The sequence below is a fragment of the Vicugna pacos genome, unplaced genomic scaffold (assembly GCF_048564905.1).
Source record: "Vicugna pacos unplaced genomic scaffold, VicPac4 scaffold_19, whole genome shotgun sequence".
NCBI classification, from domain to species: Eukaryota; Metazoa; Chordata; class Mammalia; order Artiodactyla; family Camelidae; genus Vicugna; species Vicugna pacos.
In genome coordinates, this window is record NW_027328740.1 from 3,978,674 (window position 1) to 4,122,852 (window position 144,179).

Consider the following 144,179-nt stretch of genomic DNA (forward strand, 5'->3'; position numbering starts at 1 on the left):
AATTCTGTGTTCTGCATTCCATGTTCTAAATTCTGTCTTCTATATTCTCTATTCTATATTCTATATTCTGTGTTCTACATTCTATACTCTAAAATTTATATTATGTATTCTGTATTCTGTATTCTAAATTCTGTGTTCTGAATTCCATTTTCTAAATTCTGGGTTCTGTATTCTGTTTTCCATAATGTATATTCTGTATTCTACATTCTATATTCTGTATTCTATATTCTGCATTCCGTATTCTATATCCTATATTCTGTGTTCTGCGTTTATATTCTAAATTCGATATTCAGTATTCTGTATTCAATATTCTAAATTCTGAGTTCTGCATTCCATGTTCTAAATTCTGGGTTCTATATTCTCTATTCTCTATTCTATATTGTGTGATGTACATTCTATATTCTAAATTCCATATTCAGTTTACTGTATTCTATATTCTAAATTCTGTGTTCTGCATTCCATGTTCTAAATTCTACATTCAGTATTCTGTATTCTATATTCTAAATTCTGTGTTCTGCATTCCATTTTCTATATTCTGGGTTCTATATATTGTTTTCCATATTCTAAATTCTGTGTTTCATATTCTATATTCTGTATTCAATATTCTGCATTCCGTATTCTACATTCCATATTCTGTGTTCTACATTCTATATTCTAAATTTTATATTCAGTATTCTGTATTCTATATTTTAAAATGTGTGCTCTGCATTCAATTTTCTAAATTCTGGGTTCTGTAGTCTGTTTTCTTATTTCTATATTCTGTGTTCAACATTCTATATTCTGTATTCTATTTTCTTCATTCCGTATTCTATATTCTATATTCTGTGTTCTAAATTCTATATTCTTAATTCTATATTCTGTATTCTTTACACTGTATTCTAAATTCTGTGTTCTTCATTCTATATTCCAAATTCTATATTCATTACTCTGTATTCTATATTCTAAAATCTGTGTTCTGAATTCCATGTTCTATATTCTGTCTTCTATATTCTCTATTCTATATTCTGTGTTCTACATTCTATATTCTAAAATTTATATTATGTATTCTCTATTCTCTATTCTAAATTCTGTGTTCTGAATTCCATTTTCTAAATTCTGGTTTATGTATTCTGTTTTCCATAATGTATATTCTGTATTCTACATTCCATATTCTGTATTCTAAATACTGAATTCCGTATTCTATATTCCATATTCTGTGTTCTGCGTTTATATTCTAAATTCGATATTCATTATTCTGTATTCTATATTCTAAATTCTGTGTTCTGAATTCCATGTTCTATATTCTGTCTTCTCTATTCTCTATTCTATATTCTATATTCTGTGTTCTACATTCTATATTCTAAAATTTATATTATGTATTCTGTATTCTATATTCTAAATTCTGTATTCTGAATTCCATTTTCTAAATTCTGGGTTCTGTATTCTGTTTTCCATAATGTATATTCTGTATTATACATTCAATATTCTGTATTCTATATTCTGCATTCCGTATTCTATATTCTATATTCTGTGTTCTGCGTTTATATTCCAAATTCGATATTCAGTATTCTGTATTCTATATTCTAAATTCTGTGTTCTGCATTCCATGTTCTAAATTCTGGGTTCTATATTCTCTATTCTATATTCTATATTGTGTGTTGTACATTCTATATTCTAAATTCTATATTCAGTTTACTGTATTCTATCTTCTAAATTCTGTGTTCTGCATTCCATGTTCTAAATTCTATATTCAGTATTCTGTATTCTACATTCTAAATTCTGTGTTCTGCATTCGATTTTCTATATTCTGGGTTCTATATTCTGTTTTCCATATTCTAAATTCTGTGTTCCATATTCTATATTCTGTATTCAATATACTGCATTCCGTATTCTACATTCCATATTCTGTGTTCTACATTGTATATTCTAAATTTTATATTCAGTATTCTGTATTCTATATTTTAAATTGTGTGCTCTGCATTCCATTTTCTAAATTCTGGGTTCTGTATTCTGTTTTCTTATTTCTATATTCTTTGCTCAACATTCTATATTCTGTATTCTATATTCTTCATTACATATTCAATATTCTATATTCTGTCTTCTAAATTCTATATTCTAAATTCTATATTCTGTATTCTTTACACTGTATTCTAAATTCTGTGTTCTTCATTCTATATTCTAAATTCAATATTCATTATTCTGTATTCTATATTCTAAATTCTGTGTTCTGAATTCCATGTTCTAAATTCTGTCTTCTATATTCTCTATTCTATATTCTATATTCTGTGTTCTACATTCTATATTCTAAAATTTATATTATGTATTCTGTATTCTATATTCTAAATTCTGTGTTCTGCATTCCATGATCTAAATTCTGGGTTCTATATTCTCTATTCTATATTCTATATTGTGTGTTGTACATTCTATATTCTAAATTCTATATTCAGTTTACTGTATTCTATATTCTAATTTCTGTGTTCTGCATTCCATGTTCTAATTTCTATATTCATTATTCTGTATTCTATATTCTAAATTCTGTGTTCTGCATTCCATTTTCTATATTCTGAGTTCTATATTCTGTTTTCCATATTCTAAATTCTGTGTTCCATATTCTATATTCTGTATTCAATATTCTGCATTCCGTATTCTACATTCCATATTCTGTGTTCTACATTCTATATTCTAAAGTTTATATTCAGTATTCTGTATTCTATATTTTAAATTGTGTTCTCTGCATTCCATTTTCTAAATTTTGGGTTCTGTATTCTCTGTTCTTATTTCTATATTCTGTGTTCAACATTCTATACTCTGTATTCTATATTCTTCATTCCGTATTCTATATTCTATATCCTGTGTTCTACATTCTATATTCTTAATTCTATATTCGGTATTCTTTACACTGTATTCTAAATTCTGTGTTCTTCATTCTATATTCTAAATTTTATATTCATTACTCTGTATTCTCTATTCAAAATTCTGTGTTCTGAATTCCATGTTCTACATTCTGTCTTCTATATTCTCTATTCTATATTCTATATTCTGTGTTCTACATTCTATATTCTAAAATTTATATTATGTATTCTGTATTCTATATTCTAAATTCTGTTTTCTGAATTCCATTTTCTAAATTCTGGGTTCTGTATTCTGTTTTCCATAATGTATATTCTGTATTCTACATTCTATATTCTGTATTCTATATTCCGCATTCCGTATTCTATATTCTATATTCTGTGTTCTGCGTTTATATTCCAAATTCGATATTTAGTATTCTGTATTCTATATTCTAAATTCTGTGTTCTGCATTCCATGTTCTAAATTCTGGGTTCTATATTCTCTATTATATATTCTATATTGTGTGTTGTATATTCTATATTCTAAATTCTATATTCAGTTTACTGTATTCTATATTCTAGATTCTGTGTTCTGCATTCCATTTTCTATATTCTGGGATCTATATACTGTTTTTCAAATTCTAAATTCTGTGTTTCATATTCTATATTCTGTATTCAATATTCTGCATTCCGTATTCTACATTCCATATTCTGTGTTCTACATTCTATATTCTAAATTTTATATTCAGTATTCTGTATTCTATATTTTAAATTGTGTGCTCTGCATTCCATTTTCTAAATTCTGGGTTCTGTATTCTGTTTTCTTATTTCTATATTCTGTGTTCAACATTCTATATTCGGTATACTATATTCTTCATTCCGTATTCTATATTCTATATTCTGTGTTCTACATTCTATATTCTTAATTCTATATTCTGTATTCTTTACACTGTATTCTAAATTCTGTGTTCTTCATTCTATATTCTAAATTCTGTATTCATTATTTTGTATTCTATATTCTAAATTCTGTGTTCTGAATTCCATGTTCTATATTCTGTCTTCAATATTCCCTTTTCTATATTCTATATTCTGTGTTCTACATTCTATATTCTAAAATTTATATTATGTATTCTGTATTCTATATTCTGTGTTCTGAATTCCATTTTCTAAATTCTGGGTTCGGTATTCTGTTTACCATAATGTATATTCTTTATTCTACATTCTATATTCTGTATTCTATATTCTGCATTCCATATTCTATATTCTATATTCTCTGTTCTGCGTTTATATTCTAAATTAGATATTCAGTATACTGTATTCTATATTCTAAATTCTGTGTTCTGCAATCCATGTTCAAAATTCTGGGTTCTATATTCTCTATTCTATAATCTATATTGTGTGTTGTACATTCTATATTCTAAATTCTATATTCAGTTTACTGTATTCTATATTCTAAATTCTGTGTTCTGCATTCCATGTTCTAAATTCTATATTCAGTATTCTGTATTCTACATTCTAAATTCTGTGTTCTGCATTCCATTTTCTATATTCTGGGTTCTATATTCTGTTTTCCATATTCTAAATTCTGTGTTCCATATTCTATATTCTGTATTCAATATACTGCATTCCGTATTCTACATTCCATATTCTGTGTTCTACATTGTATATTCTAAATTTTATATTCAGTATTCTGTATTCTATATTTTAAATTGTGTGCTCTGCATTCCATTTTCTAAATTCTGGGTTCTGTTTTCTGTTTTCTTATTTCTATATTCTTTGCTCAACATTCTATATTCTGTATTCTATATTCTTCATTCCATATTCCATATTCTATATTCTGTCTTCTAAATTCTATATTCTAAATTCTATATTCTGTATTCTTTACACTGTATTCTAAATTCTGTGTTCTTCATTCTATATTATAAATTCTATATTCATTATTCTGTATTCTATATTCTAAATTTTGTGTTCTGAATTCCATGTTCTATATTCTGTCTTCTATATTCTCTATTCTATATTCTATATTCTGTGTTCTACATTCTATATTCTAAAATTTATATTATGTATTCTGTATTCTGTATTCTAAATTCTGTGTTGTGAATTCCATTTTCTAAATACTGGGTTCTGTATTCTGTTTTCCATAATGTATATTCTGTATTCTACATACTATATTCTGTATTCTATATTCTGCATTCCGTATCCTATATTCTATATTCTGTGTTCTGCGTTTATATTCTAAATTCGATATTCAGTATTCTGTATTCTATATTCTAAATTCTGTGTTCTGCATTCCATGTTCTAAATACTGGGTTCTATATTCTCTATTCTATATTCTATCTTGTGTGTTGTACATTCTATATTCTAAATTCTATATTCAGTTTACTGTATTCTATATTCTAATTTCTGTGTTCTGTATTCCATGTTCTAATTTCTATATTCATTATTCTGTATTCTATATTCTTAATTCTGTGTTCTGCATTCCATTTTCTATATTCTGGGTTCTATATTCTATTTTCCATATTCTAAATTCTGTGTTCCATATTGTATATTCTGTATTCAATATTCTGCATTCCGTATTCTACATTCCATATTCTGTGTTCTACATTCTATATTCTAAATTTTATATTCAGTATCCTGTATTCTATATTTTAAACTGTGTTCGCTGCATTCCATTTTCTAAATTCTGGGTTCTGTATACTGTTTTCTTATTTCTATATTCTGTGTTCCACATTCTATATTCTGTATTCTATATTCTTCATTCTGTATTCTATATTCTATATTCTGTGTTCTACATTCTATATTCTTAATTCTATATTCTGTATTCTTTACACTGTATTCTAAATTCTGTGTTCTTCATTCTATATTCATTATTCTGTATTCTATATTCTAAATTCTGTGTTCTGAATTCCATGTTCTATATTCTGTCTTCTCTATTCTCTATTCTATATTCTATATTCTGTGTTCTACATTCTATATTCTAAAATTTATATTATGTATTCTGTATTCTATATTCTAAATTCTGTATTCTGAATTCCATTTTCTAAATTCTGGGTTCTGTATTCTGTTTTCCATAATGTATATTCTGTATTATACATTCAATATTCTGTATTCTATATTCTGCATTCTGTATTCTATATTCTATATTCTGTGTTCTGCGTTTATATTCCAAATTCGATATTCAGTATTCTGTATTCTATATTCTAAATTCTGTGTTCTGCATTCCATGTTCTAAATTCTGGGTTCTATATTCTCTATTCTATATTCTATATTGTGTGTTGTACATTCTATATTCTAAATTCTATATTCAGTTTACTGTATTCTATATTCTAATTTCTGTGTTCTGCATTCCATGTTCTAATTTCTATATTCATTATTCTGTATTCTATATTCTAAATTCTGTGTTCTGCATTCCATTTTCTATATTCTGAGTTCTATATTCTGTTTTCCATATTCTAAATTCTGTGTTCCATATTCTATATTCTGTATTCAATATTCTGCATTCCGTATTCTACATTCCATATTCTGTGTTCTACATTCTATATTCTAAACTTTATATTCAGTATTCTGTATTCTATATTTTAAATTGTGTGCTCTGCATTCCATTTTCTAAATTCTGGGTTCTGTATTCTCTTTTCTTATTTCTATATTCTGTGTTCAACATTCTATATTCTGTATTCTATATTCTTCATTCCGTATTCTATATTCTATATTCTGTGTTCTACATTCTATATTCTTAATTCTATAATCCGTATTCTTTACACTGTATTCTAAATTCTGTGTTCTTCCTTCTATATTCTAAATTTTATATTCATTACTCTGTATTCTCTATTCTAAATTCTGTGTTCTGAATTCCATGTTCTACATTCTGTCTTCTATATTCTCTATTCTATATTCTATATTCTGTGTTCTACATTCTATATTCTAAAATTTATATTATGTATTCTGTATTCTATATTCTAAATTCTGTGTTCTGAATCCCATTTTCTAAATTCTGGGTTCTGTATTCTTTTTTCCATAATGTATATTCTTTATTCAACATTCTATATTCTGTATTCTATATTCTGCATTCCATATTCTATATTCTATATTCTCTGTTCTGCGTTTATATTCTAAATTAGATATTCAGTATACTGTATTCTATATTCTAAATTCTGTGTTCTGCAATCCATGTTCTAAATTCTGGGTTCTATATTCTCTATTCTATAATCTATATTGTGTGTTGTACATTCTATATTCTAAATAATATATTCAGTTTACTGTATTCTATATTCTAAATTCTGTGTTCTGCATTCCATGTTCTAAATTCTATATTCAGTATTCTGTATTCTACATACTAAATTCTGTGTTCTTCATTCCACTTTCTATATTCTGGGTTCTATATTCTGTTTTCCATATTCTAAATTCTGTGCTCCATATTGTATATTCTGTATTCAATATTCTGCATTCCGTATTCTACATTCCATATTCTGTGTTCTACATTCTATATTGTAAATTTTATATTCAGTATTCTGTATTCTATATTTTAAAATGTGTGCTCTGCATTCCATTTTCTAAATTCTGGGTTCTGTATTCTGTTTTCTTATTTCTATATTCTGTGTTCAATATTCTATATTCTCTATTCTATATTCTACATTCCGCAATCTATATTCTATATTCTGTATATACATTCTATATTCTAAATTCTATATTCAGTATTCTGTATTCTATATACTAAATTCTGTGTTCTGCATTCCATGTTCTAAATTTTGGGTTCCATATACTCTATGAAATATTCCATATACAGTGTTCTAAATTCTATATTCTATATCCTATTTTATGCATTCCGTACTCTATATTCTATATTCTGTGTTCTACATTCTATGTTCTTAAATTTATATTATGTATTCTGTATTCTATATTCTAAATTCTGTGTTCTTAATTCCATTTTCTAAATTCTGGGTTCTGTATTCTGTTTTCCAAAATGTATATTCGGTATTCTACATTCTATATTCTGTATTCTATATTCTGCAGTCCGTATTCTATATTCTATATTCTGTGTTCTGCGTTTATATTCTAAATTCGTTATTCATTATTCTGTATTCTATATTCTAAATTCTGTGATCTGCATTCCATGTTCTAAATTCTGGGTTCTATATTCTCTATTCCATATTCTATATTGTGTGTTGTACATTATATATTCTAAATACTATATTCAGTTTACTGTATTCTATATTCTAATTTCTGTGTTCTGCATTCCATGTTCTACTTTCTATATTCATTATTCTGTATTCTATATTCTAAATTCTGTGTTCTGCATTCCATTTTCTATATTCTGGGCTCTATATTCTGTTTTCCATATTCTAAATTCTGTGTTCCATATTCTATATTCTGTATTCAATATTATGCCTTCTGTATGCTACATTCCATATTCTGTGTTCTACATTCTATATTCTAAATTTTATATTCAGTATTCTGTATTCTATAGTTTAAATTGTGTGCTCTGCATTCCATTTTCTAAATTCTGGGTTCTGTATTCTGTTTTCTTATTTCTATATTCTGTGTTAAATATTCTATATTCTGTATTCTATATTCTTCATTCTGTATTCTATATTCTATATTCTGTGTTCTACATTCTATATTCTTAATTCTATATTCTGTATTCTTTACACTGTATTCTAAATTCTGTGTTCTTCATTCTATATTCTAAATTCTATATTCATTACTCTGTATTCTATATTCTAAATTCTGTGTTCTGAATTCCATGTTCTATATTCTGTCTTCTATATTCTCTATTCTATATTCTATATTCTGTGTTCTACATTCTATATTCTAAAATTTATATTATGTATTCTGTATTCTATATTCTAAATTCTGTGTTCTGAATTCCATTTTCTAAATTCTGGGTTCTGTATTCTGTTTTCCATAATGTATATTCTGTATTCTACATTCTATATTCTGTATTCTATATTCTGGATTCCGTATTCTATATTCTATATTCTGTGTTCTACATTCTATATTCTAAATTCTATATTCGGTATTCTTTACACTGTATTCTAAATTCTGTGTTCTTCATTCTATATTCTAAATTCTATATTCATTACTCTGTATTCTATATTCTAAATTCTGTGTTCTGAATTCCATATTCTATATTCTGTCTTCTATATTCTCTTTTCTATATTCTATATTCTTTGTTCTACATTCCATACTCTAAAATTTATATTATGTATTCTGTATTCTATATTCTGTGTTCTGAATTCCATTTTCTAAATTCTAGGTTCGGTATTCTGTTTACCATAATGTATATTCTGTATTCTACATTCTATATTCTGTATTCAATATTCTGCATTCCGTATTCTACATTCCATATTCTGTGTTCTACATTCTATATTCTAAATTTTATATTCAGTATTCTGTATTCTATATTTTAAACTATGTTCGCTGCATTCCATTTTCTAAATTCTGTGTTCTGTATTCTGTTTCCTTATTTCTATATTCTGTGTTCCACATTCTATATTCTGTATTCTATATTCTTCATTCTGTATTCTATATTCTATATTCTGTGTTCTACATTCTATATTCTTAATTCTATATTCTGTATTCTTTACACTGTATTCTAAATTCTGTGTTCTTCATTCTATATTCTAAATTCAATATTCATTATTCTGTATTCTATATTCTAAATTCTGTGTTCTGTATTCTATGTTCTAAATTCTGTCTTCTATATTCTCTATTCTATATTCTATATTCTGTGTTCTACATTCTATATTCTAAAATTTATATTATGTATTCTGTATTCTATATTCTAAATTCTGTGTATTGAATTCCATTTTCTAAATTCTGGGTTCTGTATTCGGTTTTCCATAATGTATATTCTGTATTCTACATTCTATATACTGTATTCTATATTCTGCATTCCGTATTCTATATTCTATATTCTGTGTTCTGCGTTTATATTCCAAATTCGATATTCAGTATTCTGTACTCTATATTCTAAATTCTGTGTTCTGCATTCCATCTTCTAAATTCTGGGTTCTATATTCTCTATTCTATATTCTATATTGTGTGTTGTACATTCTATATTCTAAATTCTATATTCAGTTTAATGTATTCTATATTCTAGATTCTGTGTTCTGCATTCCATTTTCTATATTCTGGGATCTATATACTGTTTTTCACATTCTAAATTCTGTGTTTCATATTCTATATTCTGTATTCAATATTCTGCATTTCGTATTCTACATTCCATATTCTGTGTTCTACATTCTATATTCTAAATTTTATATTCAGTACTCTGTATTCTATATTTTAAATTGTGTGCTCTGCATTCCATTTTCTAAATTCTGGGTTCTGTATTCTGTTTTCTTATTTCTATATTCTGTGTTCAACATTCTATGTTCTGTATTCTATATTCTTCATTCCGTATTCTATATTCTATATTCTGTGTTCTAAATTCTATATTCTAAATTCTATATTCTGTATTCCTTACACTGTATTCTAAATTCTGTGTTGTTCATTCTATATTCTAAATTCTATATTCATTATTCTGTATTCTATATTCTAAATTCTGTGTTCTGAGTTCCATGTTCTATATTCTGTCTTCTATATTCTCTATTCTATATTCTATATTCTGTGTTCTACATTCTATAATCTAAAATTTGTATTATGTGTTCTGTATTCTATATTCTAAATTCTGTGTTCTGAATTCCATTTTCTAAATTCTGGGTTCTGTATTCTGTTTTCCATAATGTATATTCTGTATTCTACATTCTATATTCTGTATTCTATATTCTGCATTCCGTATTCTATATTCTATATTCTGTGTTCTGCGTTTATATTCTAAATTCGATATTCAGTATTCTGTATTCTATATTCTAAATTCTGTGTTCTGCATTCCATGTTCTAAATTCTGGGTTCTATATTCACTATTCTCTATTCTATATTGTGTGTTGTACATTCTATATTCAAAATTCTATATTCAGTTTACTGTATTCTATATTCTAAATTCTGTGTTCAGCATTCCATGTTCTAATTCGATATTCAGTATTCTGTATTCTATATTCTAAATTCTGTGTTCTGCATTCCATTTTCTATATTCTTGGTTCTATATTCTGTTTTCCATATTCTAAATTCTGTGCTCCATATTCTATATTCTGTATTCAATATTCTGCATTCCGTATTCTACAATCCATATTCTGTGTTCTACATTCTATATTCTAAATTTTTTATTCAGTATTCTGTATTCTATATTTTAAATTGTGTGCTCTGCATTCCATTTTCTAAATTCTGGGTTCTGTATTCTGTTTTCTTGTTTCTATATTCTGTGTTCAACATTCTATGTTCTGTATTCTATATTCTTCATTCCGTATTCTATATTCTATATTCTGCGTTCTACTTTCTATATTCTAAATTCTATATTCTGTATTCTTTACACTGTATTCTAAATTCTGTGTTCTTCATTCTATATTCTAAATTCTATACTCATTATTCTGTATTCAATATTCTAAATTCTGTGTTCTGAATTCCATTTTCTAAATTCTGGGTTCTGTATTCTGTTTTCCATAATGTATATTCTGTATTCTACATTCTATATTCTGTATTCTATATTCTGCATTCCGTATTCTATATTCTATATTCTGCGTTCTGCGTTTATATTCTAAATTCGATATTCAGTATTCTGTATTCTATATTCTAAATTTTGAGTTCTGCATTCCATGTTCTAAATTCTGGGTTCTATATTCTCTATTCTATATTCTATATTGTGTGTTGTACATTCTATATTCTAAATTCTATATTCAGTTTACTGTATTCTATATTCTAATTTCTGTGTTCTGCAATTCGTGTTCTAATTTCTATATTCATTATTCTGTATTCTATATTCTAAATTCTGTGTTCTGCATTCCATTTTCTATATTCTGGGTTCTATATTCTGTTTTCCATATTCTAAATTCTGTGTTCCATATTCTATATTCTGTATTCAATATTCTGCATTCCGTATTCTACATTCCATATTCTGTGTTCTACATTCTATATTCTAAATTTTATATTCAGTATTCTGTATTCTATATTTTAAATTGTGTGCTCTGCATTCCATTTTCTAAATTCTGGGTTCTGTATTCTGTTTTCTTATTTCTATATTCTGTGTTCAACATTCTATATTTTGTATTCTTTAATCTTCATGCCATATTCTATATTCTATATTCTGTGTTCTAAATTCTATATTCTTAATTCTATATTCTGTATTCTTTACACTGTATTCTAAATTCAGTGTTCTTCATTCTATATATAAATTCTATATTCATTATTCTGTATTCTATATTCTAAATTCTGTGTTCTGAATTCCATGTTCTATAATGTGTCTTCTATATTCTCTATTCTATATTCTATATTCTGTGTTCTACATTCTATATTCTAAAATTTATATTATGTATTCTGTATTCTATATTCTAAATTCTGTGTTCTGAATTCCATTTACTAAATTCTGGGTTCTGTATTCTGTTTTCCATAATGTATATTCTGTATTCTATATTCTATATTCTGTATTCTATATTCTGCATTCCGTATTCTATATTCTATATTCTGTGTTCTGCGTTTATATTCTAAATTCGATATTCAGTATTCTGTATTCTATATTGTAAATTCTGTTCTGCATTCCATGTTCTAAATTCTGGGTGCTATATTCTCTATTCTATATTCTATATTGTGTGTTGTACATTCTATATTCTAAATTCTATATTCAGTTTACTGTATTCTATATTCTAAATTCTGTGCTCTGCATTCCATGTTCTAAATTCTATATTCAGTATTCTGTATTCTATATTCTAAATTCTGTGTTCTGCATTCTATTTTCTATATTCTGGGTTCTATATCTGTTTTCCATATTCTAAAATCTGTTCTGCATATTCTATATTCTGTATTCAATATTCTGCATTCCGTATTCTACATTCCATATTCTGTGTTCTACATTCTATATTCTAAATTTTATATTCAGTATTCTGTATTCTATATTTTTAATTCTGTGCTCTGCATTCCATTTTCTAAATTCTGGGTTCTGTATCCTGTTTTCTTATTTCTATATTCTGTGTTCAATATTCTATATTCTCTATTCTATATTCTACATTCCGTGTTCTACATTCTCTATTCTGTATACTACATTCTATATTCTAAATTCTATATTCAGTATTCTGTATTCTATATTCTAAATTCTGTGTTCTGCATTCCATGTTCTAAATTTTGGGTTCCATATACTCTATGAAATATTCCATATTAAGTGTTCTAAATTCTATATTCTGTATCCTATATTATGCATTCCGTACTCTATATTCTATATTCTGTGTTCTACATTCTATATTCTAAAATTTATATTATGTATTCTGTATTCTATAATCTAAATTCTGTGTTCTGAATTCCATGTTCTAAATTCTGGGTTCTATATTCTTTATTCTATATTCTATATTGTGTGTTTTACATTCTATATTCTAAATTCTATATTCAGTTTACTGTATTCTATATTCTAATTTCTGTGTTCTGCATTCCATGTTCTAAATTCAATATTCAGTATTCTGTAATCTATATTCTAAATTCTGTGTTCTGCATTCCATTTTCTATATTCTGGATTCTATATTCTGTTTTCCATATTCTAAATTCTGTGTTCCATATTCTATATTCTGTATTCAATATTCTGCATTCCGTATTCTACATTCCATATTCTGTGTTCTACATTCTATATTCTAAATTTTATATTCAGTATTCTGTATTCTATATTTTAAATTGTGTGCTCTGCATTCCATTTTCTAAATTCTGGGTTCTGTATACTGTTTTCCTATTTCTATATTCTGTGTTCAACATTCTATATTCTGTATTCTATAATCTTCATTCCATATTCTATATTCTATATTCTGTGTTCTAACTTCTATATTCTTAATTCTATATTCTGTATTCTTTACACTGTATTCTAAATTCAGTGTTTTTCATTCTATATTCTAAATTCTATATTCATTATTCTGTATTCTATATTCTAAATTCTGTGTTCTGAATTCCATGTTCTACATTCTGTCTTCTATATTCTCTATTCTGTATTCTATATTCTGTGTTCTACATTCAATATTCTAAAATTTATATTATGAATTCTGTATTCTACATTCTAAATTCTGTGTTCTGAATTCCATTTTCTAAATTCTGGGTTCTGTATTCTGTTTTCCATAATGTATATTCTGTATTCTACATTCTATATTCTGTATTCTATATTCTGCATTCCGTATTCTATATTCTATATTCTGTGTTCTGCGTTTATATTCTAAATTTGATATTCAGTATTCTGTATTTTATATTCTAAATTCTGTGTTCTGCATTCCATGTTCTAAATTCTGGGTTCTATATTCTCTATTCTCTATTCTATATTGTGTGTTGTATATTCTATATTCTAAATTCTATATTCAGTTTACTGTATTCTATATTCTAAATTCTGTGTTCTGCATTCCATGTTCTAAATTCTATATTCAGTATTCTGTATTGTATATTCTTAATTCTGTGTTCTGCATTCCATTTTCTATATTCTGGGTTCTATATTCTGTTTTCCATATTCTAAATTCTGTGCTCCATATTCTATATTCTGTATTCAATATTCTGCATTCCGTATTCTACATTCCATATTCTGTGTTCTACATTCTATATTCTAAATTTTATATTCAGTATTCTGTATTCTATATTTTAAATTGTGTGCTCTGTATTCCATTTTCTAAATTCTGGGTTCTGTATTCTGTTTTCTTATTTCTATATTCTGTGTTCAACATTCTATGTTCTGTATTCTATATTCTTCATTCCGTATTCTATATTCTATATTCTGTGTTCTACATTCTATATTCTAAATTCTATATTCTGTATTCTTTACACTGTATTCTAAATTCTGTGTTCTTCATCCTATATTCTAAATTCTATATTCATTATTCTGTATTCTATATTCTAAATTCTGTGTTCTGAATTCCATGTTCTATATTCTGTCTTCTATATTCACTATTCTATATTCTATATTCTGTGTTCTACATTCTATATTCTAAAATTTATATTATGTGTTCTGTATTCAATATTCTAAATTCTGTGTTCTGAATTCCATTTTCTAAATTCTGGGTTCTGTATTCTGTTTTGCATAATGTATATTCTGTATTCTACATTCTATATTCTGTATTCTATATTCTGCATTCCGTATTCTATATTCTATATTCTGTGTTCTGCGTTTATATTCTAAATTCGATATTCAGTATTCTGTATTCTATATTCTAAATTCTGTGTTCTGCATTCCATGTTATAAATTCTGGGTTCTATATTCTCTATTCTATATTCTATATTGTGTGTTGTACATTCTATATTCTAAAATTTATATTATGTATTCTGTATTCTTTATTCTGTGTTCTGAATTCCATTTTCTAAATTCTGGGTTCGGTATTCTGTTTACCATAATGTTTATTCTGTATTCTACATTCTATATTCTGTATTCTATGTTCTGCATTCCGTATTTTATATTCTATATTCTGTGTTCTGCGTTTATATTCTAAATTCGATATTCAGTATTCTGTATTCTATATTCTAAATTCTGTGTTCTGCATTCCATATTCTAAATTCTGGGTTCTATATTCTCTATTCTATATTCTATATTGTGTGTTGTACATTCTATATTCTAAATTCTATATTCAGTTTACTCTTTTCTATATTCTAAATTCTGTGTTCTGCATTCCATGTTCTAAATTCTATATTCAGAATTCTGTATTCTATACTCTAAATTCTGTGTTCTGCATTCCATGTTCTATATTCTGTCTTCTATATTCTGTATTCTACATTCCATATTCCGTGTTCTACATTCTATATTCTAAATTTTATATTCAGTATTCTGTATTCTATATTTTAAATTCTGTGCTCTGCATTCCATTTTCTAAATTCTGGCTTCTGTATTCTGTTTTCTTATTTCTATATTCTGTGTTCAATATTCTATATTCTCTATTCTATATTCTACATTTCGTATTCTATATACTATATTCTGTATATACATTCTATATTCTAAATTCTATATTCAGTATTCTGTATTCTATATTCTAAATTCTGTGTTCTGCATTCCATGTTCTATATTTTGGGTTCCATATACTCTATGAAATATTCCATATTCAGTGTTCTAAATTCTATATTCTGTATCCTATGTTATGCATTCCGTACTGTATATTCTATATTCTGTGTTCTACATTTTATGTTCTAAAATTTATATTATGTATTCTGTATTCTATATTCTAATTTCTGTGTTCTTAATTCCATTTTCTAAATTCTGGGTTCTGTATTCTGTTTTCCATAATGTATATTCTGTATTCTACATTCTATATTCTGTATTCTATATTCTGCATTCCATGTTCTATATTCTATATTCTGTGTTCTGCGTTTATATTCTAAATTCGATATTCAGTATTCTGAGTTCTATATTCTTAATTCTGTGTTCTGCATTCCATGTTCTAAATTCTGGGTTCTATATTCTCTATCCTCTATTCTATATTGTGTGTTGTACATTCTATATTCTAAATACTATATTCAGTTTAGTGTATTCTATATTCTAGATTCTGTGTTCTGCATTCCATGTTCTAATTTCTATATTCAGTATTCTGTATTCTATATTCTAAATTCTGTGTTCTGCATTCCATTTTCTATATTCTGGTTTCTATATACTGTTTTCCATATTCTAAATTCTATGTTCCATATTCTATATTCTGTATTCAATATTCTGCATTCCGTATTCTACATTCCATATTCTGTGTTCTACATTCTATATTCTAAATTTTATATTCAGTATTCTGTATTCTATATTTTAAATTGTGTGCTCTGCATTCCATTTTCTAAATTCTGGGTTCTGTATTCTGTTTTCTTATTTCTATATTCTGTGTTCAACATTCTATATTCTGTATTCTATATTCTTCATTCCGTAATCTATATTCTATATTCTGTGTTCTACATTCTATATTCTTAATTCTATATTCTGTATACTTTACACTGTATTCTTAATTCTGTGTTCTTCATTCTATATTCTAAATTCTGTATTCATTATTCTGTATTCTATATTCTAAATTCTGTGTTCTGAATTCCTTGTTCTATATTCTGTCTTCTATATTCTCTATTCTCTATTCTATATTCTGTGTTCTACATTCTATATTCTAAAATTTATATTATGTATTCTGTATTCTATATTCTAAATTCTGTGTTCTGAATTCAATTTTCTAAATTCTGGGTTCTGTATTCTGTTTTCCATAATGTATATTCTGTATTCTACATTCCATATTCTGTATTTTATATACTGCATTCCGTATTCTATATTCCATATTCTGTGTTCTGCGTTTATATTCTAAATTCGATATTCAGTATTCTGTTTTCTATATTCTAAATTCTGTGTTCTGCATAACATTTTCTATATTCTGGGTTTTATATTCTGTTTTCCATATTCTAAATTCTGTGTTCCATATTCAATATTCTGTATTCAATATTCTACATTCCATATTCTACATTCCATATTCTGTGTTCTACATTCTATATTCTAAATTTTATATTCAGTATTCTGTATCCTATATTTTAAATTGTGTGCTCTGCATTCCATTTTCTAAATTCTGGGTTCTGTATTCTGTTTTCTTATTTCTATATTCTGTGTTCTACATTCTATATTCTGTATTCTATATTCTTCATTCTGTATTCTATATTCTATATACTGTGTTCAAAATTCTATATTCTAAATTCTATAGTCTGTATTCTTTAAACTGTATTCTAAATTCTGTGTTCTTCATTCAATATTCTAAATTCTATATTCATTATTCTGTATTCTATATTCTAAATTCTGTGTTCTGAATTCCATGTTCTATAATGTGTCTTCTATATTCTCTATTCTATATTCTGTGTTCTACATTCTATATTCTAAAATTAATATTATGTATTCTCTATTCTATATTCTAAATTCTGTGTTCTGAATTCCATTTTCTAAATTCTGGGTTCTGTATTCTGTTTTCCATAATGTATATTCTGTATTCTACATTCTATATTCTGTATTCTATATTCTGCATTCCGTATTCTATATTCTATATTCTGTGTTCTGCGTTTATTCTAAATTCGATATTCAGTATTCTGTATTCTATATTCTAAATTCTGTGTTCTGCATTCCATGTTCTAAATTCTGTCTTCTATATTCTCTATTCTATATTCTATATTCTGTGTTCTACATTCTATATTCTAAAATTTATGTTATGTAATCTGTATTCTATATTCTGTGTTCTGAATTCCATTTTCTAAATTCTGGGTTCGGTATTCTGTTTACCATAATGTATATTCTGTATTCTACATTCTATATTCTGTATTCTATATTCTGCATTCCGTATTTTATATTCTATATTCTGTGTTCTGCATTCCATGTTCTAAATTCTATATTCAGAATTCTGTATTCTATACTCTAAATTCTGTGTTCTGCATTCCATGTTCTATATTCTGTCTTCTATATTCTGTATTCTACATTCCATATTCCGTGTTCTACATTCTATATTCTAAATTTTATATTCAGTATTCTGTATTCTATATTTTAAATTCTGTGCTCTGCATTCCATTTTCTAAATTCTGGCTTCTGTATTCTGTTTTCTTATTTCTATATTCTGTGTTCAATATTCTATATTCTCTATTCTATATTCTACATTTCGTATTCTATATACTATATTCTGTATATACATTCTATATTCTAAATTCTATATTCAGTATTCTGTATTCTATATTCTAAATTCTGTGTTCTGCATTCCATGTTCTATATTTTGGGTTCCATATACTCTATGAAATATTCCATATTCAGTGTTCTAAATTCTATATTCTGTATCCTATGTTATGCATTCCGTACTGTATATTCTATATTCTGTGTTCTACATTTTATGTTCTAAAATTTATATTATGTATTCTGTATTCTATATTCTAATTTCTGTGTTCTTAATTCCATTTTCTAAATTCTGGGTTCTGTATTCTGTTTTCCATAATGTATATTCTGTATTCTACATTCTATATTCTGTATTCTATATTCTGCATTCCATGTTCTATATTCTATATTCTGTGTTCTGCGTTTATATTCTAAATTCGATATTCAGTATTCTGTGTTCTATATTCTTAATTCTGTGTTCTGCATTCCATGGTCTAAATTCTGGGTTCTATATTCTCTATTCTCTATTCTATATTGTGTGTTGTACATTCTATATTCTAAATACTATATTTAGTTTAGTGTATTCTATATTCTAGATTCTGTGTTCTGCATTCCATGTTCTAATTTCTATATTCAGTATTCTGTATTCTATATTCTAAATTCTGTGTTCTGCATTCCATTTTCTATATTCTGGTTTCTATATACTGTTTTAAATATTCTAAATTCTGTGTTCCATATTCTATATTCTGTATTCAATATTCTGCATTCCGTATTCTACATTCCATATTCTGTGTTCTACATTCTATATTCTAAATTTTATATTCAGTATTCTGTATTCTATATTTTAAATTGTGTGCTCTGCATTCCATTTTCTAAATTCTGGGTTCTGTATTCTGTTTTCTTATTTCTATATTCTGTGTTCAACATTCTATATTCTGTATTCTATATTCTTCATTCCGTAATCTATATTCTATATTCTGTGTTCTACATTCTATATTCTTAATTCTATATTCTGTATTCTTTACACTGTATTCTTAATTCTGTGTTCTTCATTCTATATTCTAAATTCTGTATTCATTATTCTGTATTCTATATTCTAAATTCTGTGTTCTGAATTCCTTGTTCTATATTCTGTCTTCTATATTCTCTATTCTATATTCTATATTCTGTGTTCTACATTCTATATTCTAAAATTTATATTATGTATTCTCTATTCTATATTCTAAATTCTGTGTTCTGAATTCAATTTTCTAAATTCTGGGTTCTGTATTCTATTTTCCATAATGTATATTCTGTATTCTACTTTCCATATTCTGTATTTTATATACTGCATTCCGTATTCTATATTCCATATTCTGTGTTCTGCGTTTATATTCTAAATTCGATATTCAGTATTCTGTTTTCTATATTCTAAATTCTGTGTTCTGCATAACATTTTCTATATTCTGGGTTCTATATTCTGTTTTCCATATTCTAAATTCTGTGTTCCATATTCAATATTCTGTATTCAATATTCTGCATTCCATATTCTACATTCCATATTCTGTGTTCTACATTCTATATTCTAAATTTTATATTCAGTATTCTGTATCCTATATTTTAAATTGTGTGCTCTGCATTCCATTTTCTAAATTCTGGGTTCTGTATTCTGTTTTCTTATTTCTATATTCTGTGTTCTACATTCTATATTCTGTATTCTATATTCTTCATTCTGTATTCTATATTCTATATACTGTGTTCAAAATTCTATATTCTAAATTCTATAGTCTGTATTCTTTAAACTGTATTCTAAATTCTGTGTTCTTCATTCTATATTCTAAATTCTATATTCATTATTCTGTATTCTATATTCTAAATTCTGTGTTCTGAATTCCATGTTCTATAATGTGTCTACTGTATTCTCTATTCTAAATTCTGTGTTCTACATTCTATATTCTAAAATTAATATTATGTATTCTCTATTCTATATTCTAAATTCTGTGTTCTGAATTCCATTTTCTAAATTCTGGGTTCTGTATTCTGTTTTCCATAATGTATATTCTGTATTCTACATTCTATATTCTGTATTCTATATTCTGCATTCCGTATTCTATATTCTATATTCTGTGTTCTGCGTTTATTCTAAATTCGATATTCAGTATTCTGTATTCTATATTCTAAATTCTGTGTTCTGCATTCCATGTTCTAAATTCTGTCTTCTATATTCTCTATTCTCTATTCTATATTCTGTGTTCTACATTCTATATTCTAAAATTTATATTATGTATTCTGTATTCTATATTCTGTGTTCTGAATTCCATTTTCTAAATTCTGGGTTCGGTATTCTGTTTACCATAATGTATATTCTGTATTCTACATTCTATATTCTGTATTCTATATTCTGCATTCCGTATTTTATATTCTATATTCTGTGTTCTGCGTTTATATTCTAAATTCGATATTCAGTATTCAGTATTCTATATTCTAAATTCTGTGTTCTGCATTCCATGTTCTAAATTCTGGGTTCTATATTCTCTATTCTATATTCTATATTGTGTGTTGTACATTCTATATTCTAAATTCTATATTCAGTTTACTGTATTCTATCTTCTAAATTCTGTGTTCTGCATTCCATGTTCTAAATTCTATATTCAGTATTCTGTATTCTATACTCTAAATTCTGTGTTCTGTATTCCATTTTCTATATTCTGGGTTCTAAAATCTGTTTTCCATATTCTAAATTCTGTGTTCCATATTCTATATTCTGTATTCAATATTCTGCATTCCGTATTCTACATTCCATATTCTGTGTTCTACATTCTATATTCTAAATTTTATATTCAGTATTCTGTATTCTATATTTTAAAATGTGTGCTCTGCATTCCATTTTCTAAATTCTGGATTCTGTATTCTGTTTTCTTATTTCTATATTCTGTGTTCAACATCCTATATTCTGTATTCTATATTCTTCATTCCGTATTCTATATTCTATATTCTGTGTTCTACATTCTATATTCTTAATTCTATATTCTGTATTCTTTACACTGTGTTCTATATTCTAAATTCTGTGTTCTTCATTCTATATTCCAAATTCTATATTCATTACTCTGTATTCTATATTCTAAATTCTGTGTTCTGAATTCCATGTTCTATATTCTGTCTTCTAAATTCTCTATTCTATATTCTGTGTTCTACATTCTATATTCTAAAATTTATATTATGTATTCTCTATTCTATATTCTAAATTCTGTGTTCTGAATTCCATTTTCTAAATTCTGGGTTCTGTATTCTGTTTTCCATAATGTATAATCTGTATTCTACATTCCATATTCTGTATTCTATATAGTGCATTCCGTATTCTATATTCCATATTCTGTGTTCTGCGTTTGTATTCTAAATTCGATATTCAGCATTCTGTATTCTATATTCTAAATTCTGTGTTCTGCATTCCATTTTCTATATTCTGGGTTCTATATTCTGTTTTCCATATTCTAAATTCTGTGTTCCATATTCTATATTCTGTATTCAATATTCTGCATTCCGTAATCTACATTCCATATTCTGTGTTCAACATTCTATACTCTAAATTTTATATTCAGTATTCTGTATTCTATATTTTATATTGTGTGCTCTGCATTCCATTTTCTAAATTCTGTGTTCTGTATTCTGTTTTCTTATTTCTATATTCTGTGTTCAACATTCTATATTCTGTATTCTATAATCTTCATTCCGTATTCTATATTCTATATTCTGTGTTCTAAATTCTATATTCTAAATTCTATATTCTGTATTCTTTACACTGTATTCTAAATTCTGTGTTCTTCATTCTATATTCTAAATTCTATATTCATTATTCTGTATTCTATATTCTAAATTCTGTGTTCTGAATTCCATGTTCTATATTCTGTCTTCTATATTCTCTATTCTATATTCTATATTCTGTGTTCTACATTCTATATTCTAAAATTTATATTATGTATTCTCTATTCTATATTCTAAATTCTGTGTTCTGAATTCCATTTTCTAAATTCTGGGTTCTGTATTCTGTTTTCCATAATGTATATTCTGTATTCTACATTCTATATTCTGTATTCTATATTCTGCATTCCGTATTCTATATTCTATATTCTGTGTTCTGCGTTTATATTCTAAATTCGATATTCAGTATTCTGTATTCTATATTCTAAATTCTGTGTTCTGCATTCCATGTTCTAAATTCTGGGTTCTATATTCACTATTCTATATTCTATATTGTGTGTTGTACATTCTATATTCTAAATTCTATATTCAGTTTACTCTATTCTATATTCTAAATTCTGTGTTCTGCATTCCATGTTCTAAATTCTATATTCAGTATTCTGTATTCTATATTCTAAATTCTGTGTTTTGCATTCCATTTTCTATATTCTGGGTTCTATATTCTGTTTTCCATATTCTAAATTCTGTGTTCCATATTCTAAATTCTGTATTCAATATTCTGCATTCCGTATTCTACGTTCCATATTCTGTGTTCTACATTCTATATTCTAAATTTTATATTCAGTATTCTGTATACTATATTTTAAATTGTGTGCTCTGCATTCCATTTTCTAAATTCTGGGTTCTGTATTCTGTTTTCTTATTTCTATATTCTGTGTTCAACATTCTATTTTCTGTATTCTATATTCTTCATTCCGTATTCTATATTCTATATTCTGTGTTCTAAATTCTATATTCTAAATTCTATATTCTGTATTCTTTACACTGTATTCTAAATTCTGTGTTCTTCATTCTATATTCTAAATTCTATATTCATTATTCTGTATTCTATATTCTAAATTATGTGTTCTGAATTCCATGTTCTATATTCTGTCTTCTATATTCTCTATTCTATATTCTATATTCTGTGTTCTACATTCTATATTCTAAAATTTATATTATGTATTCTGTATTCTGTATTCTAAATTCTGTGTTCTGAATTCCATTTTCTAAATTCTGGGTTCTGTATTCTGTTTTCCATAATGTATATTCTGTATTCTACATTCTATATTCTGTATTCTATATTCTGCATTCCGTATTCTATATTCTATATTCTGTGTTCTGCATTTATATTCTAATTTCGATATTCAGTATTCTGTATTCTATATTCTAAATTCTGTGTTCTGCATTCCATGTTCTAAATTCTGGGTTCTATATTCTCTATTCTATATTCTATATTGTGTGTTGTACATTCTATATTCTAAATTCTATATTCAGTTTACTGTATTCTATATTCAATATTCTGTGTTCTGCATTCCATGTTCTAATTTCTATATTCAGTATTCTGTATTCTATATTCTAAATTCTGTGTTCTGCATTCCATTTTCTATATTCTGGTTTCTATATACTGTTTTAAATATTCTAAATTCTGTGTTCCATATTCTATATTCTGTATTCAATATTCTGCATTCCGTATTCTACATTCCATATTCTGTGTTCTACATTCTATATTCTAAATTTTATATTCAGTATTCTGTATTCTATATTTTAAATTGTGTGCTCTGCATTCCATTTTCTAAATTCTGGGTTCTGTATTCTGTTTTCTTATTTCTATATTCTGTGTTCAACATTCTATATTCTGTATTCTATATTCTTCATTCCGTAATCTATATTCTATATTCTGTGTTCTACATTCTATATTCTTAATTCTATATTCTGTATTCTTTACACTGTATTCTTAATTCTGTGTTCTTCATTCTATATTCTAAATTCTGTATTCATTATTCTGTATTCTATATTCTAAATTCTGTGTTCTGAATTCCTTGTTCTATATTCTGTCTTCTATATTCTCTATTCTATATTCTATATTCTGTGTTCTACATTCTATATTCTAAAATTTATATTATGTATTCTCTATTCTATATTCTAAATTCTGTGTTCTGAATTCAATTTTCTAAATTCTGTGTTCTGTATTCTATTTTCCATAATGTATATTCTGTATTCTACTTTCCATATTCTGTATTTTATATACTGCATTCCGTATTCTATATTCCATATTCTGTGTTCTGCGTTTATATTCTAAATTCGATATTCAGTATTCTGTTTTCTATATTCTAAATTCTGTGTTCTGCATAACATTTTCTATATTCTGGGTTCTATATTCTGTTTTCCATATTCTAAATTCTGTGTTCCATATTCAATATTCTGTATTCAATATTCTGCATTCCATATTCTACATTCCATATTCTGTGTTCTACATTCTATATTCTAAATTTTATATTCAGTATTCTGTATCCTATATTTTAAATTGTGTGCTCTGCATTCCATTTTCTAAATTCTGGGTTCTGTATTCTGTTTTCTTATTTCTATATTCTGTGTTCTACATTCTATATTCTGTATTCTATATTCTTCATTCTGTATTCTATATTCTATATACTGTGTTCAAAATTCTATATTCTAAATTCTATAGTCTGTATTCTTTAAACTGTATTCTAAATTCTGTGTTCTTCATTCTATATTCTAAATTCTATATTCATTATTCTGTATTCTATATTCTAAATTCTGTGTTCTGAATTCCATGTTCTATAATGTGTCTACTGTATTCTCTATTCTATATTCTGTGTTCTACATTCTATATTCTAAAATTAATATTATGTATTCTCTATTCTATATTCTAAATTCTGTGTTCTGAATTCCATTTTCTAAATTCTGGGTTCTGTATTCTGTTTTCCATAATGTATATTCTGTATTCTACATTCTATATTCTGTATTCTATATTCTGCATTCCGTATTCTATATTCTATATTCTGTGTTCTGCGTTTATTCTAAATTCGATATTCAGTATTCTGTATTCTATATTCTAAATTCTGTGTTCTGCATTCCATGTTCTAAATTCTGTCTTCTATATTCTCTATTCTCTATTCTATATTCTGTGTTCTACATTCTATATTCTAAAATTTATTTTATGTATTCTGTATTCTATATTCTGTGTTCTGAATTCCATTTTCTAAATTCTGGGTTCGGTATTCTGTTTACCATAATGTATATTCTGTATTCTACATTCTATATTCTGTATTCTATATTCTGCATTCCGTATTTTATATTCTATATTCTGTGTTCTGCGTTTATATTCTAAATTCGATATTCAGTATTCTGTATTCTATATTCTAAATTCTGTGTTCTGCATTCCATGTTCTAAATTCTGGGTTCTATATTCTCTATTCTATATTCTATATTGTGTGTTGTACATTCTATATTCTAAATTCTATATTCAGTTTACTGTATTCTATCTTCTAAATTCTGTGTTCTGCATTCCATGTTCTAAATTCTATATTCAGTATTCTGTATTCTATACTCTAAATTCTGTGTTCTGTATTCCATTTTCTATATTCTGGGTTCTAAAATCTGTTTTCCATATTCTAAATTCTGTGTTCCATATTCTATATTCTGTATTCAATATTCTGCATTCCGTATTCTACATTCCATATTCTGTGTTCTACATTCTATATTCTAAATTTTATATTCAGTATTCTGTATTCTATATTTTAAAATGTGTGCTCTGCATTCCATTTTCTAAATTCTGGATTCTGTATTCTGTTTTCTTATTTCTATATTCTGTGTTCAACATCCTATATTCTGTATTCTATATTCTTCATTCCGTATTCTATATTCTATATTCTGTGTTCTACATTCTATATTCTTAATTCTATATTCTGTATTCTTTACACTGTGTTCTATATTCTAAATTCTGTGTTCTTCATTCTATATTCCAAATTCTATATTCATTATTCTGTATTCTATATTCTAAATTCTGTGTTCTGAATTCCATGTTCTATATTCTGTCTTCTATATTCTCTATTCTATATTCTATATTCTGTGTTCTACATTCTATATTCTAAAATTTATATTATGTATTCTCTATTCTATATTCTAAATTCTGTGTTCTGAATTCCATTTTCTAAATTCTGGGTTCTGTATTCTGTTTTCCATAATGTATATTCTGTATTCTACATTCTATATTCTGTATTCTATATTCTGCATTCCGTATTCTATATTCTATATTCTGTGTTCTGCGTTTATATTCTAAATTCGATATTCAGTATTCTGTATTCTATATTCTAAATTCTGTGTTCTGCATTCCATGTTCTAAATTCTGGGTTCTATATTCACTATTCTATATTCTATATTGTGTGTTGTACATTCTATATTCTAAATTCTATATTCAGTTTACTCTATTCTATATTCTAAATTCTGTGTTCTGCATTCCATGTTCTAAATTCTATATTCAGTATTCTGTATTCTATATTCTAAATTCTGTGTTTTGCATTCCATTTTCTATATTCTGGGTTCTATATTCTGTTTTCCATATTCTAAATTCTGTGTTCCATATTCTAAATTCTGTATTCAATATTCTGCATTCCGTATTCTACGTTCCATATTCTGTGTTCTACATTCTATATTCTAAATTTTATATTCAGTATTCTGTATACTATATTTTAAATTGTGTGCTCTGCATTCCATTTTCTAAATTCTGGGTTCTGTATTCTGTTTTCTTATTTCTATATTCTGTGTTCAACATTCTATTTTCTGTATTCTATATTCTTCATTCCGTATTCTATATTCTATATTCTGTGTTCTAAATTCTATATTCTAAATTCTATATTCTGTATTCTTTACACTGTATTCTAAATTCTGTGTTCTTCATTCTATATTCTAAATTCTATATTCATTATTCTGTATTCTATATTCTAAATTATGTGTTCTGAATTCCATGTTCTATATTCTGTCTTCTATATTCTCTATTCTATATTCTATATTCTGTGTTCTACATTCTATATTCTAAAATTTATATTATGTATTCTGTATTCTGTATTCTAAATTCTGTGTTCTGAATTCCATTTTCTAAATTCTGGGTTCTGTATTCTGTTTTCCATAATGTATATTCTGTATTCTACATTCTATATTCTGTATTCTATATTCTGCATTCCGTATTCTATATTCTATATTCTGTGTTCTGCATTTATATTCTAATTTCGATATTCAGTATTCTGTATTCTATATTCTAAATTCTGTGTTCTGCATTCCATGTTCTAAATTCTGGGTTCTATATTCTCTATTCTATATTCTATATTGTGTGTTGTACATTCTATATTCTAAATTCTATATTCAGTTTACTGTATTCTATATTCAAGATTCTGTTTTCTGCATTCCATGTTCTAAATTCTACATTCAGTATTCTGTATTCTATATTCTAAATTCTGTGTTCTGCATTCCATTTTATATATTTTGGGTTCTATATATTGGTTTCCATATTCTAAATTCTGTGTTTCATATTCTATATTCTGTATTCAATATTCTGCATTCCGTATTCTACATTCCATATTCTGTGTTCTACATTCTATATTCTAAATTTTATATTCAGTATTCTGTATTCTATATTTTAAAATGTGTGCTCTGCATTCCATTTTCTAAATTCTGGATTCTGTATTCTGTTTTCTTATTTCTTTATTCTGTGTTCAACATTCTATATTCTGTATTCTATATTCTTCATTCCGTATTCTATATTCTATATTCTGTGTTCTACATTCTATATTCTTAATTCTATATTCTGTATTCTTTACACTGTGTTCTATATTCTAAATTCTGTGTTCTTCATTCTATATTCCAAATTCTATATTCATTACTCTGTATTCTATATTCTAAATTCTGTGTTCTGAATTCCATGTTCTATATTCTGTCTTCTATATTCTCTATTATATATTCTGTGTTCTACATTCTATATTCTAAAATTTATATTATGTATTCTCTATTCTATATTCTAAATTCTGTGTTCTGAATTCCATTTTCTAAATTCTGGGTTCTGTATTCTGTTTTCCATAATGTATATTCTGTATTCTACATTCCATATTCTTTATTCGATATAGTGCATTCCGTATTCTATATTCCATATTCTGTGTTCTGCGTTTATATTCTAAATTCGATATTCAGTATTCTGTATTCTATATTCTAAATTCTGTGCTCTGCATTCCATTTTCTAAATTCTGGGTTCTGTATTCTGTTTTCTTATTTCTATATTCTGTGTTCTACATTCTATATTCTGTATTCTATATTCTTCATTCTGTATTCTATATTCTATATACTGTGTTCAAAATTCTATATTCTAAATTCTATAGTCTGTATTCTTTAAACTGTATTCTAAATTCTGTGTTCTTCATTCTATATTCTAAATTCTATATTCATTATTCTTTATTCTATATTCTAAATTCTGTGTTCTGAATTCCATGTTCTATAATGTGTCTACTGTATTCTCTATTCTATATTCTGTGTTCTACATTCTATATTCTAAAATTAATATTATGTATTCTCTATTCTATATTCTAAATTCTGTGTTCTGAATTCCATTTTCTAAATTCTGGGTTCTGTATTCTGTTTTCCATAATGTATATTCTGTATTCTACATTCTATATTCTGTATTCTATATTCTGCATTCCGTATTCTATATTCTATATTCTGTGTTCTGCGTTTATTCTAAATTCGATATTCAGTATTCTGTATTCTATATTCTAAATTCTGTGTTCTGCATTCCATGTTCTAAATTCTGTCTTCTATATTCTCTATTCTCTATTCTATATTCTGTGTTCTACATTCTATATTCTAAAATTTATTTTATGTATTCTGTATTCTATATTCTGTGTTCTGAATTCCATTTTCTAAATTCTGGGTTCGGTATTCTGTTTACCATAATGTATATTCTGTATTCTACATTCTATATTCTGTATTCTATATTCTGCATTCCGTATTTTATATTCTATATTCTGTGTTCTGCGTTTATATTCTAAATTCGATATTCAGTATTCTGTATTCTATATTCTAAATTCTGTGTTCTGCATTCCATGTTCTAAATTCTGGGTTCTATATTCTCTATTCTATATTCTATATTGTGTGTTGTACATTCTATATTCTAAATTCTATATTCAGTTTACTGTATTCTATCTTCTAAATTCTGTGTTCTGCATTCCATGTTCTAAATTCTATATTCAGTATTCTGTATTCTATACTCTAAATTCTGTGTTCTGTATTCCATTTTCTATATTCTGGGTTCTAAAATCTGTTTTCCATATTCTAAATTCTGTGTTCCATATTCTATATTCTGTATTCAATATTCTGCATTCCGTATTCTACATTCCATATTCTGTGTTCTACATTCTATATTCTAAATTTTATATTCAGTATTCTGTATTCTATATTTTAAAATGTGTGCTCTGCATTCCATTTTCTAAATTCTGGATTCTGTATTCTGTTTTCTTATTTCTATATTCTGTGTTCAACATCCTATATTCTGTATTCTATATTCTTCATTCCGTATTCTATATTCTATATTCTGTGTTCTACATTCTATATTCTTAATTCTATATTCTGTATTATTTACACTGTGTTCTATATTCTAAATTCTGTGTTCTTCATTCTATATTCCAAATTCTATATTCATTACTCTGTATTCTATATTCTAAATTCTGTGTTCTGAATTCCATGTTCTATATTCTGTCTTCTAAATTCTCTATTCTATATTCTGTGTTCTACATTCTATATTCTAAAATTTATATTATGTATTCTCTATTCTATATTCTAAATTCTGTGTTCTGAATTCCATTTTCTAAATTCTGGGTTCTGTATTCTGTTTTCCATAATGTATAATCTGTATTCTACATTCCATATTCTGTATTCTATATAGTGCATTCCGTATTCTATATTCCATATTCTGTGTTCTGCGTTTGTATTCTAAATTCGATATTCAGCATTCTGTATTCTATATTCTAAATTCTGTGTTCTGCATTCCATTTTCTATATTCTGGGTTCTATATTCTGTTTTCCATATTCTAAATTCTGTGTTCCATATTCTATATTCTGTATTCAATATTCTGCATTCCGTAATCTACATTCCATATTCTGTGTTCAACATTCTATACTCTAAAATTTATATTCAGTATTCTGTATTCTATATTTTATATTGTGTGCTCTGCATTCCATTTTCTAAATTCTGGGTTCTGTATTCTGTTTTCTTATTTCTATATTCTGTGTTCAACATTCTATATTCTGTATTCTATAATCTTCATTCCGTATTCTATATTCTATATTCTGTGTTCTAAATTCTATATTCTAAATTCTATATTCTGTATTCTTTACACTGTATTCTAAATTCTGTGTTCTTCATTCTATATTCTAAATTCTATATTCATTATTCTGTATTCTATATTCTAAATTCTGTGTTCTGAATTCCATGTTCTATATTCTGTCTTCTATATTCTCTATTCTATATTCTATATTCTGTGTTCTACATTCTATATTCTAAAATTTATATTATGTATTCTCTATTCTATATTCTAAATTCTGTGTTCTGAATTCCATTTTCTAAATTCTGGGTTCTGTATTCTGTTTTCCATAATGTATATTCTGTATTCTACATTCTATATTCTGTATTCTATATTCTGCATTCCGTATTCTATATTCTATATTCTGTGTTCTGCGTTTATATTCTAAATTCGATATTCAGTATTCTGTATTCTATATTCTAAATTCTGTGTTCTGCATTCCATGTTCTAAATTCTGGGTTCTATATTCACTATTCTATATTCTATATTGTGTGTTGTACATTCTATATTCTAAATTCTATATTCAGTTTACTCTATTCTATATTCTAAATTCTGTGTTCTGCATTCCATGTTCTAAATTCTATATTCAGTATTCTGTATTCTATATTCTAAATTCTGTGTTTTGCATTCCATTTTCTATATTCTGGGTTCTATATTCTGTTTTCCATATTCTAAATTCTGTGTTCCATATTCTAAATTCTGTATTCAATATTCTGCATTCCGTATTCTACGTTCCATATTCTGTGTTCTACATTCTATATTCTAAATTTTATATTCAGTATTCTGTATACTATATTTTAAATTGTGTGCTCTGCATTCCATTTTCTAAATTCTGGGTTCTGTATTCTGTTTTCTTATTTCTATATTCTGTGTTCAACATTCTATTTTCTGTATTCTATATTCTTCATTCCGTATTCTATATTCTATATTCTGTGTTCTAAATTCTATATTCTAAATTCTATATTCTGTATTCTTTACACTGTATTCTAAATTCTGTGTTCTTCATTCTATATTCTAAATTCTATATTCATTATTCTGTATTCTATATTCTAAATTATGTGTTCTGAATTCCATGTTCTATATTCTGTCTTCTATATTCTCTATTCTATATTCTATATTCTGTGTTCTACATTCTATATTCTAAAATTTATATTATGTATTCTGTATTCTGTATTCTAAATTCTGTGTTCTGAATTCCATTTTCTAAATTCTGGGTTCTGTATTCTGTTTTCCATAATGTATATTCTGTATTCTACATTCTATATTCTGTATTCTATATTCTGCATTCCGTATTCTATATTCTATATTCTGTGTTCTGCATTTATATTCTAATTTCGATATTCAGTATTCTGTATTCTATATTCTAAATTCTGTGTTCTGCATTCCATGTTCTAAATTCTGGGTTCTATATTCTCTATTCTATATTCTATATTGTGTGTTGTACATTCTATATTCTAAATTCTATATTCAGTTTACTGTATTCTATATTCAAGATTCTGTTTTCTGCATTCCATGTTCTAAATTCTACATTCAGTATTCTGTATTCTATATTCTAAATTCTGTGTTCTGCATTCCATTTTATATATTTTGGGTTCTATATATTGGTTTCCATATTCTAAATTCTGTGTTTCATATTCTATATTCTGTATTCAATATTCTGCATTCCGTATTCTACATTCCATATTCTGTGTTCTACATTCTATATTCTAAATTTTATATTCAGTATTCTGTATTCTATATTTTAAAATGTGTGCTCTGCATTCCATTTTCTAAATTCTGGATTCTGTATTCTGTTTTCTTATTTCTTTATTCTGTGTTCAACATTCTATATTCTGTATTCTATATTCTTCATTCCGTATTCTATATTCTATATTCTGTGTTCTACATTCTATATTCTTAATTCTATATTCTGTATTCTTTACACTGTGTTCTATATTCTAAATTCTGTGTTCTTCATTCTATATTCCAAATTCTATATTCATTACTCTGTATTCTATATTCTAAATTCTGTGTTCTGAATTCCATGTTCTATATTCTGTCTTCTATATTCTCTATTATATATTCTGTGTTCTACATTCTATATTCTAAAATTTATATTATGTATTCTCTATTCTATATTCTAAATTCTGTGTTCTGAATTCCATTTTCTAAATTCTGGGTTCTGTATTCTGTTTTCCATAATGTATATTCTGTATTCTACATTCCATATTCTTTATTCGATATAGTGCATTCCGTATTCTATATTCCATATTCTGTGTTCTGCGTTTATATTCTAAATTCGATATTCAGTATTCTGTATTCTATATTCTAAATTCTGTGCTCTGCATTCCATTTTCTATATTCTGGATTCTATATTCTGTTTTCCATATTCTAAATTCTGCGTTCCATATTCTATATTCTGTATTCAATATTCTGCATTCCGTATTCTACATTCCATATTCTGTGTTCTACATTCTATATTCTAAATTTTATATTCAGTATTCTGTATTCTATATTTTAAATTGTGTGCTCTGCATTCCATTTTCTAAATTCTGGGTTCTGTATTCTGTTTTCTTATTTCTATATTCTGTGTTCTACATTCTATATTCTGTATTCTATATTCTTCATTCTGTATTCTATATTCTATATACTGTGTTCAAAATTCTATATTCTAAATTCTATAGTCTGTATTCTTTAAACTGTATTCTAAATTCTGTGTTCTTCATTCTATATTCTAAATTCTATATTCATTATTCTGTATTCTATATTCTAAATTCTGTGTTCTGAATTCCATGTTCTATAATGTGTCTACTGTATTCTCTATTCTATATTCTGTGTTCTACATTCTATATTCTAAAATTAATATTATGTATTCTCTATTCTATATTCTAAATTCTGTGTTCTGAATTCCATTTTCTAAATTCTGGGTTCTGTATTCTGTTTTCCATAATGTATATTCTGTATTCTACATTCTATATTCTGTATTCTATATTCTGCATTCCGTATTCTATATTCTATATTCTGTGTTCTGCGTTTATTCTAAATTCGATATTCAGTATTCTGTATTCTATATTCTAAATTCTGTGTTCTGCATTCCATGTTCTAAATTCTGTCTTCTATATTCTCTATTCTCTATTCTATATTCTGTGTTCTACATTCTATATTCTAAAATTTATTTTATGTATTCTGTATTCTATATTCTGTGTTCTGAATTCCATTTTCTAAATTCTGGGTTCGGTATTCTGTTTACCATAATGTATATTCTGTATTCTACATTCTATATTCTGTATTCTATATTCTGCATTCCGTATTTTCTATTCTATATTCTGTGTTCTGCGTTTATATTCTAAATTCGATATTCAGTATTCTGTATTCTATATCCTAAATTCTGTGTTCTGCATTCCATGTTCTAAATTCTGGGTTCTATATTCTCTATTCTATATTCTATATTGTGTGTTGTACATTCTATATTCTAAATTCTATATTCAGTTTACTGTATTCTATCTTCTAAATTCTGTGTTCTGCATTCCATGTTCTAAATTCTATATTCAGTATTCTGTATTCTATACTCTAAATTCTGTGTTCTGTATTCCATTTTCTATATTCTGGGTTCTAAAATCTGTTTTCCATATTCTAAATTCTGTGTTCCATATTCTATATTCTGTATTCAATATTCTGCATTCCGTATTCTACATTCCATATTCTGTGTTCTACATTCTATATTCTAAATTTTATATTCAGTATTCTGTATTCTATATTTTAAAATGTGTGCTCTGCATTCCATTTTCTAAATTCTGGATTCTGTATTCTGTTTTCTTATTTCTATATTCTGTGTTCAACATCCTATATTCTGTATTCTATATTCTTCATTCCGTATTCTATATTCTATATTCTGTGTTCTACATTCTATATTCTTAATTCTATATTCTGTATTCTTTACACTGTGTTCTATATTCTAAATTCTGTGTTCTTCATTCTATATTCCAAATTCTATATTCATTACTCTGTATTCTATATTCTAAATTCTGTGTTCTGAATTCCATGTTCTATATTCTGTCTTCTAAATTCTCTATTCTATATTCTGTGTTCTACATTCTATATTCTAAAATTTATATTATGTATTCTCTATTCTATATTCTAAATTCTGTGTTCTGAATTCCATTTTCTAAATTCTGGGTTCTGTATTCTGTTTTCTTACTTCTATATTGTGTGTTCAACATTCTATATTCTGTATACTATATTCTTCATTCCGTATTCTATATTCTATATACTGTGTTTTACATTCTATATTCTAAATTCTATATTCTGTATTCTTTACACTGTATTCTAAATTCTGTGTTCTTCATTCTATATTCTAAATTCTATATTCAATATTCTGTATTCTATATTCTAAATTCTGTGTTCTGAATTCCATGTTCTATATTCTGTCTTCTATATTCTCTATTCTATATTCTATATTCTGTGTTCTACATTCTATATTCTAAAATTTATATTATGTATTCTCTATTCCATATTCTAAATTCTGTGTTCTGAATTCCATTTTCTAAATTCTGGGTTCTTTATTCTGTTTTCCATATTGTATATTCTGTATTCTACATTCTATATACTGTATTCTATATTCTGCATTCCATATACTATATTCTATATTCTGTGTTCTGCGTTTATATTCTAAATTCGATATTCAGTATTCTGTATTCTATATTCTAAATTCTGTGTTCTGCATTCCATGTTCTAAATTCTGGGTTCTATATTCTCTATTCTATATTCTATATTGTGTGTTGTACATTCTATATTCTAAATTCTATATTCAGTTTACTGTATTCTATATTCTAGATTCTGTGTTCTGCATTCCATGTTCTAATTTCTATATTCAGTATTCTGTATTCTATATTCTAAATTCTGTGTTCTGCATTCCATTTTCTATATTCTGGGTTCTATATTCTGTTTTCCATATTCTAAATCCTGTGTTCCATATTCTATATTCTGTATTCAATATTCTGCATTCCGTATTCGACATTCCATATTCTGTGTTCGACATTCTATATTCTAAATTATATATTCAGTATTCTGTATTCTATATTTTAAATTGTGTGCTCTGCATTCCATTTTCTAAATTCTGGGTTCTGTATCCTGTTTCCTTATTTCTATATTCTGTGTTCAACATTCTATATTCTGTATTCTATATTCTTCATTCCGTATTCTATATTCTATATTCTGTGTTCTAAATTCTATATTGTAAATTCTATATTCTGTATTCTTTACACTGTATTCTAAATTCTGTGTTCTTCATTCTATATTCTAAATTCTATATTCATTATTCTGTATTCTATATTCTAAATTATGTGTTCTGAATTCCATGTTCTATATTCTGTCTTCTATATTCTCTATTCTATATTCTATATTCTGTGTTCTACATTCTATATTCTAAAATTTATATTATGTATTCTGTATTCTGTATTCTAAATTCTGTGTTCTGAATTCCATTTTCTAAATTCTGGTTTCTGTATTCTGTTTTCCATAATGTATATTCTGTATTCTACATTCTATATTCTGTATTCTATATTCTGCATTCCGTATTCTATATTCTATATTCTGTGTTCTGCGTTTATATTCTAAATTCGATATTCAGTATTCTGTATTCTATATTCTAAATTCTGTGTTCTGCATTCCATGTTCTAAATTCTGGGTTCTATATTCTCTATTCTATATTCAATATTGTGTGTTGTACATTCTATATTCTAAATCCTATATTCAGTTTACTGTATTCTATATTCAAGATTCTGTGTTCTGCATTCCATGTTCTAAATTCTACATTCAGTATTCTGTATTCTATATTCTAAATTCTGTGTTCTGCATTCCATTTTATATATTTTGGGTTCTATATATTGGTTTCCATATTCTAAATTCTGTGTTTCATATTCTATATTCTGTATTCAATATTCTGCATTCCGTATTCTACATTCCATATTCTGTGTTCTACATTCTATATTCTAAATTTTATATTCAGTATTCTGTATTCTATATTTTAAAATGTGTGCTCTGCATTCCATTTTCTAAATTCTGGATTCTGTATTCTGTTTTCTTATTTCTATATTCTGTGTTCAACATTCTATATTCTGTATTCTATATTCTTCATTCCGTATTCTATATTCTATATTCTGTGTTCTAAATTCTATATTCTTAATTCTATATTCTGTATTCTTTACACTGTGTTCTATATTCTAAATTCTGTGTTCTTCATTCTATATTCCAAATTCTATATTCATTACTCTGTATTCTATATTCTAAATTCTGTGTTCTGAATTCCATGTTCTATATTCTGTCTTCTATATTCTCTATTCTATATTCTGTGTTCTACATTCTATATTCTAAAATTTATATTATGTATTCTCTATTCTATATTCTAAATTCTGTGTTCTGAATTCCATTTTCTAAATTCTGGGTTCTGTATTCTGTTTTCCATAATGTATATTCTGTATTCTACTTTCCATATTCTGTATTCTATATAGTGCATTCCGTATTCTATATTCCATATTCTGTGTTCTGCGTTTATATTCTAAATTCGATATTCAGTATTCTGTATTCTATATTCTAAATTCTGTGTTCTGCATTCCATTTTCTATATTCTGGGTTCTATATTCTGTTTTCCATATTCTAAATTCTGTGTTCCATATTCTATATTCTGTATACAATATTCTGCATTCCGTATTCTACATTCCATATTCTGTGTTCTACATTCTATATTGTAATTTTATATTCAGTATTCTGTATTCTATATTTTAAATTGTGTGCTCTGCATTCCATTTTCTAAATTCTGGGTTCTGTATTCTGTTTTCTTATTTCTATATTCTGTGTTCAACATTCTATGTTCTGTATTCTATATTCTTCATTCCGTATTCTATATTCTATATTATGTGTTCTAAATTCTATATTCTAAATTCTATATTCTGTATTCTTTACACTGTATTCTAAATTCTGTGTTCTTCATTCTATATTCTAAATTCTATATTCATTATTCTGTATTCTATATTCTAAATTCTGTGTTCTGAATTCCATGTTCTATATTCTGTCTTCTCTATTCTCTATTCTATATTCTATATTCTGTGTTCTACATTCTATATTCTATAATTTATATTATGTATTCTGTATTCTATATTCTATATTCTGTGTTCTGAATTCCATTTTCTAAATTCTGGGTTCTGTATTCTGTTTTCCATAATGTATATTCTGTATTCTACATTCTATATTCTGTATTCTATATTCTGCATTCCGTATTCTATATTCTATATTCTGCGTTCTGGGTTTATATTCTAATTCCGATATTCAGTATTCTGTATTCTATATTCTAAATTCTGTGTTCTGCATTCCATGTTCTAAATTCTGGGTTCTATATTCTCTATTCTATATTCTATATTGTGTGTTGTACATTCTATATTCTAAATTCTATATTCAGTTTACTGTATTCTATATTCTAAATTCTGTGTTCTGCATTCCATGTTCTAAATTCTATATTCAGTATTCTGTATTCTACATACTAAATTCTGTGTTCTTCATTCCACTTTCTATATTCTGGGTTCTATATTCTGTTTTCCATATTCTAAATTCTGTGCTCCATATTGTATATTCTGTATTCAATATTCTGCATTCCGTATTCTACATTCCATATTCTGTGTTCTACATTCTATATTGTAAATTTTATATTCAGTATTCTGTATTCTATATTTTAAAATGTGTGCTCTGCATTCCATTTTCTAAATTCTGGGTTCTGTATTCTGTTTTCTTATTTCTATATTCTGTGTTCAATATTCTATATTCTCTATTCTATATTCTACATTCCGCAATCTATATTCTATATTCTGTATATACATTCTATATTCTAAATTCTATATTCAGTATTCTGTATTCTATATACTAAATTCTGTGTTCTGCATTCCATGTTCTAAATTTTGGGTTCCATATACTCTATGAAATATTCCATATACAGTGTTCTAAATTCTATATTCTATATCCTATTTTATGCATTCCGTACTCTATATTCTATATTCTGTGTTCTACATTCTATGTTCTAAAATTTATATTATGTATTCTGTATTCTATATTCTAAATTCTGTGTTCTTAATTCCATTTTCTAAATTCTGGGTTCTGTATTCTGTTTTCCAAAATGTATATTCTGTATTCTACATTCTATATTCTGTATTCTATATTCTGCAGTCCGTATTCTATATTCTATATTCTGTGTTCTGCGTTTATATTCTAAATTCGTTATTCATTATTCTGTATTCTATATTCTAAATTCTGTGTTCTGCATTCCATGTTCTAAATTCTGGGTTCTATATTCTCTATTCCATATTCTATATTGTGTGTTGTACATTATATATTCTAAATACTATATTCAGTTTACTGTATTCTATATTCTAGATTCTGTGTTCTGCATTCCATGTTCTACTTTCTATATTCATTATTCTGTATTGTATATTCTAAATTCTGTGTTCTGCATTCCATTTTCTATATTCTGGGCTCTATATTCTGTTTTCCATATTCTAAATTCTGTGTTCCATATTCTATATTCTGTATACAATATTATGCCTTCTGTATGCTACATTCCATATTCTGTGTTCTACATTCTATATTCTAAATTTTATATTCAGTATTCTGTATTCTATAGTTTAAATTGTGTGCCCTGCATTCCATTTTCTAAATTCTGGGTTCTGTATTCTGTTTTCTTATTTCTATATTCTGTGTTAAATATTCTATATTCTGTATTCTATATTCTTCATTCTGTATTCTATATTCTATATTCTGTGTTCTACATTCTATATTCTTAATTCTATATTCTGTATTCTTTACACTGTATTCTAAATTCTGTGTTCTTCATTCTATATTCTAAATTCTATATTCATTACTCTGTATTCTATATTCTAAATTCTGTGTTCTGAATTCCATGTTCTATATTCTGTCTTCTATATTCTCTATTCTATATTCTATATTCTGTGTTCTACATTCTATATTCTAAAATTTATATTATGTATTCTGTATTCTATATTCTAAATTCTGTGTTCTGAATTCCATTTTCTAAATTCTGGGTTCTGTATTCTGTTTTCCATAATGTATATTCTGTATTCTACATTCTATATTCTGTATTCTATATTCTGCATTCCGTATTCTATATTCTATATTCTGTGTTCTACATTCTATATTCTAAATTCTATATTCGGTATTCTTTACACTGTATTCTAAATTCTGTGTTCTTCATTCTATATTCTAAATTCTATATTCATTACTCTGTATTCTATATTCTAAATTCTGTGTTCTGAATTCCATATTCTATATTCTGTCTTCTATATTCTCTTTTCTATATTCTATATTCTTTGTTCTACATTCCATACTCTAAAATTTATATTATGTATTCTGTATTCTATATTCTGTGTTCTGAATTCCATTTTCTAAATTCTAGGTTCGGTATTCTGTTTACCATAATGTATATTCTGTATTCTACATTCTATATTCTGTATTCAATATTCTGCATTCCGTATTCTACATTCCATATTCTGTGTTCTACATTCTATATTCTAAATTTTATATTCAGTATTCTGTATTCTATATTTTAAACTATGTTCGCTGCATTCCATTTTCTAAATTCTGGGTTCTGTATTCTGTTTCCTTATTTCTATATTCTGTGTTCCACATTCTATATTCTGTATTCTATATTCTTCATTCTGTATTCTATATTCTATATTCTGTGTTCTACATTCTATATTCTTAATTCTATATTCTGTATTCTTTACACTGTATTCTAAATTCTGTGTTCTTCATTCTATATTCTAAATTCAATATTCATTATTCTGTATTCTATATTCTAAATTCTGTGTTCTGTATTCTATGTTCTAAATTCTGTCTTCTATATTCTCTATTCTATATTCTATATTCTGTGTTCTACATTCTATATTCTAAAATTTATATTATGTATTCTGTATTCTATATTCTAAATTCTGTGTATTGAATTCCATTTTCTAAATTCTGGGTTCTGTATTCGGTTTTCCATAATGTATATTCTGTATTCTACATTCTATATTCTGTATTCTATATTCTGCATTCCGTATTCTATATTCTATATTCTGTGTTCTGCGTTTATATTCCAAATTCGATATTCAGTATTCTGTACTCTATATTCTAAATTCTGAGTTCTGCATTCCATGTTCTAAATTCTGGGTTCTATATTCTCTATTCTATATTCTATATTGTGTGTTGTACATTCTATATTCTAAATTCTATATTCAGTTTAATGTATTCTATATTCTAGATTCTGTGTTCTGCATTCCATTTTCTATATTCTGGGATCTATATACTGTTTTTCACATTCTAAATTCTGTGTTTCATATTCTATATTCTGTATTCAATATTCTGCATTTCGTATTCTACATTCCATATTCTGTGTTCTACATTCTATATTCTAAATTTTATATTCAGTACTCTGTATTCTATATTTTAAATTGTGTGCTCTGCATTCCATTTTCTAAATTCTGGGTTCTGTATTCTGTTTTCTTATTTCTATATTCTGTGTTCAACATTCTATGTTCTGTATTCTATATTCTTCATTCCGTATTCTATATTCTATATTCTGTGTTCTAAATTCTATATTCTAAATTCTATATTCTGTATTCCTTACACTGTATTCTAAATTCTGTGTTGTTCATTCTATATTCTAAATTCTATATTCATTATTCTGTATTCTATATTCTAAATTCTGAGTTCTGAATTCCATGTTCTATATTCTGTCTTCTATATTCTCTATTCTATATTCTATATTCTGTGTTCTACATTCTATAATCTAAAATTTGTATTATGTGTTCTGTATTCTATATTCTAAATTCTGTGTTCTGAATTCCATTTTCTAAATTCTGGGTTCTGTATTCTGTTTTCCATAATGTATATTCTGTATTCTACATTCTATATTCTGTATTCTATATTCTGCATTCCGTATTCTATATTCTATATTCTGTGTTCTGCGTTTATATTCTAAATTCGATATTCAGTATTCTGTATTCTATATTCTAAATTCTGTGTTCTGCATTCCATGTTCTAAATTCTGGGTTCTATATTCACTATTCTCTATTCTATATTGTGTGTTGTACATTCTATATTCAAAATTCTATATTCATTTACTGTATTCTATATTCTTAATTCTGTGTTCAGCATTCCATGTTCTAATTCGATATTCAGTATTCTGTATTCTATATTCTAAATTCTGTGTTCTGCATTCCATTTTCTATATTCTTGGTTCTATATTCTGTTTTCCATATTCTAAATTCTGTGCTCCATATTCTATATTCTGTATTCAATATTCTGCATTCCGTATTCTACATTCCATATTCTGTGTTCTACATTCTATATTCTAAATTTTTTATTCAGTATTCTGTATTCTATATTTTAAATAGTGTGCTCTGCATTCCATTTTCTAAATTCTGGGTTCTGTATTCTGTTTTCTTATTTCTATATTCTGTGTTCAACATTCTATGTTCTGTATTCTATATTCTTCATTCCGTATTCTATATTCTATATTCTGCGTTCTACTTTCTATATTCTAAATTCTATATTCTGTATTCTTTACACTGTATTCTAAATTCTGTGTTCTTCATTCTATATTCTAAATTCTATACTCATTATTCTGTATTCAATATTCTAAATTCTGTGTTCTGAATTCCATTTTCTAAATTCTGGGTTCTGTATTCTGTTTTCCATAATGTATATTCTGTATTCTACATTCTATATTCTGTATTCTATATTCTGCATTCCGTATTCTATATTCTATATTCTGCGTTCTGCGTTTATATTCTAAATTCGATATTCAGTATTCTGTATTCTATATTCTAAATTTTGAGTTCTGCATTCCATGTTCTAAATTCTGGGTTCTATATTCTCTATTCTATATTCTATATTGTGTGTTGTACATTCTATATTCTAAATTCTATATTCAGTTTACTGTATTCTATATTCTAATTTCTGTGTTCTGCAATTCGTGTTCTAATTTCTATATTCATTATTCTGTATTCTATATTCTAAATTCTGTGTTCTGCATTCCATTTTCTATATTCTGGGTTCTATATTCTGTTTTCCATATTCTAAATTCTGTGTTCCATATTCTATATTCTGTATTCAATATTCTGCATTCCGTATTCTACATTCCATATTCTGTGTTCTACATTCTATATTCTAAATTTTATATTCAGTATTCTGTATTCTATATTTTAAATTGTGTGCTCTGCATTCCATTTTCTAAATTCTGGGTTCTGTATTCTGTTTTCTTATTTCTATATTCTGTGTTCAACATTCTATATTTTGTATTCTTTAATCTTCATGCCATATTCTATATTCTATATTCTGTGTTCTAAATTCTATATTCTTAATTCTATATTCTGTATTCTTTACACTGTATTCTAAATTCAGTGTTCTTCATTCTATATATAAATTCTATATTCATTATTCTGTATTCTATATTCTAAATTCTGTGTTCTGAATTCCATGTTCTACATTCTGTCTTCTATATTCTCTATTCTATATTCTATATTCTGTGTTCTACATTCTATATTCTAAAATTTATATTATGTATTCTGTATTCTATATTCTAAATTCTGTGTTCTGAATTCCATTTACTAAATTCTGGGTTCTGTATTCTGTTTTCCATAATGTATATTCTGTATTCTATATTCTATATTCTGTATTCTATATTCTGCATTCCGTATTCTATATTCTATATTCTGTGTTCTGCGTTTATATTCTAAATTCGATATTCAGTATTCTGTATTCTATATTGTAAATTCTGTTCTGCATTCCATGTTCTAAATTCTGGGTGCTATATTCTCTATTCTATATTCTATATTGTGTGTTGTACATTCTATATTCTAAATTCTATATTCAGTTTACTGTATTCTATATTCTAAATTCTGTGCTCTGCATTCCATGTTCTAAATTCTATATTCAGTATTCTGTATTCTATATTCTAAATTCTGTGTTCTGCATTCCATTTTCTATATTCTGGGTTCTATATCTGTTTTCCATATTCTAAAATCTGTTCTGCATATTCTATATTCTGTATTCAATATTCTGCATTCCGTATTCTACATTCCATATTCTGTGTTCTACATACTATATTCTAAATTTTATATTCAGTATTCTGTATTCTATATTTTTAATTCTGTGCTCTGCATTCCATTTTCTAAATTCTGGGTTCTGTATCCTGTTTTCTTATTTCTATATTCTGTGTTCAATATTCTATATTCTCTATTCTATATTCTACATTCCGTGTTCTACATTCTCTATTCTGTATACTACATTCTATATTCTAAATTCTATATTCAGTATTCTGTATTCTATATTCTAAATTCTGTGTTCTGCATTCCATGTTCTAAATTTTGGGTTCCATATACTCTATGAAATATTCCATATTAAGTGTTCTAAATTCTATATTCTGTATCCTATATTATGCATTCCGTACTCTATATTCTATATTCTGTGTTCTACATTCTATATTCTAAAATTTATATTATGTATTCTGTATTCTATAATCTAAATTCTGTGTTCTGAATTCCATGTTCTAAATTCTGGGTTCTATATTCTCTATTCTATATTCTATATTGTGTGTTTTACATTCTATATTCTAAATTCTATATTCAGTTTACTGTATTCTATATTCTAATTTCTGTGTTCTGCATTCCATGTTCTAAATTCAATATTCAGTATTCTGTAATCTATATTCTAAATTCTGTGTTCTGCATTCCATTTTCTATATTCTGGGTTCTATATTCTGTTTTCCATATTCTAAATTCTGTGTTCCATATTCTATATTCTGTATTCAATATTCTGCATTCCGTATTCTACATTCCATATTCTGTGTTCTACATTCTATATTCTAAATTTTATATTCAGTATTCTGTATTCTATATTTTAAATTGTGTGCTCTGCATTCCATTTTCTAAATTCTGGGTTCTGTATACTGTTTTCCTATTTCTATATTCTGTGTTCAACATTCTATATTCTGTATTCTATAATCTTCATTCCATATTCTATATTCTATATTCTGTGTTCTAACTTCTATATTCTTAATTCTATATTCTGTATTCTTTACACTGTATTCTAAATTCAGTGTTTTTCATTCTATATTCTAAATTCTATATTCATTATTCTCTATTCTATATTCTAAATTCTGTGTTCTGAATTCCATGTTCTACATTCTGTCTTCTATATTCTCTATTCTATATTCTATATTCTGTGTTCTACATTCAATATTCTAAAATTTATATTATGAATTCTGTATTCTACATTCTAAATTCTGTGTTCTGAATTCCATTTTCTAAATTCTGGGTTCTGTATTCTGTTTTCCATAATGTATATTCTGTATTCTACATTCTATATTCTGTATTCTATATTGTGCATTCCGTATTCTATATTCTATATTCTGTGTTCTGCGTTTATATTCTAAATTTGATATTCAGTATTCTGTATTTTATATTCTAAATTCTGTGTTCTGCATTCCATGTTCTAAATTCTGGGTTCTATATTCTCTATTCTCTATTCTATATTGTGTGTTGTATATTCTATATTCTAAATTCTATATTCAGTTTACTGTATTCTATATTCTAAATTCTGTGTTCTGCATTCCATGTTCTAAATTCTATATTCAGTATTCTGTATTGTATATTCTTAATTCTGTGTTCTGCATTCCATTTTCTATATTCTGGGTTCTATATTCTGTTTTCCATATTCTAAATTCTGTGCTCCATATTCTATATTCTGTATTCAATATTCTGCATTCCGTATTCTACATTCCATATTCTGTGTTCTACATTCTATATTCTAAATTTTATATTCAGTATTCTGTATTCTATATTTTAAATTGTGTGCTCTGTATTCCATTTTCTAAATTCTGGGTTCTGTATTCTGTTTTCTTATTTCTATATTCTGTGTTCAACATTCTATGTTCTGTATTCTATATTCTTCATTCCGTATTCTATATTCTATATTCTGTGTTCTACATTCTATATTCTAAATTCTATATTCTGTATTCTTTACACTGTATTCTAAATTCTGTGTTCTTCATCCTATATTCTAAATTCTATATTCATTATTCTGTATTCTATATTCTAAATTCTGTGTTCTGAATTCCATGTTCTATATTCTGTCTTCTATATTCACTATTCTATATTCTATATTCTGTGTTCTACATTCTATATTCTAAAATTTATATTATGTGTTCTGTATTCAATATTCTAAATTCTGTGTTCTGAATTCCATTTTCTAAATTCTGGGTTCTGTATTCTGTTTTGCATAATGTATATTCTGTATTCTACATTCTATATTCTGTATTCTATATTCTGCATTCCGTATTCTATATTCTATATTCTGTGTTCTGCGTTTATATTCTAAATTCGATATTCAGTATTCTGTATTCTATATTCTAAATTCTGTGTTCTGCATTCCATGTTATAAATTCTGGGTTCTATATTCTCTATTCTATATTCTATATTGTGTGTTGTACATTCTATATTCTAAAATTTATATTATGTATTCTGTATTCTTTATTCTGTGTTCTGAATTCCATTTTCTAAATTCTGGGTTCGGTATTCTGTTTACCATAATGTTTATTCTGTATTCTACATTCTATATTCTGTATTCTATGTTCTGCATTCCGTATTTTATATTCTATATTCTGTGTTCTGCGTTTATATTCTAAATTCGATATTCAGTATTCTGTATTCTATATTCTAAATTCTGTGTTCTGCATTCCATATTCTAAATTCTGGGTTCTATATTCTCTATTCTATATTCTATATTGTGTGTTGTACATTCTATATTCTAAATTCTATATTCAGTTTACTCTTTTCTATATTCTAAATTCTGTGTTCTGCATTCCATGTTCTAAATTCTATATTCAGAATTCTGTATTCTATACTCTAAATTCTGTGTTCTGCATTCCATGTTCTATATTCTGTCTTCTATATTCTGTATTCTACATTCCATATTCCGTGTTCTACATTCTATATTCTAAATTTTATATTCAGTATTCTGTATTCTATATTTTAAATTCTGTGCTCTGCATTCCATTTTCTAAATTCTGGCTTCTGTATTCTGTTTTCTTATTTCTATATTCTGTGTTCAATATTCTATATTCTCTATTCTATATTCTACATTTCGTATTCTATATACTATATTCTGTATATACATTCTATATTCTAAATTCTATATTCAGTATTCTGTATTCTATATTCTAAATTCTGTGTTCTGCATTCCATGTTCTATATTTTGGGTTCCATATACTCTATGAAATATTCCATATTCAGTGTTCTAAATTCTATATTCTGTATCCTATGTTATGCATTCCGTACTGTATATTCTATATTCTTTGTTCTACATTTTATGTTCTAAAATTTATATTATGTATTCTGTATTCTATATTCTAATTTCTGTGTTCTTAATTCCATTTTCTAAATTCTGGGTTCTGTATTCTGTTTTCCATAATGTATATTCTGTATTCTACATTCTATATTCTGTATTCTATATTCTGCATTCCATGTTCTATATTCTATATTCTGTGTTCTGCGTTTATATTCTAAATTCGATATTCAGTATTCTGAGTTCTATATTCTTAATTCTGTGTTCTGCATTCCATGTTCTAAATTCTGGGTTCTATATTCTCTATCCTCTATTCTATATTGTGTGTTGTACATTCTATATTCTAAATACTATATTCAGTTTAGTGTATTCTATATTCTAGATTCTGTGTTCTGCATTCCATGTTCTAATTTCTATATTCAGTATTCTGTATTCTATATTCTAAATTCTGTGTTCTGCATTCCATTTTCTATATTCTGGTTTCTATATACTGTTTTCCATATTCTAAATTCTGTGTTCCATATTCTATATTCTGTATTCAATATTCTGCATTCCGTATTCTACATTCCATATTCTGTGTTCTACATTCTATATTCTAAATTTTATATTCAGTATTCTGTATTCTATATTTTAAATTGTGTGCTCTGCATTCCATTTTCTAAATTCTGGGTTCTGTATTCTGTTTTCTTATTTCTATATTCTGTGTTCAACATTCTATATTCTGTATTCTATATTCTTCATTCCGTAATCTATATTCTATATTCTGTGTTCTACATTCTATATTCTTAATTCTATATTCTGTATACTTTACACTGTATTCTTAATTCTGTGTTCTTCATTCTATATTCTAAATTCTGTATTCATTATTCTGTATTCTATATTCTAAATTCTGTGTTCTGAATTCCTTGTTCTATATTCTGTCTTCTATATTCTCTATTCTCTATTCTATATTCTGTGTTCTACATTCTATATTCTAAAATTTATATTATGTATTCTGTATTCTATATTCTAAATTCTGTGTTCTGAATTCAATTTTCTAAATTCTGGGTTCTGTATTCTGTTTTCCATAATGTATATTCTGTATTCTACATTCCATATTCTGTATTTTATATACTGCATTCCGTATTCTATATTCCATATTCTGTGTTCTGCGTTTATATTCTAAATTCGATATTCAGTATTCTGTTTTCTATATTCTAAATTCTGTGTTCTGCATAACATTTTCTATATTCTGGGTTCTATATTCTGTTTTCCATATTCTAAATTCTGTGTTCCATATTCAATATTCTGTATTCAATATTCTACATTCCATATTCTACATTCCATATTCTGTGTTCTACATTCTATATTCTAAATTTTATATTCAGTATTCTGTATCCTATATTTTAAATTGTGTGCTCTGCATTCCATTTTCTAAATTCTGGGTTCTGTATTCTGTTTTCTTATTTCTATATTCTGTGTTCTACATTCTATATTCTGTATTCTATATTCTTCATTCTGTATTCTATATTCTATATACTGTGTTCAAAATTCTATATTCTAAATTCTATAGTCTGTATTCTTTAAACTGTATTCTAAATTCTGTGTTCTTCATTCAATATTCTAAATTCTATATTCATTATTCTGTATTCTATATTCTAAATTCTGTGTTCTGAATTCCATGTTCTATAATGTGTCTTCTATATTCTCTATTCTATATTCTGTGTTCTACATTCTATATTCTAAAATTAATATTATGTATTCTCTATTCTATATTCTAAATTCTGTGTTCTGAATTCCATTTTCTAAATTCTGGGTTCTGTATTCTGTTTTCCATAATGTATATTCTGTATTCTACATTCTATATTCTGTATTCTATATTCTGCATTCCGTATTCTATATTCTATATTCTGTGTTCTGCGTTTATTCTAAATTCGATATTCAGTATTCTGTATTCTATATTCTAAATTCTGTGTTCTGCATTCCATGTTCTAAATTCTGTCTTCTATATTCTCTATTCTATATTCTATATTCTGTGTTCTACATTCTATATTCTAAAATTTATGTTATGTAATCTGTATTCTATATTCTGTGTTCTGAATTCCATTTTCTAAATTCTGGGTTCGGTATTCTGTTTACCATAATGTATATTCTGTATTCTACATTCTATATTCTGTATTCTATATTCTGCATTCCGTATTTTATATTCTATATTCTGTGTTCTGCATTCCATGTTCTAAATTCTATATTCAGAATTCTGTATTCTATACTCTAAATTCTGTGTTCTGCATTCCATGTTCTATATTCTGTCTTCTATATTCTGTATTCTACATTCCATATTCCGTGTTCTACATTCTATATTCTAAATTTTATATTCAGTATTCTGTATTCTATATTTTAAATTCTGTGCTCTGCATTCCATTTTCTAAATTCTGGCTTCTGTATTCTGTTTTCTTATTTCTATATTCTGTGTTCAATATTCTATATTCTCTATTCTATATTCTACATTTCGTATTCTATATACTATATTCTGTATATACATTCTATATTCTAAATTCTATATTCAGTATTCTGTATTCTATATTCTAAATTCTGTGTTCTGCATTCCATGTTCTATATTTTGGGTTCCAAATACTCTATGAAATATTCCATATTCAGTGTTCTAAATTCTATATTCTGTATCCTATGTTATGCATTCCGTACTGTATATTCTATATTCTGTGTTCTACATTTTATGTTCTAAAATTTATATTATGTATTCTGTATTCTATATTCTAATTTCTGTGTTCTTAATTCCATTTTCTAAATTCTGGGTTCTGTATTCTGTTTTCCATAATGTATATTCTGTATTCTACATTCTATATTCTGTATTCTATATTCTGCATTCCATGTTCTATATTCTATATTCTGTGTTCTGCGTTTATATTCTAAATTCGATATTCAGTATTCTGTGTTCTATATTCTTAATTCTGTGTTCTGCATTCCATGTTCTAAATTCTGGGTTCTATATTCTCTATTCTCTATTCTATATTGTGTGTTGTACATTCTATATTCTAAATACTATATTCAGTTTAGTGTATTCTATATTCTAGATTCTGTGTTCTGCATTCCATGTTCTAATTTCTATATTCAGTATTCTGTATTCTATATTCTAAATTCTGTGTTCTGCATTCCATTTTCTATATTCTGGTTTCTATATACTGTTTTAAATATTCTAAATTCTGTGTTCCATATTCTATATTCTGTATTCAATATTCTGCATTCCGTATTCTACATTCCATATTCTGTGTTCTACATTCTATATTCTAAATTTTATATTCAGTATTCTGTATTCTATATTTTAAATTGTGTGCTCTGCATTCCATTTTCTAAATTCTGGGTTCTGTATTCTGTTTTCTTATTTCTATATTCTGTGTTCAACATTCTATATTCTGTATTCTATATTCTTCATTCCGTAATCTATATTCTATATTCTGTGTTCTACATTCTATATTCTTAATTCTATATTCTGTATTCTTTACACTGTATTCTTAATTCTGTGTTCTTCATTCTATATTCTAAATTCTGTATTCATTATTCTGTATTCTATATTCTAAATTCTGTGTTCTGAATTCCTTGTTCTATATTCTGTCTTCTATATTCTCTATTCTATATTCTATATTCTGTGTTCTACATTCTATATTCTAAAATTTATATTATGTATTCTCTATTCTATATTCTAAATTCTGTGTTCTGAATTCAATTTTCTAAATTCTGGGTTCTGTATTCTATTTTCCATAATGTATATTCTGTATTCTACTTTCCATATTCTGTATTTTATATACTGCATTCCGTATTCTATATTCCATATTCTGTGTTCTGCGTTTATATTCTAAATTCGATATTCAGTATTCTGTTTTCTATATTCTAAATTCTGTGTTCTGCATAACATTTTCTATATTCTGGGTTCTATATTCTGTTTTCCATATTCTAAATTCTGTGTTCCATATTCAATATTCTGTATTCAATATTCTGCATTCCATATTCTACATTCCATATTCTGTGTTCTACATTCTATATTCTAAATTTTATATTCAGTATTCTGTATCCTATATTTTAAATTGTGTGCTCTGCATTCCATTTTCTAAATTCTGGGTTCTGTATTCTGTTTTCTTATTTCTATATTCTGTGTTCTACATTCTATATTCTGTATTCTATATTCTTCATTCTGTATTCTATATTCTATATACTGTGTTCAAAATTCTATATTCTAAATTCTATAGTCTGTATTCTTTAAACTGTATTCTAAATTCTGTGTTCTTCATTCTATATTCTAAATTCTATATTCATTATTCTGTATTCTATATTCTAAATTCTGTGTTCTGAATTCCATGTTCTATAATGTGTCTACTGTATTCTCTATTCTATATTCTGTGTTCTACATTCTATATTCTAAAATTAATATTATGTATTCTCTATTCTATATTCTAAATTCTGTGTTCTGAATTCCATTTTCTAAATTCTGGGCTCTGTATTCTGTTTTCCATAATGTATATTCTGTATTCTACATTCTATATTCTGTATTCTATATTCTGCATTCCGTATTCTATATTCTATATTCTGTGTTCTGCGTTTATTCTAAATTCGATATTCAGTATTCTGTATTCTATATTCTAAATTCTGTGTTCTGCATTCCATGTTCTAAATTCTGTCTTCTATATTCTCTATTCTCTATTCTATATTCTGTGTTCTACATTCTATATTCTAAAATTTATATTATGTATTCTGTATTCTATATTCTGTGTTCTGAATTCCATTTTCTAAATTCTGGGTTCGGTATTCTGTTTACCATAATGTATATTCTGTATTCTACATTCTATATTCTGTATTCTATATTCTGCATTCCGTATTTTATATTCTATATTCTGTGTTCTGCGTTTATATTCTAAATTCGATATTCAGTATTCTGTATTCTATATTCTAAATTCTGTGTTCTGCATTCCATGTTCTAAATTCTGGGTTCTATATTCTCTATTCTATATTCTATATTGTGTGTTGTACATTCTATATTCTAAATTCTATATTCAGTTTACTGTATTCTATCTTCTAAATTCTGTGTTCTGCATTCCATGTTCTAAATTCTATATTCAGTATTCTGTATTCTATACTCTAAATTCTGTGTTCTGCATTCCATTTTCTATATTCTGGGTTCTAAAATCTGTTTTCCATATTCTAAATTCTGTGTTCCATATTCTATATTCTGTATTCAATATTCTGCATTCCGTATTCTACATTCCATATTCTGTGTTCTACATTCTATATTCTAAATTTTATATTCAGTATTCTGTATTCTATATTTTAAAATGTGTGCTCTGCATTCCATTTTCTAAATTCTGGATTCTGTATTCTGTTTTCTTATTTCTATATTCTGTGTTCAACATCCTATATTCTGTATTCTATATTCTTCATTCCGTATTCTATATTCTATATTCTGTGTTCTACATTCTATATTCTTAATTCTATATTCTGTATTCTTTACACTGTGTTCTATATTCTAAATTCTGTGTTCTTCATTCTATATTCCAAATTCTATATTCATTACTCTGTATTCTATATTCTAAATTCTGTGTTCTGAATTCCATGTTCTATATTCTGTCTTCTAAATTCTCTATTCTATATTCTGTGTTCTACATTCTATATTCTAAAATTTATATTATGTATTCTCTATTCTATATTCTAAATTCTGTGTTCTGAATTCCATTTTCTAAATTCTGGGTTCTGTATTCTGTTTTCCATAATGTATAATCTGTATTCTACATTCCATATTCTGTATTCTATATAGTGCATTCCGTATTCTATATTCCATATTCTGTGTTCTGCGTTTGTATTCTAAATTCGATATTCAGCATTCTGTATTCTATATTCTAAATTCTGTGTTCTGCATTCCATTTTCTATATTCTGGGTTCTATATTCTGTTTTCCATATTCTAAATTCTGTGTTCCATATTCTATATTCTGTATTCAATATTCTGCATTCCGTAATCTACATTCCATATTCTGTGTTCAACATTCTATACTCTAAATTTTATATTCAGTATTCTGTATTCTATATTTTATATTGTGTGCTCTGCATTCCATTTTCTAAATTCTGGGTTCTGTATTCTGTTTTCTTATTTCTATATTCTGTGTTCAACATTCTATATTCTGTATTCTATAATCTTCATTCCGTATTCTATATTCTATATTCTGTGTTCTAAATTCTATATTCTAAATTCTATATTCTGTATTCTTTACACTGTATTCTAAATTCTGTGTTCTTCATTCTATATTCTAAATTCTATATTCATTATTCTGTATTCTATATTCTAAATTCTGTGTTCTGAATTCCATGTTCTATATTCTGTCTTCTATATTCTCTATTCTATATTCTATATTCTGTGTTCTACATTCTATATTCTAAAATTTATATTATGTATTCTCTATTCTATATTCTAAATTCTGTGTTCTGAATTCCATTTTCTAAATTCTGGGTTCTGTATTCTGTTTTCCATAATGTATATTCTGTATTCTACATTCTATATTCTGTATTCTATATTCTGCATTCCGTATTCTATATTCTATATTCTGTGTTCTGCGTTTATATTCTAAATTCGATATTCAGTATTCTGTATTCTATATTCTAAATTCTGTGTTCTGCATTCCATGTTCTAAATTCTGGGTTCTATATTCACTATTCTATATTCTATATTGTGTGTTGTACATTCTATATTCTAAATTCTATATTCAGTTTACTCTATTCTATATTCTAAATTCTGTGTTCTGCATTCCATGTTCTAAATTCTATATTCAGTATTCTGTATTCTATATTCTAAATTCTGTGTTTTGCATTCCATTTTCTATATTCTGGGTTCTATATTCTGTTTTCCATATTCTAAATTCTGTGTTCCATATTCTAAATTCTGTATTCAATATTCTGCATTCCGTATTCTACGTTCCATATTCTGTGTTCTACATTCTATATTCTAAATTTTATATTCAGTATTCTGTATACTATATTTTAAATTGTGTGCTCTGCATTCCATTTTCTAAATTCTGGGTTCTGTATTCTGTTTTCTTATTTCTATATTCTGTGTTCAACATTCTATTTTCTGTATTCTATATTCTTCATTCCGTATTCTATATTCTATATTCTGTGTTCTAAATTCTATATTCTAAATTCTATATTCTGTATTCTTTACACTGTATTCTAAATTCTGTGTTCTTCATTCTATATTCTAAATTCTATATTCATTATTCTGTATTCTATATTCTAAATTATGTGTTCTGAATTCCATGTTCTATATTCTGTCTTCTATATTCTCTATTCTATATTCTATATTCTGTGTTCTACATTCTATATTCTAAAATTTATATTATGTATTCTGTATTCTGTATTCTAAATTCTGTGTTCTGAATTCCATTTTCTAAATTCTGGGTTCTGTATTCTGTTTTCCATAATGTATATTCTGTATTCTACATTCTATATTCTGTATTCTATATTCTGCATTCCGTATTCTATATTCTATATTCTGTGTTCTGCATTTATATTCTAATTTCGATATTCAGTATTCTGTATTCTATATTCTAAATTCTGTGTTCTGCATTCCATGTTCTAAATTCTGGGTTCTATATTCTCTATTCTATATTCTATATTGTGTGTTGTACATTCTATATTCTAAATTCTATATTCAGTTTACTGTATTCTATATTCAAGATTCTGTTTTCTGCATTCCATGTTCTAAATTCTACATTCAGTATTCTGTATTCTATATTCTAAATTCTGTGTTCTGCATTCCATTTTATATATTTTGGGTTCTATATATTGGTTTCCATATTCTAAATTCTGTGTTTCATATTCTATATTCTGTATTCAATATTCTGCATTCCGTATTCTACATTCCATATTCTGTGTTCTACATTCTATATTCTAAATTTTATATTCAGTATTCTGTATTCTATATTTTAAAATGTGTGCTCTGCATTCCATTTTCTAAATTCTGGATTCTGTATTCTGTTTTCTTATTTCTTTATTCTGTGTTCAACATTCTATATTCTGTATTCTATATTCTTCATTCCGTATTCTATATTCTATATTCTGTGTTCTACATTCTAAATTCTTAATTCTATATTCTGTATTCTTTACACTGTGTTCTATATTCTAAATTCTGTGTTCTTCATTCTATATTCCAAATTCTATATTCATTACTCTGTATTCTATATTCTAAATTCTGTGTTCTGAATTCCATGTTCTATATTCTGTCTTCTATATTCTCTATTATATATTCTGTGTTCTACATTCTATATTCTAAAATTTATATTATGTATTCTCTATTCTATATTCTAAATTCTGTGTTCTGAATTCCATTTTCTAAATTCTGGGTTCTGTATTCTGTTTTCCATAATGTATATTCTGTATTCTACATTCCATATTCTTTATTCGATATAGTGCATTCCGTATTCTATATTCCATATTCTGTGTTCTGCGTTTATATTCTAAATTCGATATTCAGTATTCTGTATTCTATATTCTAAATTCTGTGCTCTGCATTCCATTTTCTATATTCTGGGTTCTATATTCTGTTTTCCATATTCTAAATTCTGTGTTCCATATTCTATATTCTGTATTCAATATTCTGCATTCCGTATTCTACATTCCATATTCTGTGTTCTACATTCTATATTCTAAATTTTATATTCAGTATTCTGTATTCTATATTTTAAATTGTGTGCTCTGCATTCCATTTTCTAAATTCTGGGTTCTGTATTCTGTTTTCTTTTTTCTATATTCTGTGTTCAACATTCTATATTCTGTATTCTATAATCTTCATTCCGTATTCTATATTCTATATTCTGTGTTCTAAATTCTATATTCTAAATTCTATAGTCTGTATTCTTTACACTGTATTCTAAATTATGTGTTCTTCATTCTATATTCTAAATTCTATATTCATTATTCTGTATTCTATATTCTAAATTCTGTGTTCTGAATTCCATGTTCTATATTCTGTCTTCTATATTCTCTATTCTCTATTCTATATTCTGTGTTCTACATTCTATTTTCTAAAATTTATATTATGTATTCTCTATTCTATATTCTAAATTCTGTGTTCTGAATTCCATTTTCTAAATTCTGGGTTCTGTATTCTGTTTTCCATAATGTATATTCTGTATTCTACATTCTATATTCTGTATTCTATATTCTGCAGTCCGTATTTTATATTCTATATTCTGAGTTCTGCGTTTATATTCTAAATTCGATATTCAGTATTCTGTATTCTATATTCTAAATTCTGTCTTCTATATTCTCTATTCTATATTCTATATTCTGTGTTCTACATTCTACATTCTAAAATTTAAATTATGTATTCTGTATTCTATATTCTGTGTTCTGAATTCCATTTTCTAAATTCTGGGTTCGGTATTCTGTTTACCATAATGTATATTCTGTATTCTACATTCTATATTCTGTATTCTATATTCTGCATTCCGTATTTTATATTCTATATTCTGTGTTCTGCGTTTATATTCTAAATTCGATATTCAGTATTCTGTATTCTATATTCTAAATTCTGTGTTCTGCATTCCATGTTCTAAATTCTGGGTTCTATATTCTCTATTCTATATTCTATATTGTGTGTTGTACATTCTATATTCTAAATTCTATATTCAGTTTACTGTATTCTATATTCTAAATTCTGTGTTCTGCATTCCATGTTCTAAATTCTATATTAAGTATTCTGTATTCTATACTCTAAATTCTGTGTTCTGCATTCCATTTTCTATATTCTGGGTTCTATATTCTGTTTTCCATATTCTAAATTCTGTGTTCCATATTCTAAATTCTGTATTCAATATTCTGCATTCCGTATTCTACGTTCCATATTCTGTGTTCTACATTCTATATTCTAAATTTTATATTCAGTATTCTGTATACTATATTTTAAATTGTGTGCTCTGCATTCCATTTTCTAAATTCTGGGTTCTGTATTCTGTTTTCTTATTTCTATATTCTGTGTTCAACATTCTATTTTCTGTATTCTATATTCTTCATTCCGTATTCTATATTCTATATTCTGTGTTCTAAATTCTATATTCTAAATTCTATATTCTGTATTCTTTACACTGTATTCTAAATTCTGTGTTCTTCATTCTATATTCTAAATTCTATATTCATTATTCTGTATTCTATATTCTAAATTATGTGTTCTGAATTCCATGTTCTATATTCTGTCTTCTATATTCTCTATTCTATATTCTATATTCTGTGTTCTACATTCTATATTCTAAAATTTATATTATGTATTCTGTATTCTGTATTCTAAATTCTGTGTTCTGAATTCCATTTTCTAAATTCTGGGTTCTGTATTCTGTTTTCCATAATGTATATTCTGTATTCTACATTCTATATTCTGTATTCTATATTCTGCATTCCGTATTCTATATTCTATATTCTGTGTTCTGCATTTATATTCTAATTTCGATATTCAGTATTCTGTATTCTATATTCTAAATTCTGTGTTCTGCATTCCATGTTCTAAATTCTGGGTTCTATATTCTCTATTCTATATTCTATATTGTGTGTTGTACATTCTATATTCTAAATTCTATATTCAGTTTACTGTATTCTATATTCAAGATTCTGTTTTCTGCATTCCATGTTCTAAATTCTACATTCAGTATTCTGTATTCTATATTCTAAATTCTGTGTTCTGCATTCCATTTTATATATTTTGGGTTCTATATATTGGTTTCCATATTCTAAATTCTGTGTTTCATATTCTATATTCTGTATTCAATATTCTGCATTCCGTATTCTACATTCCATATTCTGTGTTCTACATTCTATATTCTAAATTTTATATTCAGTATTCTGTATTCTATATTTTAAAATGTGTGCTCTGCATTCCATTTTCTAAATTCTGGATTCTGTATTCTGTTTTCTTATTTCTTTATTCTGTGTTCAACATTCTATATTCTGTATTCTATATTCTTCATTCCGTATTCTATATTCTATATTCTGTGTTCTACATTCTAAATTCTTAATTCTATATTCTGTATTCTTTACACTGTGTTCTATATTCTAAATTCTGTGTTCTTCATTCTATATTCCAAATTCTATATTCATTACTCTGTATTCTATATTCTAAATTCTGTGTTCTGAATTCCATGTTCTATATTCTGTCTTCTATATTCTCTATTATATATTCTGTGTTCTACATTCTATATTCTAAAATTTATATTATGTATTCTCTATTCTATATTCTAAATTCTGTGTTCTGAATTCCATTTTCTAAATTCTGGGTTCTGTATTCTGTTTTCCATAATGTATATTCTGTATTCTACATTCCATATTCTTTATTCGATATAGTGCATTCCGTATTCTATATTCCATATTCTGGGTTCTGCGTTTATATTCTAAATTCGATATTCAGTATTCTGTATTCTATATTCTAAATTCTGTGCTCTGCATTCCATTTTCTATATTCTGGGTTCTATATTCTGTTTTCCATATTCTAAATTCTGTGTTCCATATTCTATATTCTGTATTCAATATTCTGCATTCCGTATTCTACATTCCATATTCTGTGTTCTACATTCTATATTCTAAATTTTATATTCAGTATTCTGTATTCTATATTTTAAATTGTGTGCTCTGCATTCCATTTTCTAAATTCTGGGTTCTGTATTCTGTTTTCTTTTTTCTATATTCTGTGTTCAACATTCTATATTCTGTATTCTATAATCTTCATTCCGTATTCTATATTCTATATTCTGTGTTCTAAATTCTATATTCTAAATTCTATAGTCTGTATTCTTTACACTGTATTCTAAATTATGTGTTCTTCATTCTATATTCTAAATTCTATATTCATTATTCTGTATTCTATATTCTAAATTCTGTGTTCTGAATTCCATGTTCTATATTCTGTCTTCTAGATTCTCTATTCTCTATTCTATATTCTGTGTTCTACATTCTATTTTCTAAAATTTATATTATGTATTCTCTATTCTATATTCTAAATTCTGTGTTCTGAATTCCATTTTCTAAATTCTGGGTTCTGTATTCTGTTTTCCATAATGTATATTCTGTATTCTACATTCTATATTCTGTATTCTATATTCTGCAGTCCGTATTTTATATTCTATATTCTGAGTTCTGCGTTTATATTCTAAATTCGATATTCAGTATTCTGTATTCTATATTCTAAATTCTGTCTTCTATATTCTCTATTCTATATTCTATATTCTGTGTTCTACATTCTACATTCTAAAATTTAAATTATGTATTCTGTATTCTATATTCTGTGTTCTGAATTCCATTTTCTAAATTCTGGGTTCGGTATTCTGTTTACCATAATGTATATTCTGTATTCTACATTCTATATTCTGTATTCTATATTCTGCATTCCGTATTTTATATTCTATATTCTGTGTTCTGCGTTTATATTCTAAATTCGATATTCAGTATTCTGTATTCTATATTCTAAATTCTGTGTTCTGCATTCCATGTTCTAAATTCTGGGTTCTATATTCTCTATTCTATATTCTATATTGTGTGTTGTACATTCTATATTCTAAATTCTATATTCAGTTTACTGTATTCTATATTCTAAATTCTGTGTTCTGCATTCCATGTTCTAAATTCTATATTAAGTATTCTGTATTCTATACTCTAAATTCTGTGTTCTGCATTCCATTTTCTATATTCTGGGTTCTAAATTCTGTTTTCCATATTCTAAATTCTGTGTTCCATATTCTATATTCTGTATTCAATATTCTGCATTCCGTATTCTACATTCCATATTCTGGGTTCTACATTCTATATTCTAAATTTTATATTCAGTATTCTGTATTCTATATTTTAAATTATGTGCTCTGCATTCCATTTTCTAAATTCTGGGTTCTGTATTCTGTTTTCTTACTTCTATATTGTTTGTTCAACATTCTATATTCTGTATACTATATTCTTCATTCCGTATTCTATATTCTATATACTGTGTTTTACATTCTATATTCTAAATTCTATATTCTGTATTCTTTACACTGTATTCTAAATTCTGTGTTCTTCATTCTATATTCTAAATTCTATATTCAATATTCTGTATTCTATATTCTAAATTCTGTGTTCTGAATTCCATGTTCTATATTCTGTCTTCTATATTCTCTATTCTATATTCTATATTCTGTGTTCTACATTCTATATTCTAAAATTTATATTATGTATTCTCTATTCCATATTCTAAATTCTGTGTTCTGAATTCCATTTTCTAAATTCTGGGTTCTTTATTCTGTTTTCCATATTGTATATTCTGTATTCTACATTCTATATACTGTATTCTATATTCTGCATTCCATATACTATATTCTATATTCTGTGTTCTGCGTTTATATTCTAAATTCGATATTCAGTATTCTGTATTCTATATTCTAAATTCTGTGTTCTGCATTCCATGTTCTAAATTCTGGGTTCTATATTCTCTATTCTATATTCTATATTGTGTGTTGTACATTCTATATTCTAAATTCTATATTCAGTTTACTGTATTCTATATTCTAGATTCTGTGTTCTGCATTCCATGTTCTAATTTCTATATTCAGTATTCTGTATTCTATATTCTAAATTCTGTGTTCTGCATTCCATTTTCTATATTCTGGGTTCTATATTCTGTTTTCCATATTCTAAATCCTGTGTTCCATATTCTATATTCTGTATTCAATATTCTGCATTCCGTATTCTACATTCCATATTCTGTGTTCGACATTCTATATTCTAAATTATATATTCAGTATTCTGTATTCTATATTTTAAATTGTGTGCTCTGCATTCCATTTTCTAAATTCTGGGTTCTGTATCCTGTTTCCTTATTTCTATATTCTGTGTTCAACATTCTATATTCTGTATTCTATATTTTTCATTCCGTATTCTATATTCTATATTCTGTGTTCTAAATTATATATTGTAAATTCTATATTCTGTATTCTTTACACTGTATTCTAAATTCTGTGTTCTTCATTCTATATTCTAAATTCTATATTCATTATTCTGTATTCTATATTCTAAATTATGTGTTCTGAATTCCATGTTCTATATTCTGTCTTCTATATTCTCTATTCTATATTCTATATTCTGTGTTCTACATTCTATATTCTAAAATTTATATTATGTATTCTGTATTCTGTATTCTAAATTCTGTGTTCTGAATTCCATTTTCTAAATTCTGGTTTCTGTATTCTGTTTTCCATAATGTATATTCTGTATTCTACATTCTATATCTGTATTCTATATTCTGCATTCCGTATTCTATATTCTATATTCTGTGTTCTGCGTTTATATTCTAAATTCGATATTCAGTATTCTGTATTCTATATTCTAAATTCTGTGTTCTGCATTCCATGTTCTAAATTCTGGGTTCTATATTCTCTATTCTATATTCAATATTGTGTGTTGTACATTCTATATTCTAAATCCTATATTCAGTTTACTGTATTCTATATTCAAGATTCTGTGTTCTGCATTCCATGTTCTAAATTCTACATTCAGTATTCTGTATTCTATATTCTAAATTCTGTGTTCTGCATTCCATTTTATATATTTTGGGTTCTATATATTGGTTTCCTTATTCTAAATTCTGTGTTTCATATTCTATATTCTGTATTCAATATTCTGCATTCCGTATTCTACATTCCATATTCTGTGTTCTACATTCTATATTCTAAATTTTATATTCAGTATTCTGTATTCTATATTTTAAAATGTGTGCTCTGCATTCCATTTTTAAATTCTGGATTCTGTATTCTGTTTTCTTATTTCTATATTCTGTGTTCAACATTCTATATTCTGTATTCTATATTCTTCATTCCGTATTCTATATTCTATATTCTGTGTTCTATATTCTATATTCTTAATTCTATATTCTGTATTCTTTACACTGTGTTCTATATTCTAAATTCTGTGTTCTTCATTCTATATTCCAAATTCTATATTCATTACTCTGTATTCTATATTCTAAATTCTGTGTTCTGAATTCCATGTTCTATATTCTGTCTTCTATATTCTCTATTCTATATTCTGTGTTCTACATTCTATATTCTAAAATTTATATTATGTATTCTCTATTCTATATTCTAAATTCTGTGTTCTGAATTCCATTTTCTAAATTCTGGGTTCTGTATTCTGTTTTCCATAATGTATATTCTGTATTCTACTTTCCATATTCTGTATTCTATATAGTGCATTCCGTATTCTATATTCCATATTCTGTGTTCTGCGTTTATATTCTAAATTCGATATTCAGTATTCTGTATTCTATATTCTAAATTCTGTGTTCTGCATTCCATTTTCTATATTCTGGGTTCTATATTCTGTTTTCCATATTCTAAATTCTGTGTTCCATATTCTATATTCTGTATACAATATTCTGCATTCCGTATTCTACATTCCATATTCTGTGTTCTACATTCTATATTGTTATTTTATATTCAGTATTCTGTATTCTATATTTTAAATTGTGTGCTCTGCATTCCATTTTCTAAATTCTGGGTTCTGTATTCTGTTTTCTTATTTCTATATTCTGTGTTCAACATTCTATGTTCTGTATTCTATATTCTTAATTCCGTATTCTATATTCTATACTATGTGTTCTAAATTCTATATTCTAAATTCTATATTCTGTATTCTTTACACTGTATTCTAAATTCTGTGTTCTTCATTCTATATTCTAAATTCTATATTCATTATTCTGTATTCTATATTCTAAATTCTGTGTTCTGAATTCCATGTTCTATATTCTGTCTTCTCTATTCTCTATTCTATATTCTATATTCTGTGTTCTACATTCTATATTCTATAATTTATATTCTGTATTCTGTATTCTATATTCTATATTCTGTGTTCTGAATTCCATTTTCTAAATTCTGGGTTCTGTATTCTGTTTTCCATAATGTATATTCTGTATTCTACATTCTATATTCTGTATTCTATATTCTGCATTCCGTATTCTATATTCTATATTCTGCGTTCTGGGTTTATATTCTAATTCCGATATTCAGTATTCTGTATTCTATATTCTAAATTCTGTGTTCTGCATTCCATGTTCTAAATTCTGGGTTCTATATTCTCTATTCTATATTCTATATTGTGTGTTGTACATTCTATATTCTAAATTCTATATTCAGTTTACTGTATTCTATATTCTAAATTCTGTGTTCTGCATTCCATGTTCTAAATTCTATATTCAGTATTCTGTATTCTATATTCTAAATTCTGTGTTCTGCATTCCATGTTCTAAATTCTGGGTTCTATATTCTCTATTCTATATTCTATATTGTGTGTTGTACATTCTATATTCTAAATTCTATATTCAGTTTACTGTATTCTATATTCTAAATTCTGTGTTCTGCATTCCATGTTCTAAATTCTATATTCTGTATTCTGTATTCTATATTCTAAATTCTGTGTTTTGCATTCCATTTTCTGTATTCTGGGTTCTATATTCTGTTTTCCATATTATAAATTCTGTGTTCCATATTCTATATTCTGTATTCAATATTCTGCATTCCGTATTCTACATTCCATATTCTGTGTTCTACATTCTATATTCTAAATTTTATATTCAGTATTCTGTATTCTATATTTTAAATTATGTGCTCTGCATTCCATTTTCTAAATTCTGGGTTCTGTATTCTGTTTTCTTACTTCTATATTGTGTGTTCAAAATTCTATATTTTGTATTCTATATTCTTCATTCCGTATTCTATATTCTATATACTGAGTTTTACATTCTATATTCAAAATTCTATATTCTGTATTCTTTACACTGTATTCTAAATTCTGTGTTCTTCATTCTATATTCTAAATTCTATATTCATTATTCTGTATTCCATATTCTAAATGCTGTGTTCTGAATTCCATGTTCTATATTCTGTCTTCTATTTTCTCAAATCTATATTCTATATTCTGTGTTCTACCTTCTATATTCTAAAATTTATATTATGTATTCTGTATTCAATATTCTAAATTCTGTGTTCTGAATTCCATTTTCTAAATTCTGGGTTCTGTATTCTGTTTTCCATAATGTATATTCTGTATTCTACATTCTATATTCTGTATTCTATATTCTGCATTCCATATACTATATTTTATATTCTGTGTTCTGCGTTTATATTCTAAATTCGATATTCAGTATTCTGTATTCTATATTCTAAATTCTGTGTTCTGCATTCCATGTTCTAAATTCTGGGTTCTATATTCTCTATTCTATATTCTATATTGTGTGTTGTACATTCTATATTCTAAACTCTATATTCAGTTTACTGTATTCTATATTCTAAATTCTGTGTTCTGCATTCCATGTTCTAAATTCTATATTCAGTATTCTGTATTCTATATTCTAAATTCTGTGTTCTGCATTCCATTTTCTATATTCTGGGTTCTATATTCTGTTTTCCATATTCTAAATTCTGTGTTCCATATTCTATATTCTGTATTCAATAGTCTGCATTCCGTATTCTACATTCCATATTTTGTGTTCTACATTCTATATTCTAAATTATACATTCAGTATTCTGTATTCTATATTTTAAATTATGTGCTCTGCATTCCATTTTCTAAATTCTGGGTTCTGTATCCTGTTTTCTTATTTCTATATTCTGTGTTCAACATTCTATATTCTGTATTCTATATTCTTCATTCCGTAATCTATATTCTATATTCTGTGTTCTACATTCTATATTCTTTATTCTATATTCTGTATACTTTACACTGTATTCTAAATTCTGTGTTCTTCATTCTATATTCTAAATTCTGTATTCATTATTCTGTATTCTATATTCTAAATTCTGTGTTCTGAATTCCATGTTCTATATTCTGTCTTCTATATTCTCTATTCTCTATTCTATATTCTGTGTTCTACATTCTATATTCTAAAATTTATATTATGTATTCTCTATTCTATATTCTAAATTCTGTGTTCTGAATTCAATTTTCTAAATTCTGGGTTCTGTATTCTGTTTTCCATTATGTATATTCTGTATTCTACATTCCATATTCTGTATTTTATATACTGCATTCGGTATTCTATATTCCATATTCTGTGTTCTGCGTTTATATTCTAAATTCGATATTCAGTATTCTGTATTCTATATTCTAAATTCTGTGTTCTGCATTCCATGTTCTAAATTCTGTCTTCTATATTCTCTATTCTCTATTCTATATTCTGTGTTCTACATTCTATATTCTAAAATTTATATTATGTATTCTGTATTCTATATTCTGTGTTCTGAATTCCATTTTCTAAATTCTGGGTTCGGTATTCTGTTTACCATAATGTATATTCTGTTTTCTACATTCTATATTCTGTATTCTATATTCTGCATTCCGTATTTTATATTCTATATTCTGTGTTCTGCGTTTATATTCTAAATTCGATATTCAGTATTCTGTATTCTATATTCTAAATTCTGTGTTCTGCATTCCATGTTCTAAATTCTGGGTTCTATATTCTCTATCCTATATACTATATTGTGTGTTGTAAATTCTATATTCTAAATTCTATATTCAGTTTACTGTATTCTATATTCTAAATTCTGTGTTCTGCATTCCATGTTCTAAATTCTATATTCAGTATTCTGTATTCTATACTCTAAATTCTGTGTTCTGCATTCCATTTTCTATATTCTGGGTTCTAAATTCTTTTTTCCATATTCTAAATTCTGTGTTCCATATTCTATATTCTGTATTCAATATTCTGCATTCCGTATTCTACATTCCATATTCTGGGTTCTACATTCTATATTCTAAATTTTATATTCAGTATTCGGTATTCTATATTGTAAATTATGTGCTCTGCATTCCATTTTCTAAATTCTGGGTTCTGTATTCTGTTTTCTTACTTCTATATTGTGTGTTCAACATTCTATATTCTGTATACCATATTCTACATTCCGTATTCTATATTCTATATACTGTGTTTTACATTCTATATTCTTAATTCTATATTCTGTATTCTTTACACTGTATTCTAAATTCTGTGTTCTTCATTCTATATTCTAAATTCTATATTCAATATTCTGTATTCCATATTCTAAATGCTGTGTTCTGAATTCCATGTTCTATATTCTGTCTTCTATTTTCTCAATTCTATATTCTATATTCTGTGTTCTACATTCTATATTCTAAAATTTATATTATGTATTCTGTATTCAATATTTTAAATTCTGTGTTCTGAATTCCATTTTCTAAATTCTGGGTTCTGTATTCTGTTTTCCATAATGTATATTCTGTATTCTACATTCTATATTCTGTATTCTATTTTCTGCATTCCATATACTATATTCTATATTCGGTGTTCTGCGTTTATATTCTAAATTCGATATTCAGTATTCTGTATTCTATATTCTAAATTCTGTGTTCTGCATTCCATGTTCTAAATTCTGGGTTCTATATTCTCTATTCTATATTCTATATTGTGTGTTGTACATTCTATATTCTAAACTCTATATTCAGTTTACTGTATTCTATATTCTAAATTCTGTGTTCTGCATTCCATGTTCTAAATTCTATATTCAGTATTCTGTATTCTATATTCTAAATTCTGTGTTCTGCATTCCATTTTCTATATTCTGGGTTCTATATTCTGTTTTCCATATTCTAAATTCTGTGTTCCATATTCTATATTCTGTATTCAATAGTCTGCATTCCGTATTCTACATTCCATATTTTGTGTTTTACATTCTATATTCTAAATTATACATTCAGTATTCTGTATTCTATATTTTAAATTGTGTGCTCTGCATTCCATTTTCAAAATTCTGGGTTCTGTATCCTATTTTCTTATTTCTATATTCTGTGTTCAACATTCTATATTCTGTATTCTATATTCTTCATTCCGTATTCTATATTCTATATTCTGTGTTCTAAATTCTATATTGTAAATTCTATATTCTGTATTCTTTACACGTTATTCTTAATTCTGTGTTCTTCATTCTATATTCTAAATTCTATATTCATTATTCTCTATTCTATATTCTAAATTCTGTGTTCTGAATTCAATTTTCTAAATTCTGGGTTCTGTATTCTGTTTTCCATAATGTATATTCTGTATTCTACATTCCATATTCTGTATTTTATATACTGCATTCCGTATTCTATATTCCATATTCTGTGTTCTGCGTTTATATTCTAAATTCGATATTCAGTATTCTGTATTCTATATTCTAAATTCTGGGTTCTGCATTCCATGTTCTAAATTCTGTCTTCTATATTCTCTATTCTATATTCGATATTCTGTGTTCTACATTCTATATTCTAAAATTTATATTATGTATTCTGTATTCTCTATTCTGTGTTCTGAATTCCATTTTCTAAATTCTGGGTTCTGTATTCTGTTTACCATAATGTATATTCTGTATTCTACATTCTATATTCTGTATTCTATATTCTGCATTCCGTATTTTATATTCTATATTCTGTGTTCTGCGTTTATATTCTAAATTCGATATTCAGTATTCTGTATTTTATATTCTAAATTCTGTGTTCTGCATTCCATGTTCTAAATTCTGGGTTCTATATTCTCTATTCTATATTCTATATTGTGTGTTGTACATTCTATATTCTAAATTCTATATTAAGTTTACTGTATTCTATATTCTAAATTCTGTGTTCTGCATTCCATGTTCTAAATTCTATATTCAGTATTCTGTATTCTATACTCTAAATTCTGTGTTCTGCATTCCATTTTCTATATTCTGGGTTCTAAATTCTGTTTTCCATATTCTAAATTCTGTGTTCCATTTTCTATATTCTGTATTCAATATTCTGCATTCCGTATTCTACATTCCATATTCTGGGTTCTACATTCTATATTCTAAATTTTATATTCAGTATTCTGTATTCTATATTTTAAATTATGTGCTCTGCATTCCATTTTCTAAATTCTGGGTTCTGTATTCTGTTTACTTACTTCTATATTGTGTGTTCAACATTCTATATTCTGTATACTATATTCTTCATTCCGTATTCTATATTCTATATACTGTGTTTTACATTCAATATTTTAAATACTATATTCTGTATTCTTTACACTGTATTCTAAATTCTGTGTTCTTCATTCTATATTCTAAATTCTATATTCAATATTCTGTATTCTATATTCTAAATTCTGTGTTCTGAATTCCATGTTCTATATTCTGTCTTCTATATTCTCTATTCTATATTCTATATTCTGTGTTCTACATTCTATATTCTAAAATTTATATTATGTATTCTCTATTCTATATTCTAAATTCTGTGTTCTGAATTCCATTTTCTAAATTCTGGGTTCTGTATTCTGTTTTCCATAATGTATATTCTGTATTCTACATTCTATATTCTGTATTCTATATTCTGCATTCCATATCCTTTATTCTATATTCTCCATTCTGGTTTTATTTTCTATATTCGATATTCAGTATTCTGTATTCTATATTCTAAATTCTGTGTTCTGCATTCCATGTTCTAAATTCTGGGTTCTATATTCTCTATTCTATATTCTATATTGTGTGTTGTACATTCTATATTCTAAATTCTATATTCAGTTTACTGTATTCTATATTCAAGATTCTGTGTTCTGCATTCCATGTTCTAAATTCTACATTCAGTATTCTGTATTCTATATTCTAATTTCTGTGTTCTGCATTCTATTTTATATATTTTGGGTTCTATATATTGGTTTCCATATTCTAAATTCTGTGTTTCATATTCTATATTCTGTATTCAATATTCTGCATTACGTATTCTACATTCCATATTCTGTGTTCTACATTCTATATTCTAAATTTTATATTCAGTATTCTGTATTCTATATTTTAAAATGTGTGCTCTGCATTCCATTTTCTAAATTCTGGATTCTGTATTCTGTTTTCTTATTTCTATATTCTGCGTTCAACATTCTATATTCTTAATTCTATATTCTGTATTCTTTACACTGTGTTCTATATTCTAAATTCTGTGTTCTGAATTCCATGTTCTATATTCTGTCTTCTATATTCTCTATTCTATATTCTATGTTCTACATTCTATATTCTAAAATTTATATTATGTATTCTCTATTCTATATTCTAAATTCTGTGTTCTGAATTCAATTTTCTAAATTCTGGGTTCTGTATTCTGTTTTCCATAATGTATATTCTGTATTCTACATTCCATATTCTGTATTTTATATACTGCATTCCGTATTCTATATTCCATATTCTGTGTTCTGCGTTTATATTCTAAATTCGATATTCAGTATTCTGTATTCTATATTCTAAATTCTGTGTTCTGCATTCCATGTTCTAAATTCTGTCTTCTATATTCTCTATTCTCTATTCTATATTCTGTGTTCTACATTCTATATTCTAAAATTTATATTATGTATTCTGTATTCTATATTCTGTGTTCTGAATTCCATTTTCTAAATTCTGGGTTCGGTATTTTGTTTACCATAATGTATATTCTGTATTCTACATTCTATATTCTGTATTCTATATTCTGCATTCCGTATTTTATATTCTATATTCTGTGTTCTGCGTTTATATTCTAAATTCGATATTCAGTATTCTGTATTCTATATTCTAAATTCTGTGTTCTGCATTCCATGTTCTAAATTCTGTGTTCTATATTCACTATTCTATATACTATATTGTGTGTTGTAAATTCTATATTCTAAATTCTATATTCAGTTTACTGTATTCTATATTCTAAATTCTGTGTTCTGCATTCCATGTTCTAAATTCTATATTCAGTATTCTGTATTCTATACTCTAAATTCTGTGTTCTGCATTCCATTTTCTATATTCTGGGTTCTAAATTCTTTTTTCCATATTCTAAATTCTGTGTTCCATATTCTATATTCTGTATTCAATATTCTGCATTCCGTATTCTACATTCCATATTCTGGGTTCTACATTCTATATTCTAAATTTTATATTCAGTATTCTGTATTCTATATTGTAAATTATGTGCTCTGCATTCCATTTTCTAAATTCTGGGTTCTGTATTCTGTTTTCTTACTTCTATATTGTGTGTTCAACATTCTATATTCTGTATACCATATTCTACATTCCGTATTCTATATTCTATATACTGTGTTTTACATTCTATATTCTTAATTCTATATTCTGTGTTCTTTACACTGTATTCTAAATTCTGTGTTCTTCATTCTATATTCTAAATTCTATATTCAATATTCTGTATTCCATATTCTAAATGCTGTGTTCTGAATTCCATGTTCTATATTCTGTCTTCTATTTTCTCAATTCTATATTCTATATTCTGTGTTCTACCTTCTATATTCTAAAATTTATATTATGTATTCTGTATTCAATATTCTAAATTCTGTGTTCTGAATTCCATTTTCTAAATTCTGGGTTCTGTATTCTGTTTTCCATAATGTATATTCTGTATTCTACATTCTATATTCTGTATTCTATTTTCTGCATTCCATATACTATATTCTATATTCGGTGTTCTGCGTTTATATTCTAAATTCGATATTCAGTATTCTGTATTCTATATTCTAAATTCTGTGTTCTGCATTCCATGTTCTATATTCTGGGTTCTATATTCTCTATTCTATATTCTATATTGTGTGTTGTACATTCTATATTCTAAACTCTATATTCAGTTTACTGTATTCTATATTCTAAATTCTGTGTTCTGCATTCCATGTTCTAAATTCTATATTCAGTATTCTGTATTCTATATTCTAAATTCTGTGTTCTGCATTCCATTTTCTATATTCTGGGTTCTATATTCTGTTTTCCATATTCTAAATTCTGTGTTCCATATTCTATATTCTGTATTCAATAGTCTGCATTCCGTATTCTACATTCCATATTTTGTGTTCTACATTCTATATTCTAAATTATACATTCAGTATTCTGTATTCTATATTTTAAATTATGTGCTCTGCATTCCATTTTCTAAATTCTGGGTTCTGTATTCTGTTTACTTACTTCTATATTGTGTGTTCAACATTCTATATTCTGTATACTATATTCTTCATTCCGTATTCTATATTCTATATACTGTGTTTTACATTCAATATTTTAAATACTATATTCTGTATTCTTTACACTGTATTCTAAATTCTGTGTTCTTCATTCTATATTCTAAATTCTATATTCAATATTCTGTATTCTATATTCTAAATTCTGTGTTCTGAATTCCATGTTCTATATTCTGTCTTCTATATTCTCTATTCTATATTCTATATTCTGTGTTCTACATTCTATATTCTAAAATTTATATTATGTATTCTCTATTCTATATTCTAAATTCTGTGTTCTGAATTCCATTTTCTAAATTCTGGGTTCTGTATTCTGTTTTCCATAATGTATATTCTGTATTCTACATTCTATATTCTGTATTCTATATTCTGCATTCCATATCCTTTATTCTATATTCTCCGTTCTGGTTTTATTTTCTATATTCGATATTCAGTATTCTGTATTCTATATTCTAAATTCTGTGTTCTGCATTCCATGTTCTAAATTCTGGGTTCTATATTCTCTATTCTATATTCTATATTGTGTGTTGTACATTCTATATTCTAAATTCTATATTCAGTTTACTGTATTCTATATTCAAGATTCTGTGTTCTGCATTCCATGTTCTAAATTCTACATTCAGTATTCTGTATTCTATATTCTAATTTCTGTGTTCTGCATTCTATTTTATATATTTTGGGTTTTATATATTGGTTTCCATATTCTAAATTCTGTGTTTCATATTCTATATTCTGTATTCAATATTCTGCATTCCGTATTCTACATTCCATATTCTGTGTTCTACATTCTATATTCTAAATTTTATATTCAGTAATCTGTATTCTATATTTTAAAATGTGTGCTCTGCATTCCATTTTCTAAATTCTGGATTCTGTATTCTGTTTTCTTATTTCTATATTCTGCGTTCAACATTCTATATTCTTAATTCTATATTCTGTATTCTTTACACTGTGTTCTATATTCTAAATTCTGTCTTCTGAATTCCATGTTCTATATTCTGTCTTCTATATTCTCTATTCTATATTCTATGTTCTACATTCTATATTCTAAAATTTATATTATGTATTCTCTATTCTATATTCTAAATTCTGTGTTCTGAATTCCATTTTCTAAATTCTGGGTTCTGTATTCTGTTTTCCATAATGTATATTCTGTATTCTACATTCCATATTCTGTATTCTATATAGTGCATTCCGTATTCTATATACCATATTCTGTGTTCTGCGTTTATATTCTAAATTCGATATTCAGTATTCTGTATTCTATATTCTAAATTCTGTGTTCTGCATTACATTTTCTATATTCTGGGTTCTATATTCTGTTTTCCATATTCTAAATTCTGTGTTCCATATTCTATATTCTGTATTCAATATTCTGCATTCCGTATTCTACATACCATATTCTGTGTTCTACATTCTATATTCTAAATTTTATATTCAGTATTCTGTATTCTATATTTTAAATTGTGTGCTCTGCATTCCATTTTCTAAATTCTGGGTTCTGTATTCTGTTTTCTTATTTCTATATTCTGTGTTCAACAGTCTATATTCTGTATTCTATAATCTTCATTCCGTATTCTATATTCTATATTCTGTGCTCTAAATTCTACATTCTAAATTCTATATTCTGTATTCTTTACACTGTATTCTAAATTCTGTGTTCTTCATTCTATATTCTAAATTCTATATTCATTATTCTGTATTCTATATTCTAAATTCTGTGTTCTGAATTCCATGTTCTATATTCTGTCTTCTATATGCTGTATTCTATATTCTATATTCTGTGTTCTACATTCTATATTCTAAAATTTATATTATGTATTCTGTATTCTGTATTCTAAATTCTGTGTTCTGAATTCCATTTTCTAAATTCTGGGTTCTGTATTCTGTTTTCCATAATGTATATTCTGTATTCTACATTCTATATTCTGTATTTTATATTCTGCATTCCGTATTCTATATTCTATATTCTGTGTTCTGCGTTTATATTCTAAATTCGATATTCAGTATTCTGTATTCTATATTCTATATTCTGTGTTCTGCATTCCATGTTCTAAATTCTGGGTTCTATATTCACTTTTCTATATTCTATATTGTGTGTTTACATTCTATATTCTAAATTCTATATTCAGTTTACTGTATTCTATATTCTAATTTCTGTGTTCTGCATTCCATGTTCTAATTCCTATATTCAGTATTCTGTATTCTATATTCTAAATTCTGTGTTCTGCATTCCATGTTCTAAATTCTACATTCAGTATTCTGTATTCTATATTCTAAATTCTGTGTTCTGCATTCCATTTTATATATTTTGGGTTCTATATATTGGTTTCCATATTCTAAATTCTGTGTTTCATATTCTATATTCTGTATTCAATATTCTGCATTCCGTATTCTACATTCCATATTCTGTGTTCTACATTCTATATTCTAAATTTTATATTCAGTATTCTGTATTCTATATTTTAAAATGTGTGCTCTGCATTCCATTTTCTAAATTCTGGATTCTGTATTCTGTTTTCTTATTTCTATATTCTGTGTTCAACATTCTATATTCTGTATTCTATATCCTTCATTCCGTATTCTATATTCTATATTCTGTGTTCTACATTCTATATTCTTAATTCTATATTCTGTATTCTTTACACTGTGTTCTATATTCTAAATTCTGTGTTCTTCATTCTATATTCCAAATTCTATATTCATTACTCTGTATTCTATATTCTAAATTCTGTGTTCTGAATTCCATGTTCTATATTCTGTCTTCTATATTCTCTATTCTATATTCTGTGTTCTACATTCTATATTCTAAAATTTATATTATGTATTCTCTATTCTATATTCTAAATTCTGTGTTCTGAATTCCATTTTCTAAATTCTGGGTTCTGTATTCTGTTTTCCATAATGTATATTCTGTATTCTACATTCCATATTCTGTATTCTATATAGTGCATTCCGTATTCTATATTCCATATTCTGTGTTCTGCGTTTATATTCAAATTCGATATTCAGTATTCTGTATTCTATATTCTAAATTCTGTGTTCTGCATTACATTTTCTATATTCTGGGTTCTATATTCTGTTTTCCATATTCTAAATTCTGTGTTCCATATTCTATATTCTGTATTCAATATTCTGCATTCCGTATTCTACATACCATATTCTGTGTTCTACATTCTATATTCTAAATTTTATATTCAGTATTCTGTATTCTATATTTTAAATTGTGTGCTCTGCATTCCATTTTCTAAATTCTGGGTTCTGTATTCTGTTTTCTTATTTCTATATTCTGTGTTCAACAGTCTATATTCTGTATTCTATAATCTTCATTCCGTATTCTATATTCTATATTCTGTGCTCTAAATTCTATATTCTAAATTCTATATTCTGTATTATTTACACTGTATTCTAAATTCTGTGTTCTTCATTCTATATTCTAAATTCTATATTCATTATTCTGTATTCTATATTCTAAATTCTGTGTTCTGAATTCCATGTTCTATATTCTGTCTTCTATATGCTGTATTCTATATTCTATATTCTGTGTTCTACATTCAATATTCTAAAATTTATATTATGTATTCTGTATTCTGTATTCTAAATTCTGTGTTCTGAATTCCATTTTCTAAATTCTGGGTTCTGTATTCTGTTTTCCATAATGTATATTCTGTATTCTATATTCTATATTCTGTATTTTATATTCTGCATTCCGTATTCTATATTCTATATTCTGTGTTCTGCGTTTATATTCTAAATTCGATATTCAGTATTCTGTATTCTATATTCTATATTCTGTGTTCTGCATTCCATGTTCTAAATTCTGGGTTCTATATTCTCTATTCTATATTCTATATTGTGTGTTTACATTCTATATTCTAAATTCTATATTCAGTTTACTGTATTCTATATTCTAATTTCTGTGTTCTGCATTCCATGTTCTAATTCCTATATTCAGTATTCTGTATTCTATATTCTAAATTCTGTGTTCTGCATTCCATTTTCTATATTCTTGTTTCTATATACTGTTTTCCATATTCTAAATTCTGTGTTCCATATTCAATATTCTGCATTCCGTATTCTACATTCCATATTCTGTGTTCTACATTCTATATTCTAAATTTTATATTCAGTATTCTGTATTCTATATTTTAAATTGTGTGCTCTGCATTCCATTTTCTAAATTCTGGGTTCTGTATTCTGTTTTCTTATTTCTATATTCTGAGTTCAACATTCTATATTCTGTATTCTATATTCTTCATTCCGTAATCTATATTTTATATTCTGTGTTCTACATTTTATATTCTTAATTCTATATTCTGTATTCTATACACTGTATTCTAAATTCTGTGTTCTTCATTCTATATTCTAAATTCTGTATTCATTATTCTGTATTCTATATTCTAAATTCTGTGTTCTGAATTCCATGTTCTATATTCTGTCTTCTATATTCTATATTCTCTATTCTATATTCTGTGTTCTACATTCTATATTCTAAAATTTATATTATGCATTCTCTATTCTATTTTCTAAATTCTGTGTTCTGAATTCAATTTTCTAAATTGTGGGTTCTGTATTCTGTTTTCCATAATGTATATTCTGTATTCTACATTCCATATTCTGTATTTTATATACTGCATTCCGTATTCTATTTTCCATATTCTGTGTTCTGCGTTTATATTCTAAATTCGATATTCAGTATTCTGTATTCTATATTCTAAATTCTGTGTTCTGCATTCCATGTTCTAAATTCTGTCTTATATATTCTCTATTCTATATTCTATATTCTGTGTTCTACATTCTATATTCTAAAATTTATATTATGTATTCTGTATTCTATATTCTGTGTTCTGAATTCCATTTTCTAAATTCTGGGTTCGGTATTCTGTTTACCATAATGTATATTCTGTATTCTACATTCTATATTCTGTATTCTATATTCTGCATTCTGTATTTTATATTCTATATTCTGTGTTCTGCGTTTATATTCTAAATTCGATATTCAGTATTCTGTATTCTATATTCTAAATTCTGTGTTCTGCATTCCATGTTCTAAATTCTATATTCTGTATTCTGTATTCTATACTCTAAATTCTGTGTTCTGCATTCCATTTTCTATATTCTGGGTTCTAAATTCTGTTTTCCATATTCTAAATTCTGTGTTCCATATTCTATATTCTGTATTCAATATTCTGCATTCCGTATTCTACATTCCATATTCTGGGTTCTACAATCTATATTCTAAATTTTATATTCAGTATTATGTATTCTATATTTTAAATTATGTGCTCTGCATTCCATTTTCTAAATTCTGGGTTCTGTTTTCTGTTTCCTTACTTCTATATTGTGTGTTCAACATTCTATATTCTGTATACTATATTCTTCATTCCGTATTCTATATTCTATATACTGTGTTTTACATTCTATATTCTTAATTCTATATTCTGTATTCTTTACACTGTATTCTAAATTCTGTGTTCTTCATTCTATATTCTAAATTCTATATTCAATATTCTGTATTCTATATTCTAAATTCTGTGTTCTGAATTCCATGTTCTATATTCTGTCTTCTATATTCTCTATGCTATATTCTATATTCTGTGTTCTACATTCTATATTCTAAAATTTATATTATGTATTCTCTATTCTATATTCTAAATTCTGTGTTCTGAATTCCATTTTCTAAATTCTGGGTTCTGTATTCTGTTTTCCATAATGTATATTCTGTATTCTACATTCTATATTCTGTATTCTATATTCTGCATTCCATATACTATATTCTATATTCTGTGTTCTGCGTTTATATTCTAAATTCGATATTCAGTATTCTGTATTCTATATTCTAAATTCTGTGTTCTGCATTCCATGTTCTAAATTCTGGGTTCCATATTCTCTATTCTATATTCTATATTGTGTGTTGTACATTCTATATTCTAAATTCTATATACAGTTTACTGTATTCTATATTCTAACTTCTGTGTTCTGCATTCCATGTTCTAATTTCTATATTCAGTATTCTGTATTCTATATTCTAAATTCTGTGTTCTGCATTCCATTTTCTATATTCTGGGATCTATATTCAGTTCTCCATATTCTAAATCCTGTGTTCAAAATTCTATATTCTGTATTCAATATTCTGCATTCCGTATTCTACATTCCATATTCTGTGTTGTACATTCTGTATTCTAAATTATATATTCAGTATTCTGTATTTTATATTTTAAATTGTGTGCTCTGCATTCCATTTTCTAAATTCTGGGTTCTGTATCCTGTTTTCTTATTTCTATATTCTGTGTTCAAAATTCTATATTCTGTATTCTATATTCTTCATTCCGTATTCTATATTCTATATTCTGTGTTCTAAATTCTATATTGTAAATTCTATATTCTGTATTCTTTACACTGTATTCTAAATTCTGTGTTCTTCATTCTATATTCTAAATTCTATATTCATTATTCTGTATTCTATATTCTAAATTATGTGTTCTGAATTCCATGTTCTATATTCTGTCTTCTATATTCTCTATTCTCTATTCTATATTCTGTGTTCTACATTCTATATTCTAAAATTTATATTATGTATTCTGTATTCTGTATTCTAAATTCTGTGTTCTGAATTCCATTTTCTAAATTCTGGGTTCTGTATTCTGTTTTCCATAATGTATATTCTGTATTCTTCATTCTATATTCTGTATTCTATATTCTGCATTCCGTATTCTATATTCTATATTCTGTGTTCTGCGTTTATATTCTAAATTCGATATTCAGTATTCTGTATTCTATATTCTAAATTCTGTGTTCTGCATTCCATGTTCTAAATTCTGGGTTCTATATTCTCTATTCTATATTCTATATTGTGTGTTGTACATTCTATATTCTAAACTCTATATTCAGTTTACTGTATTCTATATTCTAAATTCTGTGTTCTGCATTCCATGTTCTAAATTCTATATTCAGTATTCTGTATTCTATATTCTAAATTCTGTGTTCTGCATTCCATTTTCTATATTCTGGGTTCTATATTCTGTTTTCCATATTCTAAATTCTGTGTTCCATATTCTATATTCTGTATTCAATAGTCTGCATTCCGTATTCTACATTCCATATTTTGTGTTCTACATTCTATATTCTAAATTATACATTCAGTATTCTGTATTCTATATTTTAAATTGTGTGCTCTGCATTCCATTTTCTAAATTCTGGGTTCTGTATCCTATTTTCTTATTTCTATATTCTGTGTTCAACATTCTATATTCTGTATTCTATATTCTTCATTCCGTATTCTATATTCTATATTCTGTGTTCTAAATTCTATATTGTAAATTCTATATTCTGTATTCTTTACACGTTATTCTTAATTCTGTGTTCTTCATTCTATATTCTAAATTCTATATTCATTATTCTCTATTCTATATTCTAAATTCTGTGTTCTGAATTCAATTTTCTAAATTCTGGGTTCTGTATTCTGTTTTCCATAATGTATATTCTGTATTCTACATTCCATATTCTGTATTTTATATACTGCATTCCGTATTCTATATTCCATATTCTGTGTTCTGCGTTTATATTCTAAATTCGATATTCAGTATTCTGTATTCTATATTTTAAATTATGTGCTCTGCATTCCATTTTCTAAATTCTGGGTTCTGTATTCTGTTTTCTTAATTCTATATTGTGTGTTCAACATTCTATATTCTGTATACTATATTATTCATTCCGTATTCTATATTCTATATACTGTGTTTTACTTTCTATATTCTTAATTCTATATTCTGTATTCTTTACACTGTATTCTAAATTCTGTGTTCTTTATTCTATATTCTAAATTCTATATTCAATATTCTGTATTCTATATACTAAATTCTGTGTTCTGAATTCCATGTTCTATATTCTGTCTTCTCTATTCTCTATTCTATATTCTATATTCTGTGTTCTACATTCTATATTCTAAAATTTATATTATGTATTCTCTATTCTATATTCTAAATTCTGTGTTCTGAATTCCATTTTCTAAATTCTGGGTTCTGTATTCTGTTTTCCATAATGTATATTCTGTATTCTACATTCTATATTCTGTATTCTATATTCTGCATTCCATATCCTTTATTCTATATTCTCCGTTCTGGTTTTATATTCTATATTCGATATTCAGTATTCTGTATTCTATATTCTAAATTCTGTGTTCTGCATTCCATGTTCTAAATTCTGGGTTCTATATTCTCTATTCTATATTCTATATTGTGTGTTGTACATTCTATATTCTAAATTCTATATTCAGTTTAGTGCATTCTATATTCAAGATTCTGTGTTCTGCATTCCATGTTCTAAATTCTACATTCAGTATTCTGTATTCTATATTCTAATTTCTGTGTTCTGCATTCCATATTATATATTTTGGGTTCTATATATTGGTTTCCATATTCTAAATTCTGTGTTTCATATTCTATATTCTGTATTCAATATTCTGCATTCCGTATTCTACATTCCATACTCTGTGTTCTACATTCTATATTCTAAATTTTATATTCAGTATTCTGTATTCTATATTTTAAAATGTGTGCTCTGCATTCCATTTTCTAAATTCTGGATTCTGTATTCTGTTTTCTTATTTCTATATTCTGCGTTCAACATTCTATATTCTTAATTCTATATTCTGTATTCTTTACACTGTGTTCTATATTCTAAATTCTGTGTTCTGAATTCCATGTTCTATATTCTGTCTTCTATATTCTCTATTCTATATTCTGTGTTCTGCATTCTATATTCTAAAATTTATACTATGTATTCTCTATTCTATATTCTAAATTCTGTGTTCTGAATTCCATTTTCTAAATTCTGGGTTCTGTATTCTGTTTTCCATAATGTATATTCTGTATTCTACATTCCATATTCTGTATTCTATATAGTGCATTCCGTATTCTACATTCCATATTCTGTGTTCTGCGTTTATATTCTAAATTCGATATTCAGTATTCTGTATTCTATATTCTAAATTCTGTGTTCTGCATTACATTTTCTATATTCTGGGTTCTATATTCTGTTTTCCATATTCTAAATTCTGTGTTCCATATTCTATATTCTGTATTCAATATTCTGCATTCCGTATTCTACATTCCATATTCTGGGTTCTACATTCTATATTCTAAATTTTATATTCAGTATTCTGTATTCTATATTTTAAATTGTGTGCTCTGCATTCCATTTTCTAAATTCTGGGTTCTGTATTCTGTTTTCTTATTTCTATATTCTGTGTTCAACAGTCTATATTCTGTATTCTATAATCTTCATTCCGTATTCTATATTCTATATTCTGTGCTCTAAATTCTATATTCTAAATTTTATATTCTGTATTCTTTACAATGTATTCTAAATTCTGTGTTCTTCATTCTATATTCTAAATTCTATATTCATTATTCTGTATTCTATATTCTAAATTCTGTGTTCTGAATTCCATGTTCTATATTCTGTCTTCTATATTCTCTATTCTATATTCTATATTCTGTGTTCTACATTCTATATTCTAAAATTTATATTATGTATTCTCTATTCTATATTCTAAATTCTGTGTTCTGAATTCCATTTTCTAAATTCTGGGTTCTGTATTCTGTTTTCCATAATGTATATTCTGTATTCTACATTCTATATTCTATATTCTATATTCTGCATTCGGTATTCTATATTCTATATTCTGTGTTCTGCGTTTATATTCTAAATTCGATATTCAGTATTCTGTATTCTATATTCTAAATTCTGTGTTCTGCATTCCATGTTCTAAATTCTGGGTTCTATATTCTCTATTCTATATTCTATATTGTGTGTTGTACATTCTATATTCTAAATACTATATTCAGTTTACTGTATTCTATATTCTAAATTCTGTGTTCTGCATTCCATGTTCAAAATTCTACATTCAGTATTCTGTATTCTATATACTAAATTCTGTGTTTTGCATTCCATTTTCTATATTCTGGGTTCTATATTCTGTTTTCCATATTCTAAATTCTGTGTTCCATATTCTATATTCTGTATTCAATATTCTGCATTCCTTATTCTACATTCCATATTCTGTGTTCTACATTCTATATTCTAAATTTTATATTCAGTATTCTGTATTCTATATTTTAAATTGTGTGCTCTGCATTCCATTTTCTAAATTCTGAGTTCTGTATTCTGTTTTCTTATTTCTATATTCTGTGTTCAACATTCTATTTTCTGTATTCTATATTCTTCATTTAGTATTCTATATTCTATATTCTGTGTTCTAAATTCTATATTCTAAATTCTATATTCTGTATTCTTTACACTGTATTTTAAATTCTGTGTTCTTCATTCTATATTCTAAATTCTATATTCATTATTCTGTATTCTATATTCTAAATTCTGTGTTCTGAATTCCATGTTCTATATTCTGTCTTCTATATGCTGTATTCTATATTCTATATTCTGTGTTCTACCTTCTATATTCTAAAATTTATATTATGTATTCTGTATTCTGTATTCTAAATTCTGTGTTCTGAATTCCATTTTCTAAATTCTGGGTTCTGTATTCTGTTTTCCATAATGTATATTCTGTATTCTACATTCTATATTCTGTATTTTATATTCTGCATTCCGTATTCTATATTCTATATTCTGTGTTCTGCGTTTATATTCTAAATTCGATATTCAGTATTCTGTATTCTATATTCTATATTCTGTGTTCTGCATTCCATGTTCTAAATTCTGGGTTCTATATTCTCTATTCTATATTCTATATTGTGTGTTTACATTCTATATTCTAAATTCTATATTCAGTTTACTGTATTCTATATTCTAATTTCTGTGTTCTGCATTCCATGTTCTAATTTCTATATTCAGTATTCTGTATTCTATATTCTAAATTCTGTGTTATGCATTCCATTTTCTATATTCTTGTTTCTATATACTGTTTTCCATATTCTAAATTCTGTGTTCCATATTCAATATTCTGCATTCCGTATTCTACATTCCATATTCTGTGTTCTACATTCTATATTCTAAATTTTATATTCAGTATTCTGTATTCTATATTTTAAATTGTGTGCTCTGCATTCCATTTTCTAAATTCTGGGTTCTGTATTCTGTTTTCTTATTTCTCTATTCTGAGTTCAACATTCTATATTCTGTATTCTATATACTTCATTCCGTAATCTATATTTTATATTCTGTGTTCTACATTCTATATTCTTAATTCTATATTCTGTATTCTATACACTGTATTCTAAATTCTGTGTTCTTCATTCTATATTCTAAATTCTGTATTCATTATTCTGTATTCTATATTCTAAATTCTGTGTTCTGAATTCCATGTTCTATATTCTGTCTTCTATATTCTCTATTCTCTATTCTATATTCTGTGTTCTACATTCTATATTCTAAAATTTATATTATGCATTCTCTATTCTATATTCTAAATTCTGTGTTCTGAATTCAATTTTCTAAATTGTGGGTTCTGTATTCTGTTATCCATAATGTATATTCTGTATTCTACATTCCATATTCTGTATTTTATATACTGCATTCCGTATTCTATTTTCCATATTCTGTTTTCTGCGTTTATATTCTAAATTCGATATTCAGTATTCTGTATTCTATATTCTAAATTCTGTGTTCTGCATTCCATGTTCTAAATTCTGTCTTCTATATTCTCTATTCTATATTCTATATTCTGTGTTCTACATTCTATATTCTAAAATTTATATTATGTATTCTGTATTCTATATTCTGTGTTCTGAATTCCATTTTCTAAATTCTGAGTTCGGTATTCTGTTTACCATAATGTATATTCTGTATTCTACATTCTATATTCTGTATTCTATATTCTGCATTCCGTATTTTATATTCTATATTCTGTGTTCTGCGTTTATATTCTAAATTCGATATTCAGTATTCTGTATTCTATATTCTAAATTCTGTGTTCTGCATTCCATGTTCTAAATTCTATATTCTGTATTCTGTATTATATACTCTAAATTCTGTGTTCTGCATTCCATTTTCTATATTCTGGGTTCTAAATTCTGTTTTCCATATTCTAAATTCTGTGTTCCATATTCTATATTCTGTATTCAATATTCTGCGTTCCGTATTCTACATTCCATATTCTGGGTTCTACATTCTATATTCTAAATTTTATATTCAGTATTATGTATTCTATATTTTAAATTATGTGCTCTGCATTCCATTTTCTAAATTCTGGGTTCTGTATTCTGTTTTCTTACTTCTATATTGTGTGTTCAACATTCTATATTCTGTATACTATATTCTTCATTCCGTATTCTATATTCTATATACTGTGTTTTACATTCTATATTCTTAATTCTATATTCTGTTTTCTTTACACTGTATTCTAAATTCTGTGTTCTTCATTCTATATTCTAAATTCTATATTCAATATTCTGTATTCTATATTCTAAATTCTGTGTTCTGAATTCCATGTTCTATATTCTGTCTTCTATATTCTCTATTCTATATTCTATATTCTGTGTTCTACATTCTATATTCTAAAATTTATATTATGTATTCTCTATTCTATATTCTAAATTCTGTGTTCTGAATTCCATTTTCTAAATTCTGGGTTCTGTATTCTGTTTTCCATAATGTATATTCTGTATTCTACATTCTATATTCTGTATTCTATATTCTGCATTCCATATACTATATTCTATATTCTGTGTTCTGCGTTTATATTCTAAATTCGATATTCAGTATTCTGTATTCTATATTCTAAATTCTGTGTTCTGCATTCCATGTTCTAAATTCTGGGTTCTATATTCTCTATTCTATATTCTATATTGTGTGTTGTACATTCTATATTCTAAATTCTATATACAGTTTACTGTATTCTATATTCTAACTTCTGTGTTCTGCATTCCATGTTCTAATTTCTATATTCAGTATTCTGTATTCTTTATTCTAAATTCTGTGTTCTGCATTCCATTTTCTATATTCTGGGTTCTATATTCAGTTCTCCATATTCTAAATCCTGTGTTCAATATTCTATATTCTGTATTCAATATTCTGCATTCCGTATTCTACATTCCATATTCTGTGTTGTACATTCTATATTCTAAATTATATATTCAGTATTCTGTATTTTATATTTTAAATTGTGTGCTCTGCATTCCATTTTCTAAATTCTGGGTTCTGTATCCTGTTTTCTTATTTCTATATTCTGTGTTCAACATTCTATATTCCGTATTCTATATTCTTCATTCCGTATTCTATATTCTACATTCTGTTTTCTAAATTCTATATTGTAAATTCTATATTCTGTATTCTTTACACTGTATTCTAAATTCTGTGTGCTTCATTCAATATTCTAAATACTATATTCATTATTCTGTATTCTATATTCTAAATTATGTGTTCTGAATTCCATGTTCTATATTCTGTCTTCTATATTCTCTATTCTCTATTCTATATTCTGTGTTCTACATTCTATATTCTAAAATTTATATTATGTATTCTGTATTCTGTATTCTAAATTCTGTGTTCTGAATTCCATTTTCTAAATTCTGGGTTCTGTATTCTGTTTTCCATAATGTATATTCTGTATTCTACATTCCATATTATGTATTCTATATTCTGCATTCCGTATTCTATATTCCATATTCTGTGTTCTGCGTTTATATTCTAAATTCGATATTCAGTATTCTGTAATCTATATTCTAAATTCTGTGTTCTGCATTCCATGTTCTAAATTCTGGGTTCTATATTCTCTATTCTATATTCTATATTGTGTGTTGTACATTCTATATTCTAAATTCTATATTCAGTTTTTCTGTATTCTATATTCAAGATTCTGTGTTCTGCATTCCATGTTCTAAATTCTACATTCAGTATTCTGTATTCTATATTCTAAATTCTGTGTTCTGCATTGCATTTTATATATTTTGGGTTCTATATATTGGTTTCCATATTCTAAATTCTGTGTTTCATATTCTATATTCTGTATTCAATATTCTGCATTCCGTATTCTACATTCCATATTCTGGGTTCTACATTCTATATTCTAAATTTTATATTCAGTATTCTGTATTCTATATTTTAAAATGTGTGCTCTGCATTCCATTTTCTAAATTCTGGATTCTGTATTCTGTTTTCTTATTTCTATATTCTGTGTTCAACATTCTATATTCTGTATTCTATATTCTTCATTCCGTATTCTATATTCTATATTCTGTGTTCTACATTCTATATTCTTAATTCTATATTCTGTATTCTTTACACTGTGTTCTATATTCTAAATTCTGTGTTCTTCATTCTATATTCCAAATTCTATATTCATTACACTGTATTCTATATTCTAAATTCTGTGTTCTGAATTCCATGTTCTATATTCTGTCTTCTATATTCTCTATTCTATATTCTGTGTTCTACATTCTATATTCTAAAATTTATATTATGTATTCTCTATTCTATATTCTAAATTCTGTGTTCTGAATTCCATTTTCTAAATTCTGGGTTCTGTATTCTGTTTTCCATAATGTATATTCTGTATTCTACATTCCATATTCTGTATTCTATATAGTGCATTCCGTATTCTATATTCCATATTCTGTGTTCTGCGTTTATATTCTAAATTCGATATTCAGTATTCTGTATTCTATATTCTAAATTCTGTGTTCTGCATTCCATTTTCTATATTCTGGGTTCTATATTCTGTTTTCCATATTCTAAATTCTGTGTTCCATATTCTATATTCTGTATTCAATATTCTGCATTCCGTATTCTACATTCCATATTCTGTGTTCTACATTCTATATTCTAAATTTTATATTCAGTATTCTGTATTCTATATTTTAAATTGTGTGCTCTGCATTCCATTTTCTAAATTCTGGGTTCTGTATTCTGTTTTCTTATTTCTATATTCTGTGTTCAACATTCTATATTCTGTATTCTATAATCTTCATTCCGTATTCTATATTCTATATTCTGTGTTCTAAATTCTATATTGTAAATTCTATATTCTGTATTCTTTACACTGTATTCTAAATTCTGTGTTCTTCATTCTATATTCTAAATTCTATATTCATTATTCTGTATTCTATATTCTAAATTCTGTGTTCTGAATTCCATGTTCTATAATGTGTCTTCTATATTCTCTATTCTATATTCTATATTCTGTGTTCTACATTCTATATTCTAAAATTTATATTATGTATTCTCTATTCTATATTCTAAATTCTGTGTTCTGAATTCCATTTTCAAAATTCTGGATTCTGTATTCTGTTTTCCATAATGTATATTCTGTATTCTACATTCTATATTCTGTATTCTATATTCTGCATTCCGTATTCTATATTCTATATTCTGTGTTCTGCGTTTATATTCTAAATTCGATATTCAGTATTCTGTATTCTATATTCTAAATTCTGTGTTCTGCATTCCATGTTCTAAATTCTGGGTTCTATATTCTCTCTTCTGTATTCTATATTGTGTGTTGTACATTCTATATTCTAAATTCTATATTCAGTTTACTGTATTCTATATTCTAACTTCTGTGTTCTGCATTCCATGTTCTAAATTCTATATTCAGTATTCTGTATTCTATACTCTAAATTCTGTGTTCTGCATTCCATTTTCTATATTCTGGGTTCTATATTCTGTTTTCCATATTCTAAATTCTGTGTTCCATATTCTATATTCTGTATTCAATATTCTGCATTCCGTATTCTACATTCCATATTCTGGGTTCTACATTCTATATTCTAAATTTTATATTCAGTATTCTGTATTCTATATTTTAAATTAAGTGCTCTGCATTCCATTTTCTAAATTCTGGGTTCTGTATTCTGTTTTCTTACTTCTATATTGTGTGTTCAAAATTCTATATTCTGTATACTATATTCTTCATTCCGTAATCTATATTCTATATACTGTGTTTTACATTCTATATTCTAAATTCTATATTCTGTATTCTTTACACTGTATTCTAAATTCTGTGTTCTTCATTCTATATTCTAAATTCTATATTCAATATTCTGTATTCTATATTCTAAATTCTGTGTTCTGAATTCCATGTTCTATATTCTGTCTTCTATATTCTCTAATCTATATTCTATATTCTGTGTTCTACATTCTATATTCTAAAACTTATTTTATGTATTCTCTATTCTATATTCTAAATTCTGTGTTCTGAATTCCATTTTCTAAATTCTGTGTTCTGTATTCTGTTTTCCATATTGTATATTCTGTATTCTACATTCTATATTCTGTATTCTTTATTCTGCATTCCATATACTATATTCTATATTCTGTGTTCTGCGTTTATATTCTAAATTCGATATTCAGTATTCTGTATTCTATATTCTAAATTCTGTGTTCTGCATTCCATGTTCTAAATTCTGGGTTCTCTATTCTCTATTCTATATTCTATATTGTGTGTTGTACATTCTATATTCTAAATTCTATATTCAGTTTACTGTATTCTATATTCTAAATTCTGTGTTCTGCATTCCATGTTCTAAATTCTATATTCAGTATTCTGTATTCTATATTCTAAATTCTGTGTTTTGCATTCCATTTTCTGTATTCTGGGTTCTATATTCTGTTTTCCATATTCTAAATTCTGTGTTCCATATTCTATATTCTGTATTCAATATTCTGCATTCCGTATTCTACATTCCATATTCTGTGTTCTACATTCTATATTCTAAATTTTATATTCATTATTCTGTATTCTATATTCTAAATTCTGTGTTCTGAATTCCATGTTCTATATTCTGTCTTCTATATTCTCTATTCTCTATTCTATATTCTGTGTTCTACATTCTATATTCTAAAATTTATATTATGCATTCTCTATTCTATATTCTAAATTCTGTGTTCTGAATTCAATTTTCTAAATTGTGGGTTCTGTATTCTGTTATCCATAATGTATATTCTGTATTCTACATTCCATATTCTGTATTTTATATACTGCATTCCGTATTCTATTTTCCATATTCTGTTTTCTGCGTTTATATTCTAAATTCGATATTCAGTATTCTGTATTCTATATTCTAAATTCTGTGTTCTGCATTCCATGTTCTAAATTCTGTCTTCTATATTCTCTATTCTATATTCTATATTCTGTGTTCTACATTCTATATTCTAAAATTTATATTATGTATTCTGTATTCTATATTCTGTGTTCTGAATTCCATTTTCTAAATTCTGAGTTCGGTATTCTGTTTACCATAATGTATATTCTGTATTCTACATTCTATATTCTGTATTCTATATTCTGCATTCCGTATTTTATATTCTATATTCTGTGTTCTGCGTTTATATTCTAAATTCGATATTCAGTATTCTGTATTCTATATTCTAAATTCTGTGTTCTGCATTCCATGTTCTAAATTCTATATTCTGTATTCTGTATTATATACTCTAAATTCTGTGTTCTGCATTCCATTTTCTATATTCTGGGTTCTAAATTCTGTTTTCCATATTCTAAATTCTGTGTTCCATATTCTATATTCTGTATTCAATATTCTGCGTTCCGTATTCTACATTCCATATTCTGGGTTCTACATTCTATATTCTAAATTTTATATTCAGTATTATGTATTCTATATTTTAAATTATGTGCTCTGCATTCCATTTTCTAAATTCTGGGTTCTGTATTCTGTTTTCTTACTTCTATATTGTGTGTTCAACATTCTATATTCTGTATACTATATTCTTCATTCCGTATTCTATATTCTATATACTGTGTTTTACATTCTATATTCTTAATTCTATATTCTGTTTTCTTTACACTGTATTCTAAATTCTGTGTTCTTCATTCTATATTCTAAATTCTATATTCAATATTCTGTATTCTATATTCTAAATTCTGTGTTCTGAATTCCATGTTCTATATTCTGTCTTCTATATTCTCTATTCTATATTCTATATTCTGTGTTCTACATTCTATATTCTAAAATTTATATTATGTATTCTCTATTCTATATTCTAAATTCTGTGTTCTGAATTCCATTTTCTAAATTCTGGGTTCTGTATTCTGTTTTCCATAATGTACATTCTGTATTCTACATTCTATATTCTGTATTCTATATTCTGCATTCCATATACTATATTCTATATTCTGTGTTCTGCGTTTATATTCTAAATTCGATATTCAGTATTCTGTATTCTATATTCTAAATTCTGTGTTCTGCATTCCATGTTCTAAATTCTGGGTTCTATATTCTCTATTCTATATTCTATATTGTGTGTTGTACATTCTATATTCTAAATTCTATATACAGTTTACTGTATTCTATATTCTAACTTCTGTGTTCTGCATTCCATGTTCTAATTTCTATATTCAGTATTCTGTATTCTTTATTCTAAATTCTGTGTTCTGCATTCCATTTTCTATATTCTGGGTTCTATATTCAGTTCTCCATATTCTAAATCCTGTGTTCAATATTCTATATTCTGTATTCAATATTCTGCATTCCGTATTCTACATTCCATATTCTGTGTTGTACATTCTATATTCTAAATTATATATTCAGTATTCTGTATTTTATATTTTAAATTGTGTGCTCTGCATTCCATTTTCTAAATTCTGGGTTCTGTATCCTGTTTTCTTATTTCTATATTCTGTGTTCAACATTCTATATTCCGTATTCTATATTCTTCATTCCGTATTCTATATTCTATATTCTGTGTTCTAAATTCTATATTGTAAATTCTATATTCTGTATTCTTTACACTGTATTCTAAATTCTGTGTTCTTCATTCTATATTCTAAATACTATATTCATTATTCTGTATTCTATATTCTAAATTATGTGTTCTGAATTCCATGTTCTATATTCTGTCTTCTATATTCTCTAATCTCTATTCTATATTCTGTGTTCTACATTCTATATTCTAAAATTTATATTATGTATTCTGTATTCTGTATTCTAAATTCTGTGTTCTGAATTCCATTTTCTAAATTCTGGGTTCTGTATTCTGTTTTCCATAATGTATATTCTGTATTCTACATTCCATATTATGTATTCTATATTCTGCATTCCGTATTCTATATTCCATATTCTGTGTTCTGCGTTTATATTCTAAATTCGATATTCAGTATTCTGTAATCTATATTCTAAATTCTGTGTTCTGCATTCCATGTTCTAAATTCTGGGTTCTATATTCTCTATTCTATATTCTATATTGTGTGTTGTACATTCTATATTCTAAATTCTATATTCAGTTTTTCTGTATTCTATATTCAAGATTCTGTGTTCTGCATTCCATGTTCTAAATTCTACATTCAGTATTCTGTATTCTATATTCTAAATTCTGTGTTCTGCATTGCATTTTATATATTTTGGGTTCTATATATTGGTTTCCATATTCTAAATTCTGTGTTTCATATTCTATATTCTGTATTCAATATTCTGCATTCCGTATTCTACATTCCATATTCTGGGTTCTACATTCTATATTCTAAATTTTATATTCAGTATTCTGTATTCTATATTTTAAAATGTGTGCTCTGCATTCCATTTTCTAAATTCTGGATTCTGTATTCTGTTTTCTTATTTCTATATTCTGTGTTCAACATTCTATATTCTGTATTCTATATTCTTCATTCCGTATTCTATATTCTATATTCTGTGTTCTACATTCTATATTCTTAATTCTATATTCTGTATTCTTTACACTGTGTTCTATATTCTAAATTCTGTGTTCTTCATTCTATATTCCAAATTCTATATTCATTACACTGTATTCTATATTCTAAATTCTGTGTTCTGAATTCCATGTTCTATATTCTGTCTTCTATATTCTCTATTCTATATTCTGTGTTCTACATTCTATATTCTAAAATTTATATTATGTATTCTCTATTCTATATTCTAAATTCTGTGTTCTGAATTCCATTTTCTAAATTCTGGGTTCTGTATTCTGTTTTCCATAATGTATATTCTGTATTCTACATTCCATATTCTGTATTCTATATAGTGCATTCCGTATTCTATATTCCATATTCTGTGTTCTGCGTTTATATTCTAAATTCGATATTCAGTATTCTGTATTCTATATTCTAAATTCTGTGTTCTGCATTCCATTTTCTATATTCTGGGTTCTATATTCTGTTTTCCATATTCTAAATTCTGTGTTCCATATTCTATATTCTGTATTCAATATTCTGCATTCCGTATTCTACATTCCATATTGTGTGTTCTACATTCTATATTCTAAATTTTATATTCAGTATTCTGTATTCTATATTTTAAATTGTGTGCTCTGCATTCCATTTTCTAAATTCTGGGTTCTGTATTCTGTTTTCTTATTTCTATATTCTGTGTTCAACATTCTATATTCTGTATTCTATAATCTTCATTCCGTATTCTATATTCTATATTCTGTGTTCTAAATTCTATATTGTAAATTCTATATTCTGTATTCTTTACACTGTATTCTAAATTCTGTGTTCTTCATTCTATATTCTAAATTCTATATTCATTATTCTGTATTCTATATTCTAAATTCTGTGTTCTGAATTCCATGTTCTATAATGTGTCTTCTATATTCTCTATTCTATATTCTATATTCTGTGTTCTACATTCTATATTCTAAAATTTATATTATGTATTCTCTATTCTATATTCTAAATTCTGTGTTCTGAATTCCATTTTCAAAATTCTGGATTCTGTATTCTGTTTTCCATAATGTATATTCTGTATTCTACATTCTATATTCTGTATTCTATATTCTGCATTCCGTATTCTATATTCTATATTCTGTGTTCTGCGTTTATATTCTAAATTCGAAATTCAGTATTCTGTATTCTATATTCTAAATTCTGTGTTCTGCATTCCATGTTCTAAATTCTGTGTTCTATATTCTCTCTTCTGTATTCTATATTGTGTGTTGTACATTCTATATTCTAAATTCTATATTCAGTTTACTGTATTCTATATTCTAACTTCTGTGTTCTGCATTCCATGTTCTAAATTCTATATTCAGTATTCTGTATTCTATACTCTAAATTCTGTGTTCTGCATTCCATTTTCTATATTCTGGGTTCTATATTCTGTTTTCCATATTCTAAATTCTGTGTTCCATATTCTATATTCTGTATTCAATATTCTGCATTCCGTATTCTACATTCCATATTCTGGGTTCTACATTCTATATTCTAAATTTTATATTCAGTATTCTGTATTCTATATTTTAAATTAAGTGCTCTGCATTCCATTTTCTAAATTCTGGGTTCTGTATTCTGTTTTCTTACTTCTATATTGTGTGTTCAAAATTCTATATTCTGTATACTATATTCTTCATTCCGTAATCTATATTCTATATACTGTGTTTTACATTCTATATTCTAAATTCTATATTCTGTATTCTTTACACTGTATTCTAAATTCTGTTTCTTCATTCTATATTCTAAATTCTATATTCAATATTCTGTATTCTATATTCTAAATTCTGTGTTCTGAATTCCATGTTCTATATTCTGTCTTCTATATTCTCTAATGTATATTCTATATTCTGTGTTCTACATTCTATATTCTAAAACTTATTTTATGTATTCTCTATTCTATATTCTAAATTCTGTGTTCTGAATTCCATTTTCTAAATTCTGTGTTCTGTATTCTGTTTTCCATATTGTATATTCTGTATTCTACATTCTATATTCTGTATTCTTTATTCTGCATTCCATATACTATATTCTATATTCTGTGTTCTGCGTTTATATTCTAAATTCGATATTCAGTATTCTGTATTCTATATTCTAAATTCTGTGTTCTGCATTCCATGTTCTAAATTCTGGGTTCTCTATTCTCTATTCTATATTCTATATTGTGTGTTGTACATTCTATATTCTAAATTCTATATTCAGTTTACTGTATTCTATATTCTAAATTCTGTGTTCTGCATTCCATGTTCTAAATTCTATATTCAGTATTCTGTATTCTATATTCTAAATTCTGTGTTTTGCATTCCATTTTCTGTATTCTGGGTTCTATATTCTGTTTTCCATATTCTAAATTCTGTGTTCCATATTCTATATTCTGTATTCAATATTCTGCATTCCGTATTCTACATTCCATATTCTGTGTTCTACATTCTATATTCTAAATTTTATATTCAGTATTCTGTATTCTATATTTTAAATTATGTGCTCTGCATTCCATTTTCTAAATTCTGGGTTCTGTATTCTGTTTTCTTACTTCTATATTGTGTGTTCAAAATTCTATATTCTGTATTCTATATTCTTCATTCCGTATTCTGTATTCTATATACTGCGTTTTACATTCTATATTCAAAATTCTATATTCTGTATTCTTTACACTGTATTCTAAATTCTGTGTTCTTCATTCTATATTCTAAATTCTATATTCATTATTCTGTATTCTATATTCTAAATGCTGTGTTCTGAATTCCATGTTCTACATTCTGTCTTCTATATTCTCAATTCTATATTCTATATTCTGTGTTCTACCTTCTATATTCTAAAATTTATATTATGTATTCTGTATTCTATATTCTAAATTCTGTGTTCTGAATTCCATTTTCTAAATTCTGGGTTCTGTATTCTGTTTTCCATAATGTATATTCTGTATTCTACATTTTATATTCTGTATTCTATATTCTGCATTCCATTTACTATATTCTATATTCTGTGTTCTGCGTTTATATTCTAAATTCGATATTCAGTATTCTGTATTCTATATTCTAAATTCTGTGTTCTGCATTCCATGTTCTAAATTCTGGGTTCTATATTCTCTATTCTATATTCTATATTTTGTGTTGTACATTCTATATTCTAAATTCTATATTCAGTTTACTGTATTCTATATTCTAAATTCTGTGTTCTGCATTCCATGTTCTAAATTCTATATTCAGTATTCTGTATTCTATATTCTAAATTCTGTGTTCTGCATTCCATTTTCTATATTCTGGGTTCTATATTCTGTTTTTCATATTCTAAATTCTGTGTTCCATATTCTATATTCTGTATTCAATAGTCTGCATTCCGTATTCTACATTCCATATTCTGTGTTCTACATTCTATATTCTAAATTATACATTCAGTATTCTGTATTCTATATTTTAAATTGTGTGCTCTGCATTCCATTTTCTAAATTCTGGGTTCTGTATCCTATTTTCTTATTTCTATATTCTGTGTTCAAAATTCTATATTCTGTATTCTATATTCTTCATTCCGTATTCTATATTCTATATTCTGTGTTCTAAATTCTATATTGTAAATTCTATATTCTGTATTCTTTACACGTTATTCTTAATTCTGTGTTCTTCATTCTATATTCTAAATTCTATATTCATTATTCTGTATTCTATATTCTAAATTCTGTGTTCTGAATTCCATGTTCTATATTGTGTCTTCTATATTCTCTATTCTATATTCTATATTCTGTGTTCTACATTCTATATTCTAAAATTTATATTATGTATTCTCTATTCTATATTCTAAATTGTGTGTTCTGAATTCCATTTTCTAAATTCTGGATTCTGTATTCTGTTTTCCATAATGTATATTCTGTATTCTACATTCTATATTCTGTATTCTATATTCTGCATTCCGTATTCTATATTCTATATTCTGTGTTCTGCGTTTATATTCTAAATTCGATATTCAGTATTCTGTATTCTATAGTCTAAATTCTGTGTTCTGCATTCCATGTTCAAAATTCTGGGTTCTATATTCTCTATTCTATATTGTGTGTTGTACATTCTATATTCTAAATTCTATGTTCAGTTTACTGTATTCTATATTCTAAATTCTGTGTTCTACATTCAATGTTCTAAATTCTATATTCAGTATTCTGTATTCTATACTCTAAATTCTGTGTTCTGCATTCCATTTTCTATATTCTGGGTTCTAAATTCTGTTTTCCATATTCAAAATTCTGTGTTCCATATTCTATATTCTGTATTCAATATTCTGCATTCCGTATTCTACATTCCATATTCTGGGTTCTACATTCTATATTCTAAATTTTATATTCAGTATTCTGTATTCTATATTTTAAATTATGTGCTCTGCATTCCATTTTCTAAATTCTGGGTTCTTTATTCTGTTTTCTTTCTTCTAAATTGTGTGTTAAACATTCTGTATTCTGTATACTATATTCTTCATTCCGTATTCTATATTCTATATACTGTGTTTTATATTCTATATTCTAAATTCTATATTCTGTATTCTTTACACTGTATTCTAAATTCTGTGTTCTGAATTCCATTTTCTAAATTCTGGGTTCTGTATTCTGTTTTCCATAATGTATATTCTGTGTTCTACATTTTATATTCTGTATTCTATATTCTGCATTCCGTATTCTATATTCTATATTCTGAGTTCTGCGTTTATATTCTAAATTCGATATTCAGTATTCTGTATTGTATATTCTAAATTCTGTGTTCTGCATTCCATGTTCTAAATTCTGTCTTCTATATTCTCTATTCTATATTCTATATTCTGTGTTCTTCATTCTATATTCTAAAATTTATATTATGTATTCTGTATTCTATATTCTGTGTTCTGAATTCCATTTTCTAAATTCTGGGTTCGGTATTCTGTTTACCATAATGTATATTCTGTATTCTACATTCTATATTCTGTATTCTATATTCTGCATTCCGTATTTTATATTCTATATTCTGTGTTCTGTGTTTATATTCTAAATTCGATATTCAGTATTCTGTATTCGATATTCTAAATTCTGTGTTCTGCATTCCATGTTCTAAATTCTGGGTTCTATATTCTCTATTCTATATTCTATATTGTGTGTTGTACATTCTATATTCTAAATTCTATATTCAGTTTACTGTATTCTATATTCTAACTTCTGTGTTCTGCATTCCATGTTCTAAATTCTATATTCAGTATTCTGTATTCTATACTCTAAATTCTGTGTTCTGCATTCCATTTTCTATATTCTGGGTTCTAAATTCTGTTTTCCATATTCTAAATTCTGTGTTCCATATTCTATATTCTGTATTCAATATTCTGCATTCCGTATTCTACATTCCATATTCTGGGTTCTACATTCTATATTCTAAATTTTATATTCAGTATTCTGTATTCTATATTTTAAATTATGTTCTCTGCATTCCATTTTCTAAATTCTGGGTTCTGTATTCTGTTTTCTTACTTCTATATTGTGTGTTCAACATTCTATATTCTGTATACTATATTCTTCATTCCGTATTCTATATTCTATATACTGTGTTTTACATTCTATATTCTAAATTCTATATTCTGTATTCTTTACACTGTATTCTAAATTCTGTGTACTTCATTCTATATTCTAAATTCTATATTCAATAGTCTGTATTCTATATTCTAAATTCTGTGTTCTGAATTCCATGTTCTATATTCTGTCTTCTATATTCTCTATTGTATATTCTATATTCTGTGTTCTACATTCTATATTCTAAAATTTATATTATGTATTCTGTATTCTATATTCTGTGTTCTGAATTCCATTTTCTAAATTCTGGGTTCGGTATTCTGTTTACCATAATGTATATTCTGTATTCTACATTCTATATTCTGTATTCTAAATTCTGCATTCCGTATTTTATATTCTATATTCTGTGTTCTGCGTTTATATTCTAAATTCGATATTCAGTATTCTGTATTCTATATTCTAAATTCTGTGTTCTGCATTCCATGTTCTACATTCTGGGTTCTATATTCTCTATTCTATATTCTATATTGTGTGTTGTACATTCTATATTCTAAATTCTATATTCAGTTTACTGTACTCTATATTCTAAATTCTGTGTTCTGCATTCCATGTTCTAAATTCTATATTCTCTATTCTGTATTCTATATTCTAAATTCTGTGTTCTGCATTCCATTTTCTATATTCTGGGTTCTAAATTCTGTTTTCCATATTCTAAATTCTGTGTTCCATATTCTATATTCTGTATTCAATATTCTGCATTCCGTATTCTACATTCCATATTCTGGGTTCTACATTCTATATTCTAAATTTTATATTCAGTATTCTGTATTGTATATTTTAAATTATGAGCTCTGCATTCCATTTTCTAAATTCTGGGTTCTGTATTCTGTTTTCTTACTTCTATATTGTGTGTTCAACATTCTATATTCTGTATACTATATTCTTCATTCCGTATTCTATATTTTATATACTGTGTTTTACATTCTATATTCTTAATTCTATATTCTGTATTCTTTACACTGTATTCTAAATTCTGTGTTCTTCATTCTATATTCTAAATTCTATATTCAATATTCTGTATTCTATATACTAAATTCTGTGTTCTGAATTCCATGTTCTATATTCTGTCTTCTATATTCTCTATTCTATATTCTATATTCTGTGTTCTGCATTCTATATTCTAAAATTTATATTATGTATTCTCTATTCTATATTCTAAATTCTGTGTTCTGAATTCCATTTTTTAAATTCTGGGTTCTGTATTCTGTTTTCCATAATGTATATTGTGTATTCTACATTCTATATTCTGTATTCTATATTCTGCATTCCATATACTATATTCTATATTCTGTGTTCTGCGTTTATATTCTAAATTCGATATTCAGTATTCTGTATTCTATATTCTAAATTCTGTGTTCTGCATTCCATGTTCTAAATTCTGGGTTCTATATTCTCTATTCTATATTCTATATTGTGTGTTGTACATTCTATATTCTAAATTCTATATTCAGTTTACTGTATTCTATATTCTAAATTCTGTGTTCTGCATTCCATGTTCTAATTTCTATATTCAGTATTCTGTATTCTATATTCTAAATTCTGTGTTCTGCATTCCATTTTCTATATTCTGGGTTCTATATTCTGTTTTCCATATTCTAAATCTTGTGTTCCATATTCTATATTCTGTATTCAATATTCTGTATTCCGTATTCTACATTCCATATTCTGTGTTCTACATTCTATATTCTAAATTATATATTCAGTATTCTGTATTCTATATTTTAAATTGTGTGCTCTGCATTCCATTTTCTAAATTCTGGGTTCTGTATCCTGTTTTCTTATTTCTATATTCTGTGTTCAACATTCTATATTCTGTATTCTATAATCTTCATTCCGTATTTTATATTCTATATTCTGTGTTCTAAATTCTATATTCTAAATTCTATATTCTGTATTCTTTACACTGTATTCTAAATTCTGTGTTCTTCATTCTATATTCTAAATTCTATATTCATTATTCTGTATTCTATATTCTAAATTCTGTGTTCTGAATTCCATCTTCTATATTCTGGGTTCTATATTCTCTATTCTCTATTCTATATTCTGTGTTCTACATTCTATATTCTAAAATTTATATTATGTATTCTCTATTCTATATTCTAAATTCTGTGTTCTGAATTCAATTTTCTAAATTCTGGGTTCTGTATTCTGTTTTCCATAATGTATATTCTGTATTCTACATTCCATATTCTGTATTTTATATACTGCATTACGTATTCTATATTCCATATTCTGTGTTCTGCGTTTATATTCTAAATTCGATATTCAGTATTCTGTATTCTATATTCTAAATTCTGTGTTCTGCATTCCATGTTCTAAATTCTGTCTTCTATATTCTCTATTCTATATTCTATATTCTGTGTTCTACATTCTATATTCTAAAATTTATATTATGTATTCTGTATTCAATATTCTGTGTTCTGAATTCCATTTTCTAAATTCTGGGTTCGGTATTCTGTTTACCATAATGTATATTCTGTATTCTACATTCTATATTCTGTATTCTATATTCTGCATTCCGTATTTTATATTCTATATTCTGTGTTCTGCGTTTATATTCTAAATTCGATATTCAGTATTCTGTATTCTATATTCTAAATTCTGTGTTCTGCATTCCATGTTCTAAATTCTGGGTCTATATTCTCTATTCTATATTCTATATTGTGTGTTGTACATTCTATATTCTAAATTCTATATTCAGTTTACTGTATTCTATATTCTAAATTCCGTGTTCTGCATTCCATGTTCTAAATTCTATATTCAGTGTTCTGTATTCTATACTCTAAATTCTGTGTTCTGCATTCCATTTTCTATATTCTGGGTTCTAAATTCTGTTTTCCATATTCTAAATTCTGTGTTCCATATTCTATATTCTGTATTCAATATTCTGCATTCCGTATTCTACATTCCATATTCTGTGTTCTACATTCTATATTCTAAATTTTATATTCAGTATTCTGTATTTTATATTTTAAATTGTGTGCTCTGCATTCCATTTTCTAAATTCTGGGTTCTGTATTCTGTTTTCTTATTTCTATATTCTGTGTTCAACATTCTATATTCTGTATTCTATATTCTTCATTCCGTAATCTATATTCTATATTCTGTGTTCTACATTCTATATTCTTTTTTCTATATTCTGTATACATTACACTGTATTCTAAATTCTGTGTTCTTCATTCTATATTCTAAATTCTGTATTCATTATTCTGTATTATATATTCTAAATTCTGTGTTCTGAATTCCATGTTCTATATTCTGTCTTCTCTATTCTCTATTCTCTATTCTATATTCTGTGTTCTACATTCTATATTCTAAAATTTATATTATGTATTCTCTATTCTATATTCTAAATTCTGTGTTCTGAATTCAATTTTCTAAATTCTGGGTTCTGTATTCTGTTTTCCATAATGTATATTCTGTATTCTACATTCCATATTCTGTATTTTATATACTGCATTCCGTATTCTATATTCCATATTCTGTGTTCTGCGTTTATATTCTAAATTCGATATTCAGTATTCTGTATTCTATATTCTAAATTCTGTGTTCTGCATTCCATGTTCTAAATTCTGTCTTCTATATTCTCTATTCTATATTCTATATTCTGTGTTCTACATTCTATATTCTAAAATTTATATTATGTATTCTGTATTCTATATTCTGTGTTCTGAATTCCATTTTCTAAATTCTGGGTTCGGTATTCTGTTTACCATAATGTATATTCTGTATTCTACATTCTATATTCTGTATTCTATATTCTGCATTCCGTATACTATATTCTATATTCTGTGTTCTGCGTTTACATTCTAAATTCGATATTCAGTATTCTGTATTCTATATTCTAAATTCTGTGTTCTGCATTCCATGTTCTAAATTCTATATTCAGTATTCTGTATTCTATACTCTAAATTCTGTGTTCTGCATTCCATTTTCTATATTCTGGGTTCTAAATTCTGTTTTCCATATTCTAAATTCTGTGTTCCATATTCTATATTCTGTATTCAATATTCTGCATTCCGTATTCTACATTCCATATTCTGGGTTCTACATTCTATATTCTAAATATTATATTCAGTATTTTGTATTCTATATTTTAAATTATGTGCTCTGCATTCCATTTTCTAAATTCTGGGTTCTGTATTCTGTTTTCTTACTTCTATATTCTGTGTTCAACATTCTATATTCTGTATACTATATTCTTCATTCCGTATTCTATATTCTATATACTGTGCTTTACATTCTATATTCTGAATTCTATATTCTGTATTCTTTACACTGTATTCTAAATTCTGTGTTCTTCATTCTATATTCTAAATTCTATATTCAATATTCTGTATTCTATATTCTAAATTCTGTGTTCTGAATTCCATGTTCTATATTCTTTCTTCTGTATTCTCTATTCTATATTCTATATTCTGTGTTCTACATTCTATATTCTAAAATTTATATTATGTATTCTCTATTGTATATTCTAAATTCTGTGTTCTGAATTCCATTTTCTAAATTCTGGGTTCTGTATTCTGTTTTCCATAATGTATATTCTGTATTCTACGTTCTATATTCTGTATTCTATATTCTGCATTCCATATACTATATTCTATATTCTGTGTTCTGCGTTTATATTCTAAATTCGATATTCAGTATTCTGTATTCTATATTCTAAATTCTGTGTTCTGCATTCCATGTTCTAAATTCTGGGTTCTATATTCTCTATTCTATATTCTATATTGTGTGTTGTACATTCTATATTCTAAATTCTATATTCAGTTTACTGTATTCTATATTCTAAATTCTGTGTTCTGCATTCCATATTCTAATTTCTATATTCAGTATTCTGTTTTCTATATTCTAAATTCTGTGTTCTGCGTTCCATTTTCTATATTCTGGGTTCTATATTCTGTTTTCCATATTCTAAATCCTGTGTTCCATATTCTATATTCTGTATTCAATATTCTGCATTCCGTATTCTACATTCCATATTCTGTGTTCTACATTCTATATTCTAAATTATATATTCAGTATTCTGTATTCTATATTTTAAATTGTGTGCTCTGCATTCCATTTTCTAAATTCTGGGTTCTGTATCCTGTTTTCTTATTTCTATATTCTGTGTTCAACATTCTATATTCTGTATTCTATAATCTTCATTCCGTATTTTATATTCTATATTCTGTGTTCTAAAATCTATATTCTAAATTCTATATTCTGTATTCTTTACACTGTATTCTAAATTCTGTGTTCTTCATTCTATATTCTAAATTCTATATTCATTATTCTGTATTCTATATTCTAAATTCTGTGTTCTGAATTCCATGTTCTATATTCTGGGTTCTATATTCTCTATTCTCTATTCTATATTCTGTGTTCTACATTCTATATTCTAAAATTTATATTATGTATTCTCTATTCTATATTCTAAATTCTGTGTTCTGAATTCAATTTTCTAAATTCTGGGTTCTGTATTCTGTTTTCCATAATGTATATTCTGTATTCTACATTCCATATTCTGTATTTTATATACTGCATTCCGTATTCTATATTCCATATTCTGTGTTCTGTGTTTATATTCTAAATTCGATATTCAGTATTCTGTATTCTATATTCTAAATTCTGTGTTCTGCATTCCATTTTCTATATTCTGGGTTCTAAATTCTGTTTTCCATATTCTAAATTCTGTGTTCCATATTCTATATTCTGTATTCAATATTCTGCATTCCGTATTCTACATTCCATATTCTGTGTTCTACATTCTATATTCTAAATTTTATATTCAGTATTCTGTATTCTATATTTTAAATTGTGTGCTCTGCATTCCATTTTCTAAATTCTGGGTTCTGTATTCTGTTTTCTTTTTTCTATATTCTGTGTTCAACATTCTATATTCTGTATTCTATATTCTTCATTCCGTAATCTATATTCTATATTCTGTGTTCTACATTCTATATTCTTAATTCTATATTCTGTATTCTTTACACTGTATTCTAAATTCTGTGTTCTTCATTCTATATTCTAAATTCTGTATTCATTATTCTGTATTCTATATTCTAAATTCTGTGTTGTGAATTCCATGTTCTATATTCTGTCTTCTATATTCTCTATTCTATATTCTGTGTTCTACATTCTATATTCTAAAATTTATATTATGTATTCTCTATTCTATATTCTGAAATCTGTGTTCTGAATTCAATTTTCTAAATTCTGGGTTCTGTATTCTGTTTTCCATAATGTATATTCTGTATTCTACATTCCATATTCTGTATTTTATATACTGCATTCCGTATTCTATATTCCATATTCTGTGTTCTGCGTTCATATTCTAAATTCGATATTCAGTATTCTGTATTCTATATTCTAAATTCTGTGTTCTGCATTCCATGTTCTAAATTCTGTCTTCTATATTCTCTATTCTATATTCTATATTCTGTGTTCTACATTCTATATTCTAAAATTTATATTATGTATTCTGTATTCTATATTCTGTGTTCTGAATTCCATTTTCTAAATTCTGGGTTCGGTATTCTGTTTACCATAATGTATATTCTGTATTCTACATTCTATATTCTGTATTCTATATTCTGCATTCCGTATTTTATATTCTATATTCTGTGTTCTGCGTTTATATTCTAAATTCGATATTCAGTATTCTGTATTCTATATTCTAAATTCTGTGTTCTGCATTCCATGTTCTAAATTCTGGGTTGTGTATTCTCTATTCTATATTCTATATTGTGGGTTGTACATTCTATATTCTAAATTCTATATTCAGTTTACTGTATTCTATATTCTAAATTCTGTGTTCTGCATTCCATGTTCTAAATTCTATATTCAGTATTCTGTATTCTATACTCTAAATTCTGTGTTCTGCATTCCATTTTCTATATTCTGGGTTCTAAATTCTGTTTTCCATATTCTAAATTCTGTGTTCCATATTCTATATTCTGTATTCAATATTCTGCATTCCGTATTCTACATTCCATATTCTGGGTTCTACATTCTATATTCTAAATTTTATATTCAGTATTCTGTATTGTATATTTTAAATTATGTGCTCTGCATTCCATTTTCTAAATTCTGGGTTCTGTATCCTGTTTTCTTATTTCTATATTCTGTGTTCAACATTCTATATTATTTATTCTATATTCTTCATTCCGTATTCTCTATTCTATATTCTGTGTTCTAAATTCTATATTGTAAATTCTATATTCTGTATTCTTTACACTGTATTCTAAATTCTGTGTTCTTCATTCTATGTTCTAAATTCTATATTCATTATTCTGTATTCTATATTCTAAGTTATGTGTTCTGAATTCCATGTTCTATATTCTGTCTTCTATATTCTCTATTCTCTATTCTATATTCTGTGTTCTACATTCTATATTCTAAAATTTGTATTATGTATTCTGTATTCTGTATTCTAAATTCTGTGTTCTGAATTCCATTTTATATATTTTGGGTTCTATATATTGGTTTCCATATTCTAAATTCTGTGTTTCATATTCTATATTCTGTATTCAATATTCTGCATTCCGTATTCTACATTCCATATTCTGTGTTCTACCTTCTATATTCTAAATTTTATATTCAGTATTCTGTATTCTATATTTTAAAATGTGTGCTCTGCATTCCATTTTCTAAATTCTGGATTCTGTATTCTGTTTTCTTATTTCTATATTCTGTGTTCAACATTCTATATTCTGTATTCTATATTCTTCATTCCGTATTCTATATTCTATATTCTGTGTTCTACATTCTATATTCTTAATTCTATATTCTGTATTCTTTACACTGTGTTCTATATTCTAAATTCTGTGTTCTTCATTCTATATTCCAAATTCTATATTCATTACTCTGTATTCTATATTCTAAATTCTGTGTTCTGAATTCCATGTTCTATATTCTGTCTTCTATATTCTCTATTCTATATTCTGTGTTCTACATTCTATATTCAAAATTTTATATTATGTATTCTCTATTCTATATTCTAAATTCTGTGTTCTGAAATACATTTTCTAAATTCTGGCTTCTGTATTCTGTTTTCCATAATGTATATTCTGTATTCTACATTCCATATTCTGTATTCTATATAGTGCATTCCGTATTCTATATTCCATATTCTGTGTTCTGCGTTTATATTCTAAATTCGATATTCAGTATTCTGTATTCTATATTCTAAATTCTGTGTTCTGCATTCCATTTTCTATATTCTGGGTTCTATATTCTGTTTTCCATATTCTAAATTCTGTGTTCCATATTTTATATTCTGTATTCAATATTCTGCATTCCGTATTCAACATTCCTTATTTTGTGTTCTACATTCTATATTCTAAATTTTATATTCAGTATTCTGTATTCTATATTTTAAATTGTGTGCTCTGCATTCCATTATCTAAATTCTGGGTTCTGTATTCTGTTTTCTTATTTCTATATTCTGTGTTCAACATTCTATATTCTGTATTCTATATTCTTCATTCCGTATTCTATATTCTATATTCTGTGTTCAATATTCTATATTCTCTATTCTATATTCTACATTCCGTACTCTATATTCTATATTCTGTGTTCTACATTCTATATTCTAAAATTTATATTATGTATTCTGTATTCTATGTTCTTAATTCTGTATTCTGAATTCCATTTTCTAAATTCTGGGTTCTGTATTCTGTTTTCCATAATGTATATTCTGTATTCTACATTCTATATTCTGTATTCTATATTCTGCATTCAGTATTCTATATTCTATATTCTGTGTTCTGCGTTTATATTCTAAATTCTATATTCAGTATTCTGTATTCTATATTCTAAATTCTGTGTTCTGCATTCCATGTTCTATATTCTGGGTTCTATATTCTCTATTCTATATTCTATATTGTGTGTTGTACATTCTATATTCTAAATTCTATATTCACTTTACTGTATTCTATATTCTAAATTGTGTGTTCTGCATTCCATGTTCTAATTTCTATATTCAGTATTCTGTATTCTATATTCTAAATTCTGTGTTCTGCATTCAATTTTCTATATTCTGGGTTCTATATACTGTTTTCCATATTCTAAATTGTGTGTTTCATATTCTATATTCTGTATTCAATATTCTGCATTCCGTATTCTACATTCCATATTCTGTGTTCTACATTCTATATTCTAAATTTTATATTCAGTATTCTGTATTCTATATTTTAAATTTTGTGCTCTGCATTCCATTTTCTAAATTCTGGTTTCTGTATTCTGTTTTCTTATTTCTATATTCTGTGTTCAACATTCTATATTCTGTATTCTATATTCTTCATTCCGTATTCTATATTCTATATTCTGTGTTCTAAATTCTATATTGTAAATTCTATATTCTGTATTCTTTACACTGTATTCTAAATTCTGTGTTCTTCATTCTATGTTCTAAATTCTATATTCATTATTCTGTATTCTATATTCTAAATTATGTGTTCTGAATTCCATGTTCTATATTCTGTCTTCTATATCTCTATTCTCTATTCTATATTCTGTGTTCTACATTCTATATTCTAAAATTTGTATTATGTATTCTGTATTCTGTATTCTAAATTCTGTGTTCTGAATTCCATTTTATATATTTTGGGTTCTATATATTGGTTTCCATATTCTAAATTCTGTGTTTCATATTCTATATTCTGTATTCAATATTCTGCATTCCGTATTCTACATTCCATATTCTGTGTTCTACATTCTATATTCTAAATCTTATATTCAGTATTCTGTATTCTATATTTTAAAATGTGTGCTCTGCATTCCATTTTCTAAATTCTGGATTCTGTATTCCGTTTTCTTATTTCTATATTCTGTGTTCAACATTCTATATTCTGTATTCTATATTCTTCATTCCGTATTCTATATTCTATATTCTGTGTTCTACATTCTATATTCTTAATTCTATATTCTGTATTCTTTACACTGTGTTCTATATTCTAAATTCTGTGTTCTTCATTCTATATTCCAAATTCTATATTCATTACTCTGTATTCTATATTCTAAATTCTGTGTTCTGAATTCCATGTTCTATATTCTGTCTTCTATATTCTCTATTCTATATTCTGTGTTCTACATTCTATATTCAAAATTTTATATTATGTATTCTCTATTCTATATTCTAAATTCTGTGTTCTGAATTCCATTTTCTAAATTCTGGGTTCTGTATTCTGTTTTCCATAATGTATATTCTGTATTCTACATTCCATATTCTGTATTCTATATAGTGCATTCCGTATTCTATATTCCATATTCTGTGTTCTGCGTTTATATTCTAAATTCGATATTCAGTATTCTGTATTCTATATTCTAAATTCTGTGTTCTGCATTCCATTTTCTATATTCTGGGTTCTATATTCTGTTTTCCATATTCTAAATTCTGTGTTCCATATTTTATATTCTGTATTCAATATTCTGCATTCCGTATTCAACATTCCTTATTCTGTGTTCTACATTCTATATTCTAAATTTTATATTCAGTATTCTGTATTCTATATTTTAAATTGTGTGCTCTGCATTCCATTATCTAAATTCTGGGTTCTGTATTCTGTTTTCTTATTTCTATATTCTGTGTTCAACATTCTATATTCTGTATTCTATATTCTTCATTCCGTATTCTATATTCTATATTCTGTGTTCAATATTCTATATTCTCTATTCTATATTCTACATTCCGTACTCTATATTCTATATTCTGAGTTCTACATTCTATATTCTAAAATTTATATTATGTATTCTGTATTCTATGTTCTTAATTCTGTATTCTGAATTCCATTTTCTAAATTCTGGGTTCTGTATTCTGTTTTCCATAATGTATATTCTGTATTCTACATTCTATATTCTGTATTCTATATTCTGCATTCAGTATTCTATATTCTATATTCTGTGTTCTGCGTTTATATTCTAAATTCTATATTCAGTATTCTGTATTCTATATTCTAAATTCTGTGTTCTGCATTCCATGTTCTATATTCTGGGTTCTATATTCTATATTCTATATTCTATATTGTGTGTTGTACATTCTATATTCTAAATTCTATATTCACTTTACTGTATTCTATATTCTAAATTGTGTGTTCTGCATTCCATGTTCTAATTTCTATATTCAGTATTCTGTATTCTATATTCTAAATTCTGTGTTCTGCATTCAATTTTCTATATTCTGGGTTCTATATACTGTTTTCCATATTCTAAATTGTGTGTTTCATATTCTATATTCTGTATTCAATATTCTGCATTCCGTATTCTACATTCCATATTCTGTGTTCTACATTCTATATTCTAAATTTTATATTCAGTATTCTGTATTCTATATTTTAAATTGTGTGCTCTGCATTCCATTTTCTAAATTCTGGTTTCTGTATTCTGTTTTCTTATTTCTATATTCTGTGTTCAACATTCTATATTCTGTATTCTATATTCTTCATTCCGTATTCTATATTCTATATTCTGTGTTCTACATTCTATATTCTTAATTCTATATTCTGTATTCTTTACACTGTATTCTAAATTCTGTGTTCTTAATTCTATATTCTAATTTCTGTATTCATTATTCTGTATTCTATATTCTAAATTCTGTGTTCTGAATTCCATGTTCTATATTCTGTCTTCTATATTCTCTATTCTATATTCTATATTCTGTGTTCTACATTCTATATTCTAAAATTTATATTATGTATTCTGTATTCCATATTCTAAATTCTGTGTTCTGAATTCCATTTTCTAAATTCTGGGTTCTGTATTCTGTTTTCCATAATGTATATTCTGTATTCTACATTCCATATTCTGTATTCTATATAGTGCATTCAGTATTCTATATTCTATATTCTGTGTTCTGCGTTTATATTCTAAATTCGATATTCAGTATTCTGTATTCAATATTCTAAATTCTGTGTTCTGCATTCCATGTTCTAAATTCTGGGTTCTATATTCTCTACTCTATATTCTATATTGTGTGTTGTACATTCTATATTCTATATTCTATATTCAGTTTACTGTATTCTATATTCTAGATTCTGTGTTCTGCATTCCATGTTCTAAATTCTATATTCAGTATTCTGTAATCTATACTCTAAATTCTGTGTTCTGCATTCCATTTTCTATATTCTGGGTTCTATATCCTGTTTTCCATATTCTAAATACTGTGCACCATGTTCTATATTATGTATTCAATATTCTGCATTCCGTATTCTACATTCCATATTCTGTGTTTTACATTCTATATTCTAAATTTTATATTCAGTATTCTGTATTCTATATTTTAAATTGTGTGCTCTGCATTCCATTTTCTAAATTCTGGGTTCTGTATTCTGTTTTCTTATTTCTATATTCTGTGTTCAACATTCTATATTCTATATTATATATTCTTCATTCCGTATTCTATATTCTATATTCTGTGTTCTACATTCTATATTCTTAATTCTATATTCTGTATTCTTTACACTGTATTCTAAATCCTGTGTTCTTCATTCTATATTCTAAATTCTATATTCATTACTCTGTATTCTATATTCTAAATTCTGTGTTCTGAATTCCATGTTATATATTCTGTCTTCTATATTCTCTACTCTATATTCTATATTCTCTGTTCTACATTCTATATTCTAAAATTTATATTATGTATTCTGTATTCTATATTCTAAATTCTGTGTTCTGAATCCCATTTTCTAAATTCTGGGTTCTGTATTCTGTTTTCCATAATGTATATTCTGTATTCTACATTCTATATTCTGTATTCTATATTCTGCATTCCTTATTCTATATTCTATATTCTGTGTTCTGCGTTTATATTCTAAATTCGATATTCAATATTCTGTATTCTTTATTCTAAATTCTGTGTTCTGCATTCCATGTTCTAAATTCTGGCTTCTATATTCTCTATTCTATATTCTATATTGTGTGTTGTACATTCTTTATTCTAATTTCTATATTCAGTTTACTGTATTCTATATTCTAAATTGTGTGTTCTGCATTCCATGTTCTAATTTCTATATTCAGTATTCTGTATTCTATATTCTAAATTCTGTGTTCTGCATTCCATTTTCTATATTCTGGGTTCTATATACTGTTTTCCATATTTTAAATTCTGTGCTCCATATTCTATGTTCTGTATTCAATATTCTGTATTCCGTATTCTACATTCCATATTCTGTGTTCTACATTCTATATTCTAAATTTTATATTCAGTATTCTGTTTTCTATATTGTAAATTCTGTGTTCTGCATTGCATTTTCTAAATTCTGGGTTCTGTATTGTGTTTTCTTATTTCTATATTCTGTGTTCAATATTCTATATTCTCTATTCTATATTCTACATTCCGTATTCTATATTCTATATTTTGTATACTACATTCTATATTCTAAATTCTATATTCAGTATTCTGTATTCTATATTCTAAATTCTGTGTTCTGCATTCCATGTTCTATATTCTGTCTTCTATATTCTCTATTCTATATTCTATATTCTGTGTTCTACATTCTATATTCTAAAATTTATATTATGTATTCTGTATTCCATATTCTAAATTCTGTGTTCTGAATTCCATTTTCTAAATTCTGGGTTCTGTATTCTGTTTTCCATAATGTATATTCTGTATTCTACATTCCATATTCTGTATTCTATATAGTGCATTCCGTATTCTATATTCTATATTCTGTGTTCTGCGTTTATATTCTAAATTCGATATTCAGTATTCTGTATTCTATATTCTAAATTCTGTGTTCTGCATTCCATGTTCTAAATTCTGGGTTCTATATTCTCTACTGTATATTCTATATTGTGTGTTGTACATTCTATATTCTATATTCTATATTCAGTTTACTGTATTCTATATTCTAGATTCTGTGTTCTGCATTCCATGTTCTAAATTCTATATTCAGTATTCTGTAATCTATACTCTAAATTCTGTGTTCTGCATTCCATTTTCTATATTCTGGGTTCTATATCCTGTTTTCCATATTCTAAATACTGTGCACCATGTTCTATATTATGTATTCAATATTCTGCATTCCGTATTCTACATTCAATATTCTGTGTTTTACATTCTATTTTCTAAATTTTATATTCAGTATTCTGTATTCTATATTTTAAATTGTGTGCTCTGCATTCCATTTTCTAAATTCTGGGTTCTGTATTCTGTTTTCTTATTTCTATATTCTGTGTTCAACATTCTATATTCTATATTATATATTCTTCATTCCGTATTCTATATTCTATATTCTGTGTTCTACATTCTATATTCTTAATTCTATATTCTGTATTCTTTACACTGTATTCTAAATCCTGTGTTCTTCATTCTATATTCTAAATTCTATATTCATTACTCTGTATTCTATATTCTAAATTCTGTGTTCTGAATTCCATGTTATATATTCTGTCTTCTATATTCTCTACTCTATATTCTATATTCTCTATTCTACATTCTATATTCTAAAATTTATATTATGTATTCTGTATTCTATATTCTAAATTCTGTGTTCTGAATTCCATTTTCTAAATTCTGGGTTCTGTATTCTGTTTTCCATAATGTATATTCTGTATTCTACATTCTATATTCTGTATTCTATATTCTGCATTCCTTATTCTATATTCTATATTCTGTGTTTTGCGTTTATATTCTAAATTCGATATTCAATATTCTGTATTCTATATTCTAAATTCTGTGTTCTGCATTCCATATTCTAAATTCTGGCTTCTATATTCTCTATTCTATATTCTATATTGTGTGTTGTACATTCTTTATTCTAATTTCTATATTCAGTTTACTGTATTCTATATTCTAAATTGTGTGTTCTGCATTCCATGTTCTAATTTCTATATTCAGTATTCTGTATTCTATATTCTAAATTCTGTGTTCTGCATTCCATGTTCTAAATTTTGGGTTCCATATACTCTATGAAATATTCCATATTCAGTGTTCTAAATTCTATATTCTGTATCCTATATTATGCATTCCGTACTCTATATTCTATATTCTGGGTTCTACATTCTATATTCTAAAATTTATATTATGTATTCTGTATTCTATGTTCTAAATTCTGTATTCTGAATTCCATTTTCTAAATTCTGGGTTCTGTATTCTTTTTTCCATAATGTATATTCTGTATTCTACATTCTATATTCTGTATTGTATATTCTGCATTCGGTATTCTATATTCTATATTCTGTGTTCTAAATTCTATATTCTAAATTCTATGTTCTGTATTCTTTATAATGTATTCTATATTCTGTGTTCTTCATTCTATATTCTAAATTCTATATTCATTATTCTGTATTCTATATTCTAAATTCTGTGTTCTGCATTCCATGTTCTAAATTCTGGGTTCTATATTCTCTATTCTATATTCTATATTGTGTGTTGTACATTCTATATTCTAAATTCTATATTCAGTTTACTGTATTCTATATTCTAATTTCTGAGTTCTGCATTCCATGTTCTAATTTCTATATTCATTATTCTGTATTCTATATTCTAAATTCTGTGCTCTTCATTCCATTTTCTATATTCTGTGTTCTATATTCTGTTTTCCATATACTAAATTCTGTGTTCCATATTCTATATTATGTATTCAATATTCTGCATTCCGTATTCTACATTCCATATTCTGTGTTCTACATTCTATATTCTAACTTTTATATCCAGTATTCTGTATTCTATATTTTAAATTGTGTGCTCTGCATTCCATTTTCTAAATTCTGGGTTCTGTATTCTGTTTTCTTATTTCTATATTCGGTGTTAAACATTCTATATTCTATATTATATATTCTTCATTCCGTATTCTATATTCTATATTATTTGTTCTAAATTCTATATTCTTAATTCTATATTCTGTATACTTTACACTGTATTCTAAATCCTGTGTTCTTCATTCTATATTCTAAATTCTATATTCATTACTCTGTATTCTATATTCTAAATTCTGTGTTCTGAATTCCATGTTATATATTCTGTCTTCTATATTCTCTATTCTATATTCTATATTCTCTGTTCTACATTCTATATTCTAAAATTTATATTATGTATTCTGTATTCTATATTCTAAATTCTGTGTTCTGAATCCCATTTTCTAAATTCTGGGTTCTGTATTCTGTTTTCCATAATGTATATTCTGTATTCTGCATTCTATATTCTGTATTCTATATTCTGCATTCCGTATTCTATATTCTATATTCTGTGTTCTGCGTTTATATTCTAAATTCGATATTCAGTATTCTGTATTCTATATTCTAAATTCTGTGTTCTGCATTCCATGTTCTAAATTCTGGGTTCTATATTCTCTATTCTATATTCTATATTGTGTGTTGTACATTCTATATTCTAAATTCTATATTCAGTTTACTGTATTCTATATTTAAGATTCTGTGTTCTGCATTCCATGTTCTAAATTCTACATTCTGTATTCTGTATTCTATATTCTAAATTCTGTGTTCTGCATTCCATTTTCTATATTCTGGGTTCTATATTCTGTTTTCCATATTCTAAATTCTGTGTTTCATATTCTATATTCTGTATTCAATATTCTGCATTCCGTATTCTACATTCCATATTCTGTGTTCTACATTCTATATTCTAAATTTTATATTCAGTATTCTGTTTTCTATATTGTAAATTCTGTGCTCTGCATTCCATTTTCTAAATTCTGGGTTCTGTATTGTGTTTTCTTATTTCTATATTCTGTGTTCAATATTCTATATTCTCTATTCTATATTCTACATTATGTATTCTATATTCTATATTCTGTATACTACATTCTATATTCTAAATTCTATATTCAGTATTCTATATTCTATGTTCTAAATTCTGTATTCTGAATTCCATTTTCTAAATTCTGGGTTCTGTATTCTTTTTTCCATAATGTATATTCTGTATTCTACATTCTATATTCTGTATTCTATATTCTGCATTCGGTATTCTATATTCTATATTCTGTGTTCTAAATTCTATATTCTAAATTCTATATTCATTACTCTGTATTCTATATTCTAAATTCTGTGTTCTGAATTCCATGTTCTATATTCTGTCTTCTATATTCTGTATTCTATATTCTATATTCTGTGTTCTAAGTTGTATATTCTAAAATTATATTATGTATTCTGTATTCTATATTCTAAATTCTGTGTTCTGAATTCCATTTTCTAAATTCTGGGTTCTGTATTCTGTTTTCCATAATGTATATTCTGTATTCTACATTCTATCTTCTGTATTCTATATTCTGCATTCAGTATTCTATATTCTATATTCTGTGTTCTGCGTTTATATTCTAAATTCTATATTCAGTATTCTGTATTCTATATTCTAAATTCTGTGTTCTGCATTCCATGTTCTATATTCTGGGTTCTATATTCTCTATTCTATATTCTATATTGTGTGTTGTACATTCTATATTCTAAATTCTATATTCACTTTACTGTATTCTATATTCTAAATTGTGTGTTCTGCATTCCATGTTCTAATTTCTATATTCAGTATTCTGTATTCTATATTCTAAATTCTGTGTTCTGCATTCCATTTTCTATATTCTGGGTTCTATATACTGTTTTCCATATACTAAATTCTGTGTTTCATATTCTATATTCTGTATTCAATATTCTGCATTCCGTATTCTACATTCCATATTCTGTGTTCTACATTCTATATTCTAAATTTTATATCCAGTATTCTGTATTCTATATTTTAAATTGTGTGCTCTGCATTCCATTTTCTAAATTCTGGGTTCTGTATTCTGTTTTCTTATTTCTATATTCGGTGTTAAACATTCTATATTCTATATTATATATTCTTCATTCCGTATTCTATATTCTATATTATTTGTTCTAAATTCTATATTCTTAATTCTATATTCTGTATACTTTACACTGTATTCTAAATCCTGTGTTCTTCATTCTATATTCTAAATTCTATATTCATTACTCTGTATTCTATATTCTAAATTCTGTGTTCTGAATTCCATGTTATATATTCTGTCTTCTATATTCTCTATTCTATATTCTATATTCTCTGTTCTACATTCTATATTCTAAAATTTATATTATGTATTCTGTATTCTATATTCTAAATTCTGTGTTCTGAATCCCATTTTCTAAATTCTGGGTTCTGTATTCTGTTTTCCATAATGTATATTCTGTATTCTGCATTCTATATTCTGTATTCTATATTCTGCATTCCGTATTCTATATTCTATATTCTGTGTTCTGCGTTTATATTCTAAATTCGATATTCAGTATTCTGTATTCTATATTCTAAATTCTGTGTTCTGCATTCCATGTTCTAAATTCTGGGTTCTATATTCTCTATTCTATATTCTATATTGTGTGTTGTACATTCTATATTCTAAATTCTATATTCAGTTTACTGTATTCTATATTTAAGATTCTGTGTTCTGCATTCCATGTTCTAAATTCTACATTCTGTATTCTGTATTCTATATTCTAAATTCTGTGTTCTGCATTCCATTTTCTATATTCAGGGTTCTATATTCTGTTTTCCATATTCTAAATTCTGTGTTTCATATTCTATATTCTGTATTCAATATTCTGCATTCCGTATTCTACATTCCATATTCTGTGTTCTACATTCTATATTCTAAATTTTATATTCAGTATTCTGTTTTCTATATTGTAAATTCTGTGCTCTGCATTCCATTTTCTAAATTCTGGGTTCTGTATTGTGTTTTCTTATTTCTATATTCTGTGTTCAATATTCTATATTCTCTATTCTATATTCTACATTACGTATTCTATATTCTATATTCTGTATACTACATTCTATATTCTAAATTCTATATTCAGTATTCTGTATTCTATGTTCTAAATTCTGTATTCTGAATTCCATTTTCTAAATTCTGGGTTCTGTATTCTTTTTTCCATAATGTATATTCTGTATTCTACATTCTATATTCTGTATTCTATATTCTGCATTCGGTATTCTATATTCTATATTCTGTGTTCTAAATTCTATATTCTAAATTCTATATTCATTACTCTGTATTCTATATTCTAAATTCTGTGTTCTGAATTCCATGTTCTATATTCTGTCTTCTATATTCTGTATTCTATATTCTATATTCTGTGTTCTAAGTTGTATATTCTAAAATTATATTATGTATTCTGTATTCTATATTCTAAATTCTGTGTTCTGAATTCCATTTTCTAAATTCTGGGTTCTGTATTCTGTTTTCCATAATGTATATTCTGTATTCTACATTCTATCTTCTGTATTCTATATTCTGCATTCAGTATTCTATATTCTATATTCTGTGTTCTGCGTTTATATTCTAAATTCTATATTCAGTATTCTGTATTCTATATTCTAAATTCTGTGTTCTGCATTCCATGTTCTATATTCTGGGTTCTATATTCTCTATTCTATATTCTATATTGTGTGTTGTACATTCTATATTCTAAATTCTATATTCACTTTACTGTATTCTATATTCTAAATTGTGTGTTCTGCATTCCATGTTCTAATTTCTATATTCAGTATTCTGTATTCTATATTCTAAATTCTGTGTTCTGCATTCCATTTTCTATATTCTGGGTTCTATATACTGTTTTCCATATTCTAAATTCTGTGTTTCATATTCTATATTCTGCATTCAATATTCTGCATTCCGTATTCTACATTCCATATTCTGTGTTCTACATTCTATATTCTAAATTTTATATTCAGTATTCTGTATTCTATATTTTAAATTGTGTGCTCTGCATTCCATTTTCTAAATTCTGGTTTCTGTATTCTGTTTTCTTATTTCTATATTCTGTGTTCAACATTCTATATTCTGTATTCTATATTCTTCATTCCGTATTCTATATTCTATATTCTGTGTTCTACATTCTATATTCTTAATTCTATATTCTGTATTCTTTACACTGTATTCTAAATTCTGTGTTCTTCATTCTATGTTCTAAATTCTGTATTCATTATTCTGTATTCTATATTCTAAATTCTGTGTTCTGAATTCCATGTTCTATATTCTGTCTTCTATATTCTCTATTCTATATTCTATATTCTGTGTTCTACATTCTATATTCTAAAATTTATATTATGTATTCTGTATTCTATATTCTAAATTCTGTGTTCTGAATTCCATTTTCTAAATTCTGGGTTCTGTATTCTGTTTTCCATAATGTATATTCTGTATTCTACATTCCATATTCTGTATTCTATATAGTGCATTCCGTATTCTATATTCTATATTCTGTGTTCTGCGTTTATATTCTAAATTCGATATTCAGTATTCTGTATTCTATATTCTAAATTCTGTGTTCTGCATTCCATGTTCTAATTTCTATATTCAGTATTCTGTATTCTATATTCTAAATTCTGTGTTCTGCATTCCATTTTCTATATTCTGGGTTCTATATACTGTTTTCCATATTTTAAATTCTGTGCTCCATATTCTATAATCTGTATTCAATATTCTGTATTCCGTATTCTACATTCCATATTCTGTGTTCTACATTCTATATTCTAAATTTTATATTCAGTATTCTGTTTTCTATATTTTAAATTCTGTGCTCTGCATTCCATTTTCTAAATTCTGGGTTCTGTATTGTGTTTTCTTATTTCTATATTCTGTGTTCAATATTCTATATTCTATATTCTACATTCCATATTCTATATTCTATATTTTGTATACTACATTCTATATTCTAAATTCCATATTCAGTATTCTGTTTTCCATATTCTAAATTCTGTGTTCTGCATTCCATGTTCTAAATTTTGGGTTGCGTATACTCTATGAAGTATTCCATATTCAGTGTTCTAAGTTATATATTCTGCATCCTATATTATGCATTCCGTACTCTATATTCTATATTCTGGGTTCTACATTCTATATTCTAAAATTTATATTATGTATTCTGTATTCTATGTTCTAAATTCTGTATTCTGAATTGCATTTTCTAAATTCTGGGTTCTGTATTCTTTTTTCCATAATGTATATTCTGTATTCTACATTCTATATTCTGTATTCTATATTCTGCATTCGGTATTCTATATTCTATATTCTGTGTTCTAAATTCTATATTCTAAATTCTATGTTCTGTATTCTTTATAATGTATTCTATATTCTGTGTTCTTCATTCTATATTCTAAATTCTATATTCATTATTCTGTATTCTATATTCTAAATTCTGTGTTCTGCATTCCATGTTCTAAATTTTGGGTTCCATATACTCTATGAAATATTCCATATTCAGTGTTCTAATTCTATATTCTGTATCCTTTATTATGCATTCGGTACTCTATATTCTATATTCTGGGTTCTACATTTTATATTCTAAAATTTATATTATGTATTCTGTATTCTATGTTCTAAATTCTGTATTCTGAATTCCATTTTCTAAATTCTGGGTTCTGTATTCTTTTTTCCATAATGTATATTCTGTATTCTACATTCTATATTCTGTATTCTATATTCTGCATTCGGTATTCTATATTCTATATTCTGTGTTCTAAATTCTATATTCTAAATTCTATGTTCTGTATTCTTTATAATGTATTCTATATTCTGTGTTCTTCATTCTATATTCTAAATTCTATATTAATTATTCTGTATTCTATATTCTAAATTCTGTGTTCTGCATTCCATGTTCTAAATTCTGGGTTCTATATTCTCTATTCTATATTCTATATTGTGTGTTGTACATTCTATATTCTAAATTCTATATTCAGTTTACTGTATTCTATATTCTAATTTCTGAGTTCTGCATTCCATGTTCTAATTTCTATATTCATTATTCTGTATTCTATATTCTAAATTCTGTGTTCTGCATTCCATTTTCTATATTCTGGTTTCTATATTCTGTTTTCCATATACTAAATTCTGTGTTCCATATTCTATATTCTGTATTCAATATTCTGCATTCCGTATTCTACATTCCATATTCTGTGTTCTACATTCTATATTCTAAATTTTATATCCAGTATTCTGTATTCTATATTTTAAATTGTGTGCTCTGCATTCCATTTTCTAAATTCTGGGTTCTGTATTCTGTTTTCTTATATCTATATTCGGTGTTAAACATTCTATATTCTATATTATATATTCTTCATTCCGTATTCTATATTCTATATTATTTGTTCTAAATTCTATATTCTTAATTCTATATTCTGTATACTTTACACTGTATTCTAAATCCTGTGTTCTTCATTCTATATTCTAAATTCTATATTCATTACTCTATATTCTATATTCTAAATTCTGTGTTCTGAATTCCATGTTATATATTCTGTCTTCTCTATTCTCTATTCTCTATTCTATATTCTCTGTTCTACATTCTATATTCTAAAATTTATATTATGTATTCTGTATTCTATATTCTAAATTCTGTGTTCTGAATCCCATTTTCTAAATTCTGGGTTCTGTATTCTGTTTTCCATAATGTATATTCTGTATTCTACATTCTATATTCTGTATTCTATATTCTGCATTCCTTATTCTATATTCTATATTCTGTGTTCTGCGTTTATATTCTAAATTCGATATTCAGTATTCTGTATTCTATATTCTAAATTCTGTGTTCTGCATTCCATGTTCTAAAATCTGGGTTCTATATTCTCTATTCTATATTCTATATTGTGTGTTGTACATTCTATATTCTAAATTCTTTATTCAGTTTACTGTATTCTATATTCAAGATTCTGTGTTCTGCATTCCATGTTCTAAATTCTACATTCTATATTCTGTATTCTATATTCTAAATTCTGTGTTCTGCATTCCATGTTCTAAATTTTGGGTTCCATATACTCTATGAAATATTCCATATTCAGTGTTCTAATTCTATATTCTGTATCCTTTATTATGCATTCGGTACTCTATATTCTATATTCTGGGTTCTACATTTTATATTCTAAAATTTATATTATGTATTCTGTATTCTATGTTCTAAATTCTGTATTCTGAATTCCATTTTCTAAATTCTGGGTTCTGTATTCTTTTTTCCATAATGTATATTCTGTATTCTACATTCTATATTCTGTATTCTATATTCTGCATTCGGTATTCTATATTCTATATTCTGTGTTCTAAATTCTATATTCTAAATTCTATGTTCTGTATTCTTTATAATGTATTCTATATTCTGTGTTCTTCATTCTATATTCTAAATTCTATATTAATTATTCTGTATTCTATATTCTAAATTCTGTGTTCTGCATTCCATGTTCTAAATTCTGGGTTCTATATTCTCTATTCTATATTCTATATTGTGTGTTGTACATTCTATATTCTAAATTCTATATTCAGTTTACTGTATTCTATATTCTAATTTCTGAGTTCTGCATTCCATGTTCTAATTTCTATATTCATTATTCTGTATTCTATATTCTAAATTCTGTGTTCTGCATTCCATTTTCTATATTCTGGTTTCTATATTCTGTTTTCCATATACTAAATTCTGTGTTCCATATTCTATATTCTGTATTCAATATTCTGCATTCCGTATTCTACATTCCATATTCTGTGTTCTACATTCTATATTCTAAATTTTATATCCAGTATTCTGTATTCTATATTTTAAATTGTGTGCTCTGCATTCCATTTTCTAAATTCTGGGTTCTGTATTCTGTTTTCTTATATCTATATTCGGTGTTAAACATTCTATATTCTATATTATATATTCTTCATTCCGTATTCTATATTCTATATTATTTGTTCTAAATTCTATATTCTTAATTCTATATTCTGTATACTTTACACTGTATTCTAAATCCTGTGTTCTTCATTCTATATTCTAAATTCTATATTCATTACTCTGTATTCTATATTCTAAATTCTGTGTTCTGAATTCCATGTTATATATTCTGTCTTCTCTATTCTCTATTCTCTATTCTATATTCTCTGTTCTACATTCTATATTCTAAAATTTATATTATGTATTCTGTATTCTATATTCTAAATTCTGTGTTCTGAATCCCATTTTCTAAATTCTGGGTTCTGTATTCTGTTTTCCATAATGTATATTCTGTATTCTACATTCTATATTCTGTATTCTATATTCTGCATTCCTTATTCTATATTCTATATTCTGTGTTCTGCGTTTATATTCTAAATTCGATATTCAGTATTCTGTATTCTATATTCTAAATTCTGTGTTCTGCATTCCATGTTCTAAAATCTGGGTTCTATATTCTCTATTCTATATTCTATATTGTGTGTTGTACATTCTATATTCTAAATTCTTTATTCAGTTTACTGTATTCTATATTCAAGATTCTGTGTTCTGCATTCCATGTTCTAAATTCTACATTCTGTATTCTGTATTCTATATTCTAAATTCTGTGTTCTGCATTCCATTTTCTATATTCTGGGTTCTATATTCTGTTTTCCATATTCTAAATTCTGTGTTTCATATTCTATATTCTGTATTCAATATTCTGCATTCCGTAATCTACATTCCATATTCTGTGTTCTACATTCTATATTCTAAATTTTATATTCAGTATTCTGTTTTCTATATTGTAAATTCTGTGCTCTGCATTCCATTTTCTAAATTCTGGGTTCTGTACTGTGTTTTCTTATTTCTGTATTCTGTGTTCAATATTCTATATTCTCTATTCTATATTCTATATTCTGTGTTCTACATTCTATATTCTAAAATTTATATTATGTATTCTGTATTCTATATTCTAAATTCTGTGTTCTGAATTCCATTTTCTAAATTCTGGGTTCTGTATTCTGTTTTCCATAATGTATATTCTGTATTCTACATTCCATATTCTGTATTCTATATAGTGCATTCCGTATTCTATATTCTATATTCTGTGTTCTGCGTTTATATTCTAAATTCGATATTCAGTATTCTGTATTCTATATTCTAAATTCTGTGTTCTGCATTCCATGTTCTAATTTCTATATTCAGTATTCTGTATTCTATATTCTAAATTCTGTGTTCTGCATTCCATTTTCTATATTCTGGGTTCTATATACTGTTTTCCATATTTTAAATTCTGTGCTCCATATTCTATAATCTGTATTCAATATTCTGTATTCCGTATTCTACATTCCATATTCTGTGTTCTACATTCTATATTCTAAATTTTATATTCAGTATTCTGTTTTCTATATTTTAAATTCTGTGCTCTGCATTCCATTTTCTAAATTCTGGGTTCTGTATTGTGTTTTCTTATTTCTATATTCTGTGTTCAATATTCTATATTCTATATTCTACATTCCATATTCTATATTCTATATTTTGTATACTACATTCTATATTCTAAATTCCATATTCAGTATTCTGTTTTCCATATTCTAAATTCTGTGTTCTGCATTCCATGTTCTAAATTTTGGGTTGCGTATACTCTATGAAGTATTCCATATTCAGTGTTCTAAGTTATATATTCTGCATCCTATATTATGCATTCCGTACTCTATATTCTATATTCTGGGTTCTACATTCTATATTCTAAAATTTATATTATGTATTCTGTATTCTATGTTCTAAATTCTGTATTCTGAATTCCATTTTCTAAATTCTGGGTTCTGTATTCTTTTTTCCATAATGTATATTCTGTATTCTACATTCTATATTCTGTATTCTATATTCTGCATTCGGTATTCTATATTCTATATTCTGTGTTCTAAATTCTATATTCTAAATTCTATGTTCTGTATTCTTTATAATGTATTCTATATTCTGTGTTCTTCATTCTATATTCTAAATTCTATATTCATTATTCTGTATTCTATATTCTAAATTCTGTGTTCTGCATTCCATGTTCTAAATTTTGGGTTCCATATACTCTATGAAATATTCCATATTCAGTGTTCTAATTCTATATTCTGTATCCTTTATTATGCATTCCGTACTCTATATTCTATATTCTGGGTTCTACATTTTATATTCTAAAATTTATATTATGTATTCTGTATTCTATGTTCTAAATTCTGTATTCTGAATTCCATTTTCTAAATTCTGGGATCTGTATTCTTTTTTCCATAATGTATATTCTGTATTCTACATTCTATTTTCTGTATTCTATATTCTGAATTCGGTATTCTATATTCTATATTCTGTGTTCTAAATTCTATATTCTAAATTCTATGTTCTGTATTCTTTATAATGTATTCTATATTCTGTGTTCTTCATTCTATATTCTAAATTCTATATTAATTATTCTGTATTCTATATTCTAAATTCTGTGTTCTGCATTCCATGTTCTAAATTCTGGGTTCTATATTCTCTATTCTATATTCTATATTGTGTGTTGTACATTCTATATTCTAAATTCTATATTCAGTTTACTGTATTCTATATTCTAATTTCTGAGTTCTGCATTCCATGTTCTAATTTCTATATTCATTATTCTGTATTCTATATTCTAAATTCTGTGTTCTGCATTCCATTTTCTATATTCTGGTTTCTATATTCTGTTTTCCATATACTAAATTCTGTGTTCCATATTCTATATTCTGTATTCAATATTCTGCATTCCGTATTCTACATTCCATATTCTGTGTTCTACATTCTATATTCTAAATTTTATATCCAGTATTCTGTATTCTATATTTTAAATTGTGTGCTCTGCATTCCATTTTCTAAATTCTGGGTTCTGTATTCTGTTTTCTTATATCTATATTCCTTGTTAAACATTCTATATTCTATATTATATATTCTTCATTCCGTATTCTATATTCTATATTATTTGTTCTAAATTCTATATTCTTAATTCTATATTCTGTATACTTTACACTGTATTCTAAATCCTGTGTTCTTCATTCTATATTCTAAATTCTATATTCATTACTCTGTATTCTATATTCTAAATTCTGTGTTCTGAATTCCATGTTATATATTCTGTCTTCTCTATTCTCTATTCTATATTCTATATTCTCTGTTCTACATTCTATATTCTAAAATTTATATTATGTATTCTGTATTCTATATTCTAAATTCTGTGTTCTGAATCCCATTTTCTAAATTCTGGGTTCTGTATTCTGTTTTCCATAATGTATATTCTGTATTCTACATTCTATATTCTGTATTCTATATTCTGCATTCCTTATTCTATATTCTATATTCTGTGTTCTGCGTTTATATTCTAAATTCGATATTCAGTATTCTGTATTCTATATTCTAAATTCTGTGTTCTGCATTCCATGTTCTAAAATCTGGGTTCTATATTCTCTATTCTATATTCTATATTGTGTGTTGTACATTCTATATTCTAAATTCTTTATTCAGTTTACTGTATTCTATATTCAAGATTCTGTGTTCTGCATTCCATGTTCTAAATTCTACATTCTGTATTCTGTATTCTATATTCTAAATTCTGTGTTCTGCATTCCATTTTCTAAATTCTGGGTTCTATATTCTGTTTTCCATATTCTAAATTCTGTGTTTCATATTCTATATTCTGTATTCAATATTCTGCATTCCGTATTCTACATTCCATATTCTGTGTTCTACATTCTATATTCTAAATTTTATATTCAGTATTCTGTTTTCTATATTGTAAATTCTGTGCTCTGCATTCCATTTTCTAAATTCTGGGTTCTGTATTGTGTTTTCTTATTTCTATATTCTGTGTTCAATATTCTATATTCTCTATTCTATATTCTACATTACGTATTCTATATTCTATATTCTGTATACTACATTCTATATTCTAAATTCTATATTCAGTATTCTATATTCTATGTTCTAAATTCTGTATTCTGAATTCCATTTTCTAAATTCTGGGTTCTGTATTCTTTTTTCCATAATGTATATTCTGTATTCTACATTCTATATTCTGTATTCTATATTCTGCATTCGGTATTCTATATTCTATATTCTGTGTTCTAAATTCTATATTCTAAATTCTATATTCATTACTCTGTATTCTATATTCTAAATTCTGTGTTCTGAATTCCATGTTCTATATTCTGTCTTCTATATTCTGTATTCTATATTCTATATTCTGTGTTCTAAGTTGTATATTCTAAAATTATATTATGTATTCTGTATTCTATATTCTAAATTCTGTGTTCTGAATTCCATTTTCTAAATTCTGGGTTCTGTATTCTGTTTTCCATAATGTATATTCTGTATTCTACATTCTATATTCTGTATTCTATATTCTGCATTCAGTATTCTATATTCTATATTCTGTGTTCTGCGTTTATATTCTAAATTCTATATTCAGTATTCTGTATTCTATATTCTAAATTCTGTGTTCTGCATTCCATGTTCTATATTCTGGGTTCTATATTCTCTATTCTATATTCTATATTGTGTGTTGTACATTCTATATTCTAAATTCTATATTCACTTTACTGTATTCTATATTCTAAATTGTGTGTTCTGCATTCCATGTTCTAATTTCTATATTCAGTATTCTGTATTCTATATTCTAAATTCTGTGTTCTGCATTCCATTTTCTATATTCTGGGTTCTATATACTGTTTTCCATATACTAAATTCTGTGTTTCATATTCTATATTCTGTATTCAATATTCTGCATTCCGTATTCTACATTCCATATTCTGTGTTCTACATTCTATATTCTAAATTTTATATCCAGTATTCTGTATTCTATATTTTAAATTGTGTGCTCTGCATTCCATTTTCTAAATTCTGGGTTCTGTATTCTGTTTTCTTATTTCTATATTCGGTGTTAAACATTCTATATTCTATATTATATATTCTTCATTCCGTATTCTATATTCTATATTATTTGTTCTAAATTCTATATTCTTAATTCTATATTCTGTATACTTTACACTGTATTCTAAATCCTGTGTTCTTCATTCTATATTCTAAATTCTATATTCATTACTCTGTATTCTATATTCTAAATTCTGCGTTCTGAATTCCATGTTATATATTCTGTCTTCTATATTCTCTATTCTATATTCTATATTCTCTGTTCTACATTCTATATTCTAAAATTTATATTATGTATTCTGTATTCTATATTCTAAATTCTGTGTTCTGAATCCCATTTTCTAAATTCTGGGTTCTGTATTCTGTTTTCCATAATGTATATTCTGTATTCTACATTCTATATTCTGTATTCTATATTCTGCATTCCTTATTCTATATTCTATATTCTGTGTTCTGCGTTTATATTCTAAATTCGATATTCAGTATTCTGTATTCTATATTCTAAATTCTGTGTTCTGCATTCCATGTTCTAAAATCTGGGTTCTATATTCTCTATTCTATATTCTATATTGTGTGTTGTACATTCTATATTCTAAATTCTTTATTCAGTTTACTGTATTCTATATTCAAGATTCTGTGTTCTGCATTCCATGTTCTAAATTCTACATTCTGTATTCTGTATTCTATATTCTAAATTCTGTGTTCTGCATTCCATTTTCTATATTCTGGGTTCTATATTCTGTTTTCCATATTCTAAATTCTGTGTTTCATATTCTATATTCTGTATTCAATATTCTGCATTCCGTAATCTACATTCCATATTCTGTGTTCTACATTCTATATTCTAAATTTTATATTCAGTATTCTGTTTTCTATATTGTAAATTCTGTGCTCTGCATTCCATTTTCTAAATTCTGGGTTCTGTACTGTGTTTTCTTATTTCTATATTCTGTGTTCAATATTCTATATTCTCTATTCTATATTCTATATTCTGTGTTCTACATTCTATATTCTAAAATTTATATTATGTATTCTGTATTCTATATTCTAAATTCTGTGTTCTGAATTCCATTTTCTAAATTCTGGGTTCTGTATTCTGTTTTCCATAATGTATATTCTGTATTCTACATTCCATATTCTGTATTCTATATAGTGCATTCCGTATTCTATATTCTATATTCTATGTTCTGCGTTTATATTCTAAATTCGATATTCAGTATTCTGTATTCTATATTCTAAATTCTGTGTTCTGCATTCCATGTTCTAATTTCTATATTCAGTATTCTGTATTCTATATTCTAAATTCTGTGTTCTGCATTCCATTTTCTATATTCTGGGTTCTATATACTGTTTTCCATATTTTAAATTCTGTGCTCCATATTCTATAATCTGTATTCAATATTCTGTATTCCGTATTCTACATTCCATATTCTGTGTTCTACATTCTATATTCTAAATTTTATATTCAGTATTCTGTTTTCTATATTTTAAATTCTGTGCTCTGCATTCCATTTTCTAAATTCTGGGTTCTGTATTGTGTTTTCTTATTTCTATATTCTGTGTTCAATATTCTATATTCTATATTCTACATTCCATATTCTATATTCTATATTTTGTATACTACATTCTATATTCTAAATTCCATATTCAGTATTCTGTTTTCCATATTCTAAATTCTGTGTTCTGCATTCCATGTTCTAAATTTTGGGTTGCGTATACTCTATGAAGTATTCCATATTCAGTGTTCTATGTTATATATTCTGCATCCTATATTATGCATTCCGTACTCTATATTCTATATTCTGGGTTCTACATTCTATATTCTAAAATTTATATTATGTATTCTGTATTCTATGTTCTAAATTCTGTATTCTGAATTCCATTTTCTAAATTCTGGGTTCTGTATTCTTTTTTCCATAATGTATATTCTGTATTCTACATTCTATATTCTGTATTCTATATTCTGCATTCGGTATTCTATATTCTATATTCTGTGTTCTAAATTCTATATTCTAAATTCTATGTTCTGTATTCTTTATAATGTATTCTATATTCTGTGTTCTTCATTCTATATTCTAAATTCTATATTCATTATTCTGTATTCTATATTCTAAATTCTGTGTTCTGCATTCCATGTTCTAAATTTTGGGTTCCATATACTCTATGAAATATTCCATATTCAGTGTTCTAATTCTATATTCTGTATCCTTTATTATGCATTCCGTACTCTATATTCTATATTCTGGGTTCTACATTTTATATTCTAAAATTTATATTATGTATTCTGTATTCTATGTTCTAAATTCTGTATTCTGAATTCCATTTTCTAAATTCTGGGATCTGTATTCTTTTTTCCATAATGTATATTCTGTATTCTACATTCTATTTTCTGTATTCTATATTCTGAATTCGGTATTCTATATTCTATATTCTGTGTTCTAAATTCTATATTCTAAATTCTATGTTCTGTATTCTTTATAATGTATTCTATATTCTGTGTTCTTCATTCTATATTCTAAATTCTATATTAATTATTCTGTATTCTATATTCTAAATTCTGTGTTCTGCATTCCATGTTCTAAATTCTGGGTTCTATATTCTCTATTCTATATTCTATATTGTGTGTTGTACATTCTATATTCTAAATTCTATATTCAGTTTACTGTATTCTATATTCTAATTTCTGAGTTCTGCATTCCATGTTCTAATTTCTATATTCATTATTCTGTATTCTATATTCTAAATTCTGTGTTCTGCATTCCATTTTCTATATTCTGGTTTCTATATTCTGTTTTCCATATACTAAATTCTGTGTTCCATATTCTATATTCTGTATTCAATATTCTGCATTCCGTATTCTACATTCCATATTCTGTGTTCTACATTCTATATTCTAAATTTTATATCCAGTATTCTGTATTCTATATTTTAAATTGTGTGCTCTGCATTCCATTTTCTAAATTCTGGGTTCTGTATTCTGTTTTCTTATATCTATATTCCTTGTTAAACATTCTATATTCTATATTATATATTCTTCATTCCGTATTCTATATTCTATATTATTTGTTCTAAATTCTATATTCTTAATTCTATATTCTGTATACTTTACACTGTATTCTAAATCCTGTGTTCTTCATTCTATATTCTAAATTCTATATTCATTACTCTGTATTCTATATTCTAAATTCTGTGTTCTGAATTCCATGTTATATATTCTGTCTTCTCTATTCTCTATTCTATATTCTATATTCTCTGTTCTACATTCTATATTCTAAAATTTATATTATGTATTCTGTATTCTATATTCTAAATTCTGTGTTCTGAATCCCATTTTCTAAATTCTGGGTTCTGTATTCTGTTTTCCATAATGTATATTCTGTATTCTACATTCTATATTCTGTATTCTATATTCTGCATTCCTTATTCTATATTCTATATTCTGTGTTCTGCGTTTATATTCTAAATTCGATATTCAGTATTCTGTATTCTATATTCTAAATTCTGTGTTCTGCATTCCATGTTCTAAAATCTGGGTTCTATATTCTCTATTCTATATTCTATATTGTGTGTTGTACATTCTATATTCTAAATTCTTTATTCAGTTTACTGTATTCTATATTCAAGATTCTGTGTTCTGCATTCCATGTTCTAAATTCTACATTCTGTATTCTGTATTCTATGTTCTAAATTCTGTGTTCTGCATTCCATTTTCTAAATTCTGGGTTCTATATTCTGTTTTCCATATTCTAAATTCTGTGTTTCATATTCTATATTCTGTATTCAATATTCTGCATTCCGTATTCTACATTCCATATTCTGTGTTCTACATTCTATATTCTAAATTTTATATTCAGTATTCTGTTTTCTATATTGTAAATTCTGTGCTCTGCATTCCATTTTCTAAATTCTGGGTTCTGTATTGTGTTTTCTTATTTCTATATTCTGTGTTCAATATTCTATATTCTCTATTCTATATTCTACATTACGTATTCTATATTCTATATTCTGTATACTACATTCTATATTCTAAATTCTATATTCAGTATTCTATATTCTATGTTCTAAATTCTGTATTCTGAATTCCATTTTCTAAATTCTGGGTTCTGTATTCTTTTTTCCATAATGTATATTCTGTATTCTACATTCTATATTCTGTATTCTATATTCTGCATTCGGTATTCTATATTCTATATTCTGTGTTCTAAATTCTATATTCTAAATTCTATATTCATTACTCTGTATTCTATATTCTAAATTCTGTGTTCTGAATTCCATGTTCTATATTCTGTCTTCTATATTCTGTATTCTATATTCTATATTCTGTGTTCTAAGTTGTATATTCTAAAATTATATTATGTATTCTGTATTCTATATTCTAAATTCTGTGTTCTGAATTCCATTTTCTAAATTCTGGGTTCTGTATTCTGTTTTCCATAATGTATATTCTGTATTCTACATTCTATATTCTGTATTCTATATTCTGCATTCAGTATTCTATATTCTATATTCTGTGTTCTGCGTTTATATTCTAAATTCTATATTCAGTATTCTGTATTCTATATTCTAAATTCTGTGTTCTGCATTCCATGTTCTATATTCTGGGTTCTATATTCTCTATTCTATATTCTATATTGTGTGTTGTACATTCTATATTCTAAATTCTATATTCACTTTACTGTATTCTATATTCTAAATTGTGTGTTCTGCATTCCATGTTCTAATTTCTATATTCAGTATTCTGTATTCTATATTCTAAATTCTGTGTTCTGCATTCCATTTTCTATATTCTGGGTTCTATATACTGTTTTCCATATACTAAATTCTGTGTTTCATATTCTATATTCTGTATTCAATATTCTGCATTCCGTATTCTACATTCCATATTCTGTGTTCTACATTCTATATTCTAAATTTTATATCCAGTATTCTGTATTCTATATTTTAAATTGTGTGCTCTGCATTCCATTTTCTAAATTCTGGGTTCTGTATTCTGTTTTCTTATTTCTATATTCGGTGTTAAACATTCTATATTCTATATTATATATTCTTCATTCCGTATTCTATATTCTATATTATTTGTTCTAAATTCTATATTCTTAATTCTATATTCTGTATACTTTACACTGTATTCTAAATCCTGTGTTCTTCATTCTATATTCTAAATTCTATATTCATTACTCTGTATTCTATATTCTAAATTCTGCGTTCTGAATTCCATGTTATATATTCTGTCTTCTATATTCTCTATTCTATATTCTATATTCTCTGTTCTACATTCTATATTCTAAAATTTATATTATGTATTCTGTATTCTATATTCTAAATTCTGTGTTCTGAATCCCATTTTCTAAATTCTGGGTTCTGTATTCTGTTTTCCATAATGTATATTCTGTATTCTGCATTCTATATTCTGTATTCTATATTCTGCATTCCGTATTCTATATTCTATATTCTGTGTTCTGCGTTTATTTTCTAAATTCGATATTCAGTATTCTGTATTCTATATTCTAAATTCTGTGTTCTGCATTCCATGTTCTAAATTCTGGGTTCTATATTCTCTATTCTATATTCTATATTGTGTGTTGTACATTCTATATTCTAAATTCTATATTCAGTTTACTGTATTCTATATTTAAGATTCTGTGTTCTGCATTCCATGTTCTAAATTCTACATTCTGTATTCTGTATTCTATATTCTAAATTCTGTGTTCTGCATTCCATTTTCTATATTCTGGGTTCTATATTCTGTTTTCCATATTCTAAATTCTGTGTTTCATATTCTATATTCTGTATTCAATATTCTGCATTCCGTATTCTACATTCCATATTCTGTGTTCTACATTCTATATTCTAAATTTTATATTCAGTATTCTGTTTTCTATATTGTAAATTCTGTGCTCTGCATTCCATTTTCTAAATTCTGGGTTCTGTATTGTGTTTTCTTATTTCTATATTCTGTGTTCAATATTCTATATTCTCTATTCTATATTCTACATTACGTATTCTATATTCTATATTCTGTATACTACATTCTATATTCTAAATTCTATATTCAGTATTCTGTATTCTATGTTCTAAATTCTGTATTCTGAATTCCATTTTCTAAATTCTGGGTTCTGTATTCTTTTTTCCATAATGTATATTCTGTATTCTACATTCTATATTCTGTATTCTATATTCTGCATTCGGTATTCTATATTCTATATTCTGTGTTCTAAATTCTATATTCTAAATTCTATATTCATTACTCTGTATTCTATATTCTAAATTCTGTGTTCTGAATTCCATGTTCTATATTCTGTCTTCTATATTCTGTATTCTATATTCTATATTCTGTGTTCTAAGTTGTATATTCTAAAATTATATTATGTATTCTGTATTCTATATTCTAAATTCTGTGTTCTGAATTCCATTTTCTAAATTCTGGGTTCTGTATTCTGTTTTCCATAATGTATATTCTGTATTCTACATTCTATCTTCTGTATTCTATATTCTGCATTCAGTATTCTATATTCTATATTCTGTGTTCTGCGTTTATATTCTAAATTCTATATTCAGTATTCTGTATTCTATTTTCTAAATTCTGTGTTCTGCATTCCATGTTCTATATTCTGGGTTCTATATTCTCTATTCTATATTCTATATTGTGTGTTGTACATTCTATATTCTAAATTCTATATTCACTTTACTGTATTCTATATTCTAAATTGTGTGTTCTGCATTCCATGTTCTAATTTCTATATTCAGTATTCTGTATTCTATATTCTAAATTCTGTGTTCTGCATTCCATTTTCTATATTCTGGGTTCTATATACTGTTTTCCATATTCTAAATTCTGTGTTTCATATTCTATATTCTGCATTCAATATTCTGCATTCCGTATTCTACATTCCATATTCTGTGTTCTACATTCTATATTCTAAATTTTATATTCAGTATTCTGTATTCTATATTTTAAATTGTGTGCTCTGCATTCCATTTTCTAAATTCTGGTTTCTGTATTCTGTTTTCTTATTTCTATATTCTGTGTTCAACATTCTATATTCTGTATTCTATATTCTTCATTCCGTATTCTATATTCTATATTCTGTGTTCTAAATTCTATATTCTTAATTCTATATTCTGTATTCTTTACACTGTATTCTAAATTCTGTGTTCTTCATTCTATGTTCTAAATTCTGTATTCATTATTCTGTATTCTATATTCTAAATTCTGTGTTCTGAATTCCATGTTCTATATTCTGTCTTCTATATTCTCTATTCTATATTCTATATTCTGTGTTCTACATTCTATATTCTAAAATTTATATTATGTATTCTGTATTCTATATTCTAAATTCTGTGTTCTGAATTACATTTTCTAAATTCTGGGTTCTGTATTCTGTTTTCCATAATGTATATTCTGTATTCTACATTCCATATTCTGTATTCTATATAGTGCATTCCGTATTCTATATTCTATATTCTGTGTTCTGCGTTTATATTCTAAATTCGATATTCAGTATTCTGTATTCTATATTCTAAATTCTGTGTTCTGCATTCCATGTTCTAATTTCTATATTCAGTATTCTGTATTCTATATTCTAAATTCTGTGTTCTGCATTCCATTTTCTATATTCTGGGTTCTATATACTGTTTTCCATATTTTAAATTCTGTGCTCCATATTCTATAATCTGTATTCAATATTCTGTATTCCGTATTCTACATTCCATATTCTGTGTTCTACATTCTATATTCTAAATTTTATATTCAGTATTCTGTTTTCTATATTTTAAATTCTGTGCTCTGCATTCCATTTTCTAAATTCTGGGTTCTGTATTGTGTTTTCTTATTTCTATATTCTGTGTTCAATATTCTATATTCTATATTCTACATTCCATATTCTATATTCTATATTTTGTATACTACATTCTATATTCTAAATTCCATATTCAGTATTCTGTTTTCCATATTCTAAATTCTGTGTTCTGCATTCCATGTTCTAAATTTTGGGTTGCGTATACTCTATGAAGTATTCCATATTCAGTGTTCTAAGTTATATATTCTGCATCCTATATTATGCATTCCGTACTCTATATTCTATATTCTGGGTTCTACATTCTATATTCTAAAATTTATATTATGTATTCTGTATTCTATGTTCTAAATTCTGTATTCTGAATTCCATTTTCTAAATTCTGGGTTCTGTATTCTTTTTTCCATAATGTATATTCTGTATTCTACATTCTATATTCTGTATTCTATATTCTGCATTCGGTATTCTATATTCTATATTCTGTGTTCTAAATTCTATATTCTAAATTCTATGTTCTGTATTCTTTATAATGTATTCTATATTCTGTGTTCTTCATTCTATATTCTAAATTCTATATTCATTATTCTGTATTCTATATTCTAAATTCTGTGTTCTGCATTCCATGTTCTAAATTTTGGGTTCCATATACTCTATGAAATATTCCATATTCAGTGTTCTAATTCTATATTCTGTATCCTTTATTATGCATTCGGTACTCTATATTCTATATTCTGGGTTCTACATTTTATATTCTAAAATTTATATTATGTATTCTGTATTCTATGTTCTAAATTCTGTATTCTGAATTCCATTTTCTAAATTCTGGGTTCTGTATTCTTTTTTCCATAATGTATATTCTGTATTCTACATTCTATATTCTGTATTCTATATTCTGCATTCGGTATTCTATATTCTATATTCTGTGTTCTAAATTCTATATTCTAAATTCTATGTTCTGTATTCTTTATAATGTATTCTATATTCTGTGTTCTTCATTCTATATTCTAAATTCTATATTAATTATTCTGTATTCTATATTCTAAATTCTGTGTTCTGCATTCCATGTTCTAAATTCTGGGTTCTATATTCTCTATTCTATATTCTATATTGTGTGTTGTACATTCTATATTCTAAATTCTATATTCAGTTTACTGTATTCTATATTCTAATTTCTGAGTTCTGCATTCCATGTTCTAATTTCTATATTCATTATTCTGTATTCTATATTCTAAATTCTGTGTTCTGCATTCCATTTTCTATATTCTGGTTTCTATATTCTGTTTTCCATATACTAAATTCTGTGTTCCATATTCTATATTCTGTATTCAATATTCTGCATTCCGTATTCTACATTCCATATTCTGTGTTCTACATTCTATATTCTAAATTTTATATCCAGTATTCTGTATTCTATATTTTAAATTGTGTGCTCTGCATTCCATTTTCTAAATTCTGGGTTCTGTATTCTGTTTTCTTATATCTATATTCGGTGTTAAACATTCTATATTCTATATTATATATTCTTCATTCCGTATTCTATATTCTATATTATTTGTTCTAAATTCTATATTCTTAATTCTATATTCTGTATACTTTACACTGTATTCTAAATCCTGTGTTCTTCATTCTATATTCTAAATTCTATATTCATTACTCTGTATTCTATATTCTAAATTCTGTGTTCTGAATTCCATGTTATATATTCTGTCTTCTCTATTCTCTATTCTCTATTCTATATTCTCTGTTCTACATTCTATATTCTAAAATTTATATTATGTATTCTGTATTCTATATTCTAAATTCTGTGTTCTGAATCCCATTTTCTAAATTCTGGGTTCTGTATTCTGTTTTCCATAATGTATATTCTGTATTCTACATTCTATATTCTGTATTCTATATTCTGCATTCCTTATTCTATATTCTATATTCTGTGTTCTGCGTTTATATTCTAAATTCGATATTCAGTATTCTGTATTCTATATTCTAAATTCTGTGCTCTGCATTCCATGTTCTAAAATCTGGGTTCTATATTCTCAATTCTATATTCTATATTGTGTGTTGTACATTCTATATTCTAAATTCTTTATTCAGTTTACTGTATTCTATATTCAAGATTCTGTGTTCTGCATTCCATGTTCTAAATTCTACATTCTGTATTCTGTATTCTATATTCTAAATTCTGTGTTCTGCATTCCATTTTCTAAATTCTGGGTTCTATATTCTGTTTTCCATATTCTAAATTCTGTGTTTCATATTCTATATTCTGTATTCAATATTCTGCATTCCGTATTCTACATTCCATATTCTGTGTTCTACATTCTATATTCTAAATTTTATATTCAGTATTCTGTTTTCTATATTGTAAATTCTGTGCTCTGCATTCCATTTTCTAAATTCTGGGTTCTGTACTGTGTTTTCTTTTTTCTATATTCTGTGTTCAATATTCTATATTCTCTATTCTATATTCTACATTCCGTACTCTATATTCTATATTCTGTGTTCTACATTCTATATTCTAAAATTTATATTATGTATTCTGTATTCTATGTTCTAAATTCTGTATTCTGAATTCCATTTTCTAAATTCTGGGTTCTGTATTCTTTTTTCCATAATGTATATTCTGTATTCTACATTCTATATTCTGTATTCTATATTCGGCATTCGGTATTCTATATTCTATATTCTGTGTTCTAAATTCTATATTCTAAATTATATGTTCTGTATTCTTTATAATGTATTCTATATTCTGTGTTCTTCATTCTATATTCTAAATTCTTTATTCATTACTCTGTATTCTATATTCTAAATTCTGTGTTCTGAATTCCATGTTCTATATTCTGTCTTCTATATTCTCTATTCTATATTCTATATTCTGTGTTCTAAATTGTATATTCTAAAATTATATTATGTATTCTGTATTCTATATTCTAAATTATGTGTTCTGAATTCCATTTTCTAAATTCTGGGTTCTGTATTCTGTTTTCCATAATGTATATTCTGTATTCTACATTCTATATTCTGTATTCTATATTCTGCATTCAGTATTCTATATTCTATATTCTGTGTTCTGCGTTTATATTCTAAATTCTATATTCAGTATTCTGTATTCTATATTCTAAATTCTGTGTTCTGCATTCCATGTTCTATATTCTGGGTTCTATATTCTCTATTCTATATTCTATATTGTGTGTTGTACATTCTATATTCTAAATTCTATATTCACTTTACTGTATTCTATATTCTAAATTGTGTGTTCTGCATTCCATGTTCTAATTTCTATATTCAGTATTCTGTATTCTATATTCTAAATTCTGTGTTCTGCATTCCATTTTCTATATTCTGGGTTCTATATACTGTTTTCCATATTCTAAATTCTGTGTTTCATATTCTATATTCTGTATTCAATATTCTGCATTCCGTATTCTACATTCCATATTCTGTGTTCTACATTCTATATTCTAAATTTTATATTCAGTATTCTGTATTCTATATTTTAAATTGTGTGCTCTGCATTCCATTTTCTAAATTCTGGTTTCTGTATTCTGTTTTCTTATTTCTATATTCTGTGTTCAACATTCTATATTCTGTATTCTATATTCTTCATTCCGTATTCTATATTCTATATTCTGTGTTCTACATTCTATATTCTTAATTCTATATTCTGTATTCTTTACACTGTATTCTAAATTCTGTGTTCTTAGTTCTATATTCTAATTTCTGTATTCATTATTCTGTATTCTATATTCTAAATTCTGTGTTCTGAATTCCATGTTCTATATACTGTCTTCTATATTCTCTATTCTATATTCTATATTCTGCGTTCTACATTCTATATTCTAAAATTTATATTATGTATTCTGTATTCTATATTCTAAATTCTGTGTTCTGAATTCCATTTTCTAAATTCTGGGTTCTGTATTCTGTTTTCCATAATGTATATTCTGTATTCTACATTCCATATTCTGTATTCTATGTAGTGCATTCCGTATTCTATATTCTATATTCTGTGTTCTGCGTTTATATTCTAAATTCGATATTCAGTATTCTGTATTCTATATTCTAAATTCTGTGTTCTGCATTCCATGTTCAAAATTCTGGGTTCTATATTCTCTACTCTATATTCTATATTGTGTGTTGTACATTCTATATTCTATATTCTATATTCAGTTTACTGTATTCTATATTCTAGATTCTGTGTTCTGCATTCCATGTTCTAAATTCTATATTCAGTATTCTGTAATCTATAGTCTAAATTCTGTGTTCTGCATTCCATTTTCTATATTCTGGGTTCTATATTCTGTTTTCCATATTCTAAATACTGTGCACCATGTTCTATATTCTGTATTCAATATTCTGCATTCCGTATTCTACATTCCATATTCTGTGTTTTACATTCTATATTCTAAATTTTATATTCAGTATTCTGTATTCTATATTTTAAATTGTGTGCTCTGCATTCCATTTTCTAAATTCTGGGTTCAGTATTCTGTTTTCTTATTTCTATATTCTGTGTTCAACATTCTATATTCTTCATTCCGTATTCTATATTCTATATTCTGTGTTCTACATTCTATATTCTAAAATTTATATTATGTATTTTGTAGTCTATATTCTAAATTCTGTGTTCTGAATTCCATTTTCTAAATTCTGGGTTCTGTATTCTGTTTTCCATAATGTATATTCTGTATTCTACATTCTATATTCTGTATTCTATATTCTGCATTCCGTATTCTATATTCTATATTCTGTGTTCTTCGTTTATATTCTAAATTCGATATTCAGTATTCTGTATTCTATATTCTAAATTCTGTGTTCTGCTTTCCATGTTCTAAATTCTGGGTTCTATATTCTCTATTCTATATTGTGTGTTGTACATTCTATATTCTAAATTCTATATTCAGTTTACTTTATTCTATATTCTAAATTCTGTGTTCTGCATTCCATGTTCTATATTCTATATTCAGTATTCTGTATTCTATATTCTAAATTCTGTGTTCTGCATTCCATTTTCTATATTTGGGTTCTATATTCTGTTTTCCATATTCTAAATACTGTGCACCATGTTCTATATTCTGTATTCAATATTCTGCATTCCGTATTCTACATTCCATATTCTGTGTTTTACATTCTATATTCTAAATTTTATATTCAGTATTCTGTATTCTATATTTTAAATTGTGTGCTCTGCATTCCATTTTCTAAATTCTGGGTTCTGTATTCTGTTTTCTTATTTCTATATTCTGTGTTCAACATTCTAAATTCTGTATTCTATATTCTTCATTCCGTATTCTATATTTTATATTCTGTGTTCTACATTCTATATTCTTAATTCTATATTCTATATTCTTTACACTGTATTCTAAATTCTGTGTTCTTCATTCGATATTCTAAATTCTATATTCATTACTCTGTATTCTATATTCTAAATTCTGTGTTCTGAATTCCATGTTCTATATTCTGTCTTCTATATTCTCTATTCTATATTCTATATCCTGTGTTCTACCTTCTATATTCTAAAATTTATATTATGTATTCTGTATTCTATATTCTAAATTCTGTGTTCTGCATTCCATGTTCTAAATTTTGGGTTCCATATACTCTATGAAATATTCCATATTCAGTGTTCTAAGTTCTATATTCTGTATCCTATATTATGCATTCCGTAATCTATATTCTATATTCTGGGTTCTACATTCTATATTCTAAAATTTATATTATGTATTCTGTATTCTATGTTCTAAATTCTGTATTCTGAATTCCATTTTCTAAATTCTGGGTTCTGTATTCTTTTTTCCATAATGTATATTCTGTATTCTACATTCTATATTCTGTATTCTATATTCTGCATTCGGTATTCTATATTCTATATTCTGTGTTCTAAATTCTATATTCTAAATTCTATGTTCTGTATTCTTTATAATGTATTCTATATTCTGTGTTCTTCATTCTATATTCTAAATTCTATATTCATTATTCTGTATTCTATATTCTAAATTCTGTGTTCTGCATTCCATGTTCTAAATTCTGTGTTCTATATTCTCTATTCTCTATTCTATATTGTGAGTTGTACATTCTATATTCTAAATTCTATATTCAGTTTACTGTATTCTATATTCTAATTTCTGAGGTCTGCATTCCATGTTCTAATTTCTATATTCATTATTCTGTATTCTATATTCTAAATTCTGTGCTCTGCATACCATTTTCTATATTCTGGGTTCTATATTCTGTTTTCCATATACTAAATTCTGTGTTCCATATTCTATATTCTGTATTCAATATTCTGCATTCCGTATTCTACATTCCATATTCTGTGTTCTACATTCTATATTCTAAATTTTATATCCAGTATTCTGTATTCTATATTTTAAATTGTGTGCTCTGCATTCCATTTTCTAAATCCTGTGTTCTTCATTCTATATTCTAAATTCTATATTCATTACTCTGTATTCTATATTCTAAATTCTGTGTTCTGAATTCCATGTTCTATATTCTGTCTTCTATATTCTCTATTCTATAATCTATATTCTCTGTTCTACATTCTATATTCTAAAATTTATATTATGTATTCTGTATTCTATATTCTAAATTCTGTGTTCTGAATTCCATTTTCTAAATTCTGGGTTCGGTATTCTGTTTACCATAATGTATATTCTGTATTCTACATTCTATATTCTGTATTCTATATTCTGTATTCTTTACACGGTATTCTAAATTCTGTGTTCTGCGTTTATATTCTAAATTCGATATTCGGTATTCTGTATTCTTTATTCTAAATTCTGTGTTCTGCATTCAATGTTCTAAATTCTGGGTTCTTTATTCTCTATTCTATATTCTATATTGTGTGTTGTACATTCTATATTCTTAATTCTATATTCAGTTTATTGTATTCTATATTCTATATTCTGTGTTCTGCATTCCATGTTCTAAATTCTATATTCAGTTTTCTGTATTCTATATTCTAAATTCTGTGTTTTGCATTCCATTTTCTATATTCTGGGTTCTATATTCTGTTTTCCATATTATAAATTCTGTGTTCCATATTCTATATTCTGTATTCAATATTCTGCATTCCGTATTCTACATTCCATATTCTTTGTACTACATTCTATATTCTAAATTTTATATTCAGTATTCTGTATTCTATATTTTAAATTATGTGCTCTGCATTCCATTTTTAAATTCTGGGTTCTGTATTCTGTTTTCTTACTTCTATATTGTGTGTTCAACCTTCTATATTCTGTATTCTATTTTCTTCATTCCGTATTCTATATTCTATATACTGTGTTTTACATTCTATATTCTAAATTCTATATTCTGTATTCTTTACACTGTATTCTAAATTCTGTGTTCTTCTTTCTATATTCTAAATTCTATATTCATTATTCTGTATTCTATATTCTAAATTCTGTGTTCTGAATTCCATGTTCTATATTCTGTCTTCTATATTCTCAATTCTATATTCTATATTCTGTGTTCTACCTTCTATATTCTAAAATTTATATTATGTATTCTGTATTCTATATTCTAAATTCTGTGTTCTGAATTCCATTTTCTAAATTCTGGGTTCTGTATTCTGTTTTCCATAATGTATATTCTGTATTCTACATTCTATATTCTGTATTCTATATTCGGCATTCCATATACAATATTCTATATTCTGTGTTCTGCGTTTATATTCTAAATTCGATATTCAGGATTCTGTATTCTATATTCTAAATTCTGTGTTCTGCATTCCATGTTCTAAATTCTGGGTTCTATATTCTCTATTCTCTATTCTATATTCTGTGTTCTACATTCTATATTCTAAAATTTATAATATGTATTCTGTATTCAATATTCTAAATTCTGTGTTCTGAATTCAATTTTCTAAATTCTGGGTTCTGTATTCTGTTTTCCATAATGTATATTCTGTATTCTACATTCCATATTCTGTATTCTATATACTGCATTCCTTATTCTATATTCTATATTTTGTGTTCTGCGTTTATATTCTAAATTCGATATTCAGTATTCTGTATTCTATATTCTAAATTCTGTGTTCTGCCTTCCATTTTTTATATTCTGGGTTCTATATTCTGTTTTCCATATTATAAATTCTGTGTTCCATATTTTATATTCTGTATTCAATATTCTGCATTCCGTATTCTACATTCCTTATTCTGTGTTCTAAATTCTATATTCTAAATTTTATATTCAGTATTCTGTATTCTATATTTTAAATTGTGTGCTCTGCATTCCATTATCTAAATTCTGGGTTCTGTATTCTGTTTTCTTATTTCTATATTCTGTGTTCAACATTCTATATTCTGTATTCTATATTCTTCAATCCGTATTCTATATTCTATATTCTGTGTTCTAAATTCTTTATTCTAAATTCTATATTCTGTATTCTTTACACTGTATTCTAAATTCTGTGTTCTTCATTCTATGTTCTAAATTCTATATTCATTATTCTGTATTCTATATTCTAAATTCTGTGTTCTGAATTCCATGTTCTATATTCTGTCTTCTATATTCTCTATTCTATATTCTATATTCTGTGTTCTACATTCTATATTCTAAAATTTATATTATGTATTCTCTATTCTATATTCTAAATTCTGTGTTCTGAATTCCATTTTCTAAATTCTGGGTTCTGTATTGTGTTTTCTTATTTCTATATTCTGTGTTCAATATTCTATATTCTCTATTCTATATTCTACATTACGTATTCTATATTCTATATTCTGTATACTTCATTCTATATTCTAAATTCTATATTCAGTATTCTGTATTCTATGTTCTAAATTCTGTATTCTGAATTCCATTTTCTAAATTCTGGGTTCTGTATTCTTTTTTCCATAATGTATATTCTGTATTCTACATTCTATATTCTGTATTCTATATTCTATATTCTGTGTTCTAAGTTGTATATTCTAAAATTATATTATGTATTCTGTATTCTATATTCTAAATTATGTGTTCTGAATCCCATTTTCTAAATTCTGGGTTCTGTATACTGTTTTCCATAATGTATATTCTGTATTCTACATTCTATATTCTGTATTCTATATTCTGCATTCCTTACTCTATATTCTATATTCTGTGTTCTGCATTTATATTCTAAATTCGATATTCAATATTCTGTATTCTATATTCTAAATTCTGTGTTCTGCATTCCATGTTCTAAATTCTGGGTTCTATATTCTCTATTCTATATTCTATATTGTGTGTTGTACATTCTATATTCTAAATTCTATATTCAGTTTACTTTATTCTATATTCTAGATTCTGTGTTCTGCATTCCATGTTCTAAATTCTATATTCCGTATTCTGTATTCTATATTCTAAATTCTGTGTTCTGCATTCCATTTTCTATATTCTGGGTTCTATATTCTGTTTTCCATATTCTAAATTCTGTGTTCCATATTCTATATTCTGTATTCAATATTCTGCATTCCGTATTCTACATTCCATATTCTGTGTTCTACATTCTATATTCTAAATTTTATATTCAGTATTCTGTATTCAATATTATAAATTGTGTGCTCTGCATTCCATTTTCTAAATTCTGGGTTCTGTATTCTGTTTTCTTATTTCTATATTCTGTGTTCAACATTCTATATTCTGTATTCTATATTCTTCATTTTGTATTCTATATTCTATATTCTGTGTTCTAAATTCTATATTCTAAATTCTATATTCTGTATTCTTTACACTGTATTCTAAATTCTGTGTTCTTCATTCTATATTCTAAATTCTATATTCATTACTCTGTATTCTATATTCTAAATTGTGTGTTCTGAATTCCATGTTCTATATTCTGTCTTCTATATTCTCTATTCTATATTCTATATTCTGTGTTCTACATTCTATATTCTAAAATTTATATTATGTATTTTGTAGTCTATATTCTAAATTCTGTGTTCTGAATTCCATTTTCTAAATTCTGGGTTCTGTATTCTGTTTTCCATAATGTATATTCTGTATTCTACATTCTATATTCTGTATTCTATATTCTGCATTCCGTATTCTATATTCTATATTCTGTGTTCTTCGTTTATATTCTAAATTCGATATTCAGTATTCTGTATTCTATATTCTAAATTCTGTGTTCTGCTTTCCATGTTCTAAATTCTGGGTTCTATATTCTCTATTCTATATTGTGTGTTGTACATTCTATATTCTAAATTCTATATTCAGTTTACTTTATTCTATATTCTAAATTCTGTGTTCTGCATTCCATGTTCTATATTCTATATTCAGTATTCTGTATTCTATATTCTAAATTCTGTGTTCTGCATTCCATTTTCTATATTTGGGTTCTATATTCTGTTTTCCATATTCTAAATACTGTGCACCATGTTCTATATTCTGTATTCAATATTCTGCATTCCGTATTCTACATTCCATATTCTGTGTTTTACATTCTATATTCTAAATTTTATATTCAGTATTCTGTATTCTATATTTTAAATTGTGTGCTCTGCATTCCATTTTCTAAATTCTGGGTTCTGTATTCTGTTTTCTTATTTCTATATTCTGTGTTCAACATTCTAAATTCTGTATTCTATATTCTTCATTCCGTATTCTATATTTTATATTCTGTGTTCTACATTCTATATTCTTAATTCTATATTCTATATTCTTTACACTGTATTCTAAATTCTGTGTTCTTCATTCTATATTCTAAATTCTATATTCATTACTCTGTATTCTATATTCTAAATTCTGTGTTCTGAATTCCATGTTCTATATTCTGTCTTCTATATTCTCTATTCTATATTCTATATCCTGTGTTCTACCTTCTATATTCTAAAATTTATATTATGTATTCTGTATTCTATATTCTAAATTCTGTGTTCTGCATTCCATGTTCTAAATTTTGGGTTCCATATACTCTATGAAATATTCCATATTCAGTGTTCTAAGTTCTATATTCTGTATCCTATATTATGCATTCCGTACTCTATATTCTATATTCTGGGTTCTACATTCTATATTCTAAAATTTATATTATGTATTCTGTATTCTATGTTCTAAATTCTGTATTCTGAATTCCATTTTCTAAATTCTGGGTTCTGTATTCTTTTTTCCATAATGTATATTCTGTATTCTACATTCTATATTCTGTATTCTATATTCTGCATTCGGTATTCTATATTCTATATTCTGTGTTCTAAATTCTATATTCTAAATTCTATGTTCTGTATTCTTTATAATGTATTCTATATTCTGTGTTCTTCATTCTATATTCTAAATTCTATATTCATTATTCTGTATTCTATATTCTAAATTCTGTGTTCTGCATTCCATGTTCTAAATTCTGTGTTCTATATTCTCTATTCTCTATTCTATATTGTGAGTTGTACATTCTATATTCTAAATTCTATATTCAGTTTACTGTATTCTATATTCTAATTTCTGAGGTCTGCATTCCATGTTCTAATTTCTATATTCATTATTCTGTATTCTATATTCTAAATTCTGTGCTCTGCATACCATTTTCTATATTCTGGGTTCTATATTCTGTTTTCCATATACTAAATTCTGTGTTCCATATTCTATATTCTGTATTCAATATTCTGCATTCCGTATTCTACATTCCATATTCTGTGTTCTACATTCTATATTCTAAATTTTATATCCAGTATT